The sequence below is a fragment of the Saccopteryx leptura genome, chromosome 8, assembly GCF_036850995.1.
Source record: "Saccopteryx leptura isolate mSacLep1 chromosome 8, mSacLep1_pri_phased_curated, whole genome shotgun sequence".
In the NCBI taxonomy this organism is placed as follows: domain Eukaryota; kingdom Metazoa; phylum Chordata; class Mammalia; order Chiroptera; family Emballonuridae; genus Saccopteryx; species Saccopteryx leptura.
Genome location: NC_089510.1, coordinates 69,637,143 through 69,780,328, shown reverse-complemented (window position 1 = coordinate 69,780,328; position 143,186 = coordinate 69,637,143). Strand labels below are relative to the sequence as shown.

The 143,186-nt window shown below is 45.2% G+C and overlaps 2 protein-coding genes and 1 pseudogene across 9 annotated transcripts; 2 read left to right on the top strand and 1 right to left on the bottom strand.

Moving 5' to 3' along the window:
• Positions 1–22,339: 22,339 nt before the first annotated feature.
• ABCC5 (ATP binding cassette subfamily C member 5) lies at positions 22,340–114,724 on the bottom strand. 8 transcript variants are annotated; one of them, XM_066347867.1, is made up of 30 exons: positions 114,629–114,724; positions 111,032–111,215; positions 86,498–86,655; positions 86,154–86,309; positions 85,336–85,483; positions 80,343–80,576; positions 80,009–80,182; positions 78,471–78,618; positions 75,973–76,121; positions 75,228–75,335; positions 70,608–70,964; positions 66,528–66,599; positions 65,047–65,171; positions 64,856–64,928; positions 63,126–63,329; positions 62,108–62,251; positions 57,057–57,159; positions 54,433–54,617; positions 53,608–53,754; positions 53,188–53,317; positions 51,331–51,484; positions 51,115–51,243; positions 47,426–47,612; positions 46,012–46,101; positions 43,657–43,846; positions 37,302–37,461; positions 29,328–29,406; positions 27,420–27,533; positions 26,087–26,251; positions 22,340–23,792 (listed from the first exon to the last, which is right to left on the bottom strand). In XM_066347867.1, exons 2-30 carry the CDS (start codon positions 111,158–111,160, stop codon positions 23,691–23,693), a joined length of 4,314 nt encoding a protein of 1,437 aa, XP_066203964.1. In that variant the 5' UTR covers positions 111,161–111,215; positions 114,629–114,724; the 3' UTR covers positions 22,340–23,690. The 8 variants fall into 8 exon arrangements, 7 of the variants coding, with proteins under 7 accessions (XP_066203964.1, XP_066203967.1, XP_066203968.1 ...); XM_066347870.1 differs by lacking the exon at positions 114,629–114,724 and adding an exon at positions 112,538–112,733; XM_066347871.1 differs by lacking the exons at positions 22,340–23,792; positions 26,087–26,251; positions 27,420–27,533; ... (15 more) ...; positions 66,528–66,599; positions 70,608–70,964 and adding an exon at positions 70,970–71,079.
• Positions 114,725–126,612: 11,888 nt separating this feature from the next.
• On the top strand, positions 126,613–127,960 carry LOC136379893 (spindlin-2-like; annotated as a pseudogene).
• A 6,952-nt stretch (positions 127,961–134,912) lies between these two features.
• Positions 134,913–140,279, top strand: LOC136379744 (5-hydroxytryptamine receptor 3C-like). The gene is made up of 9 exons (XM_066347275.1): positions 134,913–134,979; positions 136,401–136,576; positions 136,949–136,993; positions 137,417–137,526; positions 137,798–137,967; positions 138,157–138,317; positions 139,321–139,525; positions 139,705–139,920; positions 140,050–140,279. Exons 1-9 carry the CDS (start codon positions 134,913–134,915, stop codon positions 140,277–140,279), a joined length of 1,380 nt encoding a protein of 459 aa, XP_066203372.1.
• Positions 140,280–143,186: the final 2,907 nt, after the last annotated feature.

Sequence of the window (143,186 nt, the reverse complement as noted above, 5' to 3'; positions counted from 1 at the left end):
GGGATGCAGAGGACCCAAGTTCGAGACCCCGAGATCGCCAGCTTGGGTGCAGGCTCATCTGGTTTGAGCAAAAGCCCACCAGCTTGAACCCAAGGTCGCTGGCTCCAGCAAGGGGTTACTCATTCTGCTGAAGGCCTGCAGTCAAGGCACATGTGAGAAAGCAATCAATGAACAACTAAGGTGTTGCAATGCGCAATGAAAAACTAATGATGCTTCTCATCTCTCTCCATTCCTACCCCTCTCTGACTCACTCTCTGTCTCTGTAAAAAAATAAATTAAAAAAATTTTTTTAAAGAAAAAGAAAAGACACAACCCAAGATATTATCTACTGACCCCTCAAAAGGATATTGTGAAAGATGCTTTTCTTAATAACTTCTTGGAAGGTGGTAAGCCAAAGATTTCCTGATATAGTCATGTTTCCTTTTATTATGTAATAAGTCATATGCAATTGAGATTCTCTTTTTTAGCTTTTACTCCAAGGAGGCTCAGACTCAAGTTTTAGGTACCTATACAATAGCTATTCTTGACCTAAATATTTTGATTTAACTATCTACCTCTTTCTCTCCTTATCTGATACTTGGTCTCCTAATTTTGTTATAAAATGAAAGAAACAAGATAGGTATTTCTACTAGAATTACTTTTTTTTTTTTTTTTTTTTTTGCATTTTTCTGAAGCTGGAAACGGGGAGAGACAGTCAGACAGACTCCCGCATGCCCCCGACCGGGATCCACCCGGCACGCCCACCAGGGGCGATGCTCTGCCCACCAGGGGGCGATGCTCTGCCCATCCTGGGCGTCGCCATGTTGCGACCAGAGCCACTCACTCTAGCGCCTGGGGCAGAGGCCAAGGAGCCATCCCCAGCGCCCGGGCCATCTTTGCTCCAATGGAGCCTTGGCTGCGGGAGGGGAAGAGAGAGACAGAGAGGAAGGTGCGGCGGAGGGGTGGAGAAGCAAATGGGCGCTTCTCCTATGTGCCCTGGCCGGGAATTGAACCCGGGTCCTCCGCATGCTAGGCTGACGCTCTACCGCTGAGCCAACCGGCCAGGGCTACTAGAATTACTTTTAAGAAAATAATAAAAAATACAGACCAAACCTAAGGCACATACATTGCATATAGCTTAATGCTCATCAATAATGCTTAAGAATTGCAACATCCATTTGGTGGAACATTTTGCAACCATTAAGAGTCATGCAGAAAGGAAAAGAAAAAAAAGTAAGAGTGATGTAAAGCCTGACCAGGCAGTGGCACAGTGGATAGAGAATCAGCCTGGGACACAGAGGACCCAGGTTTGAAACCCAGAGGTTGCCAGCTTGAGCATGGGCTCAGCAACTTGAGTGTGGGGTCACCAGCTTAAGCGCAGGGTTGCTGGCTTGAGCGTGGGATCCTAGACATGACCCCATGGTTGCTGGCTTGAGTCCAAAGGTTGCTGGCTTGAACCCAAAGTCGCTGACTTGAGCAAGGGGTCACTGGCTCAGCTGGAGCCTCCTAGTCAAGGCACATATAAGAAAGTAATCAATGACCAACTAACGTGACACAGCTATGAGTTGATGCTTCTCATCTCTCTCCCTTCTTGTCTGTCTGTCCCTATCTGGCCCTCTCTCTCTCTGTCTCTCTCACCTTTGTTAAAAAAATAAATAAAAAGTAAAAAAGAGTGATGTAGAGCACATTTGGGTCCCTGGACTCCAAACATCAGCACTACCTGGGAACCTGTTGGGCAAATTCTCAGGCCCCACCCCAGATACTCTGGGCATGGTGTCCAGCAATGTGCATTTCACCAAGCCCTGCAGGTGATTCCGATGTTTGAGAACCACTCATGTAGAAGAATCTGAATACCTGTTAAGTGAAAAGAAGATTTAGAATTATATATTCAGCATACTCACAGTTATGTAAAATTATGTAGACAAAAAAGATTGGAAAGAAGTATGTTAAAATATCTGCAGGGGTTACCTCTGCACAATAAGAACTTTTAAAATTATCCCTTAAGGAATATATTCTTTTATAATAACTTTCTGTCCCAAATGCCATAGAGGAGATAGATGAATGGATGGATGGCGAGGATTGATTGGGAGTCTGCAGACAGGCAGAAGCTGGACAGGTGACTGTGTAGGGCAGGAAGGCCAGGGAAAGGTGTTTTCTGCAGGCGCTGGATCAGGCATGGGATCACACTTGGAGCCACTTACTTTGGGCACAAGGTGGCTGAGCACATGGGTGAAGGTCACACACTGGCACATGGCACCCACCGCCATGGCTCTGCTGAAGCTCTGTACCTTGTGGAGGACTGCATGGGTGCAGGGCAGGCACCCGTGGTCCTCGTGGCGGACAGCCGGGACAGTGCCCAGTACCGAGCCCAGCTCCTGCTGCACCCTCTTTGTGAGATGCTTGGTGTGAGCCCAGGAGGGACAGTGCCCAGTACTGAGCCCAGCTCCTGCTGCACCCTCTTTGTGAGATGCTTGGTGTGAGCCCAGGAGGGACAGTGCCCAGTACTGAGCCCAGCTCCTGCTGCACCCTCTTTGTGAGATGCTTGGTGTGAGCCCAGGAGGGACAGTGCCCAGTACCGAGCCCAGCTCCTGCTGCACCCTCTTTGTGAGATGCTTGGTGTGAGCCCAGGAGGGCGCTGCAGCCCAACCTCCTCACCATGCCCCACTGTCCTGTCTCCACCTGGGGAGGGCTGCCTAGACTCATGCCCACCCCACTCAGCCACCCCTGGTCCCATAGTAGCAGGCCCTCTGAGGCAAAGCTTGTGAACAAGACTTTTCAGGGTTTGCTCCTCCAAGGGGGACTTAAGAGAAGTGTAAAGACTCAGATTTGAGCATCCACTGTCTGCCAGGTGCTCTATCTATAGAGTCTTACGGGGTAGAAACTGTTGTCTCCATTTTACAGATAGGACAACTGAGGCTCTGTAAAGCCAGTAGCCATGGCCACCATCACAGCAGCCTGGCCAGTGCAGGTTCACATTAGATTCGGACAGACGGTAATGAAACAACGGAGCCAAAAAACTGGTGGCTCCATCAGCTTTAATCTTAGCTTGCACCCGGTGGGCAAGAAATACACACAATGGGAAAACTTCCCTGTCTATTCAGGGCTCCCAAAGCCACTGACTTATCCGAGTTTCCTAGAATCAAAGGTTTTTTAGCTCACTAGCCTTTTTCACTTCTGTTTCCCATCTCCTTCTCTCTGCACAAACTCTGCACAAACTGGCTTCTCCTTCAGCCCTCTGCCATCTTAGCTACTTCTCCTCCCCTCCACGTGGCCTTTCTCTGCTCCCCTCTCAGCATGGGCTCCTCCAAGGACATAATCACTCTTCCCCTGGAACAATGTGATCTCTCTTCCCTTTTAAAACCTTTTGGCGTGAAAGCCCTTCCCCAACATATATTGACATAATCACGCCCATCCCAAGCAAGAAGGGCAATTAATATTATCACCTGAGTGACGGGCTTCCACGTGGGCAGTGCCATCTTTAACAAAGTGAGCATAATATATTTTATCTGCCCAACAGGCTCTGCCAAGACAGTTACTTTTGTCCAAAGTTACAAAACTGGTGGAGCTAGGATTTAAATTTAAGTCATGGCCAGTTTGTCCCCGAGAGAACTCTAGCCAACTTCTTCTTCTATGATTGTGATCTTGAGGTGGACATTAACTCAGGGCCTGGCACTTAGTAGGTGTTGAATCATTGATGAATGAATGAAATAATGTCACCCCATTTTATACTAGTTTTGAAAGGTTGAATGAATTTCCCAGGGTCTCACAGTAAGTAGCAGGGTGGGACTAGAAGTCCCTCCTGTCTGATGCAAAGCCACGAACGCTTCCTGTACCATAGCAGTGAGAGCAGGACCCACGTGGGCCCCAGACTAAAGAGAGTACCGGAGGCAGGTTACAGTCCAAAGTCTTGGTGGTCCTTGGGGACCCTGAACTTGTGCCTGCTGATCTCCTAGAAGATGTAGCCCCACACAACCTCCTGGTACCTAAATATCTTCTGCAGGGGCCTTGGGAGGCAGTAAAGGCCCAAGGGAGCAGGTCGATATCTGTGGGGAGAGAAGCCCGCCCAGGGGTTGCTGGCTCCTGAGTCAGGGCAGCTGAGAGCTGTGTTGGGGGCTCCAAAGCGGGCTGGGGCCTCTGACGCAGGCCTCTCAGGGCTGCTTGCAGTCTGGGGGCCCTTCTCACTCCCCAGATAATCTAGACAGAAATGAGAGCTGTGGTAGCAGAGATTGTGCCCAGGGCTCAGCTAGAATGTGGCGGGCTCAGATCGCAGTGCGTGTGGGGCTATGACCTCCCTCTTACTCCCTGTCGACACATCCATGCGGAACCACATAAAGGAGGTTTGATGCTGTGACTTGTCATTGTGCTGAGCAGAAGCCACCTAAGGAACCCATAACCAGGCCTGTGGCCTTCCTCCTGCCTACCTCTTACTCTTCCTGTTAGGCCCTGGGCCCCCCAGCTGTCCAATGGCCCACACACCAGCCTCCCCAAGGACTAACCGACCCAGCACCAAATGGCACTGACAAAGGCCAGGCCTAAGTCGATGGCTCAAGTCAGCTCCTGGAAGAAGGGATCCAGGAGCCGAACACCTGGGCCCTAATGTCTCTGGACGTGGACCTGACAATGGGTACCTGAGGGTCAAAGGCTCTCCCTGAGAGCAGGGGCAGGGCTCAGGTGAAGAGGCAGAAAGAGCACTGCCTGAGCGCACATCCAGTCACTCGTTGACTCATTCATTCTTCTCACTCTTCATTCACTCGCTCAACAAATGCCTACTGAATGCCTTCCATGAGTTTAGAGAGAGATGGGTGGGGGGAACAGACACTATTTAAATGACAATAAAAGGTGAGGCAGGTATGTCAGAGCTCAAAATAAAGGGTGGAGGAACTAGCTGTTCCTGGGACGTGGGCAGGTGGCTGTTAGAAAGGAGCAGTGGTTTCTCACTGGGGGGAAGGGTGTGGATTAGGATGTTCCAGAGGAGGAGTAGCATGGGCAAAGGCTGGTGGTGTAAAAGATCTGACATGTCGGGGGAGGACATTTACCCAACTGTCAAAGGAAGGGCTTCTGGCTTCCCAGTGGACCCGACATTCCTGTACCTCTGTCTACACGCCTTGTAGAAACTTCAGTGATGTAGCTCAGATTCCCTCCTGGACTCACAAAAGGTTCACCCCTTTCTGTTCACACATACACACACACATGCGCACCCACAGAGGCACACTGAAGCTCAACCTTTGCAGGGATGTGTGTGGTGGGGGGGATTGGGATGGGCCTGCACTAGCCCGCCCCCAGCCTGTTTCTTACCTTGCTCCCAATGAAACCCTCACCTCGCTCCGGTTGGACCCTCGCCCAGCTCCCGAGGGACCCTCGCCCAGCTCCCACGGGACCCTCAAACCGCTCCGGTGGAACTCTCGCCCCGCTCCCGTGGGACCCTCGCCCAGCTCCCACTGGGAGTCCTCATCAAGCTCCCGAGGGACCCTCGCCCAACTCCCACGGGACCCTCAAACCGCTCTGGTGGAACTCTCGCCCCGCTCCGGTGGGGCCCTCGCCCTGCTCCCACTGGGAGTCCTCATCCAGCTCCCGTGGGACCCTCGACCCGCCCTGGTGGAACCCTCGCCCCGCTCCCGTGGGACCCTCGTCCCACTCCCGCTGGGAGTCCTCATCGAGCTCTGCTGCCTCTTCTTGCAGCTGCAGCTGCAGCGCCAGCGCCTAGGCCCAGCCCCCATAGGGTTGCCGGGTGGGAGTGTCTCTGCAGCGCCTAGGCCCAGCCCCCATAGGGTTGCCGGGCGGGAGTGTCTCTGCAGCGCCTAGGCCCCGCCCCCATGGGGTTGCCGGGTGGGAGTGTCTCTGCAGCGCCTAGGCCCAGCCCCCATAGGGTTGCCGGGTGGGAGTGTCTCTGCAGCGCCTAGGCCCCGCCCCCATAGGGTTGCCGGGCGGGAGTGTCTCTGCAGCGCCTAGGCCCAGCCCCCATAGGGTTGCCGGGCGGGAGTGTCTCTGCAGCGCCTAGGCCCAGCCCCCATGGGGTTGCCGGGCGGGAGTGTCTCTGCAGCGCCTAGGCCCCGCCCCCATAGGGTTGCCGGGCGGGAGTGTCTCTGCAGCGTCTAGGCCCCGCCCCCATAGGGTTGCCAGGAGGGAGTGTCTCTGCTGCCACTGTGTGTGCCCATTGCTGCAGATGACCCCTGGGCCCAGTGTGGGGGGTTGGGGGTAGTCTCAGCCCCTCTCAGCCTCCCAAGCCCAGACCACCTGGCTCTCACCCCAGCCAGGAGAAAGAGCCCAGGACGGCCTTCCCAATCAGCTCGGGCTGGGGCTCTGATTAGCCCACGAGGGGCAGTGAGGGGGCATGAGCCTGGTGCCCTCGGTAAGCTCAACTATGCCCTCCTCCCAAGATGTCTACCGGACTTGGCCTTAAAGAGTCCCCACAAGAAATGGAGGAGGAGATACAGAAGGGAAGGGAGGATGGATCCTGGCGGGAGGAAGGGGATGATGGGGTGGGTGCTCAGCTAGGTGCCGTCCTGGGCGCTGTCAGGCGTTCGGCTCACTCACGCTCCCCCATGTGCCTGGGAGGTGAGGGCAGTCATCGTTTCCATCTAACAAATGAGCACACGGAGGGGTGGAGAGTGAGGCTTACTTGCCCGTGGTCACAGAGCTGGCGAGGGGCAGAGCTGAGATTTGAACCCATGTCTCTTTGACCTCTAGAGCTGGTTCCTTTCCTTGCCATCCCCTCCCCTACACAAAGGTGTTTAAGGAGACGAGTACTCCTGGGATTTCCTCTTTGTGAACAGTTCAGGGCCAGCCCCAACTGTACTCCCTGCTGCAGTCTCCAGCCAGGCCCCACCCCTCTCTCTCCCCAGCAGGTAAGCAGCTTTACCTCTTTCTCCAAACAGGTCCCAGAAGAGTGGGGTGAAGGGCTCACTAGAGAACTCCTCTGAGATGGAGACCAGGACCTCCTTCACCACCCAGAAACCGCTCAGCACAACCACAGCCATTAGGCCCACCTATACAGTGACCACACCGCCATGGGTCTGGGCCAGCTGCGGAGAGTCAGGGTCCCTAGGCTAGAGAGAGAGATCAGCTGGCCCCATTCCAGGACCTTCCTCTTGGCATGATCCTCCTGCCTTCTCATACCCAATACTCACCTCAGGTGCATCTTCTCAGAGCACCCACCACACCATTTCCCAGATAAGCCAAAGCCCGGGTCCTCATGCCAGCACTGGTGCCAGCTGGGGGCCCAGACTCCTTGTGCCCTTAGAACGGTCAAGGCCCCACGTTACACACACAGCATCTGCTCTGGACCCCAGTGGCCCCGGGGACTTGGTATGTTCCATTCATTTTATAGATGATATCAAATTATAACAACAGTTTTTTCAGGGCCCAGCATCCCTTGTGGTCTCTACATATGTTACTTGAGTTCACCTACAGTGTAAGTGTGCAAGATAGGTGTTGTTATCTTCGTTTTATGAATTAAAAAATGGATGCCATGAAAGACAGTGAAAGTCTTGTCCGGATCATCCTGAAACACAGAGGTTGCAGATTCAATCCCCAGTCAGGGCACAAACAGGAACAGATTGATGTTCCTGTCTCTCTTCCTCTCTCCCTTCTTCTCTCTCTAAAATAAATAAAATAAAAATTAAAAAGAAAAGAAAGAAAGACAGTGAAAGGCTCTCGAGTCAGGCCTGCTGACTCCCTGCGCAGTGCCCAAGGAGCCTAGGGGTCACAATCATCTTCAATCAACTTTTAAAAAGACTTAGCCTGACCAGGCGGTGGTGCAGTGGATAGAGCGTCGGACTAGGATGCGGAGGACCCAGGTTCGAGACCTCGAGGTCGCTAGCTTGAGCACGGGCTCATCTGGCTTGAGCAGAAAGCTCACCAGCTTGGACCCAAGGTCACTGGCTCCAACAAGGGGTTACTCGGTCTGCTGAAAGCCCCTGGTCAAGGCACATATGAGAAAGCAATCAATGAACAACTAAGGTGTCACAACGAAAAACTGATGATTGATGCTTCTCATCTCTCTCCATTCCTGTCTGTCTGTCCCTATCTATCCCTCTCTCTGACTCTCTCTCTGTCCCTGTAAAAAAATAAATAAATAAAAAGACTTAGTCAACTTCAATTGAGAACTGAGCCTTGTATTGGGGAAGAGAGCTGTCTCCTGCCCTCCAGAGCTCTCAGCGGCCGTTCAGCTTGGGGACACAACGGAGCCTCCAACAGCAACCCTGGAAGGCGGTGGCTTTCAGGCAGCAGTGTTTACAGGAGTGTGGCCTTGGGGGTCCCACTCCCCCATTTCATCCCAAGTGTCTTTTTGGAAAATTCCTCCAACCACAAACAGTGCTCTGTTAGAGCAGCGTCCTTTGAAAGAATTTTCTCCACTGGATGTCTCGTGCCTCCGAACTCCCTTAGGTAAGCTCTAGGTAAAATCGTCACATTAAAGTTTTGCAGTCCTTCAACAACCCTGCATTTGACAAGTGAGGAAACTAAAGCTCAAGGCCTCAGAGCTAGTGAGTAACAGGACCAGGATTCAACCCCATGTGTGTCTCCCCCAGTGCCTTCCTTTTAGGTCTCTGGACCCAGAGAGACAGAAGTTTCGTCTGCCCACCCCTTCAGGGCCTCCACCTGGAGGACAGAGTTCCTGCTTGGAGCAGTGTCTCCAAATGCAGCTTGTAGGAAAATGGCCAGAAGTTGAAATGCCGCCCTGAAACAGGTCTTTGGTGCGGACTTGGGAATGCCAAGCCCTGCGGGGGCAGAACGCTGCCCCCGCAAGCACTGATAAGATTGTTTAATGGAAGCTTCTGAACCTTCTAGCCATTTCCTGCATACCTGCAAGGTTTTAGTTAATCATCCTTCTCTGTTCTTGAGCCTGTGCTCTGTTAACTCTCTTGCTGATTAAAGAAACAAATAAATACGACGAGGCTGCAGAGACCTGGGCTCTCAATCGTGGAGGCTGGGAGTCCCCTGTACCCATCCTTTCTCTGATGTGTCTTGTGTGTTTTTCTTAAGCCCTGCAGTGCCTTCCTTTCCTGCACACCCATTGCCGACCTGGTCTCGGCAGCAGCTGAAAGCTGAAATGCCACTGGTTTCCAAAGACAGGGAAAGGGACGGGACCAGGAAGAAGGTGGCTCCTTTTCCAGTAGAAAGTGCCAAGTTCCGGGAACAGGAAGCAGAGAGCCAGTTAAAGCCAGCCTGCTGAGCAGGGCCGCCATCTTGGGCCTGTGCCTCCCCTTACCCCTTTGCTTCAGGGGCACTCCAGTCTTCCTTCCCTCAGCCCTCTCAGGCCACCCTCCTCCCCTGCCTGGGCGCCACTTCTGTGCCAACACTCTCAGCGACGTGGAGGCTGGCAGGTCCCAGGAGTCTTTTCCCAGTGGAGAAAATCCATTCGGTCACAGCAGTCACACCCAGGCCCTCGGCAGGGCTGCAGGGCTCCAGCCTGGGACAGGGTGGGACACCTCCACTCCCAGAGCAGCCTCGCCTCTGGCCCACGCTGCCCAACCCAGTCAGGCTCCTTTCAGCCTCCGACTGGGTCTCAGCTGGTCGCACGGGTCAGCTCAGGGAGAGACAGGGACACCACAGAAGGTGGCATTTTCTCCCCTTGGGATATGCTATTGCATCTCAGCACGACAGAAAACTGGGTCCCCGCTCTCCTCTGCCCAGGCACTAAGTGCCTTCTCCAGAGGCCCACCAGGCTCTCAGTCACCCCGCCACAACCCACCCGTGTCCCAGCTCCAATCTCTGGTCAGTCACCCCGCCACAACCCACCCGTGTCCCAGCTCACCAGGCTCTCAGTCACCCCGCCACAACCCACCCGTGTCCCAGCTCACCAGGCTCTCAGTCACCCCGCCACAACCCACCCGTGTCCCAGCTCACCGGGCTCTCAGTCACCCCGCCACAACCCACCCGTGTCCCAGCTCACTGGGCTCTCAGTCACCCCGCCACAACCCACCCATGTCCCAGCTCACCGGGCTCTCAGTCACCCCGCCACAACCCACCCGTGTCCCAGCTCACCGGGCTCTCAGTCACCCCGCCACAACCCACCCGTGTCCCAGCTCCAATCTCTGGTCAGTCACCCCGCCACAACCCACCCGTGTCCCAGCTCACCGGGCTCTCAGTCACCCCGCCACAACCCACCCGTGTCCCAGCTCACCGGGCTCTCAGTCACCCCGCCACAACCCACCCGTGTCCCAGCTCACCGGGCTCTCAGTCACCCCGCCACAACCCACCCCTGTCCCAGCTCACCGGGCTCTCAGTCACCCCACCACAGCCACCCATGTCCCAGCTCACCGGGCTCTCAGTCACCCCACCACAGCCACCCATGTCCCAGCTCACCGGGCTCTCAGTCACCCCGCCACAACCCACCCGTGTCCCAGCTCACCAGGCTCTCAGTCACCCCGCCACAGCCCACCCATGTCCCAGCTCCGATCTCTGGTTAGTTTGGTCTCTTTACCTGCCCAGGCCCATGTGTTTGTCAGTAGTTAAGTTCTGTAGCTTTGCTTTTGTTTCAACTGTCCTGAAGCCAGACTGCTGGGTCTAAGGCCTAGTTCAACCTCACACCAGGCATGTGAACCTGGGCCAGTTATCCAGCCTCCCCTGGCCTCAGTTTTCTCATTTGTATAATGGAGATAATTTTAGCCAACTGCCTTTACAGTTGTTATAACAGGAAATACATGGTACACCCAGTTGGGTAATTTGAAGATAGTTTAATAAAGAGATTGTTTACAAAGGTTCATGGACAGGAGTTATGAAAATGACAGGCATAGAGCTAGCCATGATGGGGTCCCCTTTATATTCAAACCTTAAAGACTCAAGGGACATGGTTTAATGGGTTTCATGTGGAAAACCGAATGTCCACCTCTCTGTCAACATGGCTACTGCTTTCCCGTGTCTATGCCTTTGCTCACGGAGTGCCCTCTGCCTGGAGAGCCTTCCTGCTGTGTCTCCACCTCTAGAAATGCTATCTGTCTTCAAGGTCTGTCTCAACTGGCTGTGGTGACAGCAATGCTCACCTCACAGAGCTGCTGGGAAGATGACTGAGGCGTATGGAAGTGCTATGGATAAAGTGCCATGCTCCTTGGAATATTGCTACTTCTTAGATTTCCACAAAAGTGCTCCCTTCCCTCTCCAACAAGACATGTGGCATCTTCCTCACAACCCTGCTTAAGAGCTACACCTCTCTGGAAGCTAACCAAGCCCACCAGCCTCTAAGCACCGCCTCCAAACACCCAGCCCTCTCCCGCAGGGGCCCTTGCCTTCCTCTGGGCTGAATCCTTGGCTCTGTAACTATGTTTGGTGACTGTCCCATATCTTCCACAATATGAAGAGCTCCTAAGGGCAAGCACCAGGTCTACCCTTCTGTGGATTTCTTCAACAGTGTTACCCAACTGCTTGGATTCCCAAGATGCCATTGAGTGGTGTGCGCTCACTGATAGAAAGACCTGGTGGCCTTCCCCAAAGCGCAGTCCCTGGTGCTCAATATTTCTGTATACACATAGACCAGGGACCCCTTTATGGGTGCTCCTCATGGCACCCCTTTCACACATACCCAGACTTTCTCTTTCATACCTGTCCCCTCCTCTTCCCACTGCAGTGTGAGCTACTTGAGTCCAGGGCCCATTCTCAGGGGAACTATCTTGCATGTAAGCTAGTACGCTGCTCTGGCTTCTATTAAGTCAGATGGTTTTGACACGTGAGGATGGTAGTTGGGGGGGGGGGTGTATGGAATGGGTGGTGCTGGTGGTCATGAGGATTTTAGTAAAGGCTTAGACAGGTAAAGTTTGTTGGGCAGTGACTGCGGTGGTGTGTCTGGTTTTAGAGATGACAAGGGGATAGAAAGACAGGTCTGCCATCAGCCTTGTGACCCACTGACCGTATTCCATTCGGTTCCAGCTGTCATCTGGGTATCCAGGCAGGAATGCTTCTCAGATATATAGCACCCAAGGCCTTTTCTTTAAGACATGGACATGTATTACTCTAGTGGGAGACTTGTTTTCTCAACATTCCCAAGTGTGTTGAACTTTGACAAATTTCCTCTCCTCTCTTCCTTTCCTAAGAGTCACAGTGTTCTGGCCAGTGAGGGTGGGATGTGGATCCTGAGCAGAGACATGCCCTGTGTGCAGGGTCACACTGCAGTCAGAGCTCAGGGCTGGCAGGGGCAGGACACGGGTCTGGGCTGAGGCCTCAGGGCAGCAGCTCCTTCTTTCTTGCCCCAGACCCTCAGGGTCTGACTGGGAGGTACAGGTTCTCCAGTGTGATGGTGGAGGGGCCGCAAGGTTTCCTCTTAAAGGGGAGTCCCATGCAGGGTATGTCTACCCTGTGGCAGCCCATCCTCAAGCTGCACCTTCAGAGATGGTCTCCCTTTGATCCCAGCCTTCATCATCACCCCGGCTGTGAGCTCCCTGTCTGCTCTGACCTCTCTCTCCTGTTCCTCTAGGAACAACTCAAATCAACTCAAATGTCTTGGCTGAGCATTTTCCCTGAATGAAGTATTTTCACACCAAATTTCTAAGCCAGGCATCTCCACAATGCTGCGAAGGATGCTACTGTTTTCGCTTTACAGATGAGGAAAGGCTCAGAGGCTGAACTCACTTGCTCAAGAAAGTGGTAGGGCTATAGTTTTAACCCAGGCCTACTGCATCCAAGTCAGTCTTCTCCTTCCACAGTTGCATCCCAGCTGAGACAAGCCAGCATACCCAAAAGGAAGTTTGCAGAAGGCTAAGAGAAAACAGATGTGAAAACCCCACAGCCAGACGTGATTGCAGAGGTTCTGATGCAGCTTCAGAGGCTTCCTTCCCAGGGTCCATGCTGGTTCCAGGACTGCCGTCTGTATCCTGTCTGAGTCTGCGCCCAGAAACTTCTTCTTCTTCTTCGTGTGTGTGTGCGTGCGTGTGTGTGTGTGTGTGTGTGAGTGTGTGTGTGCGTGTGTGTGTGTGTGTGAGTGTGTGTGTGTGTGTGTGTGAGCTGAGTCTGCACCCAGAAACTTCTTCTTCTTCTTCTTCTTCTTCTTCTCGTGTGTGTGTGTGACAGAGACAGAGAGATGGATAGATAGGGACAGACAGGAAGGGAGAGAGATGAGAAGCATCAATTCTTGTGGCTCCTTAGTCATTCATTGATTGCTTTCTCATATATGATTTGACCGCGGGCCTTCAGCAGACCGAGTAACCCCTTGCTCAAACCAGTGACCTTGGGTCCAAGCTGGTGAGCCTTGCTCAAACCAGATGAGCCCACGCTCATGCCAGCGACCCTGGGGCTTCGAACCTGGGTCCTCCATGTCCCAGTCTGATGCTCTATCCACTGTGCCACTGCCTGGTCAGGCCAGAAACTTCTTCTTTAGGGCTGAAATGTCCTTTCCTCTCTTCCTCCCTCTCTGCCTGCAGAATTCCTGCAGGGGGAGAGGTAAGGGGCGGGGAGAGTGGGGGCTTCTCTGGCTCTTGGGAAAACAGTGGATGAAAAGTGCCTATCTCAGCTCTGGCTGGTTGGCTCAGTGGTAGAGTGTTGGCCTGGTGTGTAGATATCCTGGGTTCAATTCCCTGTCAGGGCACACAGGAGAAGTGACCTCTGCTTCTCACCACCCCCCTTCCCCTCCTGCAGTCATGGCGTGATTGGTGCAAGTGCATTGGCCCAGCGCTGAGGATAGCTCTGTGGAGCTTCCACCTCAGGCTCTACAGTTGGAGTGTGTCCCCGGATGGGCAGAGCATCGGCCCCAGACGAGGACTGCCAGGTAGATCCCAGTGGGGTAGGGGCCATACAGGAGTCTGTCTCTCTATTTCCCCTCCTCTCACTTGGAAAAAAAAAAAAAGTGCATATCACAGCCTCAACCAAGGGGGCCGTGCCCAGGTAGGAGGCATTTCCCATAGCAGACTGCCCCGCATTGTAGTTTCTCAACGCTCCAGTAATGGATGGAGAGCAGATCAAAGGGCTGCCTTCTCCCGCCCCCAGATCTACCCAGACCCAGTGCCTCATCCGCGCTTGGTGCCTGTGTGGTGTCCCACCCCACACGCCACTCAGCCAGCTCTGGGGGTACCTATGGGCCCGCCTCACATCTCCCTCCAGGATGAAGGGGCGAGGAGACAAAAATAAGAGGAAACATTTGAGATCTTGTTTCCCAGCAACTGCTATCAGTTTGAGCTTAAATAAATTCTTACAAAAATTCAAAAAATAAGAAAAGACTGTTAGTGATGGAAGACATGAGGAGAGGTAAGACAGAAGAGGTCCCCAAATTTATCTTAATACACCTGATTAAAGAGACAGGTTTTTATTTCTTATGTTTGTGTTTAATTTGCATATTGTGCTCCAGTGCCTCATGGGAGTGAATGGAAACAAATACAGGTGATTTGACTGCTTCTGGAAGGTGAAGTCCCTAAAGGACTGGCTGTTTCTGGGGAGGGTTGGGGGTCTCAGACTCAGAGACCACGTCTAGGCCGCAATGGCGAGGCCAGTGTCAGAGGACATGGCGCTGCTTTGCACCTTGTATTGCTCATCATGCCTTCTTTCACTCTCCACAGTACCCCAGTTCGATTGTCCCCCATGAACACTCTGCAACTGCTGACTCTGTACATCTTCGGGCTTTGTAGGTGGGGAAATGATGAGGTTACATCTGACTTTTTGTAATGAACTCACCTCTAGAATTCTGCTGAGTATTCTAGTCAAGTTCCCACAGAGAGCTGCTTTCTTTCAACTTCAGCTTTGAGGAAGGGGAGTGGGGCAGCGGAAGACACTCCTTGCTTTTAATTATTAGGGATGCCATTGCTGGGCCCAAAGAAGCATGCACCTGGGCTCAGTAGCAGGCACGGTGTCTGAAGTGCGGCAGACGGCGCCCGCCCCACTGCACGCACAGGCGCATGGCGTTCCAGTGAGCTGACTTTGAAGAACTTTGGGGCAGCAGGATTATTCATCAAACCAGGACTATGTCTAAGTTATGTTATAGGTTGAGTATATTCAACCTATTCCTCTTATCTGAACAAGATTTATGGCAGCTTTTATTTAAAATGCTAAATATCTTCAAGACAGTCAAAAGGAAAGACCCAACATCTTAGGAAGAATAAGGGAAATAAATTGAGATAAATATTTACAGAGTTCGAGCTTCCTGTCAGTCAAAATAGGAAGGGAGAAACAACGTGCTTCAGAATCCTCATTGATAAGTGGGTAATTTTTATGATAGCACATTCTGAAAGGGATTATTGTGTATCTAGTAGACAATGTTGTCAACGGAGACCTTCTGGAAGATGTACCAGTAGCTTGCCTCATCTGCCTGTTTCTGAGGGTGACTCCAGTACTAGCCAAGGACAAAGTATTGAAACCAAAGGAGCAGTGATCTTTCTGAGGACAGCATGGCAGGACTAGGGGGGTGGTGACAGGCAGAGGACTGTCATTTCTAAAAAAGGGAGGATGGCATGTACCTCCCTAAGGTTTCACTTCTCTTAGCCATTGTTCAGCTTATCTAAACATGAATGCCAGTGGTGATATCACAAGGTATGTGGCCAATCTGGACCAACTCCTGGGCTCCCAAAGGAAATGTACATGGAGGCAAAACCTTTCCATTGATTTCTTCAAGGCTTGGCCATGTCTCTGTGAAACAGTTTGGTGAGTTAGTCTGGGCAGTCTGGTGCCTAAGGACTCCAATGGTTGGTCTGGGAGAGGTCCAAGGCCCAGAGACCTTTTCGGAAGCAGCCCCTGGGCCTACATCCTTATAATTAAACCTTTAGATTTTACCACAATCAAGATGAGAATGGATAACCCATGGTAGAGACCACCACAGACAGGAGGAAAGGGTGTCTGTGTACGACCCAGGGCAGACCCGGACCAGCGCCTCCCAGTGATGAGAGGTCCTGGCTGGTCACATGGAACAGAGACAGAGTCACAGAGGAAGAGAGAGGCAGAGGCAGGCAGACAAGAGACAGACACAGAGAGCAAATTATTTAAGTCTCTCTTCTTGATCAGCTATAAGCTCCATGTGTCTGTTTTTCGGTCTTCAGTGTCCAGCATAGTGCCTGGCACTTAACAGATGCTCAAAAAATGTTTTGGGAGAATAGGATAAAAACCGAAGGGGACTGAATTCCAGGTATCAGGAAGCTGGGAGAGACGCTCTCTCGGATCAATGAGACCTAAAGGAGAAGTGGTGGCCAAGGTTCCTAGAAGGCTTGGAGGGAAGACCTCTCCCAGGCCCATGGGGGTGAGAGAGTGAGGGAGGGAAAGACCCAGGGGGTGGCCTGTTGACACATTTTCTCTCACCAGTGGTCAGACTGCCCCAGGACAACGGGCCCCAGGACAACAGCCCACCAGGTTCGTCATCAAGGACACAAAAGGTAGGTCAGACCAGTGTTCCTCACTCTCCAGAACAACTGTTCTGAACAAGGTGAGAACCTTTGCCCCGATCACTGTGGGTCCACGGTCCTGTCTGGTTGGCATTGAGCCCGTTCTGGGTGGGTGATGGGGCTCCCCTTCCGGAAGACGGCTGTGCCGTGGCTGAGGGAGACCAGGTACTCTGACAGTTCTCACTGGGGCAGCACCTGGCTTAGTCTTCCTGAGTACACCCGAGAAGGCAGGGAGGAGCTCGCCTGAGCCCAGGAAGAATGCTGAGCCCAGGCCTGAGGGAGAAGATTCCAGGAAAAGAAGTATCCCCCCACCACCACCACCACTAACACCCAAATACATATCATCTCCCTAATGGGAACTAGAAGGAATGGGCATAGTTCTGAAACTGCTTTTTTTTTTTTTTAATTATTGTTTTTCTTGGCATTTTTTTTTTTTTCTGAAGCTGGAAACGGGGAGAGACAGTCAGACAGACTCCTGCATGCGCCCGACCGGGATCCACCCGGCACGCCGACCAGGGGCGACGCTCTGCCCACCAGGGGCGACACTCTGCCCACCAGGAGGGGATGCTCTGCCCCTCTGGGGCATCGCTCTGTCGAGACCAGAGCCACTCTAGCGCCTGGGGCAGAGGCCAAGGAGCCATCCCCAGCGCCCGGGCCATCCTTGCTCCAATGGAGCCTCGCTGCGGGAGGGGAAGAGAGAGACAGAGAGGAAGGAGGGGGTGGGGGTGGAGAAGCAAATGGGCGCTTCTCCTAAGTGCCCTGGCCGGGAATCGAACCCGAGTCCCCCGCACGCCAGGCCGACGCTCTACCACTGAGCCAACCGGCCAGGGCCTCTGGAACTGCTTTTAATGAGGTTATCAAGATACAGGGATCTCAGGGCAGATTTATCAATCCACGTTAGTCATAGAATTGCATCTGGAAGACACCTTCTTGACCATTTGGTCTAGCACATGCATTTACTCCTAAAGCGACTGACGCTGAGGTCATGAGATGAGAGAGAACCACTAGAAGTCTGAAGTTAGGCTGTCTAGGTTTGAGTTCTATGTGATTTACCACTTACTTCCTGCCTGTTGTCTCAACACAATGTAAATTCCATGAGATTTGATGGTCACTATGGTACTATCAGTTCCTAGGACAGTGCATATTATATACTAGATGCTTAATAAATATTTGTTCAAAGAAACAAATAAGTGAATCTCTACAAGAAAATGTTACAACTTTGAAACATGTTAAAAATCATGTTTTTGACGAATATTGACATGAGAAAATGTTAATAATATGTTGAGATCATACAAATTGTATATATGGTAAACCAATTTTGTTTTTAAAGAATATTTTAAATGAATAATGCTGTTATGTTTGGAAGTCGGAAAAATATAGATCAAATTGTTCACAGTTGTTACCGCTTTTGTAGGGTGTGATTAAGCTGCACTTCTACTCTCTACATTTTCTCATTTGAGTGCTATTGGGATTTCTAACACAAAAAAAAGCATGTATAAATTTTATAATTAATTTTATAATTTTAGAAAAAGCTAGAGAGGATACAGCAATATAACTTTGGCTATTTGGGGGTGATAGGTGCCTCAGTAGTGTTGTATAACTACCCCAAAATATAGTAGCTTTAAAAAACATTTTCTTTTGCTCAGGAGTTTGAGAAGGGCCCAGCTGGCGGTTCATCTCTGATCTATGGGGCTTTAGCTGGGATGGCCGAGGCTGCAGGTTCCACCGCCAGAATGGTTCTTGGCTCGCGTGTCTGATGACACCGTTGGCCTCATCTTATCTCCATATCTCATCCTCCAGGAACTCTCCGTGTGGCTTGTACATCTCACAGTAAGGTGGTCTCAGTATATTTGCACTGCTTACCTGTGGCTGGCTTCTGAGAGACATATGTGTGACCTGCTAGGCCACAGAAGGGCTTTGTGCAGAACTGGCAGAGAGTCACCATACCGTATTGGTCAAGGCAGCCACAGAGCTCACTCAGATTCAACAGGGTGGAGAAACAGACTCCACATCTTTTTTTTCCTTTAATTTTGATTTTAGAGAGAGAGGAAAGGAAAGAGAGAGAAACATTAATTTGTTGCTCCACTTATCTTTGATTATTTTTACTGGTTGATTCTTGTATGTGCTCTAACCAGGGACTGAACAAACTTTGTATATCAAGATGACACTCTCAGCCTGACCTGTGGTGGCACAGTGGAAAAAGCGTCAACCTGGAATGCTGAGGTTGCGGGTTCAAAACCTTGCACTTGCCTGGTCAAGGCACATATGGAAGTTGATGCTTCCTGCTCCTCCCCCCTCTCCTCTCTAAAATGAATAAATAAATAAAATAAAATAAAAAATAAGAAAGATGACACTGTCATTGATCTTGGATGCTCAGGTCACAGGTTCAAAACCTCGGGTCACTTACTTGAGTGTGGGCTCATCCAGCTTGAGTGTGGGCTCACCAGCTTGAGCACAAGCTCACCGGCTTGAGTGTGGGATCAGCGACATGATCCCATGGTCACTGATTTGAGCCCAAAGGTCACTGGCTTGAAGCTCAAGGTCGCTGGCTTGAGCCCAAGGTCTTTGACTTGAACCAGGGGTCACTGGCTCGGCTGGAGCCCCCTGGTCAAGACACATATGAGAAGCAATCAATGAACAACTAAGGTGCTGCAAGTATGAATTGATGCTTCTCGTCTTTCTCCCTTCCTCTCTCTTTCACTCTCACACACACACAAAAAAAGATGACGTTCTGACCTACTGAGCTACCTGGCCGAGGCCAGCTTGTTCCCTTCTTGATGGGAGGGTGTCGAGGTCACACTGTAGGAAAGCATGTGTGAGGGGACATGCTACTGCAGCCATATTTGGGAAATATTCTGCCACAGCAGGGTGCAGGCAGTGTTTGGTTTCTTCACTGCACCTTTCCACATGCATTATTTTTATAATCAAGGAAAAGTTATTAAAAGAAATATGGTGTACAACAGTGCAGGCAACTGTCAGTGCAAGAGAAGGGTTCAGTGAGTGGAGCCTTTGTATGCCCCCTCGGCTCATTTACTCTCAATGTGAGACCCTATTTCTAGATGATATCAATCAGAAGGAGGGTAGGGAATGAGCTGTTACATCACTAAGCCATTTCCCAAATACTGGGCATTCTGTTTTCTGGTTTCCTGAAGTCATTTCACAAAGGTTTCCTTCGGGTGGATCCCGGTCGGGCGCATGCGGGAGTCTGTCTGACTGTCTCTCCCTGTTTCCAGCTTCAGAAAGAAAAAGAAAAAAAAAGGTTTCCTTTCCTCGATGCCACTTTTTTGTCTCTTTGACGTGATCAAATTCCTTTTTTCCACGGCCAAAATGAAAGTCTGCAACACTGATTTCTATGAACAGATATTCTTTGAGCATTCATGTACAGGCACTATACAAGAGTCAGGCTAGTGTGATATTTACAAAGCTCCTACTCTATGTAAAACATAATACTTAAGCCAGATATTCTAAGGTATACAAAGATAAGATGACTGCCTGGCTGGAGAGCTAGGTTGGGGAGAGCACTGTCCTGATACACAAAGCTCGCAGGTTCCATCCCTGCTCAGGGCACATCCAGGAACAGACTAATGTTTCTGTCTTGCTCTCCCTTCCTTTTTAAAAATATCAATAATTAAGTTAAAAAAAACCCCAATTTATTGCCTTCAAGAAGTTTACACTTGCCCTGGCTGGATAGCTCGGTTGGGTATAGCATCGACCCAAAGTGCAGAGGTTGCTGGTGCATACAGGGTACATACAGGAACAGATCAATTTTCCGGTCTCCCTCTCTTCCCTCCATTCCTCTAAAATCAATTTTTTAAAAAGTTTAAATTTATGGGTGGAAATATAAGAAAATAACCAACAGTATGCAAAGTAAAAGCCAATAAATCTTATACAGATGTGTAAGCCAAGATCTGTAGGAACCCCAGAGAAATTTGAAGAGAAAGCTTTGTGGAGGAGATAGATTTGAACTGAATTTAAAAAGAAAAACATGGCTTTGTTTGACAAGATGACTAAAGGGGAAAATTTAAATTTTCACACATTTAAAAGTGTGAAAATGTTGGCCTGCTTTTAGATATGCCGAGTAGAAAAGGAGGGTTGGAGACAAGTAGTGGGCACCCCGCCTGCCGACTGCCGGGCGAAGGAATGGGCCTCCGGCGAAGGAATGGGCCTCCGTGAGCAGCTGTCTATCCCCTGGGGATGTTTTTTAAGCCATTAGTCTAGTGTACCGTTGCTTGCTTGCGTATGTATGTATGTATGTATGTATCTAATTGAATTTATTGGGGTGATATTGGTTCACAAAACCACACGTGTGTTGTGTACAACTCAACAAAACATCTGCATAGCGCATTGTGCACCCACTGCCCAGAGTATCTTTTCGTCTCCACCTCCACCTACCCTCCAACCCCCTTTTCCTCTGGCTATCACCACACTACTGTCTCTGTGTGCTGTATGTGTATAATTTTTTGCTTAATCCCTTTACCTTCTATCATCCAGTCCTCCAAACCCCCTCTCCTCTGACAGCTGTATGTTTCACATACCAATGTCTGTTTCTATTTTGTCCTTCGGTTTATCTTTATTAGATTCCATATATAAGGAAGATCATACCATACTTGTCTTTCACTTAGCATAATCTCCAGGTCCATCCACGCTGTTGCAAAAGGTAAGATTTCCTTCTTTTTTATAGTCAAGTAATATTCCACTGTGTAAAGGTACCGCAGCTTTTTTATCTACTCATCTACTGATGGGCACTTGGGCTCTAAAGTATTTCACCAACCTGCATTTTGGGTTTGCATACAGTCAGTCGTAAATACAATGGTTCAGAGAGGGATACCAAGGCAGGGGACTAGTTATGAGGCTATAATTACAATATGAACAGAGGGAGAAGGGGGTGGTCATGCTGATGAGTGAGACCTGGAAATGATTGAATTTAGTGGGAAAGGGCAGGAGAGTTAAAATGATTCAAGGCTTCTAGCCTGAAAGACTAAGGACAGTGGTACAACTAACTGAAACAAGGAGCACTGATTTCTGAGAGGCTGTCTGAGGCACGTGGAAGCCCAGAGGAGGCACTCAGCAGGCAACTGGAGACTGGTGCCAAGGAGAGGCCACGCCCACAGTGGCAGTGAAAGAACCCATAAACAGAGACACGGGAGTAGGCAGAGGCAGGAAAACACCGCCTTTGAAGGGGCAAAGCAGATTAAGAGAGGTTAGAGGAGACCCAAGAGATGAGAGAACAGAAATGACAGGAGGGAAAGTTAGTGTCACAATGCAACAGAGAGCTTGAACAGGACAATGGCCTCCAGGCTACTCCTGCTGACTGTTTCCCTTCCGGGAAGGGAGATCCGGACATCAGTCAAAGCGGTTGTCCTATCAGTGCTGTGCGACTATCAGTGCTGTGCGACAGAACTCGCTGCTGTGATGGGAATGTTCCGTATCTGCGCTGTCCAAACAGTAGCCACAGGCCACACGTGGTTCCCGAGCACTTAAAATGTGAAAGGAAATTTTTAACTTTAGAGCCAAGCCCGTGTTTCCAAGACAGTCGTTTACCTAAAGGCCTGGGTTTAGGGTAGGATTTCTGCTGATGGTCGGCTGGATCAGGCGTTTAAAAGCTTTCTTGGCTGGATTCAATACACAATTTTGAGAAACTCTAGAATGGTTACCCTTTTGAATGGGTACTTAATTCTCAATGAGTTAAACTAAATGAATTGGCCAACAGGGCAATTATGTTGTTTGAATTGCTGAGATCCCTCAATAAACCGTTCATTTGAAATACATTTCACCACAACCACCCACCTCACTACAAGCATTCACCCTTTCCACGCCCAAGCCTCTTACTGGCAGCACAGCAGCTTTATTTGGTGATCATGCCCAGGAATACAGGCTTCAAGGACAAGGACCCACCACAGATGTCAGGTATATTGGGTTCCTTGCCCCTGGCAACCAAGCAGCTGTCTGCTCCTGGCCCTTCTCAGATGTGACTCCATCACTGGATACCCAGAGCCAGGCGGTGGTATTCCAAAGTCATTCAAAGACATCTTCTCCCCTTCCCAGAGAACTATTTTATACACCAAAAGTTTTACAAAATCCAAAATAATTTTATTCACTTTTTCAGATTTTTGCTTCCACAAGGTGTTCAGCAAACATGCTAAGGCGACAGAATGTCTAGTTGGCCACGACATGCAACGCTGACCATTCAATTGATGACAGCAGCAACCACGCCCACCTGAGCTACCAGCCCCACAGCACAAAGGGGGTTTGCAGAAACACACCGAACCACACAGCAATCAGCAACCTGAGGTAGGTCTCTTTACAGTACAAAAAACTTCTACACCAGTGTGAGACACTGATTAGCAAGAGCTGCTTAAAGTCGCAGACTTTGGAGAGAAAAGAGACTGTGCGACAAGTGCAGTGAGAAAAGAAAACAGACCCACGAAATCCTGAACCCTGTCACGACTGTGGAGGCGCGGGGCCAGGCAAACGAGAAAGTACCACCGAAAAAGCAGCAGTTGGCTCCAGGGTTCGGAACCAACAGGTCTGGGAGCTGGAGAGCTCTGTGCAGTGGCCAGCATTAGGAACCTGAGCAGTGGGACACTCGTGAATAGACTTGATTCTTGTTCAAAAACAACAGCAAAAAGAGGAAGGCAGGAGAGAAATTCCCTCTCACCGAGAAACGTTTCTGTGATTCTCATTCCTGATGGAGTGAGTGAGAGGGGGTGTGCGGTTTTGCCCGCGACTCTCCTGACAGAAACGGGGAAGTGACACCAGGACAGAAAACAGGAGCCCTGAGAATTCACGGCACTCGGCACAGCCTCCAGCAGTCCCCCTCCACGCCACCCTGTCCTAGAGAAGGTGTGGGGAGGAGGCAGAGGGGCCTCCAGGAGGCCCCACTATTGCCACACGTCTTCCTTTTGTGACACCCAGAAAACCTGGCACCGTGAAACATTACCAGCTAGCAAAGAACAATATGCTACCCTTCCTATTGTCTAATAGCAAAACCAGATCTCCAGTACAGCAAACTGTACAAAAATGATAGAAAGGAATTTGCACTGTTATTAGCACAGTGCTTATTTTAATATAAAATAAACTGCTTACGTTTCCACTGTAAATATAGGCTATATACAGAATCATGTATAGATACAGCTACACGTATAAAGCTTCATTATAGGCCTCTGATACATTTATAGTAACGGTTCCCTGAACCTTTTAGAGTGCAATTAAGAACAAAAACTAAATTTTGTTTACATGAATATGGAATAAATACAATAATCAAAATATGAATCTCCCTAAAACACACAAGCCAATCCTGAACTGCTGCGTGAAAGATAAAATCGGGAAAGGCAAGGTCTCGGCAGGACAGGAAGAGCGGCCGCCCCAGGCAGGGAATGGCAATGCTCCGAAGGAGAGAGACTCCGGCAGCGGCAGCAGGAGGAGTTAGCCCTTGACAGCGATCTTGTTCTCTGTAGCAGCAAACATGGCATAGAACCGGGAGCTGTCATTGGACAGAAGGACCGATGGGGTGTCGAACTCCACCACCTGCAAAGCAAGGAGATGCATCAGAATGTGACTCGGGAGCACTTGAGGTGATCTGGAGGATCCACTGCTCGGCAGGGGTGGGGGTGGGGGGACAAAAGCCCCGAGGTGACAATTCAACTATCCCTGCCATGCCCAAATGTCCCTCTTCATTTAAACCAACCAGAGCAAAAGGAAAAGGTTGGGGAGAAAGACCTCTAGATCTCTTTCATCTAATTCTTTCAGCCTTAGGTATGAAGCAATCAGTCGACAAGACATTACAAGCTGCAGGGGAAACCACTGCAGCTCAAGTTAAGGCACAGGAGGGAGGCAAATGTCATCTTGTTATGCAAGCTGATCTAAACCTACAGATAGAAAAGGAACAGCTCAGGACACCTACTTGGCAGAGGAAGAATAAGAGAGAAGTGAAAAAGGGACAGATTCAGTCAATTATCCATTCTCATGACAGACTTGTATGCAGTCATGCAATCACACTGCAGCAGAAAAGGGAATGACACGCTGGCAGAACGTGCCTCCCATGATGGTGGCTGACAGTGCCACACACTTTCCTAGCCTCTCTTGCTGCAGGGCAAAGGCATGGGACACAACCTTGGCCAAGGAGATGTAAGGGGAGTCGCCTGGGGTGCTTCTGGGAAAGGCTGTCGTGCCTTCTAGAATGGCCCGAGGACCAAGTGTCCTTCCTTAGGACTGGTGCATAAATACAACGTTGGGTGCTAGAGCAGAGAATGTATCACGGCGGGACAGGTACACTGGATGAGGGCTGGGCAGGTTGTAAACTGGTAGATATAAGAAAGGGAACAAGAGAAAAGGGTATTTGGCCCTGGCCGATTTGCTCAGTAATAGAGCATTGACCTGGTGTGTGGAAGTCCCAGGTTCGATTCTGGTCAGGGCATATGGGAGAAGCAACCATCTGCTTCTCCACCCTTCCCCCTTTTTTCCGTCCCTCCCCCTCCTTCTCTCTCTTCCCCTCCCACAGCCATGGCTTGATTGATTCCAGTGTGTTGGCCCTGGGCACTCAGAATTGCTCCATGGAGCCTCTGACTCAGGTGCTAAAAATAGTTTAGTTGCAAGTATGGGCCCCAGATGGACAGAGCATCAGCCCCAGATAGGAGTTGTGGGGTGGATCCCGGTTGAGGTGCATGTGGGAGTAGGCCTATCTCCCCTCCTCTCACTTAAATAAAAATTAAAAATTTTTTTAATTAAAAAAATTCTTTTAAAAAAGAGAAAAGGGCATTTCAGATAGATGGAAGTATATGAGTACACAGAGGTAAAAAAGCTTAGGGGATGCAAGATTGCCTATAGCTAACAGCACCTGTGAGGAAAGATTGGGAAAGCAAGAAAGCAAGGCTGGGCCAGATGTGGGAAAGCTTGGAACAGCAGGACACAAAGTCTGGCACCACTACACAACTGCAAAAAGCAAACAACACATGGTGGCTGGTCTTATAGACACTGGGCAATTCTTTTTTTAAAAACTTATTGATTTCAGGGAGAGAGAGGAAGAGAAAGAAACATTGATTTGTTGTTCCACTTATACACTCACTGTTTTTTTTTAAAGATTGTATTTATTGATTTTTAAAATTTTATTTATTTATTTATTTAGTGACAGAGAAAGTCAGAGAGAGGGACAGACAGGAAGGGAGAGAGATGAGAAGCATTAATTCATTGTTGCGGCACCTTAGTTGTTCGTTGATTGCTTTCTCGTATGTGCCTTGGGGGGGGGGGGCTACAGCAGACCAAATGACTCCTTGCTCGAGCCAGCAACCTTGGGTTCAAGTTGGTGAGCCTTGCTCAAACCAGATAAGCCTGTGCTCAAGCTGGTGACCTCGGGATCTCGAACCTGGGTCCTCCATAACCCAGTCCGACGCTCTATCCAGTGTGCCACCGCCTGGTCAGGCTCATTGGTTGGTTCTTGTATGTGCCCTAACAAGGGACTAAACTTGCAACCTTGATGTACTGGGACAATGTTCCAAACAACTGAGTTTCTCAGCTAGGGCTGGGCAATTCTTGTGTATGTGAATTAATGTACTAACTAAACATGCTCTCTGACATAAGTCAGATTGCTGCTGTTTTTAAGTAACAAGAGGACAGGAAGTAAAGCAAAACGAGAACCCAAGAGTGCCTCTAATCCAGTTCCTTGTTGAGAGGGGGCTGCTCTCCCACCCCCGCCCCGCCAGCAACCGGACGAGAGCTGCTACGGCTGCTTTCCTGAATACTGAGAACCACACTCAGATGCCTATCTGCCCACTCCTCCCAAACAAGGCCACATGCCAAGCCCAGGTCCCTTAGGGATTCGGTACCTGTCCCTGGGCCAGCACCATAATCCTATCGGAGCCCAGGACCGTATGCAGGCGATGGGCAATTGTCAGCATAGTGCAGTCAGCAAACGCTTCTCGAACAGTCTCTTGGATCAGTAAGTCTGTCTCCGTGTCCATGGCAGCTGTGGCTTCATCTAGAATCAGAATCTGCCGGGGAAGAGAGGAGAAAGAGGATCCAACCAATTCCTTAAGCATTCTGGTTAATTTACGTTTTACTAAAATGTATTTTAGCATTTAAATTTTATATTATATATTGTTTTTCCTAAGTAGGTACACACATATGTAAAAACACTGTTTTGCTTAGAATTGATGTAACATTAAAATATATGTTTGCGCCTGACCAGGCCATGGAGCAGTGGATAGAGTGTCAGATTGGGACATGGAGGACTCAGGTTCGAAACCCTGAGGTCACCAGCTTGAGCCCAAGGTCGCTGGCTTGAGCAAGGGGTCACTTGGTCTGCTGTAGCCCCCCGGTCAAGGCATATATGAGAAAGCAATCAATGAACAACTAAGGTACTGCAACAAAAAATTGGTGCTTCAGCCTGACCTATGGTGGCGCAGTGGATAAAGCATCAACCTGGAAATGCTGAGGTTGCCAGTTCGAAACCCTGGGCTTGCCTGGTCAAGGCACATATGGGAGTTGATGCTTCCAGCTCCTCCCCACCTTCTCTCTCTGTCTCTCTCTCTCCCTCTCTGTCTCTCTCTCTGTCTCTCTCTCTCCCTTTCTCTCTCCTCTCTAAAATGAATAAATAAAATAAAATAAAGTAAAAAAAAAATAGATTAAAAAAAAATTGGTGCTTCTCACCTCTCTCCCTTCCTGTCTGTCCCTATCTGTCCCTCTCTGTATCTGTCACAAAAACAAAACCAAACAAAAAACCAAAAACTGTATGTTTGCTTCATTTCCATAAGCAAAAGATACTTGTAAAATACTCACCCTACTTGCTCTGACTGAACACACACAGTAATCTTTCCAGACCTCCCTCTTCCAGTTTCTGAAATGAGGGGACTGGGTCTGATGACCTTCAGATTACTGCAGTTTTGATATCAGATTCTAAGTCTATGGTTTCCAGTGCTAACACTAATCACTGGCTAAAAACAAGAGTCACCCTTGGAAACTGAAGGCTCAAAGAAGTTAAAAATAAAAATAAATTACAAACAAACAAACCAAAAAATCACCTATATCAAGGTTAATTCAGAAACACATCTGGGCTCAGAGCCAGGACGGCTTTGGACCTCGTGCCGCAAGGAGGCTGCTCTGCCACCACCCTGTCCTTCTCTGTCCCTGCCCCTCCCCAGCACCCGCCAGACGGCCTACCCTGCAGTGCCGGAGCAAGGCTCTCGCTATGCACAAGAGCTGCCGCTCCCCCACTGAGAAGTTCTCCCCATTCTCCAGCACTTCAGATTCAAGTTTCAAAGGTAGCTGAGCAATCTAGGGAGAAAGGAAGTAGACATTAGATGGGTAAAAACATAAAGTTTGGAAAAATAAAACAAACCCTAAATTCTATCAAAACTCCAGTGGCCAAGGGACATTACTCTGAAACAGAAGAAATTACTAGCTGAGAAGCTGGCTCACTAAGAAAGATGATCACATGTACCAGGACCCACATTTTCTAGGGGAGTCCCTATTTCTAATATACTATTCTGTTAGTCTCATTCTCTCAACATGTCCAAGAAATTCCAGTATTTTCATGCCCCCAAATCCTGGCAGATGGCCCTGAAAATATGGTCATGCAATAGGAGATGGGGTAATAAAATTGCTGTCTTTTTGAAGTCTAAAGTTGTAGGCCCATGGATGTTAAACTTTTCTTTCCATAAGCTATGAAACCTATTCTTCAGATAAAATTATTTGAGGAAGTTCAATCTAAAAGAGATGAAAAGCAGAGCTGATCTAGTTGAGTTAGGGCAGGGGATCCTGAGTCTGAGTGAGGGCAGGGGATCCTGAGTCTGAGTGAGGGCAGGGGATCCTGAGTCTGAGTGAGGGCAGGGGATCCTGAGTCTGAGTGAGGGCAGGGGATGCTGAGTCTGAGTGAGGGCAGGGGATGCTGAGTCTGAGTGAGGGCAGGGGATCCTGAGTCTGAGTGAGGGCAGGGGATGCTGAGTCTGAGTGAGGGCAGGGGATCCTGAGTCTGAGTGAGGGCAGGGGATGCTGAGTCTGAGTGAGGGCAGGGGATCCTGAGTCTGAGTGAGGGCAGGGGATGCTGAGTCTGAGTGAGGGCAGGGGATGCTGAGTCTGAGTGAGGGCAGGGGATCCTGAGTCTGAGTGAGGGCAGGGGATCCTGAGTCTGAGTGAGGGCAGGGGATGCTGAGTCTGAGTGAGGGCAGGGGATGCTGAGTCTGCCGTAAGCAGAGGCCCGGGAGGCCTTCCTCCAGGTGAGAGTGCCCTTTGGAGGGGGCCTGCTCAGCTACCTTAAGAGATCTGTAAACCCATTTGCATACTGCATGCTTTCTGCAGACTCAATAAATGACATATCCTTCTCACATATATAGATACCACAAAAGCATGTTATACTGTAATGATCAATAAAATAGAAATTAATTTAAAAGTATTACTGAATTCTGAGTGGACAGTCATTTATGTCTCTTCAATCAATGGACAGTAAAAAAGGCAATATGATCATGGGGAGTGGGGGTGGGGAAAGAGGCAGGGGTCAGGAAATATCAATTTTTTTTTTGTATTTTTTTTCTGAAGATGGAAACAGGGAGGCAGTCAGACAGACTCCCGCATACGCCCAACTGGGATCCACCCGGCATGCCCACCAGGGGGCGATGCTCTGCCCATCTGGGATGTCGCTCTGTTGCAATCAGAGCCATTCTAGTGCCTGAGGCAGAGGCCACAGAACCATCCTCAGCGCCCGGGCCAACTTTGCTCCAATGGAGCCTTGGCTGCAGGAGGGGAAGAGAGAGACAGAGAGGAAGGAGAGGGGGAGGGGTGGAGAAGCAGATGGGCACTTTTCCTGTGTGCCCTGGCCAGGAATCGAACCCGGGACTCCTGCACGCCAGGCTGACGCTCTACCACTGAGCCAACTGGCCAGGGCCAGGAAATATCAACTTTTATGCCCGTTCTGAAATGCCTGGGAAGCCCTGCTCTAAAGTGCTCCTCCACAGACACTCTGGAGGGGGAGGGACAGATCGGGTTGGACTCAGCCAACCGGAGCAGGCTGGGGAGTGACTGCGTCTCCACCCTTGAAATCCCAGCCAAGCTCGCCCTCGGTCCTTTACTTACACATTCTTTCATGTGTGTCCTTTCTAGGGCATCCCAAATCTGGTCTTCAGTGTACTGGTTGAAGGGATCCAAGTTTGATCTAGGGAGAACATAAGAGGAATTTCTCAGTGATCCAACCTGTAAGTGACCCTACTGCAAAGGCTGTCTGTGGTAAAAGTTTAAACACCCAGGGAAAGGAGGCCTTAAACTCCCTCCGATCACAGATGGCTCACTGCCTAACCAGCCAGAGGGGAAAGCTGAGACGCCGGCCTCTGGCAGGATGCTTCCTGAGAACAGACTTTCTTCTCTGTAAAATTTGAACTCTTATAACACAGTTACATAGAAAAGTTAAGAAATATAGATATGCAAATCACAAAACACCAGCAATACATTTTAATCATCTATAAACACACACTTTTATTTTGGCACATATTCTGGATTTTTTCTATGCATATATACACATTGTTAATACACATCTCTTTATACGTACAAACTTAGGAGAATGCCCTCTCCCTTCCGGAAGCAGCCGGGCGGGAGCAGGGGCCCGATGACAGCTCACCAGCGGGAAAGGAGCGGCCCCAGAGAGAGGCAGAGGGAAGCAGAGCAAAGGGCAGTTAGGAGGAAGGAGTCTCTTCCCTCAGGTTCAGAAAACCGGCTTGGAAATCAAGGATACCAAAAGAATAGGACGAGGCATTTTTGGAAATGTTAAAGACAGGACAGAAAGCTCTTTGTTATGGAGGATGAGGGTAGGGTCGAGGTGGAAGAGGTATTTGGTGGAGATTAGGATGTTGCACTAATTTGGAGTGTCTTTTTTGTGTGTGTGTGTGACAGAGACAGAGAGAGGAACAGACAGGGATAGACAGACAGGAAGGGAGAGAGATGAGAAGCATCAATTCTTCGTTGTGGCACCTTAGTTGTTCATTTATTGCTTTCTCATATGTGCCTTGACCGTGGGGCTACAGCAGACCGAGTAACCCCTTGCTCGAGCCAGCAACCTTGGGTCCAAGCTGGTGAGCCCACACTCAAGCTGGTGACCTCAGGGTTTCGAACCTGGGTCCTCCGCATCCCAGTCCAAGACTCTATCCACTGTGTCACCACCTGGTCAGGCTAATTTGGAGTGTCTTGTCTCAATCTAAACATGAGATATAAATCTAGTAATCTGAAAGGGATTATGTATAATTTGCTTTGCATAGGAATCACACTTGGGACATGGGAAAATTCTTTGGGAAAATCTTAACTCTGTGCCATGTCTGTCCCCACATCTGGGATCACTAATTATAGACATGCAAACACAAGCAGGTTGTCATCAGAGGGGCCAAGCAGAAGAGGATCAGGCTGACACACTTCTCGCCTGTGTCTCTGGGACACTCCACCCGACCCTGTTCTCTTGTGCCTCTTGCGCTTAGCACACGTGCACCTCTCCCCAGCCTCGTACTTGAGACACTGGTGAGAGCAAGGGCTCTGGAGCCAGACTGCCAGATTCCTATACAACTTCTATCAAGTACAACTGTGCGAGTTTGGCCAAGCTGCCTAACTACTCCTTGTTCCAGTTCCTCACGTGTAAGACAGGGATAAGAGCACCTCCTCAAAAGGCTGTTGTGAGGACTCCACCTCGTATATAAAGCACTCGTGGGCGTAGCTGCTGCAGGGTTAGCGCTGTGTATGTGAGAGCTATTACTACTGTTTTACCTCTTGTGCTTCAATCTCAGCTCAGATGCTGCCTCTGGGAAGTGTCTCCTGGAGGAGGTGTCCCTATGCTCACCCTCAGGATGGCACTCACCCCTCTGTTCTTCTGTCTCCCTGACCCACAGCATCAGGGTCCCCGTCTGGACCTTATTCATCGTGGTATCCCATGTACACCATCTAGCGATTTTTGTGTAAAAATAACTTCTTCTTCCTATTGTTATTTTACTCCTAGTAAGAGGTATTAATAGGTCATAACTACTAAGTATTTTCAATAATAACAGAGACAAAGAGCAGTGCATGGAGGGAGAGTGTGCACACACAGAGGAGCTGACAGATTGGGTTCAAATCCCTGCTCTGCCCCCTACCATCCGTGTGACTTTGGACAGATTACTCCTCAGTGTCTTCTTCTATAAAATGGGGAAAGAGTGATATGACTTGGTAGGGTGCTGTAAACATTAAACAGTACATAGACAATGCCTGGAACATGGTGGAAACTCAGTAATTGGCAGCTGTTAAATGGATAACGTCCATGTAGACACATTAGATTCTTTGGTTCCAATGTTTTTGTTTTTGTTTTTCTAAAAACAATTTTTTTCCTTTTTATTTACATATATATATATATATATATTAATTTTTTACAGAGACAGAGAGAGAGTCAGAGAGAGGGATAGATAGGGACAGACAGACAGGAATGGAGAGAGATGAGAAGCATCAATCATCAGTTTTTCGTTGTGACACTTTAGTTGTTCATTGATTGCTTTCTCATACATGCCTTGACCTTGGGGCCTTCAGCAGACTGAGTAACCCCTTGCTCGAGCCAGCAACCTTGGGTCCAAGCTGGTGAGCTTTGCTCAAACCAGATGAGCCCGCGCTTAAGCTGGCGACCTCAGGGTCTTGAACCTGGGTCCTCCACATCCCAGTCCGACGCTCCATCCACTGCGCCACTGCCCAGTCAGGCTGGTTCCAATGTTTGATGGTTTTCTGACTCATAGTCAATGCATTTACCAAGTGACACAATAATCCCAGGATCTTGAATACCAGCATCTGAAATAATTCTGATAAAGTCCTATCAGTGAAAGGTCTGGATGGAGAAGACTGATCTATGTATACAGGCATGTCATCTAGGAAGAGCCCTCGTAACTAAAGAAGAAGATCTATTTGTTGATAACTTAAAATTATGAAATTGTCTGTTTTAAAAACAAATCCTTACCAGTTCCACAGGGACTAGGATTGACCAAAAAAAAAAAAAAAGAAAGAGAGAGAGAGACAGAGAGAGAAAAGGAAAAGGGAACCACCTAAAGCAACAGAGTAACTCGAGATGACAAGAGATCTTGAGATTCTAAGAGCCTGTTGCAAATCTGGAGTACCCTCCAACCCACCTAGAGTGACAGACGCTTGTCTGAAGGCATTTGGGCCCAGAATGAACCAAAACAGAGTAAGTCACTTGTGGCTTCAGTCACCGTTGTGATTGTGAGCTGAGAGCTAGTCCTCAAGAGTAAAAGAAATGAATGGGCAGATCAACAAGGGAGAGAGCATCTGAATAGGAAGAAATGAGAACACTGCTTTTTGCTAATGAAGGGAAGCCAGGCAGAGATGCAGGTGATGAGAGGAGGCTGAGACTCAGACAGACTAGTGACAGCTGTGGTCAGTGAGTCTCAGGGAGGGGCAGGTTCACCACAGCCCAGCGAGGCTGCAGACAGTCCACCAGGACGGAAAGCACTCCAGCAGGGGCTGGTTAGGGCAGAGGCAAGAGACAGACTAGTGACAGCTGTGGTCAGTGAGTCTCAGGGAGGGGCAGTTCACCACAGCCAAGCGAGGCTGCAGACAGTCCACCAGGACGGAAAGCACTCCAGGCAGAGATGCAGGTGATGAGAGGAGGCTGAGACTTAGAGACAGACTAGTGACAGCTGTGGTCAGTGAGTCTCAGGGAGGGGCAGTTCACCACAGCCAAGCGAGGCTGCAGACAGTCCACCAGGACGGAAAGCACTCCAGCAGGGGCTGCTTAGGGCAGAGGCAAGAGACAGACTTCCTGAGACCAGGAAACACAGGGACCTCTGGAAAAAGAAAAGGAAAGTATTTTCAGGACCATGAAAGAGGGAGGTCAGCACAAGTGTTTAGGACAGGATAAGAAGGGACCTCTCTTCTTGGAGCCAATCTTTAGGGCAAAAGGCAGAGAAAAGGGACTGGCCACAGAAAGGCCCCAGAGCTCCAACAGAGACACCTGGATAAGGGAAGGCTGCATGCAGCTATTGAAATGGCCTGAGATTCTGGCTAATCTAGGCAGGGTATGCCCCCAAATGGACTAGTCTACGACTTCGATGGTATTTTTATGTAGAACAATTCAGACACTTCTATCTTGTGACTTTTTCTGAGTTTTGTCTGTTTGATTTGGTTTTACCTTGTTTTCTAAGAGTATTTTAAAAAAAATATGTCTTAACTGTATGCTGGTATCTCAAGGAGAAGATGTACTCACCCAGGATGCTGGTTAATGGTGTTTGATACAGTCTCCAAATTTGGAGTTTCTAAGAGGAAGCTGAGGAAACAGCTGATCTGTCCTCCCTTTGCTTTGGGAAACTCATATAGGTTTTCTACCATATTTTTCACTCCATAAGACGCACCCCCCCCCCCCCCAAATGGAGGGGGAAATGCCCGTGCGTCTTATGGAGTGAAAAATGTGGTATTTGATTAAATATTTTAACACACCATTTGGTTCAGAAAAATTTTTTTCTTATCTTCCTCCTTAAAACCCTAGGTGTGTCTTATGGTTAGGTGCGCCTTATGGAGCGAAAAATATGGTAATTTCCTAAGAAAAGCAAAAGAACTCCAAAAGCTGACTCACCTTTGGGATCTATAAGAAACCTGAGAGGACGAAGGAGGAGAGAATGTCTGGGATTTTATTTGTCCTCAGTGTCTACTGCTGACTTCAAAGGCCAAAAGTACAGATGGCGGAAATGAAACTTGTGATTTCCTAAGACTGCACAGCTGATGCCCAAAAAGCATTCTGAGCTCAGTAACTAAAAACTCAGGGCGTGAGCACACCAACAACTCAGCTTGCTCATCAAGAGGCAACACGTCTCTGTGGCTGATGACAAGTGGCCCCAACTCCCAGTAAAGCTGTGCTTCGTGATGTCCTGCAGACAGCAGCGCACGTCGGCGGGCCGTGCATTGCCACAACCTCCAGGAGCCCGACTCAGACGCACAGGAAGTACTGTAAAACTGTGCAATGAACACTGAGGCATAGTCAAGGAAGTCTAAAAGGGAGCATGTCTTATTATAACTCTTGACCAAATGATAATTAAAAAATTAAGAAAAATATGGTTTTGTCCTAAGCCAAAAATTTTAAGGCCAGTTTCATTCTCAAAGGTGTTCCTGTGGCATCTAAAAGTAGAGAGAGCTAGAGGAAGGAAGAGCAGCCTTGGCAATACCTCTCAATTTCTTTAAAATCCCTTTAAAAATATATATATATTTTAATTGATTTGAGAAAGAGAGGAAGGAGAGAGAGAAGAATAGAAAGAGAGAGAAATATCTATTTGTTGTTCTACTTACTTATGCATTCATTGATTGGTTCTTGTATGTTCCCTGATGGGGGATCGAACCTGCAACCTTGGTGTATCAGGACAATGCTCTAACCAACTGAGTTACCCAGCCAGGGATCAATTTCTTAATTTTTTTTTTTGTATTATTCTGAAGTGAGAAGCCTGGAGGCAGAGAGACAGACTCCTGCATATGCCAACTAGGATCCACCCGGCATGCCCACTAGGGAGTTGCTCCGTTGCAACTAGAGCCATTCTAGCACCTGAGACAGAGGCCATGTAGCCATCTTCAGTGCCCGGGCCAACTTTGCTCCAATGAAGCCTTGGCTGCGGGAACGGAAGAAAGAGATAGAGAGAAAGGAGAGGGGGAAGGGTGGAGAAGCAGATGGATGCTTCTCCTGTATGCCCTGTCCAGGAATCGAACCCGGGACATCCACACGCCAGCCAACACTCTACCGCTAAGCCAATCAGCCAGGGCCATCAATTTCTTAATTTTAGATCTGAATGTTTAATAAATTCTAGTTCTCTTCTTACACTGCTTATTTGACCTTTATATCTCAATACCCAAAGGGAATGACTTATTTATCATCAACAAATCCAGTCTATGCTGTCCAAATTCATTAGTGCTTTAGTGACAAGCCAAAATAAACACAACCAAGAATGCTGACCCTATATGAAAGTAGGTGAGAATTCAGTTTATCTACCAAATCTCCCTGAATGAGTGAGTTTAAATGCCATTTCCAAAGAAAATGGGTGGGGCAGAAGAACTGTTTTTTGTTTTTGTTTTTGTTTTTAAGTGACAGGAGGGGAGATAGAGGACAGACTCCTGCATATGCCCCAACCAGGGACCACCCAGCAAACCCTGCCTGGGGCCAATGCTCTAATGAGCTATCCTCAGTGCCCAGGGCCAATGCTCAGACCAACTGAGCTATCCTCAGTGCCTGGGGCCTACACTTGAACCAACTGAGCCACTGCTATGAGAAGGGAAGAGAAAGAAGGGGGAGAGAAAGGGGAAGAGAAGTAAATCGTAGCTTCTCCTGTGTACCTTGACCGGGATTGAACCTGGGACTTCCACATGCTGGGCTGATGCTCCATCCACTGAACAAATCAGCCAGGGCCAAAAGTGGTTTGGTTTGGTTTTAGAGTAAGAGAGAGAGAAAAAGAGAGGGACAGACAGACAGGAAGGGAGAGAGATGAGAAGCATCAATTCTTCCTTGCAGCACCTTAGTTACTCACTGATTGCTTTCTCACATGTGCCTTGATGAGGGAGGGGGTGCTCCAGCAGAGCAAATGACCTCTTGCTCAAGTCAGTGACCTTGGACTCAAGCCAGTGACCATGGACTTTAAGGCAGTGATCTTTGGGCCCAAGCCAGTGACCATGGGGTCATGTCTATGATGCCACACTCAAGCCGGAGACCCCAGAATTTCAAACCTGGGTCCTTAGCATCCAGGCCAACTTTCTATCCACTGTGCCACCGCCTGGTCAGGCAAAACTGGTTTTTAAGACAAGTGCAAACACTGTCTGTGGTTATTTGAAACATAATTAGTATGTGTTGTTTTTTTGAAACTGCTATAAATTAAAGAGGAAATGGTAATATTATTTTCAGAGTGGTTTGAAAAGAATTCCTATCTAGGTCAACTATAGAGTTAAAACTTTTTATTTCGAAAGAGAAGCAACTTGAGTAAGAATAAACAAGAATTATGGAAAAACATTGTTTTTAGGAGGCAAAAGCTTCAAACTAAAGGTAGGATAGTATAAGAAAAGAAAATGGGATTCAATATATTTCCTTCTTAGTTACTATTTTAATAGGCTAAGAATTTTATCTTTGGCATGTAGGAAAATTTCAGAGAGAGAGGCATCATTCCAGAGTAGTAAAGGTGGGAAAATGAAGAACATGAGTAGTAATGATCCCTGAAAACCATCATTAAATTGCAACTTTGAGCCTGACCAAGTGGTGGCGCAGTGGATAGAGCGTTGAACTGGGATGCCCAGGACCCAGGTTCGAGACTCCGAGGTTGCCAGCTTGAGCGCAGGCTCATCTGGCTTGAGCAAAATAAAAAATGCTCACCAGCTTAAGACTCAAGGTCGCTGGCTCAAGCAGGGGGTTGCTTGGTCTGCTGAAGGCCCGCAGTCGAGGCACATATGAGAAAGCAATCAATGAACAACTAAGGTATTGAAACGAAAAACTGATGATTGATGCTTCTCATCTCTCTTCGTTCCTGTCTGTCTGTCCCTATCTATCCCTCTCTGACTCTCTCTCTCTGTCCCTGTAAAGAAAAAAAATAAATAAATAAACTTACTTAAAAAAAAAAGAATTGCAACTTTGAGGGTCCCAGGTGAGAGAACAGCATGGAGGATGGAGGATGATGGCGATGAGGCTGAGAATGCTGCCACCATTTACTGAATGCTCATCATGTGCTAGGCTCTGTGCTGGTATAATCTGTGCAAATGTATTCATCTTCATAACAGGTGTTAATAATGTCCCCATTTTATGGATGAGGATAATATTATGAGGAAACAAGTTTCGGAATGGAGATCTGAGCCCACATCTCTCTGATGTCCACATCACATGTTGCAGGGTCTGAGTCTCGTCTCATCCACGAGGAGTGCTGTCCAAGGGTGCTGTCCCATACCTCTGCCATGGGAAGCATGTAGTCAAGTGGGAAAAGCTCTAGGCTGGAGGCCACTAGGGCTCAGTCCTAGATGGAGGCTCCACCATGCCCACCCACCTGGCCTGGAAATGAGGCACAATGCAGACAGACGTCAGGTCCTCACCTGACGGTGCCACTGAACAGCACTGGCTCCTGAGGAATGATGGAGAGTTTGCTCCGGAGGTCTGCAAGGCCGATGTCACTGATCCTCACTCCATCGATCTTGATGCAGCCTCCAGATAACTCCACCAGGCGGAAGAGGGCCATCCCCAGCGTGGACTTCCCTGACGAGCCAGAGACATGCAAAAATGTAGCTCGTCAGCAACTTACAAAACCTGTTGATTATCAGGGCAAGATCACTTAATTTTCTATTTCTATACAATCATTATTTCAAAAGATTAACTCAGATAATGTATAAAATGATAGCCAGAAACAGAAAAATAAAAGCACAAAACAAAACAAAAAAGGAGTTTTCCTGAGCTACCGAGCATAGACATGTCATCACACAGCTTCAGCCTGAGAAGGAATGGGAAAGGCCGTTACATTCTCATGAGAGCAAAATGGGAAAACGCCTTCTTTTCATCTTAGGAACAGGTAAACAGTGTTTAATGTTTCTTAGGCAGAATGACAAGAACAGGTCTTACGGCAAGGAGCCGGGGCTAACCAGAGGACAAGATGTCTTCTCTCTCTTCTGTCCCCTTAACATTGCTGAGAGAGAAACAAGACAAGGCCTTGAATCGCCACAGCAACAGCTGGGGAATGGAAGAAGTTCTGGGGCAAACACACAAAGGAAGGAGGCTTTGGACTCACTACATGAATGGCTACACGTGACTTTGCCAGGACAGGGAACTGTGGCAGAAAAGCAGGTTCGGGGATAAACAATCAGTTCGGTATCACAGTGATAAGCAGAACAGCTTTTCTATTTAATTTTTTTTATGCTTATTTTATTGATTTTTGAGGGGGGGGCATCGATCTGTTCCTGTATGCTCCCTGACCCGAGATCAAACCAGCAACCTCTGTGCTTCTGGACAATGTTCTAATCAACAGAGTTATCCGGCCAGGACACAGAACAGCTTTTCTTAACTGATCCTCATTTTAAGTTATGTAAGTAATTCAATCTCTCATAATCACTACTGTTATTTTGACACATTTCCTTTTAGCCTTTTTCTCAGAGTTGACATTATATGTACTATCAATAACATCATAATCACAGTTTTCTACTTAACATTACGTAACAAGCATTCAATTCTATGATTAACTTTTCAAGATAAGGTTTTGGTGGCGGCAATAGAGTGCATCATGTAGATGTACTCTTACTTATCCAGTCTCTAGTGCTGGACATGTAATTTTCTAACACTCCCTGTATTAAGGTTATGGCATATGTCAGTGCTCAAACTTTGCTCCTACCTAAAATGATTCCCTTGGGACAGATTCTCAGAATGGAAACTACTATGTCAAAATGTATAAACATTTAAAAAGCTCTTAATTAGTGTCCCGCTCCCACTCCCCCCCAAAAAAAGTTTTGACATAGTGCTATCTACATTCCTGCAACTCAGACCCATAGTTTAGATGAAAAACTACAGGATTTTAGCTTTTAGACCACATTTCCTTGGCTGCCTACCCTTCTCCTGTCTCCATATTCTGAAAGACCTCTCACAAAAGCCTCATGACTTCATCTGCTCAGTGGTCACTGAGGGTACAAACATCCTGCCTTGCCAGGGTCTGTAGCCACATCCCCACTGTCAATATTTGTCCCCTGGGCAGGCCACTGTTAAATGACCTAATGGGAACCTGGAGAAACACCCACCTTCCTGAGGCAGGACTCCTTATATCTACCTACCAGAAATGAGTTGGGAACCCCAAGGCCATGCAGCAGGACAGTTCTTAATAAGGCCTTCTCCTAATCGTGACTGGCTTTATTCAGGATTGGGAGGTCAGGTTAGTGGCCCCTGACCTAGATGAAAGGAAGGGCAGGGTGATTCTCCTCAGTGCCGAAGCAGTGGTTTAAGATCTAACCAGGGGTCCCAAACTTTTTACACAGGGGGCCAGTTCACTGTCCCTCAGACCGTTGGAGGGCCGCCACATACAGTGCTCCTCTCACTGACACCAATGAAAGAGGTGCCCTTTCCAGAAGTGCGGCGGGGGCCGGATAAACGGCCTCAGGGGGCCGCATGCGGTCTGCAGGCCATAGTTTGGGGACCCCTGATTCTAAAGCTAAGAAATGGTGCTCAAATAAACAAATAAGTTAAGTTGCTCCACCTTAACAAACAATGCCTAAGTTTGGAACTCCTGGACTAGAAGACTACAGTTCTCTGAATCTCTGATGGAAAGTGTGAGGTTGGTTGGCAATGGGGGAAGGTCACGTGAGGAACCAGACCGGGAACTTTGGCTGGAACCGCCCACACCCATGCACGCCAAAAGAAACTTCCCAGGAGCCCTTTGAAAAAGAGCGACTGTGTCAGCCAATGAAATTTCACCACGTCGTATCAACTCGACCCCTCCCCAACGATCCTATAAATTACCCCCACATGGGAGCATCCGTGAGACTTCTCTGGCCCCTGTCCCCTGGACCAGAGAACATTGTCTGGGAAGCGCTCTGAATAAAGCTTTTATTATTCCACACTTCGTGGGCTATGCCCTTCCTTCTTCCTCGGTGGGGAAAATACCTTACATTTGGTGCTGAAACCCAGGAGGGGTTTGAAGTCCACAAGGACCGCTCCTCTCCTTTCCCTTCCTAGGAAGAACCAGGATCTCCGACCTCCCACCCACTTCAGCACATGGTGCAGTAAGTCCCCTGCCTCCAGCCTCCTCTCAGTTCTTTCCACCGAGACTCCCTGTCCGTAATCGCAACTGCATCAGGGATCTCTTATCCATTCCGAGTTCGTGTGTGCCCGTGGAGACGTCCTGGACACATCCACTCTACCTAACTGTCCAGTGGCCAGAGCGTGAGTTGCGGGACACCAATTCTCATCTCTGATCACTCTGAGAACTGAGGGCGGCCATGGGAGGCACAGGAATCTAAACCTGATCCAAAAACACTACTGGAGTGACTTAGCTGAAATCTCTCCCTCCCTAAAGAAGAAACTGTTCTTCTCCACTGTGGCCAGGCCACAGAACCCACTGGATAATCGAACCAGGTGGTCTCCTGAAGAGACTTTCGATTTTTTTTTTTTAATTTTTTTTTAATCTTAAGGTTTATTTATTTGATTTTTTATTTATTCATTTTTTTAGAGAGGAGAGGGAGAGACAGAGAGAGAGAGAGGAGAGACAGAGAGAGAGAAGGGGGGAGGAGCTGGAAGCATCAACTCCCATATGTGCCTTGACCAGGCAAGCCCAGGGTTTTGAACCAGCGACCTCAGCATTTCCAGGTCGATGCTTTATCCCACTGCGCCACCACAGGTCAGGCCGAGACTTTCGATTTTAACACCCTCACCAATTTAACTATTGCCAAAGAACTGGGAACTGGTTGGAGATCCCTTACATTCATGGCTTCTAGTATTTGTGCTCCTGTCCTAATCTCTGTGCCGCCTGTTCTACAGCACAAGCCCTTTTTGGCCAGAGAAACCTCACCTAAACCCTCCACTTCTGATCTTTCCTCCTTCGCCCGACCCCCAACTCTCTTCCTCTCCTGCATGGCTCCCTCCATCCTATCAGGCTCCTCCTCTCCCTTCGCCAGATCCTGTTTCTCATTCACCTGCAAATACCAGTCCTTCTTTCTCCTCCCCTGCCGGCCAGGGGCCCCTCCCTTCTCCACTGTGTTCTTAAGCCCCTCGTCTGTCAGACCTTCCACCAGCCATTGGCCCTCACACCACGGTCCAACCCCAGGAAGTTCTGGCCCTGTCCTGCCTCTTGCTCCAGCGTTTCCAGCTGGATCTAGGTGCCAGGCTCCCCAGGAGCCCCCCTCCTCTTATTCTCAACCCCCAAACCCCATCTGAGACCTGGTGAACATGGCATTTAAAGTTTTTTTTTAGTAGAAACAGGCCAAGGCTGTTCGCCAGGCCTGCATGCAGCAAAAGGTAACTCTCCAAACCCAGGCTCTTGTGGCAGCCCTGAGGCTGGCAGAGCAACAGCGGAAGGGCACAGGAGGTGCCCGACCCAAGTCCGGGCCGAAATGTAGCAAGGAGGGTCAATGGGCCCAGCAGTGCCCCTGCCCAAGGCTGCCCACCAAGCCCTGCCCTGACTGCAAGCAGCCCAGTCACTGGCGGAGCGATTGCCCCTTTTGGGCAACAGAATCGTCCTCAGCGTCTCTACGTGGAGGACAAGCCACCCAAATGGGAGGCGAAGCCAGCCAGGAGGGCTCACCACTTGAACCCCTAGGTCTCATGGACGACTGACACAGCCCAGACTCGAAGACCCCCATCACCATCACCGAGCCCTGGGTAATGCTACAGAAGTGGCTTGCCCCATACAGGACTGCTGGCAGTCGGAAACACTGGGCCCTACCCATCTCCAGCTCACTAAAAAGACTGCATCCGTGAAGTTTCTCGAGTCATGGTCAAACAGATACTCCTACACCCATATATGCGACTCCCCTCAGAACCACCACCTTCCAACTTCCCTTCCCGATGACGCCCCTAACCAGCAGGAAGGAGCCAGACGAATAGCAGCGCCCCTATCTAACATAAAAGGTCGGAATGTGAGGTCGGTTGGCAATGGGGGAAAGTAACGTGAAGAACCAGACCTGGGAACTTTGGCTGGAACCGCCCACACCCATGTGCGCCAAAAGAAACTTCCCAGGAGCCCTTTGAAAAAGAGTGACCGTCTGTCAGCCAATGAAATTTCACCACATCATATCAACTCGACCCCCCAACGACCCTATAAATTACCCCCACACGGAAGCATCCGTGCAACTTCTCTGGCCCCTGTCCCCTGGACCAGAGAACATCGTCCAGGAAGCGCTCTGAATAAAGCTTTTATTATTCCACACTTCGTGGCTATGCCCTTCCTTCTTCCTCGGTGGGGAAAATACCTTACAGAAAGTGCTGGTAAAAAATGCAACAAAGTCCTCACAACCATAGCAGGGCCAGGCTCTCTGAGCCCTGGAAGAAGCTGATTAGGATTAGGGTTTAGTCCTTATAAGTCAGGCTATTCATAGTTATTTTATTTTTCTTGTTTATTTCTCTTCAGTCACTACTTCTGGTTTAATAAAATCTTGGTGAAAATTTTGGTCTGTTTTATTTATGTGAAAGGAAAACCATGGGATGGGAAGGGACCCCAGTCAGAGCTTCCGGGAGAGTAGGGTACCCCTGGGAGCCAGTGCAGTAGCGGCAGCTCAAGGGACAGAGCAGAACCTGGGAGACAGCCCCCTCCTTGGCTGAGCGTTGTCTTGCCAGTGCAAAATACCTAGAGGCAGCACCTTGTTTTGACATGAAATAATTCCTTCAAACAGGGAGTAGGAAATGACTTTCCTTTTTTCCTGGCAGGTTCTTTCAAGTAAATTGGCCAGAAAAGATGTGAGCCTTTTTTTTTTTTTTTATTTTTTTTTATGGCAAGAAAAAATAAGCTAGAAGAGTTTTGATGAAAAGGAAGCATTAGGTCCAGAAAGCCAATGAGAACTGACCCAGGGAGACCTCTTATACAAGGGTAAACAGGGCAAAAGGAGGTAAGAGTCTGTGAAATGTTATTAAGGAAGGAAAAAGGGAAAGAAAGAAATTGGTGAAGTCTTGAGCCTAGAAACCTAATGGGAATATATAATACACTTCTAAGAATAAGGGTGCAGTAAATGCCTAAAACAAAGGCCAATTCTCTAGTTCTTTGCAACTGATGTCAAATCAAGAAAACCATTTCTGTCTCCAAAGGCACCTAGTTTCCTTATTCAGAGCTGCATTAGCCTCCGATGAACATGAGGCGACCCCGGAATAGGTCACAGAGACCCGAAAGACTTCGAATTTCCTATAGAAAGAAGGATGTTCACTGCAGTGCTCCTCAGAACAGTGAACCACCAACAGCCGCACTAACGCCTACAACTGGAGCTTGTTAAGTATAAATTATGGTGATTCACAAAATAGAACTTCTTATGCTGCATAAAAATCATGTCAGAGAATATTAACTGACATGAAGAATATTTGGAGGTTTTAAAAGCAGGCCATAAAACAGTGTGTGTAAAATGACCTCATTTTTGTAAACTTATTTGTTGACAGAAAATGCCTGGGAGATACCCACTAAAATTTCAACTGTAATTGTCTCCACATAGTGGAGTGATGGCTGCTTTTCCCCTTTGTAATTTGCAACACGTTCCGCGTGTCCTGCAGTGAGAATGTGCACTTTCATGATTAGAAAAAGCACTAAATGTTAGAAAAGCTGGGTTGAAAATACTCCTAGAAAAGTGGTTTAGTGAGACCTGAGACATGAATCACTCATCTACAGGGGACCTGGTTGAAGGGATTAGAGTGACAGTCAACAAGCAGTCAATCATAGGCCCCAAACTTAACTCCGACAGGTTCAAATGGTTCTCCAGAGGAGCCTTGGAGTGTCCTTACCTGATCCCGTCCGCCCCACGATGCCGATCTTCTCCTTAGGTTTGATGGTGAAGGACACTTTCTTCAGGACCAGAGGCAGATTTTCCTGGTATCTCATCTCCGCATTCTCAAAGGTTACCTCTCCTTCCTGGGGCCAGTCAGGGGAGGGAGCCTTGTTTTTAATTCTGGCAGGAGCTTCCAAAGAGAGTGTCTAGGGAGACAGAAGCGGATGGTTCAGACTGACCGCAGATTCTGGGGTTTTCCATAGAAAAGTGAAACCAGAACCACCACAGCCCTGGCCCCTTGCTGTGAAAGTGTTCCTTGGCAGTAAGTGCTCAGCTAGAGACAGAGTACAGTGGCTGCTAAGCCCACGGTGGCTCGCTAATGAGCAGCAGCTGGGGCAGGCAGCGACTTCCACACTGCCTTCCGTCTTAAGAAATTCTCCCACAAGGGCAGGGGTCCCCAAACTTTTTACACTGGTGGCCAGTTCACTGTCCCTCAGACTGTTGGAGGGCTGCCACATACAGTGCTCCTCTCACTGACCACCAATGAAAGAGGTGCCCCTTCCGGAAGTGCGGTGGGGGCCGGATAAATGGCCTCAGGGGGCCGCATGCGGCCCGTGGGCTGTAGTTTGGGGACACCTGCGACAAGGGTCTTGGAGGCCAAGGTGGGGGGGGGGGGTGAGGCCTTCTACTCCTCTTCAACCCAGTAGTTTTTATTGGAATTCTTTGAAAATATTCCACTCAAAACAGGATTCCACTATTTGAAAACCACTGGCCTAAACCCAAAGAGAGGTAACAACATTTACTGAACACTTAACCAGATCCTGGCATTCCGGTGCATCTTGGTGAACCCAGGAGACAGACTCTAATCCCGATTCTGCACTCACAGCTCTGTGAACGGGTGTATCCCGTCTCCACTCTAGGTTTTAGTTCCTCATCCACAAACTGTGGGGACTGGATTTGATCATCTTAGATATCCATTAAAGCTTCAAAATTCTGGGTTTAATAATAAGAGCTTGTAATTTTTGTTCTCAACAGTCAAATCTCACAATGTTTTAAAAGTTTTGGTGTCTATCAAAAAAATAAAAAATAAAAAAACTTTATGGGGCTTAAAGCATTAAAGGGAAGTAAGAGCCAAAGGCTATAGCGCTCTGGGAAGTGTAAAACTCCAAGCTGGAAGGGCTCTGTGCCGGGACAAGCATCCAGGTTGGAACAGGCAGTGGGAGCCAGTCCTCAGAAATATGACTGGTTTGTGCTTGGGTCACTGTGTACCATGGCTGACTACCCATCCCGACCTCTCCACTCAGAGGCGCTGACCAACAGTGAAATTAAAGCAAACTCTACCCACTCATATACACATGCATGTCTCGTCCACAGACCAGCACACTGGGCAAAGAAAGCTGACAAAGAACATAAGGAACAGCTATTAGCAGACATAGTAGATTGCTCTATGCCATCCTTTCTCAGAATAATCTTTTCTAAGTTTGAGAAATACCCTATGACTAATGAGGTTCATGGTCAAAACAAGTCAGGGAAGCATGCCTCTGCTAGAAAACAGTTTACATAATATACAAGTTCCCAAGAAAAAGGGTAGTTTTTCAAAATTAGGCTCATAAGTCAACTACTTAGAACTTGGAATGTACTCCTCCCACGTAAACAATGATATAAACGCTGATGCAGTCCGTGGGCAGTTCACAAGATAGGTAACTCCTGAGAACGAAGTTCAATTTGAGAACATTAACTACTCATCACTCTGCTTCTCTCTAGAGAAAATTGCTTTCAGAGCTCCAACAAGGACATTAGCAAGACGCTGCCCCGTGGCAAGATTGCAGGGTTACTAAGGGGAGGTGGGAAGAGCTAGGTAATCTCAGTAGCAACTAAATTGACTGTTTTTTTCAACTATGAATGCAGTTTAGAATTAGCTATGGAGGTTTTAAAGCATCTGAAGCCAGGCTCCCTGCCTCAGGATCATCTCCAGAAAGAGGCCCTTGCTTGTCTTTGCCTAAAGCACCATAGGGGGTCCTAAAGGCCATGTCTGGTTAAGAACAAGTGAGCCAGGCTGAGATTTAAATCAATACATGGTTTTACACGATGTATGAGAAAATGTTTCATTCGTTAGCTGAACTGAACTCACAAGGTTTGCGGCATTTTGGAAATTAGCTGATGAACGTTAAGTTCTCAATGACACAATTCACAAATATATTTGGAAACTCATGCTAATTCCCTTTTCTGTTCCAGGTACACTGGAGGGATTGCTGGTCCTCTCCTGTGGGAGAAGACACGCCTCCTCCTTGCGCATCTACCTGAGGCAGAAAAAGGGTAAAATGACCCTCTGAAGTGTCAGATCGCAGTACAAGGCCTGCTGCAGTCTGACCTTGATGTAGTGGTTGATCCTTTCCACTGAGGTGAAGCGAGCTTCTGTCTCGGATGCCAGTCTGACAGTAAACTGGAACAGCCCCGTTAACTGATCATGGAAAGCAAAAATCCAAGAGAGAGTTCATTATCAATATATGCTAGGCCAACACCAGAAAATTCCTTCATCTAGGGGACCACAACTCAATCACAAAAACCAACGGGGCACATACAACAGTTGGTTTTAGGAACCAAGTTGTTCTCTAAACATTTAAGACAATCCCTATCACCCCCTAATCATCTGTAATTCACCGTGAATGCAGGTGGCATCGTGGTACTGCTGGCACTAACTTTCCTGTACCCAAAGGCTTTCCATCATCTTTACATGCCTAGGAACACGTATCTGTCGTGTCATACGTGTACCTGCACCTGCTGTGGCAGTCACAGCAGATGGAGATACATGTCGACCTGCAAGCAGCTAGTGGGAGTGCTGCCAGGAAAGTCCACTCAGCAACAGGCCCTGCAGAAGTGCTCGCAGGACACCTGTGCGCTTCTGTTACTGCCCACCCACTAATCGGGTAAGTGCACCACGTGCACACACACTTTTGGGAATCTGTGAAGATGTGTATCTCTTCTCAGGTTTCCGTTGGCTACTTCTTTATCTTTCCACTATGGAAAAATGTCAAACATACAAGAGGAGAGAGGACAGTATAATAATTCCTACGTAACAATCATCCATCTTAGAAAATTGTCAACTCACAGATAGTATTGTTTCATTTATACTATCCTATCTTTCTGTATTATCTGGAAGCAAATCCCATATATTCTATCATTTCATCCATAAATATTCCAGCTTATATCTCTCTAAAATACAAAGACTCTTTAAAAACACAATACCATTATTCAATACCATGATGACATAAAACATTAAGAATTCCTTAACACCTTCAAATACCTAATCAGAGCTCAAGTTCCCAATCGTTCTTTGAGCTAAAGACCTTAAACCATCCCTAGGGGCCAGAAGGTCTACATATGTAACAGTATTTGTAAAAGCAGGAGCCTGAAAATAAAATATACATGAAAGAAACATCCTCAGGGTATAGTATTTCTTAGAAGTCTATGAAGAGGCCAGAGATGACAGGAGAGGTCTACAATCAAACTATTTTCAAAAACACCTTTATGAAGAAAATAGCACCTGTTTCTCAAACACATGCAACAGCCTTAAAACCCTTTATTCCTACATACTGGTCCTACATCTCTCCCATCCTCCGGCCCCAGCCAAGACCACACGGTTACTGTCAAAGCAGTCTGTGAGGAATTCCAGGAGTCAAAGGTGAAATGGTGGCTTAGGGGAGAGGCCCCATCATGCCTCTCCCAGGCCAATATAGGAAGGGTGCAAATGAGCGAAGGTGGTGTCCCCATCCCAGGAGACTGACCTGGACGGCGTAAGAGATGGCAAGACCTGCGTATGGCGGGGGAATGTGCCCGTGCATGAGCACGATCATCAGCCCCGTGGTGGTGATCAGGGCAATGCTGATGAGGTCAAGACGCACGGCCAGCCATCGCATTGCGCACGTGAACAAGAAGAAAGGGCTTTGGTTATTATCCAGTAGCTCCTGGTACCTGTGAAGAAGGCAGAATAACTAATAGGCAAATAAAGTACCACCTGACCTTGGTCATGAATGATGTCAAAGCTCTGGTGAAATATGAATGGGGGACAAATATTTAAGTATTTCCTAGGTTCCACACATTGGAAGACATAGGGTTTTCTAGTTTTACCCTTTAAAGAAACGTATTAAGGATGTTAGAGGGCCTTGGCCAGTTGGCTCATTGGGAGTGTCAGCCTGGTGTGTGGATGTCCTGGGTTTGATTTCCAGTCAGGGCACACAGGAGAAGAGACCATCTGCTTCTCTACCTCTCCCCCTCTTGTTTCTTTCTCTCTTTCTCTTTCTCTCTCTCTCTCCTCCCCTCCTGCAGCCATGCAGCCATGGCTCAATTGGTTTGAGGGAGTTGGCCTTAGGTACTAGGAATAGCTTGGTTGTGGAGCAACCGAGCAATGCCCCAGATGGGTAGGGCATCCCCCCTTAGGGGCTTGCCAGGTGGATCCTGGTAGGGCACATGCAGGAATCTGTCTCTGCCTCACCTACTCTCACTTAAAAAAAATAAAATGTTAGAGGAAACTACTCTAACAGCATAGAGAAAGCATGGTGGAAGGAAACCAAATAAAGACCTGTGGAGGTGCAGTAGATAAAGCATCAATCTAGGACGCTGAGGTTGCCAGTTTGAAACCCCGAGCTTGCCCAGTCAATGCACATACAAGAAGCAACAAGAAGTTGATGCTTACCACTCCTCACCCTGCCTTTCTCTCTCTCTCTCTCTCTCTCCTTCTTCTTTCTCTTTCTCCTGTCTCTAAAATCAATAAAAATCTTTAAAAAAAAAACAAAACAAAAACAAAAATGTCTATGTCAGGGGTCCTTTTCTCAAAGAAAGAAAGGTTACAAAGACATACTGCAGAAACAGCCCGAGGCCAGGAAAAGGGGACACACTTTGCTCATACACCATCACTGAGCAGAATGATACCTGCTTCCCAAGGCCACGGAACAAAACCAGGCGTTAAACCACAGGAAAAAACCCCTTTGCCAATGAAGAAGGGGAGACACTGCTGTTACCAGGGGCCCTAGAGAAAAGATCAGACCCATCTGAAGGCTCAGGCGCCACATAGAATTTAGGACTACAGAGCAGGAAGTCTTTCCAGACGAATGTGTATTAAAAAAAAAGTACATTTCTTCCTCACAGTAAGACATGTGCTCTTGCCTTGGCTAGTTTGCTCAGTGGATAGAGCACTGGCCTGGCATATAGATATCCGAGGTTTGATTCCTGGTCAGTGTACACAAGAGAAGCAACCATCTGTTTCTCTTCTCCTCCCTTTCCCTTCTTGCAGCCAGTGTCTCTACTGATTCGAGTGTTGGCTGGGCACTTGATTTGTCCAAGTGTCAGTCTCAGGCACTAAAAATAGCTTGGTTGATTTAAGCATTGATCCCAGATAGGGGTTGCCAGGTGGATTCCAGTTGGGGTGTATGCAGGAGTCTATTTCCTCTCCTCTCACTTAAAAAGAAAGGTAGGTGCTCTTTAGAGAAAATTAGAAAATACAATAAAAAAGGGGAAAATGCAAAAGTCCTGTAATGTTACCAGTTAAAACCTGAGTTAATATTTGGCTGTATTTCCTTCTAGCATTTTTTTCAATGCACTTACATATACATGTATGGATACACACACGTACCAAGTCAGAATATTTTTATCTTTTCAATGAAAGTTAAGATATTTTTCTGAGTTGTTTAATCTAATCATGTTTAAGTGAAAGAAGAGTAGACAGATAGAATCCTGCATGCACCCTGACCAGGATCCATCTGGCAACCCCCATCTAGGGCCGATGCTCGAATCAACTAAGCTATCTTCAGCACCTGAGGCTGATGCTCAGACCAGCTGAGCCACTGGCTGTAGGAGGGAAGAAGGAGAGAGGGAGAGAAGAAAGGGAGGAAGCAGACTGAACCCGGGACGTCCATGTGCCAGGCCGACACTCTATCCACTGAGCCACCTAATCTTTTTACTCTAGATTTTCTTTTTAAAAATAAATTGCTTAATTTTTAGAATAGACAATATATGCACAGGACAAACTATTTAAAAAGTACAAAAGTTTAACCATGAAAAGTCAGTTTTTCTCCTGCCCATTCTCCAGCTACTCAGCGCAGCTCCCCTCTCCGGGAGCAACGACTAGTTTCTGTGTATTCTTTCAGAGATATTCTAACTGCTGTACTGACAAACACACACTGAAAAGAGAGAACAGCACACACACATCTGCACCTTGCTAACGTATCTAGAAATCATCCTGTATCAGTACCTTATCAGTGCCTCATGTTTTTTAAGGGCCACATAATATTCTACCCTATGAGAACACCATAGCTTTTAAACCAAGAGTTAAAGGACTTTAAGTTAGTTCCCATTTCCTATTAATACAACTTCCACAATGACTCTCTAGGTACATATATGTCTTATATAAACAATATTCAACAACTAAATAAAATGTCAGTCTAATATCCATGACTATCTTTTACTGTTCCAAAAAAAATAAGCAAAACTCCATCAAATATCACCATTGAGGACCAAAAGCCAACAGACACCGAGTCTGTATTTTTGTCATCTCATTTGCTCAGAAGGGAGTTCCACCAACAAGTGAATTTTAATAGAAGACAATAAAATAACTAGTCCTTTTTATTTATTATATTTATTTTTTACAGGGACAGAGAGTCAGAGAGAGGGATAGACAGGGACAGACAGACAGGAACGGAGAGAGATGAGAAGCATCAACCATCAGTTTTTTGTTGCGACACTTTAGTTGTTCATTGATTGCTTTCTCATATGTGCCTTGACCGTGGGCCTTCAGCAGACCGAGTGACTCCTTGCTCAGCGACCTTAGGTCCATGCTGGTGAGCTTTTTTTTTTGCTCAACCCAGATGAGCTCGTGCTCAAGCTGGCGATCTCGGGGTTTCGAATCTGGGTCTTCCGCATCCCAGTCTGACGCTCTATCCACTGTGCCACCGTCTGGTCAGGCACTAGTCCTTTTTAGTAATGAGCTTTAAAATCCCCTATTCTGCCCTGGCCGGTTGGCTCAGCGGTAGAGCGTTGGCCTGGCGCGCAGGGGACCCGGGTTCAATTACCGGCCAGGGCACATAGGAGAAGCGCCCATTTGTTTCTCCAGCCCCCCTCCTTCCTCTCTGTCTCTCTCTTCCCCTCCCGCAGCCAAGGCTCCATTGGAGCAAAGATGGCCCAGGCGCTGGGGATGGCTCCTTGGCCTCTGCCCCAGGCACTACAGTGGCTCTGGTCGCGGCAGAGCGAGGCCCCGGAGGGGCAGAGCATCGCCCCCTGGTGGGCAGAGCTTCGCCCCTGGTGGGCGTGCCGGGTGGATCCCGGTCGGGCGTATGCGGGAGTCTGACTGTCTCTCCCCGTTTCCAGCTTCAGAAAAATACAAAAAAAATACAAAAAAATAAAATAAAAAATAAAATCCCCTATTCTGACTAAATTCAGGGGTGCTGGCTCCCCTGCGAGCCCCTGCCACCTCAGCACCAACCTGTGTAGAAACTCCTGCCCTTTGCTGTAAGCATGGATGGTGGCAAGGCCCTGGATGCTGGATGTGATGTGAGAGAGGAAAGGTGACTGCGTGATATTGTCCAGACGCTTTAGTTCTCGAATCAGGACCCTGGAGAGAGAACAAGCTCCAGTCAGAGGGCAGACGGCACCTCCAGCTCTATCCTCTGCCCTGAAAGACACGACCCGTCCTCTTTACCTGGACACAATGTGCAGAACTGCAAAAAGGATGACGAGGGGCGCCACTGCTACCAGGAACCACGGGAAGACCCCTGCGATCATGCCAACGCAGAAGAACACGAGGATGACGTTTTGGATGAACATCTCGGCCTGGAAAGGCAGGCGCACATCAACTGGGGAGACCGAAAAGAAACAAGTGTCAGGCTGTGAGGATCCGCAAACAGGAAAGACAAAACCAAACATTTACAAAGAAAACAAGAAGAGATTTCCCAAAATCCTACCTGAAATGTTGTTTTTTCAAACGGCCTGATCAAAGAAAAATCTAGAAACCTGGTGGCTCTAATTTTTCTTGTTCCAAGAATATTTAAGTAGTCTTTCTCCCCATGCCTTCTTTTTGGCTCACTATGCTGCCCGATCCCTTAACACATTTCCTCCCTTTACAAAGTAATATATGCTGTGTACAACTTTTTTTGAGATGAAGGGGGAGAGACAGAGACAGACAGACAGGAAGGCAGAGAGATGAGAAGCATCAACTCATAGTTGCATCACTTTAGTTGTTCACTGATTGTTTCTCATATGTGCCCTGACCGGGGCTGGGGTGTGAAGTGACTCAATCCGAGCCAATGACCCCTCGCGCAAGCCAGTAATCCTCGGTCTCAAGCCAGCAACCTCGTGGTCATGTCAATGATCCCAGCGTCAAGTGGCAACCATGAGGTTTCGAACCTGTGACCTCAGCATCCCAGGTCAACACTCTATCCACTGAGCCACAACAGGTCAGGCATAAAATATTTTTAAAATAAATACATAAAAAAAGATTACACATAATCTTAATTCTGACCAAAACCAGTGAATTTCTGCTGACATGTAAGAAAATTTTCATCATGGAAAGTTTTAAACATACACACAATCAAGAGTATACAAACTTGAAAAGTTATCAATATTTTCATCTCTTTTTTGGCTATCTTTTCCCTACAGTTTTTTTGGAGGGGAGGGGTATTGGAGTATTTTCATGCAAATCCCAAAAATATTAATACCACTGATTTTTTTTTTAGTTTTTTCTCTGTGTGCGTGCGCACAGTTTGTGTATTTAGCAGAAATGGGATCCCATCATGAATCATCTGGGTACCAGTGATGGCTAAGACCTTGCTACCTGTGGCCATGGCTTTACACCGCTTATCAACATCTGAAATGAACACCTTCTACAGCGGCAGCACAGTGCAGTAAAAACATCAGCCCTGGAGTCAAAAAGATCTAGGTTCAATTCCCAGCTTTGTTATCTGATAACTCTGCAATTTTGGGCAAGTTATTTAACCTTTCTAGACATCAGCTTTCTCACATATTCAGTGGGTGACACAATCAACATTCACCTCACAGGGCTGCCGTGAGGATTAGGAGAAGGCACGCAGAACATTCAGCACACAGTAGACCCTCAATAAATGCCAGATGGCGTAACTAATAATCTGGGCTCTGGGAAGTATTTAAGTCCTGGTGCTGACACAGCCCATGCAGCAGTCAGAAAACCGGCTAGAGGCTGTAGGTGTTCAGAAAGTAATGGACTACTTCCAAATAAATATGTGCTCTGGAATCTCAGATGCCCCATTCTAACTCAATTCTCCACCTTTATACTAACTCAATCCTCTGAATTTGTTTTGAGGTTAAATAAGGTCAAATTAAAACTTAGACGAAAGGTGAAAAGTCAGATGGATCCTTTGCCTAAAAATAAGTTGCATCCTGGAGAAAACACCAGAACTACGACGTTCTTGGTGCAAACACCAGCAGCCACTGTGCTCTGAGAACCTAAGGCTGGATGGACCTGCATTACCAGGAGTGTCATCCCGAGGGCTGGAGGGCACAGCGAGGAAGTGCTGGAACCTACCTTCATCCATGTCTCTGGAGAACCTGTTGAGAATCCTCCCCGTGGGGGTCGTGTCAAAAAACTTCATAGGGCTTCGAAGGATCTTTCGGAAGAGCTCGTCATGGAGCCGGGAGGAGGCTCGCAGTGTGCCCTAAGGAGTGGAGTTCAAAGTGATCAGGACCTAGGGACTCAGGCAGCTCAGCTCCTACTGCCCAGGTCACACCTTCACAGGACATCCACTCCCCAAACTGGAGAAGGGCAAATGGCCACAGAGGGAGGAGGTAGATGATATAAAAAGGCTAAGGCTCATGGGATACGGGTCATGTCAGTGACGGCTGCCACCGAAGGAGTCACCTTCCTCAGTGTAAACCCAAGAGAGGCCATGCTGAAGCCTGACCACGGTCACTAGGGTGAGGAGAAGCAGCGGCCACCACTGCGTACCTTGACAAACACCACTCCTCGGACGGCCTTCAGGATCAGCATGACAGCCATGGAGAGGGCATAGACGCTGGCGTAGTACCGCATGTGAGGATTGTCCTTCATGCTGCTGCTCACAGAGGTCTCGTTCCCATGAGTCACCGTGCTGTTCTGTTGGAGGCAAGACTCCTAAGGACTACGAGAACCCTACGCAGGGCCATTCTCAGCTCAAGGGCGGGTGCAGAGGAAGGGCTCTGGGACCTCACCTGCAAACACAAGGGGGGCCCTGCCCTCTTCTCTTTTTTCTAATGGATGCAGGCAGATAGCCCACAGGTGTGCTACTGATAAGTGCTACTGTCTCTTGAGTTGGTCAGGGAGCAAATATCTGTGAGGTTACGTTAGGGGCTCATCTTTTTCATCCTGGGTGACGTGACCCTTGTTCACTGTGTCTTTTAATCGAAAATGACTTTCCATAAGAATGGCCAAGGAGCAGGCTCTCTCGGGAGCATGCCCACACCTTTACTCTTTTCTCCTACACTCTAAGGGACCCCATAAGACTTGCAACCAGGGCACTAGTGGGCAGCAGCAGCTTGCCTCAGGCTAACCCCCTACACCTGTGGCCAAGGTCCCCTTGTCTCTGACTTTTCAGTGAGCTAATAGCAGCCCTGCCTTGGCTCACTTCTTCACTAGGACGATTCTAGAGAGCCAAAGCAGAGCACTGCCGAGGCTTCTCCTGTTGCTTCTTCTACCCTAAGACCTTCCTCTGTTTCACTGTCCCAGTTTTAATAAACACATTCTCTCAAAAAAAGCAGAAGAATGGCCAGGCCATATGGAGAGATGTAGCCTTACCCCACTTCCTTCCTTGATCCAGTAGCTCAACCACCAGTTGCTGAAGGCCGTACTGCCCACATTCAACATGAAAAGGGATGTAATGAACAGGAAAGCCAAGGGGCCCCCGGCAGCCTGGATGTAGACACCGTACACTGACCAGGGCACTGAACCCTGCCCCTTCTCCTCCACTTGCACCAGCTGCCCTAGGTGAGAAAAAAAGAAACACAAACTCAGAAAAAGCCACTTTTCTAAATTAAGTCACCTGTAGAAGAGCAAAATAAAAAACAACCTACAGTTTCACACGGGGCTCTAGATCAGAATTATTTCTTTAGCAGATTCATTCATCCATTTACAAAGTCTCTTCTACAAACAGGCCCAGGATGAGGCCCTGGAGCGGTAAAAAGGAGTAAGACCAGGTCCCTGCCCTTGAGATCTGCCTGAGTATCCTTCCACAATCTAGTAGGTGTTAGAATCCATCGGAGTCCGAAAAGGCCAGAGTAACAGGCTTTATTAAAAGGAAGAAAGGAACCCTGCCGGCCTGACTCGCAAGGGAGCAAGGGAGAGTCACGCCAGGCACAGACTAGCCAGGCTCAGACTAGCCAGGCTCAGACTAGCCAGGCACAGACTAGCCAGGCACAGACTAGCCAGGCACAGACTAGCCAGGCTCAGACTAGCCAGGCACAGACTAGCCAGGCTCAGACTAGCCAGGCACAGACTAGGACGTGCTTTTTTAAAAGTTAGGGGAGGGGGAGTGAGAAGGGCGGTGGAGTTTTCGATCATCCAGGACTTCTCGGCCTGTGACGTCAGACAGTCAGACACTCCTTTGCGGTTGGTCATCTGCCGCGAGCCCTGACACAGACTTACTGGCAGGGCTAAGAAATGACACCTAAGAGTAGACAGACTGGTAAACACATAATTCTAATAAAATATGTTAAGTGCAATGTTAGTGCTCTATGCAGGGCAGCATGGGAACACCCAGGAGGTATTGCTAACCTCCTGGGGGAAGCTGTGGGGTGCTTAGCAGGGAGGCTTCAGGAAGACTTTATGTAACTCATAAGCCGGAGCTGGCAGGGGTGAGGGTGGGGAGTGGGGCAGGGGGGGACAATGGGCACAGGGGAAGGAAACAGCATGACCTAAGTACGATAACCAAGTCAGCACAGCTAGAACCGTGTATGTGCCTAAGGAGTGGCAAAGGATCAGGCCCATCAGGCAGGCTGTGGTCAGAAGTTATCCTTCAGACAAGAGTGCCCTGTGGAGATGTGTGGAGATTTAACGCCCAGCCCTACTGGCTAGACGGGCCTGGGATGGCCTGTCCTGTCAACTCTTGTATGTATCCCAGTGTCCCACACAAAGAACGACATTTTTTATGTGTGCCGTATCAGGGAAAAGATTAGAAAACACTGGGAAGAGGCCACTAAAGGACTCTGTGTAGGAAGGTGGGTTGGTCTTGGGTTTTCAACTCTATCTCCCAGGTGTCTGCATGGAGGACAGACAGCTGCAGGTGCGAGATGATGAAGGCCAGAAGCAGAGCCGTGGCAATGGGGATGCAGGCTTAGGAGGTAAATTCAGTAGAACGTGGTGATTGCTGTAGGAGAGAAGATTCAAGGATAGCTCCGAGGGGCTTCCTGGTGTGATCAGGTTACTGATGCTGAGTGCCAATACAGAGAAACAGCACTACCAGAACCCTCTTCCTCTTTATCACACATCTTTAATTATTTTGGGACAAGCCAAGTAGGCCAGAAGTGGTTCTGTAGATAAGAACAAATGTTCCCTGAGGATATTTTGGTTTTCTATACTGCCTCTGGCAGGAACTGAAAGATTGTTTTTTTGTGTGTGTTTTCTCGTGTGTGTGTGTGTGTGTGTGTGTGTGTGTGTGTGTGTAAGCTATTAAATCACACTTGAATTCAAAATTGATACCTGGCTTATTAAAAGAAAGAAAAGAGGCAGGGAGTGGTAAATTAGGATTAGGATGGTCAACACCAAGCATCTGCTGCAGTTTTAAGAACAAGGAAGTGAAAACAGTGCCAAACCTGAATTCAAAGCCTCAGGTGAGGAGGTGACACAACAGAAAGAGAGCTATAAAAGAGGACTGTGTTCTTTTCTAACTCTCAAGATTTGTTTCAGTTGATAAGATAAAGGGTTGAAAGAACAGGACTCTGGATAGGGAGAGTCAGGTAGGACAAACCCTAGATGTAACTCTTCGCCACAGTTCGAGGGCAATCTCTGAGGAGTGTACCCTTCTAACAGGGCATTACTGAGAACACAGGCATTCTCGGAGCTGGACCACCCCTACCAGGGTCAGCACTGGCTTTCAGAGAGCAGAGGAGAACCCCAGAAAGGAAGGGAACACCTCTACCCACCACTCAACTTCTCCACACTCAGGATGACTCAGCTATGGTCAGCTGTACCTGACCGCACAGAAGAGAGAGGACCAGAGGCATTCTTATTGCCTGGGTCTGTTTAAGCAAACAGAAGGTGCCTCATGGTCTCCTGTTATTACATAATAAATATTTTGTTATTCCAGGAATATAAGGCTAGATACTCTACAACAAACAATGTTATCAAATATTATGAATTACTGCATGGCATAATTTCTGATATACTTTAATGACAAATCTAAAATCTCAAAAAAAGGTCATTACCTTCCTCTGGCTTCACTGCTTTCTCCTTCTTTACTGATCCCGTTTTAGGACATTTGTCTTGTGACTTCTTCTGTGAACCACTGGTTTCCTTTTTTAAATTAATCTAATATTAAAAAAAAGAAGCGTCTCCAGTCATGATACGGCCATTCAGGCAAATGTCCACAAGATCTACTAGAGCAGCGGTTCTCAACCTGTGGGTCGCCCGATGGCTTTAAGCGACCCTTGTGTTTTGGTCGTTCGACCCCCGCTGGGGTCGCGACCCACAGGTTGAGAACCGCTGTACTAGAGAGTCATTTATCAAGCTGCTGCTGTAATTGAAAAGAAATACATTTTTTGTAAAACCTACACATTCTGGCCCTAGACCAACTGCAAGTTCCTTTTCCATTCCCGGGGCTCCTCCTCTCATGCCATACTAGATTTCTGACCATTCCTCATACCACTGTGACTCTCCACTTCTGTACCTTTGTCCAAACTGTTTCTTTGCTTGGAATGCCCTACCCCTTGTCCAAATGCAGTCACAGTTGTTTCCATTCAAACAGATTCAAATCTTACACTCTCCCTGAGACAACTCAGATTAAGTCTAGAATAAAGTCCCCCCTACCCAGACACTGTGAGTAGTACTTTATTACAGCACAGTTGCTATAAATGTAACCTGGTGTGAGAGCACAGAGCACTGGTCTTCCCTAAGAGATGATGAGTCCCTCAAGAAGTGAGATGATGTCAGCCCTGACCAGTTGGCTCAGTGGTAGAGCGTCAGCCCGGCGTGTGGAAGTCCTGGGTTCAAATCCCAGTCAGAGCACACAGGAGAAGTGCCCATTCTGCTTCTCCACCCTTCCCCCTCTCCTTTCTCTCTGTTTCTCTCTTCCCTTCCTGTAGCCAAGGCTCCATTGGAGTAAAGTTGGCCCGGGCGCTGAGGATAGCTCTATGGCCTCCACTTCAGGCGCTAGAATGGCTTTGGTTGCAACGGAGCAACGCCCCAGATAGGCAGAGCATCACCCCATAGGGGGCTTGCTGGGTGGATTCTGCTCAGGTGCATGTGGGAGTCTGTCTCTCTGCCTCCCCGCTTCTCATTTCAGGAAAAAAATAAAATAAATAAAAGAAGTGAGATGATGTCTCACTCAAGCTTATAACCAACACAGGGCCTAATACCCAGAACTTTCCGCAACAGGGCACAGAGGAACTTAGTAAACATTCATCAAACTGAACCTGAGAGATTAGGAACTACTAATGTTCTCCAACTAAGTTCCTCTTATATCTTTATATAGGAAATTTTTAAAATATAGCTTTACTACATTAAATTCTATGCCACAGCCTCATGACTCCAGTTTGCTTTCGAACCAAACTTCTAAAATTCATAGTGAAAAAGTCACAAAATAATATAAAATTTAGAGCCACACATAAAGAACCCTAAATTCTATTATGTATTGCAGTACATGAATAAATGCACTGTCTAAAGAGAAAATTACCATTTGCTGACCACCTACTAGGGAAAGAACATAACATATCATTTTATTTAACTGATGCAACTATAAGAGGTAGGTACCATCCCTATTTTTAAGATGAGGAAACTGAAACTCAGGATAGTTAAGTGAAAAACTGAAAGTATGCCCCTCCACTACAACTCATTGACTCTCAAAGTCTATTTTTCCTCAGACATTCCAGATATTAGCTTCTCTCCCTCTTACTTTCCCCTCCACGCCCACAGTGAGGAGAAAACAATCTGAACAGTACCCTGAGACTCACAGGATGAGAGACCACAGACCCAAATCTGCCTCAGGGTGTCTCTATGGAAGTTACTGAGGACACCTGGCATATCTGAGTTAATCGAAAAGGCCAAAAACAAATTAGTCACAAACACTTAAGTTGTAATGTACCTGAAATCAAACAGGATGTCACTCAAAGATTCTCAGAAAAGATTCCAATAACTTCCTGCTTTTATTCCTCTCAGACATGAAAATGACTTGGTAGCTAAGAAGTAATTTTCAGCCTAGCCTGAGTGCACCTCTAGGACCCAAGGTGTTCATACGAAAGCAGGTTGGCATGAAGGAAGAAAAAGCTCTTTGGCAAGTAAATACGCCCTGTGTTTGCCAACTCGAAGCCCAGCTGCCATCTTTGGGCAGGACAGCACGGCAGAAAGAGCTCTTTGGGATCAAAGTGCACTTGTTAGTGTTGAAAAGAAACGGGTCCAAAGTGGAGTTGCTTTTGCTAATCCACAGCAAGACTTAGTACCTAACTGCAGTTCAGGCTCTCCCAGGAATGCAATTTTCAACCATTCGGCCTGGAATTTCCTGATCAATACTGGTGAGGTAATCTGCCTAAGACCCACTGCCTTCACCTAAAGGAAGAGAATTTTGCCTGAGAGACTCCACTCTTTTAAAATCGCCTCATCCTACCCTCTTTCTGCCTATGGAAACCTTCCATTTTGTACAACTCCTCAGAGTGTCCTTCTAGATGCTAGATGGGCTGCTGCCCGATTCATGAATGACTTCATAAACCCAATTAGATCTTCAAATGGCCTGACTTGTAGTGGCGCAGTGGATAAAGCGTCGACCTGGAAATGCTTAGGTCGCCGGTTCGAAACCCTGGGCTTGCCTGGTCAAGGCACATATGGGAGTTGATGCTTCCAGCTCCTCCCCCCCCCTTCTCTCTCTCTGTCTCTCCTCTCTGTCTCTCCCTCTCCTCTCTAAAATGAATAAATAAATTAAAAAAACAAAAACAAAAGATCTTCAAATGTACTGGAGTGAATTTTGCTACTTAACATTAGCAAGCTGCTTAACTTTTCTGAGCTCCCACTTCCTCAGCTGCAAAAGGGAGGGATAATCATATTTTGCTACAGAACTCTGTTTAAATCGCTACATAGGATGGCATTTATGAAGTGCCTAATCTAGTAACTGGGACCTAATAGTTGTTAGTTAATGAGTGTCAAGTCAGCAGCCAGGACACCAGGGATCATTTTTAAATGTATGCAATGTTTAATTTCTCTTCCCTGGCTCCTCATACACTTGTTCATTAAAAAAGGAATTTCATATGCTTCAATCAGGATTGATGGAATTTTTTAAACTAAGCTTTGACTGAACAACGAACACATTGTGGATCCTGTAAAAAAAAAAAGAAATCTAACCTAAAGTGACCTCCCAGGGTGATCTAAACATTAATCCCTAACTGGGCAGGGCACGGTGGAGACTCATGCTTCAGGCCTATAACTTTTTTTCCAGAACATCAAAGCCTTTTATTCTAGTATCCCCAAAATTGAAGTAAAGTTTCTACATTTAAAAAGTTTATACAAATGACATGAATTGCAATTTTTTTTTTTTTCCTGAAGCTGGAAACGGGGAGAGACAGTCAGACAGACTCCCGCACGCGCCCGACCAGGATCCACCCTGCACGCCCACCAGGGGGCGACGCTCTGCCCACCAGGAGGCGATGCTCTGCCCCTCCGGGACATCACTCTGCTGCGACCAGAGCCACTCTAGTGCCTGGGGCAGAGGCCAAGGAGCCATCCCCAGCGCCCGGGCCATCTTTGCTCCAATGGAGCCTCGCTGCGGGAGGGGAAGAGAGAGACAGAGAGGAAGGAGAGGGGGAGGGGTGGAGAAGCAGATGGGCGCTTCTCCTGTGTGCCCTGGCCGGGAATCAAACCCGGGACTTCTGCACGCCAGGCCGACGCTCCACCACTGAGCCAACCAGCCAGGGCCTGAATTGCAATTTTTATAAAAGTCAAAATGAAATGTTCTACATAGGACAAAAGATATGCTTAAGCAACATACCGTATTTGCACAAAGCCACTGAATGTCATGAGTATTAGTAACAAACGGAAAACCTTAAGTCTATGGCCGACTGAGCAAAGACTTCAGTTTGGTATTCTATGAGCTCAAGATTGTGAACTACTCTTTTTTTTTTTTTTTTCCATTTTTCTGAAGCTGGAAACAGGGAGGCAGTCAGACAGACTCCCGCATGTGCCCGACCAGGATCCACCCGGCTTGCCCACCAGGGGGCGATGCTCTGCCCCTCTGGGGTGTCACTCTGTTGCATCCAGAGCCAGTCTAGCGCCTGAGGCAGAGGCCACAGAGCCATCCCCAGCGCCCGGGCCATCTTTGCTCCAATGGAGCCTCGCTGCGGGAGTGGAAGAGAAAGAGAGGAAGGAGAGGGGAAGGGGTGGAGAAGCAGATGGGCGCCTCTCCTGTGTGCCCTGGCCGGGAATCGAACCCGGGACTTCTGCACGCCAGGCCGACGCTCTACTGCTGAGCCAACTGGCCAGGGCCGTGAACTACTCTTAATATGCAAAAGCTCTAATGACTCACAGAATTTTGTGTAGGAACTTTTGTGCTTCTAGTTGGCACATTATCTACTTTTTAAAACATGAAATTAATACAGACACCTGTGAGAGGCTGTGCAAAACTATCATGTTTACAAAAATGGCACAGGTCTAAAGTTTCTTTCTTTTGTAAAAGGAAGCCAGCCCTGTCCGCTGTTCTTGTGCATCTAGGGTAACAAACCTTTGAAATACCAGAAGTAATCCTTTTTCCCAGAACCCCCTAAAACTTAATCACCCTCAGGAGAGCACATCATCTGGTTAAGGTCACGTAATCTAATCTCAGCCTTGCTTTCCCCCACCCTCCATGTAATGCTCCATACGCTCCTCGCCTAATTAACCCAAGTGTAGAAAAGAAACTGCAAACTCATTCTATAGAGCATTTAAGATCTTATTTCCCAGCAATGTCATCAGTTTGGCTAAAATAAACTCATAAAAATTCTCTATGTAAGGGTTGGAAGTTTCTTGCTTTGATAACACACGGAAGCTACAATGTTCTTTGTCACTGTCTTATTAATAAGTTCTCAGTGGCAGAAGTCCTTGGCTCACCAGCCCTACAATCCTGCTCACCTATAGCTGAACTGGTCTGTGAACTAAAACACAGCAGTGCAGTCATCAGAAAATAGGGCTTTGCTGGTAAGACACAGGCAGTAAATTCAGCTGAGATCCGGCCATCATTCAGTGAGGTCACGCCTCCCTTGCTAAAAAGGGGAAATGCATACAAATGCCATTTGACTCTTACCTCAACTGGGGGTGTCTCTCCCAGCAACAGGTTATTAAAAATGGTAGCATAATCACCATTGAGATTCATCAGCTCCTCATGGCTGCCCCTTTCTGTAATACAGCCCTCTTTCATGAAGATCACTTTGTCACAATCAGCCAGGTACTAGAGGCAAAGACAGAGATAACACAGTGTTGCTGATATTTGTGCAAATGCATCCAATCATTCATACCTTAATCTAGTGGTTCTTACCTGGAAGCCACTAAGCCTTGCAGGGGACATCTGACAATATCTGGAGACACCTTCGGTTGTTACAATTAGAGGGGAGAGAGCAGGAGTGCTCCTGCCATCTGGTAGACAGAGGCCAGAAATGACTAGAACAGCCCCCACATGGAAGAGCTATCTGGCCCGTGTCAGTGGTGCCAAGACCGGGAACCTCTGCTTTGGTTTACTGGGCCTTGAGATCTATATGGTTCCAAGCGCAGTTCCTTCCGTTTTTGACCTAAATCTACTGGAGGAGCCACAGGAGCCTTGCATTATACTTCACAGCCTTTTACCACACTCAGAAGTACACAATTACTGACTTTCTGTGGCAGAATGAAGGGTTAACCCCAAACTTGACAACATATGCAAAGCTGATGGCGACATCTTTGAGCTGCTCTACAAAGCGGCTGCTTGTCATGGCATGACAGATGGGGAAGACTTGTTTTCCCGAAACAGTTCCCACTTAACTTAGCATAATGCTTTCCAAACTATCTCGTACCCAGACTCTCTTTTCAGCTTATCCCTTTTACTTACTGATTTACATGCAGAAGCTAACCTGTTCCAGGGATCTCTGATTTAGACAGCCACCTGCTATACTGGTACAACAAGCCTTATTTGGTATAATGGGCCAGGTGACTATTTCCTGAGGAAATAAATACTGATGGTTCCAGGCACTTCTAGGAGACCACAAAGACACCTAGAAGGACCAAGCCCCCCTCCCTTGCCTCTGATTTCTCAAGCCACATAGGCACTGGGGAAGAAGAAAGCACCATACCTGTAACTGGTGGGTAACAAACAGAACCGTCTTGGACTTGAGGTGCTTCTGGATAGCACTGTTGAAGATGTGGTTGCCCACATGGGCATCTAAGGCACTGAGGGGGTCATCCAGGATGTAGATGTCCCGGTCACTATACAAGGCCCGGGCCAGGCTGATCCTTTGGCGCTGCCCACCACTCAGGTTGGCTCCTCGCTCGCCAATCTACAGGAGCCCAGGAAGCACAATGAAGCCGCCAGCGCAAGTCCAGAACTGGGCTTAGCGATCACCCCAGTCACCGCTTCCCTCCTCCACCCAAAGCGGCACCTTCTACTGCATTCCCCTCCGGATAAGCGGCCACTGTGCTCCTCTAGGGCCCACACTGGGACTGGGGCAGCCAGCCCAGATGCCTCCTCTCTCCCACAACCACCTGGTTACTAACCAGCCCCACATCTGGCCTTCCCACGTTCCCTGGACACCCCACTCCAGTCCGTTCTTTATGGGCAGAATGTGCTTCCCAAAACACAAAGCTGACCATGTCCCACCCTTCCTTGAAACTCTTCAAGAGCCCTAAAGGACAGGATCTAAGCCATTTTAAATTGTGCATATGTTAAGAACGCACAGGACTACTGTCATGCCTCTTCCTGTACTAGATCTGCTCAGTTCTGGCATCCTCCTTTCTGTAACACCCCAACCCCTCTTCTTCACTAACACTCAAAAGAAAAGGGACTCCTTTTCATCAGCTTATTTTGTGTCTCCTGTGTGGGTCTCATCCTCCCAGCTGGAAGCTTTCTGAAGGTGCACATTACTGTCCTATTACTTTATGTTCCCAGGGCCCAGAAGTCTCTGCACATGTAGCTGGCACACAACAAGCACCTGACAAATGTTACCAAATGGATGAATAAATCAGTTGTCAAATGGTAACTGGCCCTGTAATTTTAAAACAATCTTGTCCTTAAAAAAACATTCAATTAATTCAAAGGTTTTCAAACTTGAACAGTTTCTTGCAGGGCTTGTAAAACAGTTTGTTGGGCCCCACCTCTAGGGGTTTCTGCCTCAGTAAGTCTGGAGTGGGGCATAGCAATCTGCATTTCTAACAAGTTCCCAGTGTCTGGTGAAGTTGCTGATCTGGGGGCTGACATGTGGGAGTCAGTGAACTAATTAAACCATTCACCGAATCTGGTTTGAGGGATATAACTGAAGTCAGCTGATTAAAAGTGCCAGCCCCAGAGACCTCTAGGACTGGTCATAAGAGAGAGCTCGGGACTCAAAAAAACCACTTCCAAAGACACACCTCTGGAAACTGCTCCAGGGCAGAGAACCAAAGAAAGATGGATTTGTGCTACGGCCTCTTCCTTGCTAACAGAGGAGGGCTCTCTACAGACCACATCTGAGTAAGGACGTTGGAAGAATGAGGCTCAGGGGGAGAAGCTCACATGCTTGACTTAAGAGTTTTAAAAATAAAAAGTGTAGCAAACATTAACTGTGAACCAACCACGGGATCTTGTTTAAAGCCCACCTGACATGAAATATTTATATGCTTAAAACAGGTGGTGTTGAGATCCCTGTCCTAAGGCACAGGTATTTCCTCACATCAAGTCTCAGTGGGAGTGAGTCTCACTGTGTAGGTTTTTCTCCCGCGCCTTTAAGATGCACCCCTAGCAGGTGGCTCTGGCATAGTGGTGCCACCCATCTTCCAGAATCCTCTCTGCTATATACAAGCCCCCACCAGGAGCAGAGAAGGCTTGTACCTCAGTCAGGTCACTGTTGGGCAGGATGGCCAGGTCAGGCCTCAGGCAGCAGCTGTTCAGCACAGAGTTGTATCTGAAGGACACAAAGACACCACATCAGGGAGACGGCTGGAGCGAGCCTGCTGACTTGGGCTGCCTGGCGTCTTACGTGGCCAAGACAGAAAGCATGACGGAAACCAAACATTCCTTGCCTTTCTTCATCAAATTCCTTCCCAAAAAGGATGTTGTCCCTCAGAGTGGCATTGAGGATCCAGGCCTGCTGGGCCACATAAGCGAAGGTCCCACTGGCTGCAATGCTGCCCTCTAGAAGTGTCATCTAGGGAAACAGACACCACCCAATGGCATCACAATGCAAAATCATCGCCCTGAGCCACAGAGTGCCCCCACTCCACAATGAAGTTGAAAGTTATGGCAGTTTCTTTGGATGCTTTTTGGACCCCACGCCAAACCTCACCTTTGTTCCACAGAGAGCTACAGCAGCAAAGGAAATCAAGTCTCCTTGCTTATGTGTGACGGGAGCCCAGCACAAGCCATGACCTGAATAAACCAACACTTCACTCAGCAACCTATACAGTATTCTACATCCTTCCTAACTGCAGACTGTCTTAATTAAGGGAAACCCAAGTGGAAGGCCTTTTCAGAATCCCCTGGGAGGAGGTTGTAAGGATTTACAGCCTCAATTTGAGGGCAGGCCAGCTCATCTACAGAATTAATCCAGGCTATTCTAGATCAGCTGCTTCTATAAAATGAAGACCAAAGCGGAAAAGTTCCAGTTAGATAACAACTAGTATCATAAATATCCATATAACGACAGTGACACCCCCTCTCCAACATGAAGGAACTGCACGAGGAGCATCTGCTTTGATTTCAGTCACAGCAACTGGTATGACTTAATTATCCATTTGATCTTCTTTCAGGGTTCCTTCTGGGACTGACAGTTGACAATCTGTCTGGGGTCAGGGATGCTATGATTTGGAACAAAAGTTTCATTTGCCAGCCTGGGTCATACTTGCACATACAAGCTTGTCCTCTTAGACCAGGTGTCCCCAAACTACGGCCTGCGGGCCGCAATGCGGCCCCCTGAGGCCATTTATCCAGCCCCCACTGCACTTCTGGAAGGCGCACCTCTTTCATTGGTGGTCAGTGAGAGGAGCACTGTATTTGGCAGCCCTCCAATGGTCTGAGGGACAGTGAACTGGCCCCCTGTGTAAAAAGTTTGGAGATCCCTGTCTTAGACAGTGAGACATAGTGTGCACTGGCGGCTGTCCTGAGGCCTGAGTCACACTTGCACAGACAAGCTTGTCCTCTCAGACAGTGAGACATACAGTGTGCACTGGCGGCTATCCTGAGGCCTGGGTCATACTTGCACAGACAAGCTTGTCCTCTCAGACAGTGAGACATACAGTGTGCACTGGCGGCTGTCCTAGGCCTGGGTCATACTTGCACATACAAGCTTGTCCTCTCAGACAGTGAGACACACAGTGTGCACTGGTGGCTGTCCTAGGCCCCTCCCAACACAGTGCTGCTGAGGGGAGGAGCGGCGGTGGGGAGGCTTCCTCTTGTTCCTGTCTCTCCCGACTCTCTCCAGGAACCACACTCATTGTTCCTGAGACCCCTCCTACGAGTCCAGAGAAAGAAGCGGAAAATGCCAAGCACAGTAACAAAATATTACCTGGCCTAAAATGGCTGAAATGAGAGAGGTTTTTCCACTTCCCACACTGCCACAGATTCCAACCAGTTTACCCTGGAAAAAAACACAGAGCGAGATGGAAGGTCATCAAAGGACTACTGACAACTCATCTCCAAGGACTTCCTATTTCTTTGAGGAAAAACACATGAACTGTCCAGCAATATGGAAACTGCCTTCCTGATTACCAAGCAAGTTATTCCCTCTTTTCTCCCTTGTCAGACACGTACTTCCCAGGGTTTCTGTGGAGCTACACTAAGGTAACAGGTGTGTGAGCTTTGGGAAAAATCAAATATGCCATACACAGTAAGGTATCCCACGTCCCTTTTTAAAAGACCCAACCCCTGTCCTACTCTGTTGGCAATCCATGTTTTTTCATTGTTTATTTTGTTGTTTTTGGAAGAGAGAATAGAACTATTTATTTATTTATTTATTTTTTAGAGACAGAGAGAGAAGGGGGGGAGGGAAGTATTCATTTGTTCTACTCAGTGGTGCATTCACTGGTTGCTTCCCATGTGGGCCCTGGCCAGGGATCAAACCTTGTCATTTCAGGATAATACTCTTAACCAACTGAGCTAACTGGCCAGGGCCCAGAACTATTTTATTATTATTTTTTTCTCCAGGACGTATAAATCATTTTCAATAGCCTGACCAGGCAGTGGCGCAGTGAATAGAGTGCTAGACTAGGATGCAGAGGACCCAGGTTTGAAATTTGAGGTTACCAGCTTAAGCCATGACCCCATGGTCACTGGCTTGAGCCCAAAGGTCTCTGGCTTGAAGCCAAAGGTCGCTGGCTTGAACCCAAGGTCACTGGCTTGAGCAAGGGGTCACTCACTCTGCTGTAGCCCCCCGGTCAAGACACATATGAGAAAGCAACCAATGAACAACTAAGGGACCGCAATGAATAACTGACGCTCATCTCTCTCCCTTTCTGTCTGTCTGTCCCTATCTGTCCCTCTCTCTGTCACAAAAAACAAACAAAAACCCAAAAAATCTATGGATACTGTTGCTTCCATTTCCCTACAAAACATTTCTAAGAATCTGAGGAATATCTATCTATACCTTTAATCCCACAAAAAAGAGGAAAACCAAGCCTGTGATTAACTGAATAGACTCAGGCCAAAAAATGGGCAGAGTCACACGTCCTCATGAACAGATGATTTTAACAGGCCATTTATTTAGCAACCTTGTATTGGAGAAAGTCTCCCAGCAGAGGAAGCAATGAAGAGCGGCAGTGTTCAAAGAGCATGGAGGCAGACAAGTCTTGATCTGAATCTCAACTCCACTAGCACTTGCCAGTTGTTTGATCTTGCTTGGCCTTGTTACTTAAACTAATGCTGGCTCTCTCAATGGGCTTTGGGCAACTTGAGTTATCCTTATAGAACCAAGGAGTGTTTGGTACTTAATGAAAGTATGCTGGACAGTGTTTTTGAAATGGTTCCAGAGTCTGAAAGATTACAGCCTAGCAGTAAGGAGGAGTCCAAATCACAGGTTCAATCTTTGCTCAGCCCAGTTAGGTTTGCATAAGGAAAACTCCGCTCTGATGACTCAATGGTGACTAAAAGAGATATCAACAATGAAGTAGGTAAAGACATCACAAAACATTAAGTTCCCTATGCTCCCTTAAGGGGGAGGAGTCAGGAGAATTATGGTAACTTTCTTCAAAGAGCTAAAGTTCAGTGAATGGGAGCTCCAAAGGGCAGAATGAGGACCAATAAGTAGAAAGTAGGAGAGTACATTTCTGCTGACTGAGGACTAATAGAGCTGATTTGCAGTGTGGTAGAGCTCCCTCAATAATCAAGATAACCGTATTCAGTAAGAAGCCTGTTTAAAAAAAAAAAAAGCCTGTTAAGAGTTAACTGGAGTAAAAAAAAGTGACCTGAATGCCCTCCAAACAACCGTTCGCTGTTTCCAGTGGTCTCACCAAGGATCACCTCCCCTAGGGACTGTAGTTCTCGAGAGCAGGGATGTTTTCATCCTGCAGCCTAGCTCCGGATCTGGGTGACCCGCTTCTCGTCACATGCTGACTTGATTACACCACATGAGAACCTCGCACTCCTGCTTCCAGTGAGGTGGGGAAACATGTCTTACCACCATCCTTGGTCCAAGGCACTCATGTTTCTCCTGGGTTAACTGTTCTTGTTTCCCTGCACACTCTTCTGAATCCAGAAGCCAGACTGCTTCTCTCATACGTAAGTCAGGTCCCCTCATTCTCCTGCTCCAATCCTTCAACGGCTTCTCTTCCCACTCAGAGTAAAGCCAATGTCATTAGAGGGAATGCTGACACCTAACTTCCTCTTTCCCGTGCTCACTCTGCTCCAGGAATAGGCCTTGGGGTCTCTGGCCTTCTGTTCCTTCTGCTTGGAATGTTCTCCTCCCCCCAGTTACCCACATGACTCATTCCCTCACCCCCTTTAGGTCTAGGCTCAAATACTATGTTTCAAATGAGGCCTTTCCCTCAGGTGACCTGTTTAAATTGCAACCACATCTGCTCCCTGCCACAGCACTCTCTACCACCCTTTCTTCATGGCCCATACCACCATCTGACATACATTACACAGCAGTCCCCTCAACCTGCCCACACTTTCAGTTGCCCGCAATTAACGGTGGTCTGAAAATACTAACCTAAAAATTCCGGAGATGAACAATTCATAAGTTTTAGATAGTGTGCCGCTCTGACTAGTGTGATGAAATCTCATGTAATCCTGCTCTATCCTGCCCTGGACATGAATTATTCCTTCGCTGAGAGTATCTACTCTTTATATACTCCCTGCCCATTGCTGAGTTAATAGCCATCTGCTATCAGATCAACTATTTACATATTGAAGTGCCTGTGTCAAGTCAAGGAACCCTATTTTACCTAAAGAGGGCAAGAGAGTAGTGATGCTGGCAATTTAGATATGTTAAAGAGCAGCTGAAAAGTGCTTCCTGTAAGTGAAAAAGTGCAAGTTCCTGACTTAAGAAGGGAAAAAAATCATACACTGAGGTTACTAATATCTGTGGTAAGAACAAATCTTCCATCCTTGAAATGGTTATGAGATTCAGGAATAGGTTTGAACTGAAAAATATAAAAATTACTGGAGAAAGAGAGACCCACCTCATTCACATAACTTTTATGACAGTATAGTTTCATAAGTGCTCTATTTAATTAGTTATTATTAATCTCTTCCTGTGTCTAATTTGTGAATTAAACTTGATCATAAGTATGTGTGTACAGGGAAAACCACTAGGGGCCAGCACTCTCCATGGTTTCAGGGATTCACACGGGGGTCCTGGAATATACCCCCATTTGCTTATTTTCTGTCTCTGCCCATGAGAACACAAGCTCCAAAACAGCAGGGATTTTTGTCTGGTTTTTCTCTGCTATATACCAGCCCTACAACAGTGCCTGGCATAGAGTGGGTACTCAAACAAATGGCTATTAAATGAATTAATATACTACTACACATGGAACCCTCTGGACGATGTAGCCCACAACATGGTGCTGATTCCCAGCCGTATTCTATACCTTAAAAGTCTTGAACCAGAGTCTCTGTTCCAGCCGCTCTCTAAAGGAGGGCCTCTAAGAGACTCTAGTCCTATGCCACCTGGACTATAATACCATGTACCATAATGCTCCTTTATTTGCATTAAAAATAAACAATTACAACAGAATTGTCAATAATAGCAACACTGAGAATACCTACCATGCTCCAGGTTCTGTGTCATGCATAGCCTAGTAGTAGTGAGATCCTTACACAGAATTATAATAACCACAATTAATTTTTAGAGCTCACATACAACTATAATAACCAGAAATCTACTTGGGGCAAAATCTTGGAAAATCCACTGGAATGCTTCCTTTCCTCGCTTATAACAATGAGTACCTCATGAGACCAGTTGTTATTCATTCCTATTGTTAAATGCCTGGATATTTCTTTTAGAGGTGGAGCTGGCCAGAATTGCTCAGTACTCAAAATCACCCCCAGGCACAGACGTGCTTTGCTAACGGCAACGGCAGCCGCCTGCTCTCGCTGGGACAGAAACCGGGTAGACAGAGAGGGCATGGGGAGGTGGAGCGCTTACCTCTTCGACTTCCAGGTCGATGTTGTACAGGGTCCTCTGCAGGCGGAGGTTGCCCAGGTGGATGTGCTTGCCCTCCTCTTCCTCAGGGCTGGGCCGCTCGTCGCTGTCCAGGAGGAGGTGGCCCCTCTGCTCTGCCAGCACCTCCTGGTGCTCCGTGTGCTGCAGCTGCCTCCCCTTCTCCTTCTTGCCCCTGGCCGCCCGCTTGTCTTTTTTCGTTTTGGGGGTCAACTTGGGTGAGTTCTGGATACTGGGGTGGGCGGAGTCCCATGCCAAGGTGGCATTTTTCACCTCTATCTTGATGTGAGGACTGGCTGGTTTGTTCTTTATCATGTGAACCTCTTCCATCAGAAACAAGCTCTGATAGGAGTTGTGAGAGAGGTGCAAAGGTGAGACACTGGGTCAAGACCAGGGAGACAAGCCTAGGGCGAACACTCACGGAGCAAAACACATCAGGCTATACAGTGGAAGGAAGCTGAAGGGCAAAAGGTAGCTCATTAGTGCAGCCCAGCCTCAGGCCCAGCGCGAGGTCACAGGGGTGTGGGGACACCCACAGGAAGAACAAGGCCCTTGTAAATGGCCCAACACTTGATACTACCAATTACATGCCTAACTAGTTTTTCATTTTCTACCAGTCTCATATGAACAAAGGACATTTAACAAGCGTATGCAGGCCCTCGACCTCACCCAGGAATCGCTGAGCAGCAGTGGGAAAATACACACAGAAAAACCAAAGGACACCCTGCTCTCTGACACAGACCCTTGTCACTGTTTCCCTTCAAGGCCACTCCTGCAGAACCTCAAAGCTTATGCACTTCCTTCACCCCCAACACGGCGCCTGTCGGGGGAGGGGCGGGGCTGAGGCTGTGACCAGGCCTAGCTTGCCTGGGCTAGAAAGGAGCGCCCGAGTCAGCTGTACTGACGGTAGAGTTCACCTTGTTGCCAAAAAGTTCTCCTGTCCTCAAAATTCTGCCTTACAACTTGTGGAGACTCGAACCACCAAGGGAACTGACTCACGTGGAAGTGAAGGGTGTCTCCCTCAGAAACATCCTTGGGAAGAGAACAAAACTCCTTGCTCCCACTCCTTCTCAGGGTCCCACTTAGTTGTAAAGGGAAGAAAACTGGAATGCTTGAAAAACTAAGTGTTTCTGAAATCAGGTCTGAAACACTGACCAAAATAAATCTCACCCCAGGACTTTGATGACTTTGAAACCGCTTCTGACAATTGCCTTAAACCATGGTCTTATCTGCAGAATGGTATCGCAGTTGGAGTCCCAATATAATTAATTTTTGGGGGGGGGCGGTGAGAGCAGGGGAGATAGACAGATTCCTGTATGCGCCCCAGCTGGGATCCACCTGCAACTCTATCTCGGGCCAGTGATGAGCACTGAGCTAACTGGGATCCACCTGGCAGCTCTATCTTGGGCAGTGATGAGCACTGAGCTATTTTTAGCATCTGAGGCTGATGCACTCCTAAAAAATCTTTTTTAAATAAAAAAATGTAAAACATTAGAAATTCTTTAGAGAAAAGATGACTTTTAGAGTCAGAACTCTGTACTTAGTTACTGAGATCCCCCAACTATTTTAGTGTGTGCAGGTGCTATGAAATGTATTATGATCCCTTTCCCACAAGCAAGTTCTTTCTGCTGGATCCTAAACTTCGTGTGTGTGTGTGCGTGTTGTGTGTGTGTGTGTGTGTGTGTGAGAGAGAGAGAGACAGCAACAGAGAGAGAGAGGGGACAGATAGGGATAGACAGGAAGGGAGAGAGATGAGAAGCATCAGTTCTTCGTTGTGGTGTCTTAGTTGTTCATTGATTGCTTTTTCATAGGTGCCTTGACGGGGGTGAGGGGGGGTACAGCCCTTGGGCTCAAGCTGGTGAGACTTACTCAAACCAGATGAGCCCACGCTCAAGCTGGCGACCTTGGGGTTTTGAACCTGGGTCCTCAGCATCCTAGTCCAACACTCTACCCACTGTGTTACCGCCTGGTCAGGCTAGATCCTGAACTTCTAAGCTTGCTCTCTTCCTCTTTTAAATCACCACACCCTCATATTTATTCTTAATCCCCAATCTTCCCAGAAGTGTCATGGTTCTAAATCTCCTAAACAAAACAAAAGAATAAATCTCCTATCTTGACACTTAGGCAACTTTGTGTTTAGTTTCTGAAAACAGCTGTTGGTTTCCCTTCTTCAGAGCCTTCTTAAAAGACTGAGCTAAGAATAACATGCCCAATATTGTGACCACTTTCACACAGTAAAACCATATGCTACAGAGTTCCCATCATTTCTCTCCCCTAAAGCGTTTCTGAAAAGTCCTTTTAAACCTCAGTGGATTGTTTTAAAATGTGCCCATGCCTCCAGTTTGCACCATTTCCTCCCCACATCTCCTTCCCGCAGGCTCCCTGAAGCCCCGCAATGCTCTCGGGAGGGCTCCAGCTTCAGGCCACTCTGCCATGACATGCTGAGTCTCAACACTTGAATTTACATCTACCCGGGTTTGTACCTGCCAGGACAACAGAATCTTAGAGGTACGGAAACCACACACCTCAACTTTACTACAGGACACTGACTATCACACAACTCTCATTCCCTGGAAGAATCAATCAGGAGGTATCTGTTAAGCAGAAGAGGGGACGACTTGTAAGACTGCCAGGTAACATACAGGATGCCCAGCTAAATTTTGATTCCAGATAAACAGTGAATAATTTTTCAGTGTTTGTCCCATGCAATTATTAAATGAGTATCCTGTGTTTTTATTTGCTAAAGCTGGCAACCCTATACTGATGACAATTATGTCAGGAAAGTTATAAGGTGGCTTCTCACTGCCTTTCTACAGGATATCACCTTCCTATGAAGAGGAGGAGGGGGATGGGGAGGAGGAGACTGCCAAGAGGAATAAGATAAGAAATTGACTGAGGTCTCATGGGCCGTATAATAGAGCTGAGGCTGATTTTGCTTCCGCTATTAACTCTGAAGCTTCCTGGATAGAGGAAGGAGCTATGGTTAAAAAGCTACCTGCTAACACAGTCCTTGCTAGTAAGTAAAGAGAAGAGAGCTCTTGAGAAACAAGAGGAGAACAAATCTATACCACAAATTCCTATTTCTTCAACCAAAATGCACCAAATCCATTCACTAACAAGGAAAGGAGGACAAATGTACAGTCAAATCATTTGTTTTCTTCCATGACTGGATATTGTGGATTCAGCAAAATAAAGCTCTGGTTACAATTAGACCATTTCTTTTTCCATGGCTCTGGCTCTTAGCCTTCTGCAGCCAGGCTGGGTGTGGGAGGGCAGGGGCTGGGGGAGCATTCTCAAACACGCTCACCTAGTTAACCAGAAATGAGTAGCATATAAATAAATCTTGGGAAGCTATTCTTCATTCTTTTTTTTTTTGTATTTTTCTGAAGCTGGAAACGGGGAGAGACAGTCAGACAGACTCCCGCATGCACCCGACCGGGATCCACCCGACACGCCCACCAGGGGCGATGCTCTGCCCCTCCGGGGCGTCGCTCTGCTGTGACCAGAGCCACTCTAGCGCCTGGGGCAGAGGCCAAGGAGCCATCCCCAGCGCCCAGGCCATCTTTGCTCCCATGGAGCCTTGGCTGCGGGAGGGGAAGAGAGAGACAGAGAGGAAGGGGGGGGGGTGGAGAAGCAAATGGGCGCTTCTCCTATGTGCCCTGGCCGGAAATCGAACCCGGGTCCCCCGCACGCCAGGCCGACACTCTATCACTGAGCCAACCAGCCAGGGCTATTCTTCATTCTTAATAGGTAAACCCAATTTGTTTTCTCCTGAACCTCTAAGGTGATGATAGTAACCTTTCAAAAACCTGAGCCTCCAGCCTTTGGGCCCCAATGTCGCTTGTTCTGCTTCAGGAGTGCAGAAGCTACCTTCACAGTGGCTTCGCAAGGAGTCCCACCCACACAGGTGTGTTCCTTTTCTTTTTTCTTTTTAAGTATTAACCATTTCCAAATATCTATCTCTCTGCACCCTCCTACCAAGTGTCTGTATTATTCTGGAGGCACAGAGAACACAGGCAAGGCATGATCAACACACCACCCAAGAAAACAACCTGATACTTAACTGCATTTCTCAACATGACCTATTTTTATGACTACCCCATGTCACTGGAGTCCCTGCATCATGAGTGGCAACCACAGGCCGGGCAAAGGCAAGTATCAAAAAGGGCTTAGCATACTGACCAGTCAAAATGAGGATAGCATTTTGGTAGAGGTAGACGGACGGTCGATGAAGGTGAGAAAAATCTGGCAGTCACCTGACAGTTCTGATTCTCTAAGTTTGAATCCTTTAAAGGCCCAGTAAGTTACAACATAGATCTATGTTAGATCCAGGCAGTAGGGACCAGCTCTGAAGAGAAACACTAAAATCTGGGAGCCAAAAGTAGGTGGGCCACTTACAAATGTAAAAATGTAGTTATTTGAAAAGGTAGCTAGTTTCACCCCTTAAGTCTGTCTCCTCCAATGTCCCCTGTCTTACCAAATTGCCAAAAGGATAAAGGGGAACAAAAGCCAAGTGCAGCCAGCCCGTGTGGCCCAGTGCAATAACGCAGCAGCAGTTTTGCCAGGGATGGCTCCTGACGTGGAGGAAGAGAGGGAGCCACTCACCTTAAACCTGTCGACTGCAACCGATGCCTCTGAGAGGGATTTGACTGAGAACGGAGTTACTTTCAAAGCAAAAGTCATGGAATTAAAGACAGTTACCACCGTGAAAGCCTGAAGAGAGGAAAAGAGAAGAAACGAAGTCTAACTAGGCTATGCTATGAAAATCACAAGACATCATCAATTTCACGTTTATAGAGAAGGCTACCAGTTGACTGTCAAATGTTGGTAGGAGTCAGACACCTTTTTTTAAGGTAGTTTTTATGAGACTTTCAATTAAAATTTTCAGTAAAACTGCACCACAGGATGATCTATATCTTCAGAATTAAACCCAAATGTTAAGTTGACTAAAAACCACCTGTACATTATTTATACATTAGGACTGAATCTTCACTCTTCCACTCCTCGGTTTACTCACACATATTAAAAAGTAATCTGGCCTGACCGGTGGTGGTGCAGTGGATAGACCATCAACCTGGGACACTGAGGTCCCAGGGTCGAAATGTCAAGGTCTCTGGCTTGAGCAAGGGTCACTGGCTCAGCTTGAGCCCCTTGGTCAGGGCACGTATGAGATGCAATCAATGAACAGCTCAAGTGCCGCAACTACGAGTTGATGCTTCTCATCTCTCTCCCTTCTGAATGGCGGAACTTCCAAATCCAGAAACAGAGGACCAGAGCACCTCTGTATGTGGTTATTTCTACATTTTCCCAGGCCCCGAGGGCTCATCCCAGGCCCTGAGGACTCACTGACCTGTGCTGCTGTGAGATCAAAGCCAAGGACCATGTGAACAGAGAATGTCACCACACTGGCGATCACCATCACGATGGGAGCCACACCTACGGTGATGCTCTGAAAGTACCCGGCTTTTTCCAATATCCGCCGTTCCTCTTCTCGGATTTCTAAAAACAAAATGGAAGCCAATTTCTAAAACGCAAGCCAAAAGAAACCTGCAATATTGCTCCTCTGCCACCAAATAAGACTTGATAGGTATTCATCCACACACAGGTTTTAAAACGTCCCTCTAGCCTGACTAGGCAGTGGCACAATGAATAGAGTGTCAACCTGGGATGCTGAGGTCCCAGGTTTGAAACCCTGAGGTCTCTAACTTGAGCATGGGCTCATCCGGCTTGAGTGTGGGGTCACTGGCTCAGCTTGAGCTCCTCTCACCCCCGTCAAGGTATGTATGAGATGCAATCAATGAACAGCTAAAAGTGACACAACTACAAGGTGATTTTCTCATCTTTCTCCCTTTCTTCCTTCCTGTCTGTCTGTCTCTCTCACTAAAAAAAAAAAAAAAGTCCCTCTGACACCTGTGATGCGAAGTCTAGGTCACGAGGACTATCAATTTCTATCGTGAAAGCTGGCACACAAGCCTAAGGTTTGAAATGGATCAAATCACAGGAATGAATCTAACAGCTAACAGCACTACATATCTCTGTACAATGATTATCTTCTGCCTTAGTCTGAAGCTCCCTGCATTTTTCTTCTGTTTAGAAGAATCGAACATATTAATTGTATCAGCAATTGGCAGTTTTGTTTGTTGACCTGGCAGTTGTTTATTTCTTGCCTAGGTATTACAGGAAAGACTGTGTAACAGTAACAGAGAATTTAAACAACTAAGATGAACTAGAATGCCTGCTTTAAGTCGGCACTGGGATAGAGACTTCCACACAAAAAGGAAGGAGGGTGAGCAGAAGATACGTGAACTACAACTTTTGTAGGCAGAAAGGTTTTCCTAAGTATTTGTAAAACTGACCCCCTTATTCATAAAGCAATGCTAGAATAATGAGACCATGACATAGGAAGTATGATAATAGAGTGGTGAGGTATTTTCATGCACTTTTAAATTTAAAAGAAATTCTTGAGAGGCTATGCACTGATCTGAAAGGTATTACTGCTGCCCGAGACAGCAAAAACTGCCATCAGCTAGCTCATTAGTCATATTTAAAAAAAGATCCAACTCATTGCTTTAACATTTATCATATACCTGTCCAAATCTATAATGAGCAAGAATGCTCTTTCAAACTAACACCCACAGGTAAAGACACCAACATCTGGGGCAGAAGGATCAGTGGAATCTCAGAAAGATTATAAAACTAAAGAAGCTGAGTGCCAGAAGGGCCCATCGGCGGTCACCCTGCTAACAACACGTTTGGCAGACGTCCATTTGTTCCATTTCATCAGCAACAAACTCACCACTTAATGAAGAAGCCTAATCCACTGATGGACACTTCTGAGTGATCCTTCTCTGGATGACTGCTCACATATAAAGTTTATGAACAGGACACAATGTTTTTGAAGATTTAATCGACAAACCAAGTAATGAAAATGAAACAGCCTCCTTGATCTGAACACTGCTGTTCTATCCAATCTAAAGTTGTACTTAACTTTTTAGCTGTACTATATTTAGGTTAGCTCACTTATGAGGTACTGGCCAATTAGCATATCTGTTATATTTCAATTAAGTTCATATGTCACTGTATCTTTTTTAAACTCTGAAGTATCCTTACATATATCCCTCTTAAATGTCACCTTTTTTAAAGGTCCATCATTCCAACTTTTGTTGAGTTTTTTTTTTAATACCCAGTGTATACTAATTATTTCTCCAAGCTTTTGTGGCATTAACGTATGACATGTTTATGTTCACAATGAATTTTGGGATCATGACAGGGCCAGGCACTGAGAACCTTGTGACTCAACATAAATTAACTGCTTGAAAAAAATAAAAAACAAATGGCCAGAAAACCCTATGAGTGAGTAACAGAGCTAGGTCCAGAGTCCAGCTGACTCGACCCTTGTCCAGTGCTTCTCCCAGCACCTCTCGCCCGAGGACTTCACACCTAACTACTTCTGGGGCACACACACCCACAGAACTCAGGGGCAGAGGTGGAACTCTCAGCAGCTCCCTGATATTGCTTTTTGTGATGTCATCATGGCCAGACCAGAAAACCATGGGCGGGATGAGAATATAGAGAGGAACCTTTGAAACTAAGTGAATTACTCATAACTAGTTGAATTATCTTAGGGGGGAAAAATCACAAGTTTTCTCAGGTCTCAATGTCCTCACCTGTGAGATGAGGTCATGGGTACAAATCACTAAGACCCCTGTCAATGTAAAGTTCATAAGATATTATAAGAACATGTTATTATTATCCTATGACTATAGGATTCCTAGTAGCTAATGTGCTCAGGAAGCAGAGAAGCCTAAGTCCTTCGACCACATGCATATATGAAGCCTAGGAACTCACTTTGCACACTTTGAGAAAATGCTTTGACCCAGGCATACATTTTAATAAATTTAATGTAGGTGAGGACTTCATTCATTTTCTGGACACGGTCGTCTGTGGTGGCTACACATTTTCTCCTGAAGTATGCAGTGATCCGTGACACAAACATCTGAAAGAAAGATGTTATACCACATCAGAGCTTATCAAACTTAAGAACTGTCTAGTCTTCCTGGGAAATAAAATGAATGTCATACAGCTGTACTTTTATTTTTTAATTTTGAGGTCAAGTTTATTAAAGTTGGGGACAGTGAAACAAGGAAGGGTTTGGGATAAAAGGAACAACAGGAGAGACTCTAGGTGGGATGCCTAGACTCATGGAGAAGCCAGAGAAAAGGGGGCCTTGGACACAGGTTCAAGGGGTTAGCCCAGCATGGGCTGCTGCTGCCCAGTGCTCTCCTAGCGGCAAGTCTTGTAGGGACCCTTAGAGTTTAGGAGATGCGGGCCTGAGAGGGAAGAAGAGGAGGAGGGGGAAGTAAAAGGCACAGTCATGCTCCTAGGAGAGAGAAAGGGAGGAGGAGCGGGAAGCATCAACTCTCATATGTGCCTTGACCAGACAAGTGCAGGGTTTTGAACCGGCAACCTCAGTGTTCCAGGTTGACACTTTATCCACTGCGCCACCACAGGTCAGGCAGCTGTACTATTTTTAATAAAAGTAGTCTATTAAACTATAACCAAATATTATTTAATTCTTAAATACTAAGACAAGTACCGTATTTCCCCATGTATGATGCACACTTTTCTGAAAAATCTGGGGTCTAAAAACTGGGTGCATCTTATACAGTGGTTGTGGCGTTTCAAATGCTATAGATGGAACTGAGGACGAGGCAATATATGAAGACAGTGATTCAGCATCAGACACAGATGAGGACAAGCTAATGGATGCGAGTTTTGACAGTGATGAGGAACTGTATCAATTTTATGATGAATAAAACTTGAGTTCAATAACTTTATGTAATACATTTTTTTTTTTCAAATTTCAGGCCCCAAAATTAAGGTGTGTCTTATACATGGGATCATCTTATACATGGGGAAATACAGTATTTGTTCTCATAGTAATCACAGATACTGAGTGCTACCAAAGGGGAGCAGGAGGCCCTAGTAGTTAGTACCACGTTGAGAAGGAGTGATTCAAACACAACTGTGTCCTCTGGGGGCAGGGTTCACCCACCTGTCTTCTTCACTCAAATTCTCTCTGTTTAAAATCTCATTAGAAGCCACTGCCTCTATTCAAGTGACACTTTATTTCCTCTCAAGTCCAAATTCTGCCTATAATGACTGAATATGTCTAGTTCCTTCTAGACTTTTCTAACCTAGGACTTGCTTTGAGGAAATTTCCATTAAGAGATCAATAAGAGATGTGATATCACATAAGAGATGTGATATCACATAGAGATATCAATAAGAGATGTGATACTTCGGCGGTGCCTACTATATATAACCCAAAGGAAGTAACTTATCTAAAGAGAAGCTACCAAAGTCCAGCAAAGAGGCTTACTCACCATTGCTGGAAAAAAGAGGATAAAAACAGCTGATCCCAGGAAGCCTGTTGGTCCCAGAATAATTACATTATAAATCATGCCCAAGATGGCAACAATGGGTCCTCCAGCCAACAAGCTGCCAACGGCGGCAGCCTCAAACATCCTCTGCCCGTCGTTGGAGCACAGGTTGACGAGCTAGGAGACACAGAGAGCAGTGACAGGACCCTGCAAGGACGCGGGCCACTTGTCTCAGGAGGAGGATAGAGGACAAAGCAGGGACTTAAAGAGGAGAAAGAGCTCAAGCGGAGAGATTTCTCTCTGCTCTGAAGCAAAAACTCAAAAACCCCTTACTCACCTCACCCACAGACTTCTCCTTAATGTTCTTTAACTTAAGTATCTTCTTGAACGCCATAGTGAGGATGGCCCCCCGCAAGCGGACGCCAGTTCGGTAATTCAATGCCCAAGTCAGCGCAAGTGACCAAGAGCGCACGATTTCTGTCAGGAGGAGGCCCAGGACTAACAGCAAGCTGTACTTGAGGTTAGAATCTGTGCCCTGGGAGTACTCCAAGAGCTGTTTCACCATGAAGGCCTACAGGGAGAAACACAGGCCGCTGTCAGCACCTCCACAGCACCCACACACCGCCACAGTTTATGTTAAGTTAGAAAGAGGAGGCGGCTCCACTGTCAGTGAGGAATGTACAGGCAGGGATTAACCTCCCTGGAGGGCCAAATGGTACCGACAACCTGCCTGCAGCAATTGACTCAGCTCATCTCGCAGGAGGTAGTTCTAATATGAAACGTCCGTCCTCCAGGACACCATCACAACTGTTACTCTTTCTAATGTAACATAAACCTGTCCATGAGCTGAAATTCATTCTAAACACAGGAGCATTAAAAAGTATGTATTTGACCTTATTCCAGCATCTCCACACATGGATACATTTCTTTAAATGAAATTAAGACCTTTTGGGGATCGTTTCAAACGTGCTTATTTGATAAAAAGGAACAGTGTGTACCTACAGTTGGACTGGGGAGAGTGAGAAGTGCATTTGCAAAATATTCCTGAAAATAAACATCAGCAGTTTAATAGCACAGAAGGAAGCAAACAAAGCAGACTTTCACAGATCCAGAGACCCTCCCCCGGGCCCACCCCACTCCCCACTCCCTCCCAAAAACAAAAACATGTTACCTCAGGTAGCATATGTCTAAGACCACCTGCAGTGAGGAAGGCAGCCAGCCCAAGAACCACCGAGGGCCGCCTCCAGCTGAGGTCCTGCAACGCCGGAGCACACACTCACACAAGGCACATTCAGCAACAGGATTCAATACCAGGAAGTGGGAGGCAATGTACTTTTATTGAAAATGAAAAAAAAGTACCATCTTCAAAGAGCATCTCACAGACACTGTACAACAGGAGGAGCATTGCAGTAACATACATGGCACATACAGAGTCGAGTTATACAAGGCTAGCGTCTAACAGGTCATCTGGCCTCCGACCGTTGCTTTAGCTACACACAGTGGAGATACAGAACAGAACCAGCATCTGTTTCCAGAGTCCGGAGTTGTGCATCAAGCTGACAGCACTTAATCGGCTAGGGCTCCTGATGCTGCAGTGAGTCTGCAGTGAAGTAGATTCTCCAGGAATAAAGACCTTGCTGCTAAGGAAAGAGAATTAAAAAAAACAAAACAAAACCAAAAACTCCCCAAAGTGGTAACTCAACTTAAAATCACTGACACTGGCTCACAGGGCTGGGAGAAATGGCTTCCGCTCAGGACAGAACACAAAAATCCAGGCCTCAAGAAAAAACGGGTAGCATCCTTCAGAGTCTGTTCAAGTCCTTGCAGCTAAAATTGGTCTCGCCAAAAATGAAACAAAACAAACCACAACAAAGGAAAGCCAAACCAATCCCCACCCAGAAGGAAGAAAAAAAACTTAACAAGACACCCATCCACCCATCTACCCTGGAACCTTCTAGCAAAAGGTACTGCAGCTGGAAGCGGGCTCTGAATGACAGACAAAAAAATGGAGGCCAGACATTATTGTCCTGAGGCAGCTAATGCTGAATTCCAGAACCCAGTCTCTTTCTGGGTTAATTGGTATTTCCCATCTCTCCTGAAAGGAAATTAATTCCAGATGTCCACTAGATCCTAAGAGATCCCCACCAATCAGATTTATGTCAAGGCTCAGTAAAAATAACCTGATCAAATAAATAGATTTCAGATTCCAAGAACTATTATTGTATTCCACCTTTCCCCTCCCTCAGATTTTTAGGTTTATATCCATTGTTTGGGTCACCACTGTATACAGCTGGGTTGTTGGTTTACTAGCAAGAAGATTGGCTTCTTTTCCAGTACGCAATCCAAAATGTGGAACTGAGTCACCGAGTGGCAGGGTCAAAACCCCATTTTCCTCACGTGAAGCAACTCAGTAAGATGGCGGTGCAGTAAGGCATTTTCTCACACACCTCGGCACTGATGGAACCGTCTCCAAAGGAAGGCGTGAAAGGACAGCAGGTTGTAGTTTGGGGTTCTTTCTTTCCCACACCTTTAGAGTGCCATTTTTCAGCACCGGTAATAGCATTAGGACCTCCCACAGGGGAGGAGCCAGGGGAAGGTAAAAGACATAATGAATGCTTACACTATGCAAAACTTTCAAAGGAGGGGGAAAAAGAGGAAACAGCAGATTAAAAAATTTCCAATACATAGGGTTTTAAAAAAAACAATCACATTTCAAACCATTTTGTATGGAATAAAGGAAAGAAGGTTTTCATGGCAAACCCAACCAAAATTTAGTTTTAAAGTTACAAATTTATCATGTAAATTTAACAAACTGGGAGAAAACTTGAGACTGTCAGCATAGCTGCCTGGCTGTGGAAAACATTCCCAGTGAATAAACATTACCTTACCTGAACTCTTGGCGAGAGATTCTGCCCAGCTTGACTCTCTCATTCTGACCGCAGAATACAGCCACTCCTGAAAATTCTAAAGAACAGCTTCTGTCACTGGTTCCACTACAGAGAGACTCCCCCCAAATCCAGATTCTGACAGCACCAAGCAAGCTGCAGCTGGAGAGAGGTTGGAAGGGTGGAAAACTTACCTCTCTAGAGGCTTTTCACTGTCCTTTCCCCAAAAGGCCCTTGAGCTGAGTTAGCATTCACCAAGAGATAGCGCTGCAGGAGGTAGCCTTCTCTTGCAGATCTACCGGGCAATGCTAATGCTTTACACACACATCATAGGTCAGGCCTGGTCTTTTAAAACTTTTAATCCAAGAAGGCCACAAATCATCTCTGTAAATGTAGCAATCTGGTCCCTCATCTTATGTCAGGACCACACCCTCACAAGTCCTGGTATTCCATTAACATTATAGTGACCCTTGGACACCCTGCACGGAGTGCTGGTCCACTGGCACCACTGAATCCTTGGATCAATCTTGATCATAACTGTCCAGCCCTGGCTGGCCAGCGGTTTAAAAACAAAACACAATAAGTTGATTGTGTTTCATCTGTTCTGCACATGGCCACCAAGGTTCAGCGAAGCCTGACGGGAGATAAGAAATATGCCGTATTTGGGAAGTACGTTCTTACATAGATTTCTGTAAGAACAGACTAAGCCAGTTTGAAAGTTGTGCCACATTAGCAAATGTGCAAAAATCAAAAAGAGATGCTCCTCTACAGGATTTAAGTGCATAGATGGGCGGGATGAGCAAATCTTGCACTACTCTCAAAATCAGCCTGATGCCTCAATTTCCAACGAAAAGAAATGTATTAGAATTGGAGCTCCAAAAAAAGAAGTCTGCATTATTTACAACTTTAAATCTTTTTATCGGTTAGAGAGACTGTGGACAGGACCATTGCTCTCTCAACTGTTCTAGGACGAACCATGGACTAATGCGGGCCTGGGGTGCTCTTCCCCACGGGCAGAGCAGGAAAAGCATTCTGCTGATTTCCTGTCAAAGGAAGACTCTCTCAACTTTCCTTGGCATCTAGCAGATGAGTATCGAATTAACCAAAGATGAGTATCTCAGGGAGCTGCGCCTTGAACGAGAAATTAAGGAATATGCAGATGCTCAAGGGAGTGGCTGATCGGCCCCCCCAGTGAATGTGCATAGGTCATTTTTTTCCCCAGGTAAAAAAATCCCAACAATCAAAAGAATAATATTTTGGGGGTGAGGGGAGCCAATGAAGTTTTTGCACTGACCAAACAGAATCGAGAAAGCCTGTAGAGCATGCTACCCCGTGGAAAGAATTCTGTGAAAAAATCAGAGCAGCCACCAGCCCTGTAGTGAAACAATGACAGAAGCTCTTCTTGGGGGAAGACGGCCCTATAAAAACGTTTGCCATTTCAGTCAAGAACATAATATTCAGTTACATGGTCCCTCTTACTTAAAACTTACACGAGCAAATGTGTTAGTCAATCAATTAATGTAGAAACCAAATACCAGAAAAGTAGTGTACTCTGCTTCAGAAAAGAGATAAAAACTTAAAAAAAAAAGGTATCAAACAATTTAAAAAAACAAAATGAAACAGCAGAACAATTGTAATTAGTTTTACCTAATCACCATGCATCTTAGGCACATACTTACCAAAACCATGAACCTCCAGCTTACCCACACACAGAAAACGCACAGTATAGTAGCACTACTGCTCCGATGCCTCAAGGCAAATATGTAGAGAATAGATTTAATCAAAGTCTCAAGTGTAAGGCAGCACAGTAGGTGTAAGAAACAGCTTTTCAGAAAACAGGTGAGCGTCCCTCTTACCTACTCTGCTTCAGTACACACTAGAAAGAAACCATGGCTGCCACCCCGACACTTGCCACAGTTTACACTGTAGACCAAACTGAAAACGCACTCCAGGTTAGACTCTCAACCTCAACAGTCCTCCAGGGTCTTCGGGACTCATCTGCCATAGAACCTTCACCCGTGACAAGGCAGCCTCCAGGCATTCGGTGCAGCACCAGCACTAGCTCACGGCATCCGCCACACAATGCTGCTCTCGCCCACTCACGACACAGAGACACACCTTCCCCAACCAAGACTGTCGTTTCATGTCAACACACAGCAGAGGAGCACAGTCCTGTGCAGAGCTGGAACCATTCCGTCTCACCCCCACCCCACCAAAGCAAGCCAGTTCCATTTCTTATCTGGCAACGCGGCCCCACATCCTTCCAGCTGCTGCCAAGCTACCTCTCACTCCAAAATCAGTCTTTCCCTTTCCATAGACCTGGAGGCATCTGTAAAGCCGCTAACTAGCCCCCAGGTGAGCACAACCCCTGCAACAGAACAAGAGCGTTAGAGCTGGCCGCGGCCCGGCCCCTGGAGACTGTCAGAAAGGATGGTTAGAACTTACTGGTCCACTGAAGCTAGCCAGCTGCGTGATCATCAGGCACACGATGGAGAGGATGAGCCTGGTGCGGCAGAAGATCCACACAACCCTTCGGAGGGAAGCAGCTTCTGGCCCAACTTCATTCAGCTCTTCTTGCCACAGTCTCTCTAGTCTTAACAAGGGCACATGTCCTCCGTTACACATCTCCCCGGGGGATACACATGCCCTAACTTCCCTCCTGCCATCACATTTTGTCTCCAGGCTTGGACACCATTCACACAAGTCTTCCCTTTAATATCAATATTACATACATAGCCTTCACCTTCCAGGGGGAAAATTACCCTTCCTGGGTGATTACATATTTACCCTGCAGAGGGAGCCTCTCGATATACAGTAAATGAGGAGAACAAGTCTTTCCTCCCACCCAGAAAGGTTATCCCTGTATAGAATTTGTTTGTGGATAAGAACTTCTTTTCTCAAAGGTCCCCAACCCTTTCTGAAGGATCCTGTGGCAAAATGTAAACTAAATTTTAATCATGACAATTGGCTACCACAAAAAATGTATTCTGTCACAAGGCCGCAACATAATCTCCCTGTAGACTCAGGAAGAGGAGCGGGGCTGAGAGAGAGAGAGAAAGCCCGTGGTTAAAACAGGATTAATGGTGAAATAGGAGATAAAGCAGAAGAGCAAAGAGAAAGTCATCCCAGGATACCCTCCCTCCAGCAGCTAGCTCAGATCCTAAAACACACAGCTGAGGACTTCACACTGCTGGACCCATACTCCTAGCTCAGGCCCTCCACACCCAGTATGTGGGACACCAGGGCGGACCAGAGACGCCTACCTTCTGCAGTTCACATCAGAAGACTCGTACTTGGACAAAGACCACACATCCTCCATTGAGAGCTCCCCCTTCTTGTGAGCCAGGCGGGCCAGGGGAGAAAGCCAAGAGAAAGTCATACAGGAGAAGAGCCCAGCATTGTCCACTGGGTGCTGGTGTCTAAGGAGAGAAAACCCAAAGCACAAAACTGTCACCACGCACCGGCGGCCAGCTGCATTTATAATACACTGCTTCGTCAACAGCTTCTGACTAAATACAGGGGCCCCGAATGGCCTAATCTTAGCCCAAACTTTCAAAACTGCTTTTGGTACTTCAAAGAGAAGTCATTAACCAGGAGAGCCTCATACTTGGAAGTGGTCCGAATGGGCTTCAGAGCACTTAAGCCGCGATGGTACTTCCCCTTCGAATGCTCCTCATCCAGGATTCTGAGCTGAGAATGCGTACACACATCCAGGGAAAGGCCCTCCACTCGGGCTGCAGTTTCCAAGGCATCTTGGCATTCCAACTGTATGAGCAGGTGGGGAGAGAAGGCATCAGAACATCAGAAAACAGACAGGAGCAAATTTACCTGACATAACAGTTCAAACTGCAAGCCAGATTCATCTTAACTGAGAAATTCCAGCCTGACCAGGCAGTGGTGCAATGGATAGAGCATTGGCCTAGGATGCTGAGGACCCAGGTTCAAAACCCCAAGGTCACCAGCTTGAGCACAAGATCATTCGGCTTTGAGCATGGGTTCATCAGCTTGAGAGAGAGAGCATAGACATGACCCCCATGGTTACTGCCTTCAGCCCAAAGGTCTCTGGCTCAGCTGGAGCCCCCCCACCATCAAGGCATATATGAGAAAGCAATGAATGAACAACATCTAAAGTGCCCCAACGAGTTGATGCTTCTCATCTCTCTCCCTTTCTGTCTCTCTCTCGCTAAAAAAAAAGAAAAAGAAGAAATTTCTAACTTGTATGGTATGAACTCACTAAAGAACATTAAACCAAATACCTAAACTTCTAAACTAATAGACTTCTTTTTTTTCTTAGCCTGCAACCTTGGGCTTCAAGCCAGTGACCCTGCGCTCAAGCTGGATGAGCCTGTGCTCAAGCAGGAGACTTGAAGGTTTCGAACCTGGGACCTCAGCATCCCAGGTCGATGCTCTATGCACTGTGCCACCACTGGTCAGGCTAGACTTCATTTTTACTCTGGGCACTTTTAGGTTCAGAAACATTGAGCAGAAAGTACACAGAGCTCCCATGTATGTTCTCATCTGCCCCCCATCCTCCCCATTCATTTCCCATTATGAATATCTCGCACTAGTGTGGTATGTGTGCTACTGAGAAGCCAATACTGATATGACTATGAACTGAAGTCCATAGCTTATAATAGAATTCACTTTTTGTGATGTACATTCTAAACTTTATTATTTTGTCACCAAACTGTTTTATCTTTCATTTCCCAATATGGACTGAGTGTCAATTACTTCACTACTAACTTCAAAATCTTTTTTTTTTTTAAGTGAGAGGAGGGGAAATAGTGAGACAGATTCCTGCATGCACTCTGAACCCGCAACCCTCATCTGGGGCCAATGCTCGAATCAAACAAAATATTTTTAGCACCTGAGGCTGACACGTTCAGACCAACCTAGCCACCCTCAACACCCAGGGCCAACGCTTGAATCAACTGAGCCACTGGCTGCGGGAGGTGAAGAGGGAGAGAAGGGGGAGAGGGAAAGGGAGAGAAGCAGATGGTTGCTTCTCTTGTGTGCCCTGACTGGGAATCGAACCCAGAACATCCATATGCTGGGCTGATGCTCGACCCACTGACCCTACCAACCGGGGCCCTAATTTCAAATTCTTTTGCCTGTTTTCGATGACAAAAAATTCAAGATCACCCCCAATTACACAGCCCTGTCATGTAGAAAGGGCCAGGGTGTACACATGCCTCCTGTCTTTCCTTCTTATCAGCAACAGGCAGAACAGAACAGGGTTCTCACCCTGGCTGCACAGCTAAAGAGTGCTAATACCCAGATTTCTGCAGCATGAAACAGAGGGTCTCATGAGTTGAAATACAGAGGTACACATATTTGCTATAAAGCTTAGAAATATCAATTCATCAGATGAACAAAATGCATGTAATTCAATATCTGACTGTGGCAGAAGAGGGTGGCCCAAGAATCAGGGCACACCTATTTTCATTTACTCTAAAAGTAACTCAAAGTGTAAGCCTTACTGTCCCAGAAGCAGAAGCATTTTTCCTCAAGTAAAGATTATAAGTACATCATCCTTTTCTCACATTATCACAAATGTTTCCAGCAATTACTGTGAAGTAGAAAGAAAGAATACATTCCCAAATTGAGAACGAGTTAAGAGTTGCAGCACCTAACGCACTCTGCCTTACACAAAGCAGAGTCTCCATTATTACACCCCTCCCCCACTATCCACACAGAACAGATGCCAAATATTAGCTGAACTGAAAGAGCAGCATTCATGCATGGGGATCACAGGCATGGGTGCCTAGGTGGATCACTCCTCGAACACAATAGCTTTAGTTCAGTAGGCACTGCTGCTTAGTACCCAGAAACTACACAGACCAGGCAAAAAAGTTCTGTGCACATTTTTTTTCCTTTTGTCAAAGGCAAGGCAGACCAGCTTCAAGAGAATAAAAGCACAATGACAAATGAGTAAGTCAACATCAAGAAGAGAATTCATACAAAATCCTTAGGCATAGGTGAGCACTTAGCGGGTAAGAGACTATGGTCCCTAATAATGAACTATGCTGAGATTAAAGCACACACAAAACTTTGTTGATGTTTATTTTGAAAAAACTTTTAGGTTGCCTATAACCACAAGGGGAAGAAAAGAAAACCACTGGGTTGATAAAAAAGAAAGTTATACTAAAAATACAAATATACCTACTATACAGAAGTAGAAATTGAAAATACATTCAGAGTGGGCACAGAATCATACAAGGACCAGCCTTATTTGGAGATCCAAAGCTTCAGAAGAAGACAAAAAGTGAAAGTAATACCACTTCAAGTGCACATTGGATACCTGCCAAAACGTACTATTTGTATGGCCGCAAAGCAAACCGCAACCAATTTCAAAAGACTGACATTATACAATACATGGTCTCTGACCACTTGGGAACTTAATTATAATTCAGTAACAAAGATAACAAGGAAAACTATCTCTAAATATTCAGAATTTATGCAACACACTTACAAAGAATGCCAGTTAAAGAACACATCAAATGGAAATTAACAAATAGTCTAAGCTAAATGGTAAGAAATTATAACACATCAAAATTTGTGGGATGAAGCCTGACCAGGTGGTGGCACAGTGGATAGAGCGTCGGACTGGGATGCAGAAGGACCCAGGTTCGAGACCCCGAGGTCGCCAGCTTGAGCGCGGGCTCATCTGGCTTGAGCAAAGAGCTCACCAGCTTAGACCCAAGGTCGCTGGCTCCAGCAGGGGGTTGCTTGGTCTGCTGAAGGCCCGCAGTCAAGGCACATGTGAGAAAGCAATCAATGAACAACTAAGAAGTAGCAACGCGCAACGAGAAAGTGATGATTGATGCTTCTCATCTCTCTCTGTTCCTGTCTATCTCTGCCTCTGTAAAAAAAAAAAAAAAAAAAAAAAATTTGTGGGATGCTGCTAAAATGCAGCATAGAGTGAAATTATGAATGCCTTCAGAGCATATGTTGGAGAAAAAAAGTGAAAAATCAGTGCTCTAAGCTAGCGTGTGGCAAACTTTTCTACAATGGGCCAGATTGTAAATACTTTAGGTTTTGTGGGCTAAGAGGTAAAATTGAAGATATTATGTAGGTACTTACATTACGAAAGAAAACAAACTTCCACAAAATGTTTAGTGACAAAATTCAAAATATATTAATAATAATTGAATGCAATTTTTTTTGCAATACCTGTTTACCAATAGAAGAATACCATTCTTTTAGCGGGAATAACATTTCACCTAATTAGAGTTTAAAATGGTTGTCCCTTTCGAGATTGGTGAAATTATATATACATAACACAGCGTTATAGAGAGCAGAAAAACAAATCCTAGAGGGAAGGGGGAAGGTATTGGGAGGAGGGGTCAAAGGGGATGTTAAGGGGAACACGGGGGTACGGGAGGAGATATATTCGGTGGGACACTTGAATCTATGTAAACACAATAAATTTAAATCATTAAAAAAAATTTCCCACATGTAATCAGAAGTAATTTCTCTACATGTTTGGTCTGTTTCAACATTTCCAAAATGACTATAATAAATCTGTGAATCATGTCTAGAACATTTTTTTTCAGACCACGGTTTCTTTTATGACTTTCAAAGTCTTGGATAAATTACTGCTCATCTCCTTCAAATTACCTGCGTCTCTCTCATGCTAGCAAGTGATATGAACCACATAAGCAACAGAGTACACATTTCTCCCGTGGGGAATGGGCTCCCTTTGTGTAAAGTTTCTCATGCACTAACCTTTTAAAGGATGGAGATGATATTAGTCCGTTTCTAAATGGAATAAAACTAAAATTTATTTAAAAAGTCACAGAAAAAGAAAATGATTGTCCCTTTCATCAAAATCGATTGCAAATCTTTATCTGTTAATGCTGATTTGTGACAAGATTTTATAATTTTACTTTTCAAAATGTCTTTCCACACAGATAGGGACTGCCAAATACTGAAAAGCAATCCATGAGCATATGACTTTAGTTGAGCATATTCACCTCTTGGAAAGTATTATACAATTCTATCAGATCTTTCTCTTGACATTTGACTTTATCATAATATCACAATGCTGACTAATCAATTCCAACTAAAAGTTGGGTAGAAGCTACTGAATGGCTAAATTAAATGGATTTTTAAAAATTGTAGCAAAATATACGCAACGTAAAATTTGCCATTTTTAAGTGTAAAAACCATGGGCATTAATTATATTCACAATGCTGTACAATCACCATTACTATCTATTTCCAAAATAAATGAATCCTGAAATATGGAAATTTCCTTTGTATTTCATGGAGGTTCTGAAAAACACTGCTAGAACTGTAATTTAAGCCCAGATATATCAGATAGATAGATAGATAGATAGATAGATAGATAGATAGATAGATAGATAGATAGATAGATATATCTCCACTACAAATTTGTATGGGAATGGAGATCTCACTTCTTGTTTTAATTTTCAACAGCATGAGAAATATGCAGGGCAGCTGGAACAGTACTTAAGTTTCAAACATTAGCTGTCATGGAAATTACAATGATCACAGTACCATTTTACATTACCACTAGCCACGTATGGGAGACTCAGTTTCTTCACATCATCCTCATCACATGTGATCGTCCTTTTTTATTTTAGCTATTTGAACAGGTGTGGCTTATTTATCAGAATGGCGTGGTGGACCTGCCAACTCCAGTGCCACCTGCCCTGGTCACAGCTGCTATGAACATTCATGTCACAAGGTAAGGGGACATCCCTCAGGTATTTCCCTCCCTAGAGACATCCCAGGTACAGAATACCTACATATAAATCCACTGCAGGTGTCACATTACTTGTCTTGCTGGTCTGAGTGTGGGTGTTTAACATAGAGCGGCCAGCATTAGAAAATCAGCTAGAGATGGAAACAGATGGGAACCATGACCACTGGGGCAGAAGCACCAATTGGAAGGACTCAGGGTCCATAGCAACAAATGCCCTGTGGTGGCTCTGTCAGCCTGGACACTACAAACAGGACCCCCCCTCCCTGGGGCTTAACAACTGGCCCCTGCTTTCCTGAGGAACCTGAGCCCTCACCACCAGTGTCTCTGCAGCTACCTCCCTGCTGGCTCCCAGGTGGCCTCTGTTCCCTTCCTGCACTCGGCCCCGCTGGTAGATCTAGTGCAGTGTCCACCCTTCCTTCACTCTGGGGCCGAAGGGCAGGCCTGCTCCCTCACCTGCTCCTCCTCTGCTCCCTCACCTGCTCCTCCTCTGCTCCCTCACCTGTTCCTCCTCTGCTCCCTCACCTGCTCCTCCTCTGCTCCCTCACCTGCTCCTCCTCTGCTCCCTCACCTGTTCCTCCTCTGCTCCCTCACCTGCTCCTCCTCTGCTCCCTCACCTGCTCCTCCTCTGCTCCCTCACCTGCTCCTCCTCTGCTCCCTCACCTGTTCCTCCTCTGCTCCCTCACCTGCTCCTCCTCTGCTCCCTCACCTGCTCCTCCTCTGCTCCCTCACCTGTTCCTCCTCTGCTCCCTCACCGGCTCCTCCTCTGCTCCCTCACCTGCTCCTCCTCTGCTCCCTCACCTGCTCCTCCTCTGCTCCCTCACCTGTTCCTCCTCTGCTCCCTCACCTGCTCCTCCTCTGCTCCCTCACCTGTTCCTCCTCTGCTCCTCCTCTGCTCCCTCACCTGCTCCTCCTCTGCTCCCTCACCTGTTCCTCCTCTGCTCCCTCACCTGCTCCTCCTCTGCTCCCTCACCTGTTCCTCCTCTGCTCCCTCACCTGCTCCTCCTCTGCTCCCTCACCTGCTCCTCCTCTGCTCCCTCACCTGCTCCTCCCAAGGACTGCTTGGTGCCCACTGCTGCCTGCATCTCCTGTTTGGAAAACTCGGCCTATCTATCAGCAATGAGTTGATGGCCCAGCTCATCCTTCCAAAATCACTCCCACCACCCAAGCCTGACTTGCAAAAGCGGGCAAGATCTTGGGGACCCAACTGCTAAGGAAACCAAACCCACCAGACCATGACACCGAGTGTGAGATACTCTGAGCACCCCCGACTTGGATAACTACCAGATGGCTTGAGCCCAGCCCAACACACACAACAAAGGCACACGAACTCTGGAGCAGAGCTCTCCAGGCTCAAAGGCATCCAGTTCCTTGCAAGAAACCTCAGTGGCTGCCTAGGAAGCTGTGTCCCTCCGAGGGCACAGACTCTAGTGCCCAGAGCAGAAACCCACTTTTCCGCCTGTCTTAGGTTCTAGTTGGAGCATGAAAAGGCAGCCGGGGAAGCAAAGACGACCGAAGGACCAGCTCCCACACATGGGGGTCCCCACCGGCAATGTGAGGTTTGCAGTAAGCAAGTGCGTATAACAACACAAACATATTAAGAGGAGACGAAAGCATTCTTGGTACCTTCTTCCTAAAAACAAAGTACAAAAGTAAAATAAAGACTACTAAGAGCCATTAAAAAAAAAATCTATAAACAAAAAAGTGAACAGACTCAACAACAGAATCCTCTTATTGCTTGAGTTTTGTTTCTTTGACTCTATATAACAATGTCATGTTCCACCATCTTCTGGGTAGAAAGTTACTTCCTGTATTGGAGAATGCCAAATTCAAAAGCTCATCAAATGAGAACTGGCAGGCAAGGTTTCATTCCCCTAGGCCTAGGAGCATTAAGAGTGCTCTACCAGCATTATTAAATGTCTGTAATAATAGAGACTGAGGGCTCATCATCATATGTGATTGTCATTATTTTTTATTTTAGCTATTTGAAGAGGTGTGGCTTATATATCAGAATGGTGTTGTGGACCTGTCAACTCAGTATAATTTTATCCTGACAAAAGTAAATCCCCATAAAAGTGGTTGAAATAGCATCAATCCTCAACTTTTCATATAATAATAAAGCACCGAGTAGCAATTCCCACAGTAAGGGTATAGAGAAGTCTCTATTGTTTTTGTTTGTATTTGGGGGCGGTTTTTTGTGACAGAGACAGAGAGAAGGACAGATAGGGACAGACAGACAGGAAAGAGAGAGATGAGAAGCATCAATTCTTTGTTGCAGCACCTTAATTGTTCATTGATTACTTTCTCATATACGCCTTGGGGGAGGGGGGCTACAGCAGACCGAGTGACCCCTTGCTCAACAAGCCAGCGACCTTGGGCTCAAGCTGATGAGCCTTGGTCAAACCAGATGAGCCCGCACTCAAGCTGGCGACCTCAGCATTTTGAACCCTGGGTCCTCCGCGTCCCAGTCCAACACTCGATCCACTGCGCCACCGCCTGGTCAGGCAAGAAGTCTCTATTGTTGATCTAAGAAAATCAAAAGTTACCACTCTAAGCAAGCCACTTGCCAAGTCATATCCCATTTTTGCTATTCGTTCCTAACCTACTTCCCAAAATGTCAATCTTGTTGTCACATCTTGCTGACTTCTTAGGTGAGAACAATGAAATCTCTAATGGAGATAAGAGGGGATCCTGTTTTGAAAGAAAACAGTTCTACTCTGTAACTGCACATAGCTATTTCAGAAATAGATCTTTCACAATAAGCAACAGGTGTTTAGCTGTTGGCAAGAAATTTGTTAAAATAACATTATCAAGAAAATTAAGAGAAGATCCTCTTTCTCCAAAAGAACTATTTTCTCTATACTGTAGTCTTAAAGTATTAATACCTTCATAGTTGGGGGCCATTGTGCAGCATAGTGATTTTGAACACGGCTTTCAGAAGACAGACGTGGGTTGGCATGCTAATTCTACCACCATTCTTCAGCATGTTACCTAGCCACTTTATGCTTTGGTTTACTTATTTTTATAATGGTACATATACCTACCACACAGTGTTGAAAGGAATTAACAGGATAATGAAAAGTGCTTAGCCCAGAGATCTAAGATGACGTCAAATTAGTGAAAGTTACACTCATCTGCTCCCAGGTCCAAACTAAATTATAGAACAATCAACCTTGATAACCAATTGAAGACTAAACAGAAGTCTTATAAGCAGATTTACAGAAGAAGCCACATGGAGACTGGTAGGAAGACTGGAGAGGCAAAAGGGGTTGGCCCCACTCCCACATGCAGAACCCAGAGGGCTAGCTCAGCTGCAAAGGTCCCCAGTGAGGAGGGATCTCAATCCCATGCAGGGCTCCCCAGCCCAGAGCACCAGAGACAGAAAGAGGAGACCACGTGACATCTGGCTGTGACAGGGACTGTCCACCAGGGAGAGAGGAATCTGCTAGAAACCCAGGCGCCCTTGCAAAGGGCCAATGCACAATTCATGGTCACTAACTCTGGGCTCCAACAGAGAGAGGGCAGATTGGAGTGGACTGGAGTTGTGCGAGGACAAACTAGTTTGTGTGGCTCCAGAAAGAGAGCTGAAGGGACAGCCGACAAGGTCCCTGTGCTGAATTTCTCTCCCACACAGCCCACAGATGCCATCGTTCCTGAACTGAGCACTCCCCTCCAAACAGCACCAGCCTGGGGGACTGCATTAGCCCCACCCTCCCAACTGCCTGTGGCCCCGCCCTACTGAGCTCATACCCTGCAAAGGAGTCAGCTGCCTGGTCAATGGTGTGGACTTCTTGGAGGGCTCTCGAGGGCAAATTCAGGGATGTCCGAGACTGAGTTCTGTGGGTCTAGGTGGGGGCTATCCCTCCCTCTGCAAGTGCCTGACCCAGTGAAGCCACCACATGGGAGATGCACTAGCCCCACCTTATGAACTCCCCACTGAATAGGAGAACATATTCACTAACAATACATCTGATATAGGGTTAATATACAAAATTTATAAAGAACTCATAAAATAATATAAATAACCCAAAAACAATCCAATTAAAAATGGGCAGAGAACCTGAATAGACACTTCTACAAAGAGGACATACAGATGGTCAACAGATATATGAAGAGATGCTCAACATTACTAATTATCAGAGAAAAGCAAATTAAAACCACAATGAGCTATCAACTCACACCTATAAGAATGGTTATCTTCAGTAAATCCACAAACAAGTGTTGGCAAGGATGTGGAGAAAAGAGAAGTTTCATGCACTATTGGTGGGAATGCAGATTGGTGCAGCCACTGTGGAAAATATACTGCTCACAAAAGTTAGGGGATATTTCAAAATGAATATGAAGCTATAAAATATCCCCTGATTTTTGTGAGCAGTATAGTATAGGTTCTTCAAAAAATTAAAAATGAAATGGCCTCCTGACCAGGTGGTGGCGCAGTGGATAGAGCATCGGACTGGGATGCGGAGGACCCAGGTTCAAGACCCCAAGGTTGCCAGCTTGAGCGTGGGCTCATCTGGTTTGAGCAAAAGCCCACCAGCTTGGACCCAAGGTCGCTGGCTCCAGCAAGGGGTTACTCGGTCTGCTGAAGGCCAGCGGTCAAGGCACATATGAGAAAGCAATCAATGAACAACTAAGGTGTTGCAACGCACAACGAAAAACTAATGATTGATGCTTCTCATCTCTCTCCATTCCTGTCTATCTGTCCCTGTCTATCCCTCTCTCTGACTGTCTCTGTAAAAAATAAATAAATAAATAAAATTTTTAAAAAAATGAAATGGCCTATGACCCAGCAATTCCACTTCTAGGTATATATCTGAAGAAACATAAAACACTAATTTGAAAGAACATATACACCCCATGCTCATTGTAGCATTATTTATAATACCAAGATATGGAAGCAACCCAAGTGCTCAATAGATGAGTGGCTTAAGAAAGCTGTGGTAACACATTTATAATGGAATATTACTCGACCATAAAAAAGAATGAAATCTTACCATCTGAGACAGCATGGACAGACCTAGAGGGTATCATGCTCAGAGAAGTAAGTCAGACAGAGAAAGACAAATGCCATATGATTTCACTTATATGTGGAATCTAAAGAACAAAATAAACAGACACACAAACTTGAAAAAGACTTATAGACACAAACAATAAACTGACGGTTGCCAGAGGGGGAAGGGTTGCGGGACTTGGTAAAAGAATTAAAAAGTACAAATTGGTAGCTACAAAATGGTCGCAGAGATGTCAGTATAGCACAAGGAATATTGCCGGTAATATTGTAATAACTATGTATGGTGCCAGATGGGTGCTGGAAATATCAAGGGTGGGGGAGTGCTTTGTAAAGTATATGATTATCTAACACTAAGATGTACACCTGAAACTAATACAAAATAACATTGAATGCAAATGTAATTGAAAAATAAACTTAAGAAAAAGATGCTTAGCAAAAAATGGGGTATGCAATAAACATTTAATATGAATTAACTATATTACCCCAATCTATCCATCTGATAAACCTTACAGCATACCTCAAATATTTCCTGTTTGCTTTAGCTTTCCCAGACTCTTTCAATGGGGAATTAATTTCCCCGCGCCTGTACCCCGCAGTGGGATGCTTCTGGTAGGAGCTCTTGGCGGCAGGCTGTCTCACTCTTGTTTCATCCCTGGCCCCTAGCACAGAGCTTGGCACCTCATTTAAACACAACTAAAACGTCTTCATGTTGCCTCACTATCTGCATGATTATCACTTAATGCTGCACGATACACACTGAGGAGACCTTAACCATTCCACTTCTGTTTAGATTATCTACTGTTTTGCTTATTATTAATAGTTTAGTTTTGTCTTTCTGGATTACTTAGGATAAATTTCATCAGTGGGATTGCAGAACTAAAGAATGTAATGCCTAGCAATTCGACATCTGTCTAGTTCGTTCAATTAAATTTATTATAGATGGTATTCCAGTATAATTGCTAAAGAGAACTGCTATTAGCTTTAGTACTTTCATTTCTATTTTGTATACCTGAGGTTGCTCTTACCTCACCTACTCTGGGACACTACCAAGAAACAGAGGAAGCTAGCACAGTCTTCCTTGTGTATAGTCAGATCACATGATTATCATCTACTTGCAAAGGCAAACTGCTTACTCAGAGGTGACAGGAAATTTTGTACAAATTAATTTATAGCAAACTAACAAGGCATTTACTATGTGCCAGGCATTGTTTTGACTGTTTTACAGATACTAACTCACTTAATCCTCATAACAACCTTATGAGGCAAGTACTATTATTTCCCCCATCTTACAGCTGAGAAAACTGAGGCAGGAATTTGAATCCAGGCTCCACAGATGAGGCTCCTAATCACTATGGTATATGCCTTTAAGAGAAAAAATATATAAGCAAATAAATCATGACTATATACAATGACCTCACATGTACCCTGTTAGATAGCTCTCCGCTCTTCCCCAGGGTGAGTACCAGATTAAAATAAATTATGACTCTCTAACTCTGACTCTCCTAACTAACCTCATTATAAGCCAATGGTAGTTTCCAAAGTCAAAGTTACAAGTAAAGGATTAGAACACTGGGATGCAAACAAACTATTTTTATTTAATTGCACAAAAATACACTTCCTGACTATTTTTAAACCAAAGATGAGCAGATGCTAAAAAATAGGTACATTATAGACTGGTATTTAGACATGAAATACAAGCGAGTTTATACCACCCTATCAGCACCTGCACAGATGTTGCGTACTCGTAACTCTGGGGTTGGATGCCTAAGTCCTCATCCTCTCTAGCCGTCCTAAAAAAGCTTACCTGGCCAAACACGCCAGGAAAACAAAGTACGCCTGTGTAAAGGTAAAAATCAATTTGTCCTACCACAGTAACATTTTGTAAAGTGAGTTATCAGCATTCTAAGGTTGAATGGATTAAAAATGGAAATGAACCAAAAGAAAAAACTTAATATATTCAAGCTATAGGAAAGTATAAATAACACTAGAGGGTAGGGATTCTTGTATGTGCCCTGACCCGGATTGAGTCAGGAAATATATTTTGGGGACCAATATATTCCAGATTGGAGATGAACTAATCTCCAATTATTTTATGCTACTGAACACCACAGAAAACACAGGACAGCCGCTCGAAACGAAGAAGGAGCTATGGCCCCCAGTGTTAGCTGTGCTAAGTACGGTAGCCCTAGCGAGCGACAGAGCTAGGACAGTACTTGATGTACACTATCTAGGTGGATGTGAAGCCTGTTTTTTTATGAATGATGTTTTAAATCTTTTTTTTAGAAGTTATTTTAAAGCCTCTCCTGAGAAAGGATGAGAACCCCCATTTCTCTTTATTTCTCTTAAGGAGCACTACTACAGATTAAACCTCTTCACAGCCATATGACAGGGCCACGGGGAGAGGTGTCTGCAATGGTTGGTTCTCTCCAAAGGGGCAAACACTGCTTGATTCAGGAGTTGAGAAAATATTAAATAAGGAAATACTACTGCTTTCTGTCTTCCTGGAGACTATCTGGCTACAAGACACTGAGCATCTTTTTCCCTACCAAGGTGATGCAGATGGGACAGGATGGGGACACTGGGGAGGTAAAAAGGACAATGAAATTCAGGTTCTGCTATGGTTCAAACAAAGGTCAGGAAAACACAGCCACATACATGCCCATCTGGTGAAATGCGGAACATTCGATCCAGAAGCAAACAGAGATGCTTGCACAGGAGACTTTCCTTACTCTGTGTACACAAACTCGATACCCGGGCTGTGATAACCAGTGCACCCACCACACTGCAGGGACACCGCTTATCTGGCTTGGCCCATCTCATTTTCACACTGCCAGAGCAGAATGTCTGCTGACAGGGCAACCACGGGCTGTCCCCCTGCATGGAGGCCCCTGGGACAAGATAGCAGAGTCCAGAAATCATTCTCCAGGCTGAACAATCCCTTCCTGACAGCAGGACAACAGCAGGGTAGCCTGCCTAAGCCCAGGACTGAGGATTCATCCAAGTTCCTGTGAATGCAGAGATGGCAGGCGTTGCCTGGCAGCAGAGGCGCCTAGCATCTTCCAAGGGCATAAAGGCTACAATACTCCTCCTATCTGGCACGCCCCACAAAGCAGTCTCTGGGGCACTATCAGAATGGACAGGCCTCAGTTCCTACAGTATATTCTCCCTCCCCTCTCCTTAATTCACAAGATCTTAACACAAACACAGAATGGACAGCCTATTCTTTTCAACCTTTCTGGCCCAAGTAAAAGGTTTTCTGTACATGTCCCTGTCCCATAGCTGCCTTTATGACAAACATCTAGAGAGGCACATTTTTAAGGGAACTGCTGTACAATTTTAGATATAGGTTTCAAGAGACTCAAAATATTAAAAACTAAATTAAAAGAAAATTAAAATTTTCCTTTATAATTTTTTTTCCTTTTTTTTAGCAAGAGAGAGACAGAGAAAGAACCAGACAGGAAGGGAAAGAGATGAGAAGCATCAACTCGTAGTTGCAACACCTTAGTTGTTCATTGATTGCTTTCTCATATGTGCCTTGATCTGGAGACTCCAGCCAAACCAGTGAGCCCTTGCTCAAGCCACTGACCTTGGGCTCAAGCCAGCGACCTTGGGCTTCAAGCCAGAGGCCTCTGGACTCAAGCCAGCAACCACGGGGTCATGTTTATGATCCCATGCTCAAGCCAGCAACCCCGCACTCAAGCTGGATGACCTCCGCTCAGGCTGGTGACCTTAGGGTTTTGACCCTGGGTCCTCAGCATCCCAGGTTGGTGCTCTATCCACTGTACCACCATCTGGTCAGGCTAAAATTTTCTTTTAAGTGAAAAGAGATGATATCCTCCCAAGACCAGCTTTCTCATCTTCCCTGTCCCCAAGTTAAAGAAACCTACCAAGGACATTTCCTCTCTCAAAGTCTCAACACACCCTTACTCCAATAGGTTATTTACATGATCCTGATCATCTCAAGCTCCTCCCTTAAGAAATTCCAAATAGTGGCCACTTCAGTCAAGAGGGACAGCAAAATTCTACAATAAAACTTTGATGGGGAGGAAGCAGAATAGAACAGAGAGAACCTACTATTAGTAAGAGAACTAGTCACCTCAGCCCTACAGCTCAGCAGCCGTGAATTAACGCAGCATCTGTAACTACCTGTTCACATACCTGTCATATGCTGTGTCACCTCATGCAGAGGACCAGCTATTAATAAACCAGTGGATTAACTGCACATCAGCACATTGGAAAAACAGGTGTTTTCCTACAGTTCATAATCTAGCAATACTCTATAATCAGTAGGAATTTGTTGTTTGATAAATAAACTAACTTCCAAGGAACTTATTCAAAGTTCCTATTCCGTTAGGGTGTGAGATTAAACTGGTTATTAGAGTGATAAGGGTTCAAAGGATTACACTGAACATGAATCAAAGTGGGTAAAAGAACCTTAGAGGAAACACTTGGAGCTCCATTGGTTGAGGGGACCGGAGAAACTTTATCCCATGAGATCCAGGGCAGAGGTTCTCAGTGCTGGCTACACCACAGAATCACCACAGAGCTTTAAAACAACACTGATGCCTGAGCCCTACCCCAGAGACTGGTTTAATTGGTCTGGGATAGAGCTGCATCAGTATTTTTTTTTTTTTTTTTTTTTTTTTTTTTTTTAACAGAGGCAGAGATAGACAGGGACAGACAGACAGGAACGGGGAGAGATGAGAAGCATCAATCATCAGTTTCTCGTTGCGCGTTGCGACTTCTTAGTTGTTCATTGATTGCTTTCTCACATGTGCCTTGACCGCCGGCCTTCAGCAGACTGAGTAACCCCCTGCTGGAGCCAGCGACCTTGGGTCTAAGCTGGTGAGCTCTTTGCTCAAGCCAGATGAGCCCGCGCTCAAGCTGGCGACCTCGGGGTCTCGAACCTGGGTCCTTCCGCATCCCAGTCCAACGCTCTATCCACTGCGCCACCACCTGGTCAGGCTGCATCAGTATTTTTTTAAAGGTTCTTCAAATGACTTTAATATGCAGCCTGGGCTGAGATCCACTGATTTAGATATTAGAATGTTATGTCTTTTGCATCTGTCAAAACCCCTTAATATTATACAAAAAAATTTAAAAAGCCAAAATGAAATTTATAAATAAAACATCCTTCAGTTCCTAGTACCACGTGTTTGCCCACATTAAATGCTTAGTATAAGATGCAGTAGGTCCATTGTATGACCTCTGGACTGCAGAGCAAGCTGAAACTGCTGACAATGGGGAGAAGCAAACATAAAGGTGAAGATTTGGGCAGTTTGACTATTTTTTGACTGTGAGAATATATAACACTTAAGAAAACTAAGCAACTGCTCAACACCATAGCTGCTTTGGTAAATAGAAGTTTTCATCTGATATAACAGTTGATTCTTTAAACAGCTTAATCAAAAAATAACTTTAAGGAATTTAAACATTTAAAACATCTAATTATCTAAATAAGCTAACTCCCTAAAAAGAACGTGGAGAGGAAAGGGAGAGACAAGCTTAATTACACTAATCAGTGAACTTCAGTGTGGCAAATTAAATTCACATTACTCTGTAATTTTGATATTAACAGATTCAACCCACTGCAAAACCTTCTGCAGGCCTGGTTTCCTATTCCGGTATTGACCTTTTTATTTTTGATTAAGAGAGAGGGAATGAATGATGAGGCATTAAAGAAGGAATTCACAGGCTACCTAAAAGCAAAACCAAGATTTCATTGAAAAAGTTTTCATTAACTATTTGTAACTTCCAAATTATCTATCTTAACAAAATAAAGACTGAGGTATTTAAAACTGCTTAAAAAACAGAAAGTTAGTTCCAAGACTTCTCTTTTTAACAGAAAGCTCCCTTTACTCATGACTCCAGGCTATATTTATTTCCATTAAGCAGCATTTCCTGGGAAAACAGCAGCAGCCTTGCTGCAGACGGCTAAAAGAGCTCCTGATCAAGGCCAACCTCGGGAGACCCACGGCTCTGGCTCAGTCACCATGCAGCAAAGCCACCTGGGCTCTGCACCAATAGCAGCACTGTTGTCATCTCCACTAGAGAGCTCTGGACTGCTATTGGAGACCTATCTCTGGCACCAGGCCAGACACCCATATCAGACATGTCCTGAGCTCTATAAAGCTTTAGGGATATTTACAGGGGGGAAAAAAGGCAAACAAAAAAGCAGGTGTTCTTACTCATCCTGTCAGTGATTGTCCAGAAAATACGCTGAGTCATTCAGTACGGATCAAGAGAAAAATAATGCAGAGACTGCAAATATTAATCTCCTTCGCCCTGCCCTCCCCCTTCCTAACAGCAAGCAGACTCACAGGTACTCTGAAAACACAAGGGCACAGGCAAATTCGCATACCCTTAGTCCCTAAAGAAAAGCTTTCAGAGTCAAACTGTCTAAAAGCATAAGACACTAAACAAAACTACTTCACAATGACAATAGTTGTCTCTGGGTAGAGAGGATAAGGGTGATCTGGTTCTTCTATAATATTCTACAATTTTCCTTCATGATATCATAATTCTTACATAATAATATATATGAGAATCATATTTCCTGGTAATTAAAAGATTTAATTAAAGAAAGACCCATACCCTGATCTTTAAGGTATAACTTCAAAATATTTCACCTAATTATGAAAACTCCAACCAAGGTTAAAGGGTCAGCCCAATACAAAACAAAAGGAAACACTAAGTGAAGGTCACTGGACTTTGTGAATATTTGCTTTGTTAACTTTCCTAGAGGCAGAATATTCTAACTTGGTATAGAGAAAATCTTACCTATGGCACACTTTTGAGCAAAGCAAAAAAAAAAAAAAAAGAAAGAAAGAAAGAGCAGTCATAAGAGCACATGAACTTTAGTTGACTTCCACTTATTTTCCATTCTTCCTCCTTTTCTAGATTAGACATGCTAATGAAAAATAAGTCACCCTAAGCTCTGGTGTAGGAGCAGTAAGAAAGGTTTATAAAGCATTAAATAGCTTTGTTTTGCTTTAGTTTAAGTTTTACTTTAAGGCAACTAAGATCCAAACTCCTTGACCTATTATTCAAGAACACACACATCATCTGATACTCACCAATCTATCTCTTCTATGACTTCACACTTTATGCTTAAAAACAACAGTGTCCTCACTGGCCCTACTCACAACTCCTTCTTCTTCTGCCAGGCATACTCTTCCTTTCTCCAAATTCTATCTACTCCTTAAGTCTCCAATCGAACGTTACCTTTTCCAGAAGTCTTCCCTGATCTCAAAGACTGAAGCACTCTCTACTTCTTAATTTCTATAGCACCTAAATAACAGTAATCTATGTACATGCCTAAGAGTTCAAGCTTCTATTGGAGGGCAGGTAGTCCCTCCCATCAATTTATCTGTCTCAGACCACTTCATTCAACGCTGTGCATGCATCTTGGGGAGTGCTCAAATGTTCGCTGAATTTTTAAAAAAATGAATAAAGAAATAATAATAAATAAAGAAACCCAGGCTTCATGGATTTATGTGACCTACATATGCATCTATACGAGTGCAAGTATAAGACAAGGAGCTGTGCCTGCAGATCTGTCTCAGACACAGGAGCAATGTTACGCAGTGGTCTAGACATAAATCTTAATGCTTGTTGAAATAACGCCAGCCTAACGCCAACCAACGTTAGACTTAGGCGCAAAGAATGAACAGCAACAGAAGGCACCCCTATGAACACTTTAGGATTAAAGGTTGTCTGCTAAGCATGGAATTGTGTGTGGCCACAGCATTAACTTAATAGTCTTAAAGGTAGGAGGAAAATGCATTATTTTTATCTTCCTTATTTCTAAGCAGATGTGATACAAATATTTGAAGATGAGAAGGATTACAGCAATTTTCCCAAAGAGTATTTCAAAGGAAAGATTTGACCACAAGACTAAGAAATGACAAATTGTGCACTCTGCACGTGGCCTACAGATTGGAGAAAAAGAAAAATCACTGGTCTATTTAAAATCAAAATTTGTTCCTTGGCGCTCTGCTTCTGACTTCTGTTTGACAGAGTTTCAGGTCAACTGGACCTATCAAAGGCCAATTGTGGTGAGTAAAATTTGTTTTCCAATTAAGAGCCACAGATGTATTTTTATCTTTTGTTACTTGGAGTAGTTTTTTATTTCCGAGGGATAGTACGTGTACCTGGCAATTGGAACATCCAGTCCCAGATTTCCTAATATAGAAATGATGGTTATGATTATATGACATGAAATTGTAATCTCTACTTAATTACCAGTTTACATTTTAAAAAATATATGTTTGCCTGACCAGGCAGTGGCGCAGTGGATACAGCGTCGGACTGGGATGCGGAAGGACCCAGGTTCGAGACCCCGAGGTCGCCAGCTTGAGTGCAGGCTCATCTGCTTGAGTAAAAAACTCACCAGCTTGGACCCAAGGTCACTGGCTCGAGCAAGGGGTTACTCGATCTGCTGAAGGCCCGCAGTCAAGGCACATATGAGAAAGCAATCAGTGAACAAACAACTAAGGTGTCGCAATGAAAAACTGATGATTGATGCTTCTCATCTCTCTCCGTTCCTGTCTGTCTGTCCCTATCTATCCCTCTCTCTGACTCTCTCTGTCCCTGTAAAAAAAAAAAATACACACACACACACACACACACACACACACACACACACACATATGCTTATAAAGCCATTCTGCTTCCCAGCTACTTATATCACCCATTTTTAATACCATCTCTGAACCAGATATATTTTGTCATCTTGCTGGTTCTATCAGCAAACTGTTAACATATGAGGCAAATTCAAACTGTTAAATATGAGGCAAATTAAGAAATTTTGGGTTTTGACAGGTTAAATGCACTCATGTAGATGCATATGTAGGTCACATTCTAAGTGGTCTGTAAATTTTTGAAAACATTTGCTAGTAGTCCTAGCCAGGTAGCTCAGTTGATTAAGAGCATCCTGATATGACAAGGTTGTGGGTTCGATCCCTGGTCAACCAGGGCACATAGAAGAATCAAACAATGAATGCATGAATAAGTAGAACAACAAATCGGTGTTTCTCTCTCTCTCCTTCTCTCTCTCCCCTCCCTTCCTCTCTGTCAAAATTAAAAAAATTAAAAAAAAATAAAAAACATTTGATAGTTATGCATTCATTTGAATGTGTATAAAAATTGGCTGCATAAACTTATGATTTTATTGCTTAGGTCAAGGCTAAGCAAAAAGAATAAAATAACTGGATGTGAGGGCGATCTGGCTGCGACATCTGTCACCCCATTGATCGCCAGGGTTGATTCGGCTGATCTGCTGGCTAGGCGGGTGTCCCCTTCCTCCCTCACCGCTCCATGTGCGTCCCTCCCGAAGCTGCATGCTTGGTCAAAGAGGACGACCTTCCCCGCTAGAGGAGAGGACCGTTCTTTGGTCAAGGGTATACGAGTAGCTGCACTCCCCTGCTAGAACCTCCAAACAAGTCTCAAGAATAAAAGAACTAATGCAAAATAAAATAATTATTTTTTGTGACAAAGACAGAGAGCAAGACAGAGAGAGGAACAGAAAGGAAGGAAGAAAGAGATGAAAAGCATCAATACAGTACTTTGTTGCAGCTCCTTAGTTGTTCATTGATTGCTTTCTCATATGTGCCTTGACTAGGGGGCTACAGCAGACAGTGACCCCTTGCTCAAGCCAGCGACCCTGGGCTCAAAGCGACCTTTGGGCTCAAACCATCAACCCCACGCTCAAGCCAGTGAGCCACTGCTCAAACCAGATGAGCCCGCACTCATGAAGGTAACCTTGGGGTTTCGAACCAGGGTCCTCTGCATCCCAGTCCGATGCTCTATCCACTGCACCACTGCCTGGTCAGGCCAAAATAAAATTTTTAATTAGAAAGTTCAGAGGGTACAAGGATAAAAATAAACAACAGGACTCAAATTTAAAAGTTTAAGAAACATGAACATATAATAAAAGATAAAATTCATACAGACTCCTGAAATTTTATAAAAAAGATATTAGCCTTCCCCTTTCTTCAAGATAGGGCTCCATCACATGAAGGAGACTTGCTGTCTGATGCCTGACTTTATAACTTGGGGGACAAGAGGCAGCTCTCCGCTTACAAAGGAAAGGCTTAGTGCTGCCACTGTATATCCTAATGTCAGTTCTACTCTAACCAGCTAGAGTGGCACTGTCCTCCAAAATCCCACAAGATCACATACTAGTTTCTCAGGCTCCACCTCTTCCTGCTTGACAAGCCATCCTGGGCAAGCCTGCTCCCTCCCAGGGCTTCACCTGCATGGATGTACTGGTGACTCTAAATTTTTTTCCTGTTCTCCTCTTGCCTGTGCTCTGTCTACCTACTGATCATTTTACCTGGATGCACTTCAAATTCAATGTGCTTAAAAGCAAACTCATTGTTATCACCAATCCTAGGCACCCCAACATGTCCCTCCCCTTCCAGTGACACTCCACCTCATTATTATGCTTGGATACAGGCCTGTGGCCTCTCTCCCACGGGCAAGCTCAGGAGCCTCTAGAATGTTCTCTGTATTTTTTTTCTCTCTCTCTTATACAGGATTTCCTCCCCATAATTGCCTCAAAACTAATCTTACTAAGATAAAATCAAGTCTTAAAAGTCTTGTTTCAGTCTGACCAGGCAGTGGCACAGTGGATGGAGCATCGGACTGAGATGCGGAGGACCCAGGTTCGAAACCCAGAGGTTGCTAGCTTGAGCGTGGGCTCATCCGGCTTGAGCACAGGCTCACCAGCCTGAGCAAGGGGTCGCTGGCTTGAGTAAGAAGTCACTGTCTGCTGTAACCCCCAGGTCAAGGCATATATGAGAAAGCAATCAATGAACAACTAAGGTGCTGCAACCAAGAATTGATGCGTCTCATCTCTCTCTCTTCCTGTCTGTCTGTTCCTATCTGTCCCTCTCTCTGATTCTCTTTGTCTCTGTCAAAAAAAAAAATTCCATATCAGCTCAACCTCATTAGCCATTGGGTCACATGTATTAAGACTGTGATAAGCTATCAGACATACCTACCAGAATGGTTAAAATAAAGATTATGGGGAGGCGGGGGCAGGTAGAAGAGGGTAAACAGGAAATAAATGGTAAGGGGAGACTAGACTTTGGATGGTGAGTGTAAAAAGCAATGTGTATAGGATGTCTTGTAGAAGTGTACACTTGAAACTATATAATTTCGTTGAACAATGTAACCCAAAAAAACTCAATAGAAAAATATAAAGATAATGATAACACCAAATATTGGTGGAAACGCAAAGAAAACTGGATGCATCACACATTATTGGTGGGAATGTAAAATTATAAAGTTACCGTGGAAAACAGTACTGATATTTCTTATGAAACTAAACATGTACTTATCATATGACCCAGCAATTGCATTCTTGGACATTCCAGAGAAATGAAGCTTAGTCACACAAAATCATACACACAAATACTCAAAGCAGCTTTATTTGTAATAGCCACAAACTAGAAATAATTCTCATGTCCTTCAACATGTAAATGGTTAAACAAACTGTGATTTATCTATAACATGGAATACTATTCACAATTAAAAGGAAAGAAATGTTGAAACCCACAACAAACTAGATGGATAAGGGAATAATGCTGAATGAAAAAAAGCCAATCTCAAAAGATCGCATACTACATGATTCCATTTATATATAATACAATGACAGAGATGGAAAATAGAATGATGGTTGCAAGAGCCTAGGGGAAACCACAGGAGGTGGCTGTGGTTATAAAAGGGTAACATGAGAAGTCCTTGGGATAGAGGAATTTTGTATCTTGACTGTGGTGATGGTTCATCCAAATCTACACATGTGAGAAAACTGCATAGAATACACACACACATACACACACACACACACACACACACACACACACACACAAAGAGTGCACATAAAACTAGTGAAGTTTTTTTTTTTTTTTTAAGCAAGAGAGAGAGGGACAGACAGACAGGAAGGGAGAGAGATGAGAAGCATCAGTTCTTTGTTGCAGCACTTTAGTTGTTCATTGACTGCTTTCTCATATGTGCCTTGATGGAGGGGGGGGATCCAGCATAGAAAGTGACCCCTTGCTCAAGCCAGCAACCTTGGGCTCAAGCCAGAAACCTTGGGCTTCAAGCCAGTGACCTTTCAGCTTAAGCCAGCAACCAGGGGTCATGTCTATGATCTCACGCTCAAGACAGCGACCCCTCACTCAAGCTGGTGAGCCTGCGCCCAAGCTGGCGACCTCGGGGTTTTGAACCTGGGTCCTCAGCATCCCAGGCTGACATTCTATCCACTGAGTCACCGCCTGGTCAGGGCATAAACTGGTGAGTCTTAATCAGGTGGATGGACTACATTAATGCCAATCAATATCCTGTTCCGATATTGTACTATAGTTATACAAAAAATTACCATTGGAGGAAGCTGGATAAAGTGCATATGAAATATGGATTCTTTATATTGTTTTCTTTCTTTCTTTCTTTCTTTCTTTTTTTTTAAGAGAGAGGCAGGGAGAGAAAGACTGAGAGACATCAAGCTGTTCCTGTATGTGCCCTGACCAGGGATCAAACCTGCAACCTCTGTTCTTCAGGATGACACTCCAACCAACCAAGCTCTCCAGCCAGGACTCAATTTTTTTATTTAGTGACTGATTTTTAGAGAGAGGAAGCGAGAGAGGGGGAGGGGGAAGGGAAACATTCATTTGTTGCTCCACTCAGTCATACACTCGGTTGCTTCCCATGTGTGCCCTGACCAGGAATCAAACCCACAACCTTATCATTTCAGGATGACACTCTTGACCAACTGAGCTAACCGGCCAGGGCTCTATATTGTTGTTTTACAACTGCATGTGGATCTACAGTTATCTCAAAATAAAAAGTTAAAAGAAAAAGAAACCCTCCTGACTAATATCTAATAGTCCTCCAATGCCTATAGTAAAAGATTCCTTAGCAATTCACATGGAATTTCCCTTATACATCCTGCAATCTAGACAACTAGTCCTAAGAGCTAACATCTATTGAGTACAGGCTACCTGGCAGGTACCATTCTAACGCATTTTATATGTATTATCTCATTTAATCTCCAATGATCCCATGAGTTAGGTTCCACTGTCAATGCTGTTTCATTCATAAACCATTAAGGCACAGAGATGGAACCGTTTGATAGCATACCCACCTAACAATCCTTCAAAGCCTGGCTCCAATGTTACCTTTGTGACTTTCCCCATATTCAAATGCTATACTAACATTGTCAAACACTCAGAAGCTATTCAAAAAATGTTTAATTAACAAGATCCAGACAAAAGGACACACAGAAGTTACAAAACTGGACCCTTAAAAATTTGACACTTTACACTCAATCTGTTCTTCCAAAGTTAAGCTTGCATAGGAAAGTACTGTATTGTATATAGTGGGAACAGAAAACACCCATCAGTGAGAAAATGTTAATGTTAATAAGACAGCCAAAGACGGACAGCTAATATTAGGCTAGTGAAACTCTAAGGCAGGGTTCCGATGTATTTCCAATGGCTTCAGGCAACCCCTGTGTTTTGGTCGTTCGACCCCCGCCGGGGTCGGGACCCACAGGTTGAAAACCGCTGCTCTAAGGTCAGCTGCAAAGCCCACAGCTTTCTCAAGTTTTCAGATAAGAAATACATAAACACAAACCTGACTTCCAAAACCCAGTCACTCCCACTTCCCCTCATTAGCTACTTTTGCAAGTCAAGAAAGTATAATTTCTTTTCTTTCTTTTTTTAAATTTTTTTGTTGATTTTAGAGAAAGGAAGGAAGAGAGACAGAGAGACAAAAACATTGAGCTGTTTCTATATGTGCCCTGACCAGGGATCAAACCTACAACCTTTGTGTTTCAGGATGACACTCTAACCAACCTAGCTATCCAACCAGGGCTATAATTTCTTTTCTTAGAAAAAAGGTATTTCCTCCTGTTTAAAATGTATATTCATTAACTAGATTATTATATGAATTTACTTGAAAAGCTTACTGATTATCTTACAACAATATAGAATTGTTCCAAGTACTGTCTGAAATCTGAATGAGTCTCTCCAAAAGAAAAAACAGATAACAGAAGCAGAGGGGATAAAACAGAAAACAATGTTAAGCACATGAATGAAGTCAATGGTTCAGATTCCCCCTGCTCCATTCCTTCCCTGCTTCCCCTCTAGTAAGCTGTCTTCTCTTAAGCAAAGCCTTTTCAGAAGGCACGAAAGGTGAGCATAAGTGGCAGAGAGAAGGCAAAGGGAGAACTAGGGGGAAGGCTGAGAGCCAACCTCTCCTCTTGAAGTAACCATGAATTCCTAATAGTGACAAAGTCAATAAGGAAAAAAACTTTTCAGCTATGCATTACATTAACAAAGGTGTGGCTTAGTACAACAAGCAGACAAGAAAAGGGGACTCGGGAAAGGAAGTACTGACCGGCCGAGTTCTCTTGTATTTGGAGTCTTCGTGGTCTTTGTCCTGCCCGGAAGTGCTGGTTCTACCTCTCACATTTCTATAACCAGGACTGGGGATGATATATTCTTTTCCTATGTCGATATCCTTCATCTTCTCTGAATGGAGGTGCCAGGGCTCATCAGCTCCCGGTTTCACTTGAGAATTTCTGAAAGTAAAAATTCATCAAGAACAGGTATTTCCTCAGTCGTGCTTAATAATATGCAAAAGTGCTTTAAAATTGAAAAAAGGGCTAAAGCACTAAGATTTTCTACCCATCAATCTATAAAAAAATACTTAAAAATTTTTTCAAGTACTATTTCATATTTTTAAAGAAAAAAATTCAGTATAATAGAATCAAGAATTATCTTCCCCCACTGCTAAGAAAATAAAAAAGATTAGAAAAAAAAAATAAACACACTAATAAAGAAACACCCACCCTCTTCAATTAGGTTCAAACCCAATGTATAGAATGTTTAGGTAGGTCTTTAAAAAAAACAAAAAACTTTCTGGAAAGAATTTAAGTTTGTTCTAAGAATTACAAACACAATTTTTTTTTTTTTTAAATTTTTTTTTTATTTTTTATTTATTCATTTTAGAAAGGAGAGAGGGGGGAGAGAGAGAGAGAGAGAGAGAGAGAGAGAGAAGAGAGAGATAGGGGGGAGGAGCTGGAAGCATCAACTCCCATATGTGCCTTGACCAGGCAAGCCCAGGGTTTCGAACCGGCGACCTCAGCATTTCCAGGTCGACGCTTTATCCACTGCGCCACCACAGGTCAGGCACAAACACAATTTTAAAATGGATATCTCTCCTCCTACTAAAGTTTACTAAATGAAAACTTACAAAGCACTTATTCTACCACTGATCTATCCCATCTCAGCATTTTTATACTTAGGTAATGAGTTAGCTGATATTATTTTAAAGCACCATGGAGTTACATAGCTAACGTACAAAACAATATTATACCTTAACTTTAAAAACAAATTCCTCTTGGGATATAAAAGTGTTCTAACATTAGATAGTGGTGGTGGCTGCACAATTCTGTGACTATACTAAAAAAAAAACAACACTTTCAATAGCTGAATTTCCATGGTTTATAAATTACATCTTAACAAAGCTGTTATTAAAAAACAACAACCAAAACAAACTCCCCACCGTGTCCTACAACCCCTGCTTGCCTGGTTAACTCCAATCAATATCCTGTATCAACTTTGGTTACTTTTGAAAAAATACAACACACACACACACACACACACACACACCTCTGAAACATTCCCCCATTCTAAGATGATTCAAACCTTCCCAATTCAAGCTGAGAAAACCCCTCATAACCGCCTCACTAGAAATTAAAGAAGTGTAGCCATGTTGCCTTTTGAATTCCATAAATTCCTAGCTAGTAATCACTATAATTTAAAAGTACTACTCTGTAGAAAAAATTTTGACAGCTACAATTCATTTTAAGGTTATCAGAAAAATAAAAAGACGACTTACTAATCCTCTAAATAGAAAGGACTAAATCTCCAACATAGAGATGTGTTTCCAGCACAGAAAAAGCTTGATTTCTTGCCTTTCAGAGGTCCGATTGGAGGACCCTTGGTTGACACTGCTAAGTTACTTATCATTAAAAAAAAAAGTTACCTTGTCCAATGACAAACTGCACCACAAAGAACACCAGCTTATAACTAAGAGCACAGCAATCCCGTCACTGAGAGAGACCTCATTAAGCTTAAACTATAAACAGACCTGGCACCTGCCTGTGTCCCCAGTGTCTGGATGCAGCTGCTGATAAGAGTAACCTTTCTTGTTACAGGGGTCACTGAAGTCCAGCCTTCCCTTCCAAACCTTCCTGAGCCTACTAACTTCTGGAAACTGAAAAGATTAGTCCTACTTCGTAAAAAGCAGGAGAGGAGGGAGTCTGAAAGGGAGGGGGCCAAAGGAACTCATTTACAATATCAAATGCTAAGTCCAAGAGGAACATGACCACCTCAGTTGTCTAAGAATTCACGATAACCAATCTCTTTCAATCACTTTATTTCAAGTTATTTGGTGGATGAAGGATGTGGGGAGCAGTTTCCCATCGCCTCTGACACTTGCTTCTTTAATTTCCCAGAGAAATTAGAGGCACAGCCATGACAGTAGGCAGGGCTTGAATGGGCACAAAGTTACTAGCTCCTGACCTTAAACACAGGGAGGATCCCATCTTCTGTGTATCAGGGATCTAAGACAGGGTACTCAACGTGGAAGCCCACCCAGAGCTAGGAAGCCTGACAGGTTTTGGAAAGAAACAAGGCCCACATCTGAAGAAAGCAATTAAGGAGGACTCACGAGGCTAAACTATTTTTTAAATACTATTTGTATTTACCTCACTTCTCCTATTCTCCTTAAAGATATTTTAAAGTCTTTTTAAAATGCTAGCTTTAACTCGTTTTGGCTATTAAGAGACGGGGTAAAGGAAAGGGGTTTTTGTTCGTGGTTGAGCCAGAGCTGTGGGATGGCAATAGCAGAATAATCCCAGTGGGAGAATCCCAAAGGCACGCCAGACTAAAAATTAACAAGAGTTGAGGCCACTCGGTCAGCTGCTTTTTTTTTTTTTCCCATCAAGACTCTTCTTCCAGGGATACAAATGTACAATGAAGTATGAACCTGCATGACGGGTGGAGGTTGTAGAGGATTAAGAACTTTAAGCCAGATTGGTGTTTCCAAATTGTCTTGATAATTTAGGTTTCCAACACCTCAGGAATCTGGTTTCAGGCCCTGAAGCTACACAAGAGGACAGACTTGAGGCTAAAGGGAAGGTTCTTATTTACCACCCTCCTCCAATCCACTTGTTGTGTCTCCAACCTCCTGCACTTTGCACTTACGCTGGAGACCCTAGTATTACCTACCCATCTCCTCCTTCAAACCTGAAACTTTACCGACCATTCCTGTCTGTGCCTCCTGCCTCCGCACCTCTCTGAAGAAATCAAATGACCCTTGTGTAATAAATTCAAAGCATCGTGCACCTCTGTGTGGTGGAAGCAGAAAGGGCACTGATGAAAGTCAAGAGATCTGGATTCCATTCTGGGCTCTGCCCAGGGTTTGCTGTCCGTGCTTAAGTCACGAACATCCATTTACTCATTTGCAAAAAACCAGAGGAGGGTGCCTTGGGACACCCAGGCGCCCTCCCCACAACCTTGAGAATGGGGGCTTCTCCCAGGCCAGCCTCGCCCAGGATGCCCTGGACCCTAGGGCGTTCCCATGGCCAGTTAGGGCCTGGCGAGCAGATAGCGACCCACACCCACGGGCCGCGGGAGCAGCACCCCCTGGTGGCCGAAGCCGGAAATGTAGCCAGGACCCTTGACCGCTCATCCCACCCGACTTGCCTTCCCACGCCAGTACCTCACCACACACCCTCAGAGGTTGCGTTGCAAGGAGGGGGAGGCGGGAAACCAGAGGAAAGCCAGGTCCAGTTTATCAGATCTCTGGCTTCCCCAAAACTCCTTGTATTCTGACCACAGCCCGCCGCCCCCAGAGGAGACACACGGGGGTAGTCCAAGTGACAACCGAGGGAGAAGGCAAGGGTGCGGCGTAGCCGCTACCTACCTGTGCCCCAAGTCCAGCACCGCCGCACCGGCCACTCAACCACGCTCCCGAGCATCAGCTCTGGAGCAAAACAAGCCTTTATAGCGGCATCGGCCGCCAGACTGCGCAGGCGTGCTGCACAAAGACTCGCCAATACTGAAGGGAATTGTAGTCCCCCTTCCAGGAGCCTGAGGCTGGACGCGCGGCGAAGGACTCTCTTTCCCAGAAGCACCCGAGAAGCCCTGGGGGAGGTGCAGGCAGCTCCTTTCCACCGGGCTGTTAGCTCTGCACCGTCCTTCCCAGGTCTTCTGCGACCCTGTCTGCAATCATCTCTGAAGCCCTGTGCCCCCGGTGGATGGCCGCGAGGATTGACAGGAGCCTTGTGTTGTCCAGCAGCCCAGTGTTTGTAAGCAGGGAGATCCCGACGCTGTGCGGCCGCTTATGCACCAGAAATGCCGTGAAGGTCACGGTAGTTTCTACGTCCTTGTCACCAGCCGCTCCCAAACCTTATCTGTTGTGCACTTAACATTTTGCGACTGCTTCTTCAGGAATCCACCCTGCACTCAGATATCACCTTTCCTACTTTTATCCCCCTGCCCAACACGTAGTGTGTGCTGCCTGGTTTCTAGATAACAAAATGCCGTGATGACAGTTTTTAGAGCCTTAGAAACGGTATGACAATTTATTCCTTTCTTTTTATAAATGAAACTGAGGTTCCCAAAGAGACTTATCACTTTATCTCTTTTTAAGTTTCATCTGTACCTTCAACATGATCATAACATAACTACTCGAGTGCCTCCCTACCACTCTGTGAGTGGTGCTTTACATACAGTTTTAGTTTCCTTTCATCATTACAGTGCTATGTGTTCGTATTATGATTATCTCTTTAAGACAAAAAAAATAAAGAAAGGTAAAGTGACTTGTTCACCTTTATACAACTAGATCATATGTCATAAAGCTAAAGTAATTAATAGTGTTCTTGCACAACATATAGTTTGATAGACCGGCAGAATAGAATCAAGAGCCTAGAAACAGACTCATGCATATATATATATAAACTTGATCTATAACAGAAAAAAAAATCAGTAGAGAAAGGAAAAAGATTTCAAAAATATTTGAATATTGGTTATTCATATATATATATCTTTTTTAACTCGGGGATTACTTCATATACATCACACAGAAAAATCTATTTCAGGGAGGTCAAGAGCCTAATGGTGAAAGAAAACAAAATCATTTAGAAGAAAAGGTGAATTATTTTTGGGAACTTGAGATTAGAGAACTTTTTTTTTTTTTATTTAAGTTCACTTCTTTATTTTAAATATTCTATTTGTTCCCGTTTTGTTTTTTTACTTTATTTTTTTTGTTTGTTTTCTTTTTTTAATTTTTTTATTTTTTAATGGGGCGACATCAATAAGTCAGGATATATATATTCAAAGATAACATGTCCAGGTTATCTTGTTGTTCAATTATGTTGCATACCCATCACCCAAAGTCAGATTGTACACTGTCACCTTCTATCTAGTTTTCTTGTGCCCCTCCTCCTCCTCCTTTCCCTCTCCCTCTCCCCACTCCCCCCGTAACCACCACACTTTTATCAATGTCTCTTAGTCTCACTTTTATGTCCCACCTACGTATGGAATAATGCAGTTCTTGTTTTTTTCTGATTTACTTATTTCACTTCGTATAATGTTATCAAGATCCCACCATTTTGCTGTAAAGGATCCGACGTCATCATTTCTTATGGCTGAGTAGTATTCCATAGTGTATATGTGCCACATCTTCTTTATCCAGTCATCTATTGATGGGCTTTTTGGTTGTTTCCATGTCCTGGCCACTGTGAACAATGCTGCAATGAATATGGAGCTGCATGTGTCTTTACGTATCAATGTTTCTGAGTTTGGGGGGTATATACCCAGTAGAGGAATTGCTGGGTCATAAGGTAGTTCTATTTTCAGTTTTTTGAAGAACCACCATACTTTCTTCCATAATGATTGTACTACTTTACATTCCCACCAACAGTGTATGAGGGTTCCTTTTTCTCCACAGCCTCTCCAACATTTGCTATTACCTGTCTTGTTAATAATAGCTAATCTAACAGGTGTGAGGTGGTATCTCATTGTAATTTTTTTTTTTTTTTGTATTTTTCTGAAGCTAGAATCCAGGAGGCAGTCAGACAGACACCCGCATGCACCCGACCGGGATCCACCCGGCACGCCCACCAGGGGGCGATGCTCTGCCCATCCAGGGCGTCGCTCTGTCGCGACCAGAGCCACTCTAGTGCCTGGGGCAGAGGCCAAGGAACCATCCCCAGTGCCCGGGCCATCTTTTGCTCCAATGGAGCCTTGGCTGCAGGAGGGGAAGAGAGAGACAGAGAGGAAGGAGAGGGGGAGGGGTGGAGAAGCAGGTGGGCGCTTCTCCTGTGTGCCCTGGCCGGGAATCGAACCCGGGACTCCTGCATGCCAGGCCGACGCTCTACCACTGAGCCAACCGGCCAGGGCTCATTGTGGTTTTGATTTGCATTTCTCTAATAACTAAAGAAGATGAGCATCTTTTCATATATCTGTTGGCCATTTGTATTTCTTCCTGGGAGAAGTGTCTGTTCATGTCCTCTTCCCATTTTTTTATTGGATTGTTTGTTTGTTTGTTGTTGAGTTTTATGAGTTCTTTGTATATTTTGGATATTAGGCCCTTATCTGAGCTGTTGTTTGAAAATATCATTTCCCATTTAGTTGGCTGTCTGTTTGAAAATATCGTTTCCCATTTAGTTGGCTGTCTGTTTATTTTGTTATCAGTTTCTCTTGCTAAGCAAAAACTTCTTAGTCTGATGTAGTCCCATTCATTAATTTTTGCCTTCACTTCTCTTGCCTTTGGAGTCAAATTCATAAAATGCTCTTTAAAACCCAGGTCCATGAGTTTAGTACCTATGTCTTCTTCTATGTACTTTATTGTTTCAGGTCTTATGTTTAGATCTTTGATCCATTTTGAGTTAATTTTAGTACAGGGGGACAAACTGTAGTCCAGTTTCATTCTTTTGCATGTGGCTTTCCAGTTTTCCCAGCACCATTTATTGAAGAGGCTTTCTTTTCTCCATTGTGTGTTGTTGGCCCCTTTACCAAAAATTATTTGACTATATATATGTGGTTTTATTTCTGGGTTTTCTATTCTGTTCCATTGGTCTGAGTGTCTATTTTTCTGCCAATACCATGCTGTTTTGATTGTCGTGGCCCTATAATATAGTTTGAAGTCAGGTATTGTAATGCCCCCAGCTTCATTCTTTTTCTTTAGGATTGCTTTGGCTATTCAGGGTTTTTTATAGTTCCATATAAATCTGATGATTTTTTGCTCCATTTCTTTAAAAAATGTCATTTGAATTTTGATGGAATTGCATTAAATTTGTATATTGCTTTGGGTAATATGGCCATCTTGATTATATTTATTCTTCCTAACCAAGAACAAGGAATATTCTTCCATCTCATTATATCTTTTTTGATTTCCCTTAACAATGGTTTATAGTTTTCATTATATAAATCCTTTACATTCTTTGTTATGCTTATTCCTAGGTATTTTATTTATTTTGTTGCAATCGTGAAGGGGATTATTCTTTTGAGTTCGTTCTCAAATGTTTCATTGTTGGCATATAGAAAGGCTATTGACTTTTGTATGTTAATTTTGTATCCTGCGAACTTACTGTATTGGCTTATTGTTTCTAGTAGTCTTTTTGTGGATTCATTGGGGTTTTCGATGTATAGGATCATATCATCTGCAAAAAGTGATACCTTTACTTCTTCTTTTCTGATATGGATGCCTTTTATTTCTTTGTCTTGTCTGATTGCTCTGGCTAGAACCTCTCTAGTACCACATTAAATAAGAGTGGAGAGAGTGGACAACCCTGTCTTGTTCCTGATTTAAAGGGGAAAGCCTTCAGTTTTGTGCCACTTAATATGATGTTAGCTGATGGTTAATCATATATGGCCTTTATCATGTTGAGATATTTTCCTTCTATACCCATTTTGTTGAGAGTCTTAAACATAAAATTGTGTTGTATTTTATCGAAAGCCTTTTCTGCATCTATTGATAAGATCATGTGGTTTTTGTTCTTTGTTTTGTTGATATGGTGTATTACGTTAACCGTTTTACGTATGTTGAACCATCCTTGAGATTCTGGGATGAATCCCACTTGATCATGATGTATTATTTTTTTAATATGTTGTTGTATTCGATTTGCTAGTATTTTGTTGAGTATTTTAGCATCTGTATTCATTAGAGATATTGGTCTGTAGTTTTCTTTTTTTGTGCCATCCTTGCCTGGTTTTGGTATGAGGGTTATGTTGGCCTCATAAAATGTGTTTGGAAGTATTGCTTCTTCTTCAATTTTTTGGAAGACTTTCAGTAGAATAGGAACCAAGTCTTCTTTGAATGTTTGATAAAAATTCGCTGATATAGCCGTCTGGATGTGAACTTTTATTTTTGGGGAGGTTTTTAATGTTTTTTTTTCTATTTCTTCTCTACTAATAGGTCTGTTTAGGCTTTCTGCTTCTTCTTGACTCAGTCTAGGAAGGTTGTATTGTTCTAGGAATTTCTCCATTTCTTCTAGGTTGTTGAATTTAGTGGCATAAAGTTTTTCATAGTATTCTACAATAATTCTTTGTATATCTATGGTGTCTGTGGTGATTTCTCCTCTTTCATTTTGGATTTTGTTTATATGAGTGCTTTCTTTTTTTCCTTCGTAAGTCTTGCCAAGGGTTTGTCATTTTGTCAATTTTGTTGATCTTTTCAAAGAACCAGCTCCTTGTTCTATTAATTTTTCTATAGTTTTTCTGTTCTCTATTTCATTTATTTCTGCTCTGATTTTTATCATCTCCTTTCTTCGGCTGGTTTTGGGTTGTCTTTGTTCTTCTTTTTCTAGTTCCTTAAGGTGTGAAGTTAAGTGGTTCACTTGGGCTCTCTCTTGTTTGTTCATATATGCCTGAAGTGATATGAACTTCCCTCTTATCACTGCTTTTGCTGCACCCCATAGATTCTGATATGTCGTATTGTCATTTTCATTTGTCTGTATATATCTTTTGATCTCTGCACTTATTTCTTCTTTGACCCATTCATTTTTTAAAAGTATGTTGTTTAGTTTCCACATTTTTGTGGGATTTTTTTCCTCTTTTTTGCAGTTGAATTCTAGTTTCAAGGCTTTATGATCAGAAAATATGCTTGGTACAACTTCGATTTTTCTGAATTTGCTAATGTTGTTTTTGTGGCCCAACATATGGTCAATTCTTGAGAATGATCCATGTACACTGGAGAAAAATGTATACTCAGTCACTTTGGGATGAAATGTCCTGTAGATGTCTATCATATCCAGGTGCTCTAGTGTTTTGTTTAAGGCCACTATATCTTTGTTGATTCTCTGTTTGGATGACCGATCTAGAGCCGTCAGTGGTGTATTGAGGTCTCCAAGTATGATTGTATTTTTGTCAGTTTTTGTTTTAAGGTCAATAAGTAGCTGTCTTATATATTTTGGTGCTCCTTGGTTTGGTGCATATATATTAAGAATTGTTATGTCTTCTTGATTCAGTGTCCCCTTAGCCATTATGAAATGGCCATTTTTGTCTCTGAGTACTTTTGCTGTCTTGTAGTCAGCATTATCAGATATGAGTATTGCTACACCTGCTTTTTTTTGGATGTTATTTGCTTGGAATATTGTTTTCCAGCCTTTCACTTTGAATTTGTTTTTATCCTTGTTACTTAGATGAGTTTCTTGTAGGCAGCATACAGTTGGATTTTCTTTTTTAATCCATTCTGCTACTCTGTGCCTTTTTATTGGTGAGTTTAATCCGTTTACATTTAGTGTAATTATTGACACTTGTGAGTTCCCTATTGCCATTTTATAGATTGCTTTCTGTTAGTTTTGTGTCTTGTTTGATCCTTCTCTTTCATTTTTCTATCTTTTGTTTTTATTTGGTTGTATTCCATACATCTTTCCTCTGTTGCTATCTTTTTTAAATCATGTGCTTCTGTGGTGGTTTTTTCAATGGTGGTTACCTTTAAGTAATGAAAAGCATTCCTACCCTGTTCATTGTAGTGCACTATTTTGTGAGTACTTTTGCACTCCATCGTCCTTTGCTACTGTTAATCTCCATCCTCTTCCCCCCCCTTTCTTTTTGTTGTTGTCACAGTTTAAATTTGGTTTTATTGTGTTCTTGGAGCTTTTACTTGTGGCTTTTTTTTTGTTGTTGTTGTTCTTTGTATCTGATTGGAGAACCCCCTTTAGTAATTCCTGGAGTGGGGGTTTTCTGATGATAAATTCCCTCATCTTTTCTGTATCTGTGAATGTTTTTATATCTCCTTCATATTTGAAGGATAGCTTTGATGGGTATAGTATTTGTGGCTGAAAGTTCCTCTCTTTAGGACTTTAAATATTGTGGTCCACTCTCTTCTAGCTTGTAGAGTTTCTGTTGAGAAATCTGATGATAATCTAATGGGCCTTCTTTTATATGTTGTATTCTTTTTTTCCCTGGCTGCCTTGAGAATTTTTTCTTTGTCGTTGGTTTGTGCCAATTTCATTATGATGTGCCTTGGAGTAGGTTTGTTGGGGTTAAGAAAACTCGGAGTTCTGTTTTCTTCTTGAATTTGAGGCTTTAGTTCTTTCCACAGGCTTCGGAAGTTCTCATCTATTATTTGTTTGAGTATGTTCTCCATTCCATTTTCTCTCTCTTCTCCCTCTGATTTCCTATTATTCTTATGTTATTCTTTTTGATGGAGTCAGATAATTCCTGTAGAGCTATCTCATTTTTTTAAATTTTTGAGTCTCTTTCTTCTTCTCTCTGTTGTTCCTCAAGTTGCTTGTCTTCTATTTCACTAATCCTCTCTTCTATCTGACCTGTTCTATTAGCTAAGCTTGTTACCTCGTTTTTCAGCTCGTGAATTGAGTTTTTTATCTCTGTTTGATTTGTTTTTATAGTTTCAATTTCCTTGGAAATATATTCTTTGTGTTCATTGAGTTGTTTTCTGAGCTCCCTAAATTGCCTTTCTGTGTTTTCTTGTATATCTCTGAGTATTTTTAGGATTTCTATTTTAAATTCTCTGTCGTTTAACTCCAAGATTTCCAATATATTAAATTTTTTCTCCATAGATTTTTCCTCATCTATCTGTGTTACCTCTCTTTCTTTTGTATCCATGATATTCGATTTTTTCTTCCTTAATGGCATCTGAGGGTGGTTTTGTTGATAGTATTAATGAGATTTAATAAAGAATAAAAAGTTTTAAAAAATAAAAATAAAAAATCAAAAAGAGTTATTGTTTTTTAAAAAAATAATAATGAAATAAAGAAAAATAAAATAAAATAAAAATTTTTAAAAAGGAAATTATCCCCCCCCCTCTTTTCCTCTCCTCTCCTTTCCCCTCTTTCTTGAGAAAATCTTGTGGTGAACTGTGAATTATATTGTACTAAATAGAACAAACAATGCCTGTAATGGAGGGCCTGAATTGGGGAGAAGTAATAAAGGGGCAAAAAACAAAAAACAAACAAACAAACAAAAACAAAAAAGGGGGGTATGGACCCACAAAAAGAAAATAAGGAAGCCCTGGCTGGTTGGCTGAGCGGTAGAGCGTTGGCCTAGCGTGCGGAGGACCCGGGTTCGATTCCCGGCCAGGGCACACAGGAGAAGTGCCCATTTGCTTCTCCACCCCTCCACCGTGCTTTCCTCTCTGTCTCTCTCTTCCCCTCCCGCAGCCAAGGCTCCATTGGAGCAAAGATGGCCCGGGCACTGGGCATGGCTCTGTGGCCTCTGCCTCAGACGCTAGAGTGGCTCTGGTCGCAACATGGCGACGCCCAGTATGGGCAGAGCATCGCCCCCTGGTGGGCAGAGCGTCGCCCCTGGTGGGCGTGCTGGGTGGATCCCGGTCGGGCGCATGCGGGAGTCTGTCTGACTGTCTCTCCCTGTTTCCAGCTTCAGAAAAATGAAAAAATAAAAAATAAAAATAAATAAAAAAAGAAAAGAAAAAAAAGAAAATAAGGAAAAAATTTGGGTCAAGAATAAAATGATTTGCTTTTAGGTGTTGGTTGACTAAGAGTTATGATGAGCGGAATAAGAGGGAAACAGGAAAATGGGGGGACAAATTAAAAAGTTACTATTGTATTTAGTGGAACAAGAACTAGATAAAATGGAGAACCAGGGATGGGAGCACTGCTAGTGAGTTAAAAAGGTGAAGTAAAAACCCCCCAAAATGCCACAATCATAAGTTTGAGTCCCAGATAAGATAATTTGTTCGTTATTGAGGTTTGAATGAGAGGAGACGTAAAGGAGAAAGGAAGAAACTAATATAGAGGGAGAAAAGAAAGAGAGAGAGAGAGAAAAAAAAAGAAGGAACCACTAAAAGAAGAAAAAAGAAAAAAGAGGAAAGAGAGAGAGTTAAGGGTTTTGGAGTGCAACCCTCATAGAGAGATAGGAAGAGGAAAGAAAAGATAATGGGAGATGTAACACTTATGGGTAGTGTAGTTCAAGGAGAGGAGAGAGTAAGACCGGAGGGGAAGAAAAAAAAATCAAGAATGAAGATAAGAGAAACAAACGAACAAATATAATAAAATGGGATAGGTTATAAAGTCTGCGGATTATTCTTGATTTTGAGAGGTTATCTTCTTGCTTTTCCTTTTCTCTCCCTCTTCCTGGTCAGTGACTCTGTACCCCGGGTTCTGCCCCTTTGGCACGCTCAGGTAGAGGTTTGCAGTTGATAAGTTCCTATGGCGATGTCATGTATTGTGCTTCAGTCTCGTTGGCAGTCGAGGCTCATTAGCATTTATAGGCTCCGACAGTGAGAGAGTCTGTGTTCCTGGAGCTTCTCTCCTAGTCTTTCCTTCCTCAATTAGTAGCCTGATAATCCAGCTATGGGGTTGCTGCTGCCTCTGCCTGGATAGTAAGAGGCTCAAAGAGCTGGCAACTCCCCACTCTATTCCCACTCAGCACAGGGCTCTGGGTAAGGCTCAGTCAGTCAGACCTGCTAGCATAATCAGACAGGGCTTCCGCCCACTCAAAGACCTCTGGCTCTGCCACTCTGTTCAGTAACACGGGCGGGCGCCCACTCCCGGGGTGCTTGGAGGAAACTCTTGCTCACTATCTGCGCGCACAGACCAGGATATCAGGCCAGCAGTCTCACACTCTGAGTGAAACCCCCACCCGCACGGAAAAGTTCCAGCATTGGAATTGGCTCTCGCTCCCTCCCCATGCGCGGCGTTTTTAGGGCGGTGGGGCAGCCTGAAATTCCGCTTTGGGCCCACACAAAGGCCCCCAACTCTGCCCCTCTGTGGGATAACACGGGCGCGCACTGCCAAGGCACTCGGAGGAATCTCTCGCTCACTATCTGTGCGTGCCGACCAGGATATCAGGCCGGCCGCCTCACCCTCTGAGTGAAACCCCCGCCCGCACGGAAAAGTTCCAGCGCTGGAATTGGCTCTTGCTCCCTCCCTGTGCGCGGCTTTTTCAGGGCGCTGGGGTGGTCCGGAGATTCCGCTTTTGGCCCACACAAAGGCCCCTGACTCTGCCTCTCTGTGGGGTAACATGAGCGCCCACTGCTGAGGCACTCGGAGGAATCTCTCGCCCACTATTTGCACGCACCGACCCGGAGATGGGGGAAAATGGCTGCCCCGCTTGTCTTTCTTTGTCAGGGTTTGGTGCGAGTGTTAGCTTGTATTGACTGGTTTGCCAGGGCACAGTTTTTCCTCGGCTTGGATCTTCGTGCCACAGCCTGGTTCGGCCATTTGTGCTGCGGCCTGGATCTATTCACCCCCTTTGCCCGCCTTAGTTTCTATATTCTCAGTTCCCAGTGAAAGCCGCCCTGTTTAGGTTAGTGAGGAAGGCAGAGCATTTCTTACTCCCTATTTCCTTCGGGGTTTGATTATATATTTAGCCAATTTTTTGCCCGACCCTACCTTCGGGTGTATTGCGAAACATCTGGAGGCTCCAAGGATAGGTTTTTCTGTTTCTGGTTGAAGATCTTGTTGAGTTTTGGGGGAGATTTATCAGTATCGCTTCCTACCGTGCCATTACTCTGACGTCATCTCCCGAGAACTTTTTAAACAAGATAGAAAAACAAAATAGAAAGACTGATAAACTTTTATTATATTAAAATTTAACCTTTTGTACAAGATCCCATACATGAAGATAAAGCACAAGTTATAAATGATGTTTTTCAATATAAAATATACTAATAATTTCTACAACCCAATAAGAAGTGGCAAATAACCAAACAGGAAAATAGGCCAATGTGTAAACAAATGATTCACAGAAAAGGAAGCAAGAGCAGCCACTCAAATAGGTTTAAAAAGATACCCAATCTCACTAATAATCAGGGAAATGGACATTAAAATAACCACAAGATACCATTTTATGTGCATCTGAGAGCAAAATGTAAATATCTGACAATACCAAGTGTTGTCAAAGATCTGAAGAGAGAGGATATTTCACACATTGCTGATAGAGTACCAACTGATAGAGCCACATTAAGGAACAATTGGCAAATTTAGTAAATTGTATTCCCAAAACTAGTGGCTTGAAGTCAGGAAATTTGTTTCTGGGTGAGTGTACCCGATCAGCAGTGCAGACCCAGGGTGCCAGTGGCTTTGCCAGGGTCAACATGTGGCTTCCAAAGTTGCTCTACTTATTGCTACCAACAGTCACCCAGGTGGGAGGAAGGAAAAAGGAGTGTAAAGGAGGTGTGACCTGCTCTTCAGGCACCAGCCAGGAAGCTGCATGCATCATTTCTAATCATATTCTACTGGTGACAATTTAGTCATATAGTCACATCTAACAGAGAAGAAAACTTCTCTGAGAATGCAGTGCTCAGTGGGGCAACCAGAAGCCACTTACAATTCCATTACAGTGGAAGAAAAGAAGAGATTTTGGTAAAAGCTAATGGTTTGGTTTTGTTTTGCTTTTTGAGAGAGAGAGGAAAGGGTGGAGGAAGGGAGAGAGAAAGAAAGAAAAACATCAACTCATCATTCCACTTAGTTGTGCACTTATTGATTGCTTCTCATACTTGCCCTGACTGAAGCTCAAACCAGCAACCAGGATCGAGCTGGTGACCCTAGAATTGAGCCAGAGATCCCAGGATCAAACCAGCAATCTTGGCACTCTGGGACGATGCTATGTCCACTGTGTCACCAGCCAGGGCAAAGCTAATGGTTTTTTTATGCCTATCCCTATATCCAGCAATTCCACTTCTGCATATATGCTCTCTAGACTAGTCTTTCTCAGCAGGAGCTTCTGCAAGTGAATTAAGCCCTACATAAAATTATTTGAGTGACTATTTTCTTAATTCTCCCAAGGATAACACACAAATAGTATCACCTAGATGCCCAGGGGAAATGAATTTATTTAATTCATTACAAACAATGAGTATCTTAGGACATTAGAATTTAATGCCATTAGCTGAGAAGAGGCGACCAGAAGGGTCTCCTACACATCTGCACAAGGACATACACACTGCTCACAAAAATTAAGGGATCAAGGAACATACAGATACTCCAGTACTTTCAGCCTTTTGTAGTGCATTTTCATCAATGAAATAAAAGTTGGTTTTGCATCTCATTTGCATGATTGAACAACTTTCTTTGACTTGTCGTTTGCTTTTCTGATCTTGTTTAATAAAAAAAATCAAGTGTATTTTTTATGCTTCATATTCATTTTGAAATATCCCTTAATTTTTGTGAGCAGCATATTTTCTGTGCATTGTCTGTAGTAGAAGAAAAATATCTAAATCCCACTACTAAAAGAACAGATAACTGCTTGACTTGTGGTGGCACAGTGGATAAAGTGTCAGCCTGGAATGCTGAGGTCACTGGTTCAAAACCCTGGGCTTTAATGATTTATAAATATTAAAATTTAACAAAGCTTGGAAGTAAGTACACAGGTGCTTCTAATATTATTTGCTCTATTTTTAGCAGCCTTTAAATATTTCATAATTTTAAAGTTTTAATATCAAAAAAGAAGAAAGCACCACCAACAGGTCACACAGGCATGAAGACTCCCAACACACAGGAAGCCAAAGGGCAACAAACCAGGGCACCAGCAGACTGAGCCACAGGGTCTACAAATACGATGAAGAATAAAACCTTCCAAAAGAAACAGAGGTGCAGGCCCTGGCTGGATGACTCTGATGGTTACAGCATCCTCCTGAAGCTCAGAATTTTCTGGCTTTGACCCCTGGTCAGGGCACATATAGGAACAGATGTTCCTTTCTTTCTCCTGTTCTCTCCCTTCCTCACTCTAAAATCAGTAAAATAAACACTTTTTAAAAAAGAAAGAAAGGGAAGGGCAGATCTTCATCCCAGCCCTGCAGAAATATCATGGGCTCCAGAATTTCACTCAGATGGTAGGAAGGCAAACAACTCATCCATCTATCACCCACTGGAAAGGAACATTTCTGGATCAGGTGCCTATAAATCCCTCTCTTTACCTTGTAAAACAGGGGTCTCAAACTCGCGGCCCGCAGGCCGCATGCGGCCCGCCGAACAATTTTGTGCGGCCCGCAGACTAATCCACGAAGTTCAAAATATTTTGGATAAAATTAAGTAAGCCTAGGGGCCTACTTGTATTTTTCATTTCTCTAGCATCCTAGCTAGATATTAGCTTAGTTAACAGCAGTTGTGATGCGAACTACACTTTCTGGTCGTTTTGTGACACTGAGTAAACTGCATGTACGATTGTGCTTGTTGTACTGATTTTTTTTTGTTTTCAACTGCAGTGAGAAAAGTGTTGTGTAACAGTTGCCTTTTGTAGACCTAGTGCGGCCCGCGAATGGTTGTGATCTTGCTCTGCGGCCCACATGCTGAGTTGAGTTTGAGACCCCTGTTGTAAAATATAACAAAATTGACTGTGTCTATGGCCTGGAACTTCACAGAGATGAAAAAGTTTTATCACTTAAAATTTTTTCCTGACAGGATGGCATCATCTCAAATCAGTGATGCAAACCTTGCAAATACCATAACTGGTAAAGCTGTGAAACATGTTTGAGTGCAAGCATGGTTCTAAGGATGGATGGAGAGGGATGGTCTTAGCCCAAGCACCAACCATGAAAGCCTGGTTTTACATTAGTATTGAGAAAGATCTTTTCCTGTACATGTACCAGCTTCTGGATGATTATACAGAAGACCTCCTCCATGTCATGCCAGAGCCCAGTGTGTCTCCTCCAGCAGATAGGGAGCCAGAGGAGCTACAGAGAGGTAAACATGTGGAATATACCAAAGAAGAGGGCTCCACATGGATGGGCGTGGCCATTCAAGTGGAAGCCAAACCCTCTGTGTACTTCACCAAGTTTGAAGGTGATTTCCATATCTATGTCTATGACTTGGTGGAAAAGTCCTAACTGTAAGGGTACATTTTGCCACATTTGTGAAAACAAATGTATACTTTGTAGACATGGAAAATAATGTTGCTTTTCAGTGTATTGGGAGCTTAAGTGTCCCCATTAATTCAACATCTTTGCCAGCATAACTTGTTTTGTTCTGAAAAATACAAATGTATGTGGACATAACGTGCTGTGTGTAAGGACTTTATCATGTGGAACAGATTGGGTGTGTTTGGTGAATGGAGCATGAAAGGAAGGAACAGCTGTAAATTCAGGCTGTGAGTAAAGTTCAGCTAGCATCATTTAAAAAGTTTTAATGTCATAGGCACAAACATTTCTCCTCTCAATGGAGATACGTGCTATGTAACAGACTCTTACAGGTGTGCATGCACACAGTTTCTACTGGCAGGACTTCCTGCCGCTCTCTGGCCCCCGGCAGGATCGGAGCACTTTCCTCAGCACTCCTCCTGGCAGGACTTCCTGCCACTCTCTGGCCCCCGGCAGGATCGGAGCACTTTCCTCAGCACTCCTCGAGCTGCCGCACTTCCACCCGTGCCTCAAACCCTGCAGGACCCAAAAGCTGCATAGCAGATATCTTCATATAAAACAAAATAAAAACTTACAAAATCTCCCTGAAATATTTCAAATATATTAATTATAGGTTTAAAAAAGAGTGGTCATTCAGGCTTCAATGCACTGTGGCACTATTGTGGTCTATCTTAGGATGACCAAGGCAAAGACTTATATTTAACTTATCAACAAGATATTGATCGCAACGCATCCTCTCTTTGAAATGTGTTTGTGTCATGAAGTGTTGGGTGTGGTGGATATGTCTAACACTCAGGCAAGGGGCTAGAGAATCCACTGCAATGCAGACTTGTATATATTTTAAAATAATATTTATATTGTGTGATACTGAATGTACTCATTCATTTAACATATGATAGAGATATAGTGGAGATAAAACAGATGCGTTTCCTGCTGTCATAGAACTTAGAGTCCCAGCTAAACATTAATCCAAATTTAATGTATACCTGTGGTAAGTACTAGAAAAGAAAGGTGTATATTACATCTCAAGGATAGTGGGAGTCAGCAAGGTAAAGGTGGTGAGGTGGCAGAGGAGAGGATACTCCAAGTAGAGAGAACAAAGACCAGGTGGAGGGAGGAGGAAAGGAACATTTTTCCAAGGCTGCAAGACTACAGCAAGGTCTTTAGAGTAAGAGTGAAAGGCAACCATTGCACGGTTTTAAAAGATGAATGGGATAAGGTTGAGAAATCAAATTTGCATTCTGAAAGCTGTACTGCAACTGGCAGACTGGAGAAAGTAATTCTCCAGCTAGTCTGGAAGAACAGAGCGATTGCTCTGTTCTAGGAGTGATTGCTGTCCAGGAAAAAGGGTGGTGGCTTGGTCTAGGATTGTGGTGGAAAAGAAGGAGAGAAGTGGATGGACTTGACGGCAATTTAAGAGGTAATGTCATGGACCTTGTTGATGGATTAGATGCAGTGGAATGAGAAACAGAAATGTCCAGGGATACACAGAGGTTTCTAGTCACACAACTGGATGGACAGTGGTACATGCATAGACATGATAAATGCTTCACTACAGTAGCCTCCTGACACCCGCCTCTACCCAGCTTGTCAGGAACTAATTAATGTCAAATGGTAACAATCATGCCACTTCTGCTGTGGTACTCACACTGACTTCTTCTGCTGGTTATGAAGACAAAGCTTCTCTTTTGCAGATCAGTTTTGCCATGAAAATCATTTTCATGAAACCAGGCTTTAAAAAAAATAATTAATAAGTCAAATCTTTTATTTGACATCATGGAAACTTTATAGTGTGACAGGATACGGCACCTCTTTAATAAAATAATTTTAATAAAATAAAATATGACTGAGTATATTTGAGAAGTAACAATACCAAAGAACATTTTTAAACTCTTATCCCAAAATTAGAACTAGGTGGATGATATGCTGCCTGCAGCACGTGGACCATTGATGTAAAGAAAAAGAAAACTATTCCACTGTGAATGAGTCAGTCTACATTTACATTGCTCAGCAAAATAGAAAAGAAGAGGATCTAAGATGTAAACAATGCCAAATGGTATCAGAGCATGTTATGCACACAAATGTTTCGCAGTATTTTTAATAGAGAACTGCAGTGAGCTGAGTGTTCATGTGATACACAATAGTAGAGTCACAATGTAAGTCACATCACACATTTATCTTATGAAGAAAAGTAGCACACACTCCCTATCTTTGTAGTTATCCTTTCCAAGCTCATTAGCAGTAAGGGTAGTAGTTCGAATGGAATAAAGGATTGTTTTAAAAATTTTTTGGAAGTACTTATATTGCTATGCACTATCAAATGGGTCCAAAACATAACAGATAGGTGTTCAAAAGTTAGTTCTCTGTTAAAAAGAAGAAAATAATTAATAGCAATTACCTAATTTTAGGAAAATAATATTATCCACCATATTAAATGAATATTGTGCTGATACTATAGTCTTATGTGTACATAATCTGTACATTAATTTTAATTTTATAGTGGTATAAGAGCTGTAAGGATAAGGACTTTATGCTTGGTTTCATGAAAGTACATACTTAAATAACATTATAATATAAATAATTTAAGTAAGCATCAGGGATTGAGGAGACTTATTTCCCTTCAAATAGAGCTGAACCTTATGCAAGTTTGTGAGACACTGGGCGTTATACCAAACTTTAGTTTGGTCTTGAAGGTCTTCCAGGATCTGGCCCCACAATAATACCACAGTTCCTGCCACTCTCCTACTCAGATTGGAGGTCCTGACAACAGTGTCACTTCCATGTTTTTACTTTAGCTATTCCCTCCAGAACAAACCCAACCCATCTAAATCTACTCAGCTAAAACAACAAGCACCACACCCCATAGACATCCTTTCGGATTTTCATCCTCCCAGAATGATAATGAAAAGTGATATAGTATGTCTAACATCTCAAATGGCAAGGTATGTGTGGCTCACTCTCCCACATTATTAAGAAGTATGGATTGGACACCTAGAAGGCCACAGCATGAGAGGCAGTAGGGTCCCACTAAAAGAAGCTATGACCAATAGTCCAGCCAGGATGGAGCCTTCTCACCAAAACAGGTGTAGGGACTTCTCAAGTGTTTTGCTTTATAAATATGGGTGCTTTTTTTTTTTTTTTTATTTTTTTTTTTACAGAGACAGAGAGAGAGTCAGAGAGAGGGATAAATAGGGACAGACAGACAGGAACGGAGAGAGATGAGAAGCATCAATCATTAGTTTTTCATTGTGCATTGCAACACCTTAGTTGTTCATTGATTGCTTTCTCATATGTGCCTTGACCGTGGGCCTTCAGCAGACTGAGTAACCCCTTGCTCGAGCCAGCAACCTTGGGCTCAAGCTGGTGAGCTTTTGCTCAAACCAGATGAGCCCGCACTCAAGCTGGAGACCTCGGGGTCTCGAACCTGGGTCCTCTGCATCCCAGTCCGATGCTCTATCAACTGCGCCACTACCTGGTCAGGCTATAAATATGGGCTTTTTATCAGAAGAAGAGACAAGCAACTTTGGTCTATATCGGTAATAACCTTTTTGGCATAAATTCCAGTTCAGAAAAATTAAAAATCTATGGAGGTAACATTAATTTTTCATTAGAAATAGTTCATATATTGAGTCCCAAGATCAAATTATATGTATTCTTAAAATGCAAATGATATACTTTATTGATTAGAAGACCACCAATGAGAAAGATTCCTATTACTTTTCAGCTACTAAAATGTTACTGCCTGCCTGACCTGTGGTGGTGCAGTGGGCAAAGCGTCTGCCTGGAATGCTGAGGTTGCCAGTGTGAAACCCTGAGCTTGCTGGGTCAAGGCACATATGGAAAGCAACTACTACAAGTTGATGTCTCCTGTTTCTCCCCTCTCTTTCTCTCTCTCTCTCTTTCTTCTATCTAAAAACCAATAAAAATATAAAATAAAATGTCACTGTCTGAGTATATTTGAGAAGTAACAATACCAAAGCATCTTTTTTACACTCTTATTTTAAAATTAGAGCTAGGTGGATGGTATGTGGCCACATCAGGCAGGCCATTGATCTAAAGGAAAAGAAAAGAAAAATATTCTTCTTTGAGTCAGTCTAAGTTTATAGTGCTCAGCGATTCAGAAACAGCCTGTAATTCATATTTTACATTCTGTTTGCTTGTAAGTTCTTATAGTTCAAATAATATTTCAGGTTTTAAAATACTTACCTTTTTAAATTTTTTTATTTATTTAGACATGCCACTTGCAGTCTATATTCTATCTGTAGTAAATTTAAGATAATTTCTTCAAATTTTCTTCTTCTGGATTTATTCTATTTACTGAAAGCAGTATTTCCCTCAAATAATCCATGGAGTACTAGTCCTACAAGATATTCTGAGAAGCAGAAATTTGCAAAGCCAACCAAGTTTGGAAAATGATATTTATAATATTCAAGTCAGCCTGACCTGTGATGGCGCAGTGAATAAAGCGTCGACCTGGAATGCTGACTGAGGTCGTGGGTTCATAACCTGCACTTGTCTGGTCAAGGCACATATGGGAGTTGATGCTTCCTGCTCCTCCCCCCTTTCTCTCTCTCTCTCTCTCTCCTCTCTAAAATGAATAAATAAAAATTAAAAAAAAATATTCAAGTCACATGAACAAATATTAGCTAACTATGCTGAGAAATTCTACAATCATTTGAAAATACTAAAATAATTTTTCAGAAACAGCATTTAACATCCTGTAGAACTAGTGCTCTTCAGAAAATGCTTTAAGACATGCTGATCTAAAATCATTTAAAAAAAAAAAAAAAGAAGAAGAAGAAAAAAAACTTCCCAAAGGGGAAGGGATTTTCAAATGGTGAAGTCATGCTGATGGCTGAGGGAGCAACCTTGTCAGTATCTGCTGAGGGGGCTGAGTGAAAGGGCTCATGGGAACGGGGGTGGCTTTAGTCCACCCGGACAGTTGGTTCCGAAAGATTCCATTCAGGCTGAAGCAACCTGAGCAGTCTCAGGTGAGCCAGGATAACAAGAACTATCAATACTAATTCCTGCCATTATTTCTGCTTTAATTTGTTAATTGCTCAGGATGGGAAAAACACTATGCATACATTATCTCTAACCACATAAACCCCTTCAAGATAGGTGTTATCCTCCCAATTTTAGAGATGAAGAAACTGAGGCTGAGAGAAAGTGACATGATTCCGGTAGAAACAGAATTTGGTCTTAGACCTTTTCTACTGCCATCATACAGACCGAGTCTGTAAAGCTTCTTCATTGCAGCAACTGCTCTCCTTTTGTTCTCTAAGCCAGTGGTTTTCACCGTTTTGCACTTGGGGATCGGTGAAAATAGGCTATCTAATTCAGGGATCATGAAGACAGAATCATCCTGAGCATAAATAAATTTGACTAAGATCATTGGGTCTATAATCTTCATACAACATCAGGTGGTTAACTCCTTTGCAGACTGGCATGAAACTTCTGGTGGACCTGTGGTTGAAAAACATTGCACTGATGATCCTCCCTGGAATCTTCTCTAATAGAAATAATTCCAGAGTAAAACAGGTTAAATCATTGGTTATTTTAGCCCATTTAACCATACCATGTCTGGTTTCCTTTATGAACCAAATATTTGCACACTCTAAATCTGACAAGACTTCTGATCACTCAGGCATGAAACAGTAATTTTGAAATTATTTCTCAAGGCTCTTTAAAAATCACATAATATCACTGTGCCTGACCAGGTGGTGGCGCAGTGGCTAGAGCATCAAACTGTGATGCGGAGGACCCAGGTTTGAAACCCCAATGTCGCCAGTTTGAGTGCAGGCTCATTCGGTTTGAGCAAGGTGCACCAGCTTGAGTCTGTGGTCGCTGGCTTGAGCAAGGGATCACTTGCTCTGCTGTAGCCACCCAGTCAAGGCACGTATGAGAAGGTAGTCAATGAACAACTAAGGTGCCACAATGAATTGATGCTTCTCATCTCTCTCCCTTCCTGTCTGTCTGTCCTTATCTGTCCCTCTCTCTGTCTCTGTCACCCCCCAAAAAAATCACACAAGAAAATTAATCTTAATAGTCAAAGCCAACTCAAAAGCTTATAGAGACCAAGCAGGTAACATCAATGAGGGAAGTTGGTCAGGAATAAAATAACATAACAGTTGGTGACAAGAGACTGTGATTGCTCTACCAAAGGGCTTAACTGTTTCTTAGCTTTGGTACAGTGCCATCAAGTACAAACTTGAGCCCAGTATTGCTTGACCTTATTTTTCAAATGAATCCAGAAACAGTTTTTATGTGAAATCTCCCAGTTTTAAAATGTTGACAACTAATTTCTTTAAAACATCAGCATGGCCAAAAACAACATAAACTTGCAGGCTGATTGCTCATGACCCCATAAGTCAGCTTCTACTAAAAACAGTATTACCTCTGCCATCTCCCCACTAAACACTCACTGTATCCTGGGTCCACAATTGCTTCTGACACACTAAAAAATCAAAATTAAGATCGGTCAGTACTGGAGTCATGTTAAAACTCTAGAGTCTAAAGTTGATTATAACAAAAGAGACCCCCAGTTTTTAATGGCAAGAGGGTTAACAATAAGTGCATGTGTCACCTGAAAGCAGTGGTAGTCATTATGTGCCTTTTCCATGCCAGAGTGTCTCCGCAGTATGTGGACGCCATTAGCACTGCTCCAGTGACCAAGTATTTTTGCTTCCTCCTCTCCAAACTGATTTTCCAGATTACTTTTGGAAACTAGATTTCGATCCAGTGAGGTCACAGGGTGGGTAGTCCTCCATAACAGTCTCTTAGCACTAGGGGTGCTTGTTAGAGGGGTGGCTAATGCCACCCGACACCTGTATTATTCAAAGTTGGGGCTCAAGGTGTGGCCTCTGGTCTTTTAAGGTCAACCTCATCGCTAAGTCCCCAGAGAAGAGTCGAGGAGAGGAGGATGGAAAGAGGTTGGCTCCATGGGGAGGGGCGACTCCTCTGCTTCATTCTCCACCTGCTGCTTCAAGGTAACATGGGACAGAGAGCAAGGGCGAAGCAGACATATAACTTTTGGGAAACAGAGAAACCAGGCTAATTCTTTTTTTTAATGTTTATTTTATTGATTTTTAGAGAGAGAGGAAGGGGGGGAGAGAGAGATGGAAGGAGGGACACGAACATTGATCTGTTCCTACATATGCCTTGACCGGGGATCAAACTGGCAAACTCTGTGCTTCAGGATGATGCTCTTGATTCCTAGGCAGTCAATGATTGGATGCTCATTTTGGTAAAAATGGAAACTTATAACACTGATAGCTTTGACCTCTTCCTAGGATCCTAACAGTTAGCTCACTCTTCTCTCCTGCTTTTATTGGCTCTTTTTCCCCATGTCTTTCTCCTTCCTGAGCCAGGGAACATGGGCTGGGCTGGTAAGCAAATGGTGGAAGTTGATGAGATTATATACTCTCTTTCCAAGTATATAATCTTTCCCATGGCTTCTGAATACCAGGTGAATATCAGATGATGTTAAGAAGAAGAAAATTCTTCTTGAAATAGGTGAACTGGAACAGGGAAGAAGCTAAGGGGCAATACATGAATGAAACTTGTCATTAAAGAGGAAAACTTTTTCAGTATAATTTTCCCTGTCTAGAGTATTTTTCCTGTTCATTATAAAAAATGAGCATTGAGGGGTAGTATAACATCAAAGATAGATAAAAAGAGATATTACCACATTATTCTTTGCCTCTACTCCACAAAATATGATTAAAAAGGGGCTGAGTATGAGATTGGTATCAAGGAACTCTCTTTAAGACAGTCTCAGGGGTAATGAATACTGAGTTTAGAAGGACAATAGTAGATAGTGGAGACACATAGAACGTAGTAGAGACACAATAAATACTCATTAAATTGAAAAACTGGGTCCCTTCCTTAAGGTCACACATATCTCATACTACTTACCTGATGCCACCAGTGTGTAAGGCCATACCACCCTGAATGCACCTAATCTCACACTACCTACCTGACTATTCCCTTTATCACTGATATAAGATCATTAGTCCCTTATTAATATAGTGAGGAGGAGGACCGTAATTGCAAAATTTGTCACTGACCTCACTAAGAAGGCTCAAGGACAGAGAGGAACAATGGAAGGACATTGAGTGAAGGTGGAAAGGTTTGTGGCAAAATTGTTAAGAACATATCAGGACACAGAAAATCAGCGGTCAGGGTTAGGTTTGCATACACCTTTGGACATGTTTTGCATGGAGAAAGAAACAAAGGAGTTAAGGATGGAGCCCTGACTCAGCTCACCTCATCAACTTCCACCATTTGCTTACCAGCCCAACCCATGTTCCCTGGCTCAGGAAGGAGAAGCTCCCATCTCCTCCCAGGCCCCCACCGTCTCACTGTGCAGAAACACCCCTAGGCTCCAGCCCTGGCACTCCTCTCACAGGGTCTCCGGGAAGAGGAGACACTGTCACCATCAACTGCTCAGGCTTCGACCAGCATGGGGTGGACCCTGCTGCCTTCCAAGCAGTGTTTGACAAAAAGGCCTTCCTTCCGGTCACCAACAACAGTGGCCCCACTCATGTCAACATCTCCTTCACCCTGTCTGCCATCCTGGAAGTGGTAAGTCCTGACCCAACACTGCAATGGTCTAGTGGTAAGCAGTGGGTCTCTGGACTGGATTTTGTAATATTAAGAGCTCGTTCCTGGAGTAGGAAAATATGACAGGGAATGCTACAATGATATTACTGCAGGTAAAATCTGTCCCTTTTTGCAAATACTCCACAACAAACATAATCCCAATGGCCTCATACTATTTTATTTTGTTTTTTGTTTTATGTGTCCCATGTGCCTTGGATTATTTGACCTACATTTTTCGGTGGCTTATGATTAAAAAGTATAATTGCCACACAGAACAGTCTTGGAAATGAGTAAAGGTGGCATTGAACCTGACTTCATAGAGTTAATGATCCTGGATGAAAATTGTTTTTCCAGGATGCACAGCTTCAACTGATGACATCATTCCTGTGGCTAAACATGGTATGACAGGCTCAGCTTCCCCTTAGTACAGTGCCTTCCTTTTTCTGCTCCTGGGTCCAACTTTGCAGACTGCAATCGGTAAAGCCGAGAATATCCATGAATTAGACAAGTTCAGACAGAGTCAAAACAACAATGAAAACACAAAGCTTCCTGACTATTCTGTCAGTATAAGAGGGCAGAGATGGGGCACAGGAAGAAGGTTGAATAAACCAAGGTCACGGAAGCCAATATTTAAATGGCTCCTTCCCAAGGAATCCAAAGCCAAGCTCAAGGTCTCCCTTAAGAGCACTGAGGGAGAAGTGGAAGTAAGACTGTTAGTGACATTGTCACCAGAGAGTGAAAGAAGGAATGTAGAGTGCAGGAGGCAGAGCAAGGCTGAGACTAGTTCCAATCACAATTGTCCCATGTTGTGGTTTTCTCTAGATCTGGTACAATCCATTTATCAGATGGAACCCAGAGGAGTGTGGAGACATCAGGAAGCTCAGCATAGCAGCAGAGAAACTGTGGCTTCCAGATATCTTCATCCAGGAGTTGTGAGTACCAGGGATGAAAAGAGCAAGACAGAAACCATATTTCCAGAGAAGAGCATAATGTAGCCAGCAGGGGCCACACAAAGACTCAATTCAGAAAGGAGCAGTATCTGAACTAAGGAACCTAATAAATCCCCAGAACATGGAGATAGGTGGGAGGGGCAAATCAGATGAAGGAGGCTGGAGCACAGGAATGGGAGGACCTAAAAGAGAAAGAAGGCCAAGTCTGATGGGGAATCCGCAGCACCCACCTCCCCGTCCTTCTCACATACAGCATGGATGTGGATCACACAGCTACAGGGCTCATGGTCTATGTCGACAGTGAAGGGTATATGAGATACGATAAGCCAATGAAGGTGATCAGCATCTGTAACCTGGACATCTTCTATTTCCCCTTTGATGTACAAAACTGCACGCTCACCTTCAGCTCTTACACTTACACAGGTGAGTGAGGCTCATAAATAGTAGTCTGTTGAGAGGCAGAGAAAGGATTTTGAGAGAGAAGAGGACAGGAGGGTGGCAACAGTGAGAAAATCTGGAAGGGGTGTGGAAGCTAAGTGGCAAAAAATCCAACAGTCTGGGCAAGGGGGTTGGGACACTTGGGGAGGCTGAGGTGTCTCGCTCTCTTTGCAGTGGAGGACATGGTCCTGGGCCTGCTGAAGGAAGTGCAGGAGATTTCAAACACATCACAGAGCCTCATTCAGAGCAAGGGGGAGTGGGTACTCCTGAGTATCCACCAGAGTACGGTGAAGATGACTGTGGACACCAGTCAGTACGACCAAATCATTTTCTATGTGAGCTCAGGGCCCCTGATTGTGATCTTAGACAGCCGCATGCATAGCTTGTGTTCCCACTAGAACATAATCTCTCTCACTAGAAAGTACGCTCCACAAGGGCAGAGATTTTTATCATTTTTTTCACTGATAAAATCTCTAGTATTTAGCACTCAGTAACTATTGATGGACTAAGTCATCCCCGAGGAAGAAACAAAGTCCCTGTGGCAGTGACTCACGTGAGAGTGAGCCCCCAGCCCCCAGGCATCAGGACTTTTTAGAGGACTTTTTATGTTTACTTTGAAAAGGAGATGGTGGAAGACACAGACAAGTATGGAGATTACCAGAGGGAAAGTGGGGTGAGGGGAAGTAGAATAGGATAAATGGGGATAGAAGGAGATGTGACTTGGGGTGGTGAACACACAATACAATACACAGATAATGTATTGTGGAAGTGTACACCTGAAACCCATGTAATTTTATTAACCCATGTCACCCCAATAAATTCGATATAAAATTTTAAAAAAGAGAGAAATGGTGGAAAAGTTATGAAACTCTGTCTTGGGTATTTTATGACTGCAAATTCTAGTAAACCCAAAATACCTGCCACTGCCTTGCTTCCCCTCCCACTGGGCTTCACTTCCCCCAGCAAAGCCACTACTATAGATCTTAGACTTTGATGAGAAGGGCAAGCAGAAATACAAAGATAAAATGCACATGATAACCTCAAAATCCAGTCCCTCAATCCTGCTAAGAGCACACAGGTAGGGATAAAAATGTAAGTAGAGAAAGTTGACACTTTAGGCCAGGAAGGAATGAGATGTTTCAGTGGGGAGCAGCATGGTAGAATCAAATGCTGGGAAGGCAGACTGTGTGATTAAGATGACTTTATTGGAGAGAGAGGACAGTGAAAGTGACTTTTCCTTCCTAGACAATCTGTTGTACAAATCTCAACGCTTGCTCTAAACTTGCTTGGCAACCTCCCAGCCTACTCCTCACTTGCCCCCTCTCTCCTCCCCACCAGGTGGCCATCAGGCGCAGGCCCAGCCTCTATGTCATTAACCTGATGGTGCCCAGTGGCTTTCTGGTTGCCATCGATGCTCTCAGCTTCTACCTGCCCACAGAGAGCGAGAACCGTGCTCCTTTCAAGATGACACTTCTGCTGGGCTACAACGTCTTCCTGCTCATGATGAATGACATACTTCCAGACACTGGCACCCCCCTCATCAGTATGGCCCCTCTTTTTCAGGAGAATAGAAGCAAGGGGGTGGGGGATGGGATGGTGAGAGGGACCAGTGGAACCAGTTCAAACTGAGAAAGTATCTTTAAAAAGAGTCCTTTGGGAAAACAGGAAACAAAATGCCTGAGAGGTGCCACTGGCCCTCACACAGGCCTGCCTTCCCCTCAGGCGTCTACTTTGCCCTGTGCCTGTCCCTGATGGTGCTCAGCCTGCTGGAGACCATCTTCATCACCTACCTGCTGCACCTGGTCACCACCCGGCCCCCACCCATGCCCCAGTGGCTTCATTCCCTGTTCCTGCACTGCACCAGCCCAATGAGATGCTGTCCCACTGCACCCCAGAAGGGAAACACGGGCCTGGGCCTCACCCCAGCCCACCTACCTGGTAAGGAAGTCACCACTGCCCACATGTCCTCCTCCAACACCTCCACGTCTCGCTCCTGCCTCCTTCTCTGTTCCTCTCCCTCTCCAGGTGAGATTTGCAGCCCACGGCTCAGTCTCTGCCTCTCCTCAGGTCTGAACGAGCCCATGGCATTGGTGGGAAAGGTGCCGGGTCCCCCAGAATCAGAGTTAAATGGGTTTCCTGAGTCAACAAGGGTCCAGCAGGAAGACGAGGCTCAGAAGCAGCACTTGGTCAGCCTGTGGGTACAGTTCAGCCACATGATGGACACCCTGCTGTTTCGCCTCTACTTGCTCTTCCTGGCCACTACCATCATCACGGTCACTGTCCTTTGGAACACCTAGGCAGATGTCCACCTGCAAGCTGCAGCCTGGAGCTTCCCTTGCATCTGGAAACCAGCCAGGCTCCCATGCCCATCCAGATCCCAGACTCACCGCCCTGGCAGCCGCCTTGTTTTTATCCAGTCCTCCTGCGCAGGCAGACCAGACCTGGGTGCTTTCCTACACCCGCCCAGAGTCAGGTCCTTGCTCCTGCATGCCACCAACTCTCTTCAGTCCTCCCACAGTCTTGCCTGCTTGTCTCCTCAGGAATATTTCCTTGACTGAACCATCCCTAATTAAACCCCTCTGTAGAAAATACTTGTTCTTTCCTGCATTATATTATAGTATTAAAAAGTTGGGATTAACTTCTTGCAGAAACTTCTCATTACCCCCAAAACTTCTAATTTTCTTTTTTTTTTTTTGGTCTATCTGAGCACATGTGGAAGAGGAAAAGGGGAGAGAAGGGACCAAACCTATTTCAAGGAATTATAATAGAAGAGGGATTAACCTCCTAAATCCAATTATCTTGGATTTAAGCTTCAAAAATTTATAATGTGCCAGAACCAAGTGTTTCTTGCTTATAGAGTGAAGCCTTTTGTCACAGCCTGACATATGACTCATTCATCATTAAGCACTTAGAGTGCTAACATAATCCCAAATTAACATTAACTGTCTGTGTTATAATGAGTTGATTTGCCCTTAATCATGCTAAAAAAGAACATCGGGCCAAGGAAGGCACATTTGAAAATGGCATCGGCTTTTCTTGGAAGTTACACAAATGAACTGGAAAATTTCCCTTCCTAGCACCTGCCTCATGATTTTGAAAGTCTCTGTCTATTGGCCACCTCTCCCACTGGCTGCCGGAGGGGGTGGGGGTGGGGGAGGAGCAGAGGCTCCACTGTGTCACTATACGGGAGATCTGTGGCATGATTTGCTAGACACCCCAGGTTCAGAAAAGTGCAGATTTGAGAGCAACTTAATTACAACTCAAACAACACTTTTTTTTTTTTTTAGCAGTCATTTATTTTCCTTTCTTTCATTTAGTTTACTCTCTATTTGAAGCCTAAATTTCTCAGGTCACAACAGGCTTGGAGTAAAAAGAATATTGTTCAGTAATCAGTATCTTCCGGGTTCCTCCTCTCCACTGTTCTTGCTCAAATGCCTTGGGTTCTGGTTCCTCCCAGTCATGTAGATGCCCAAATGTGGCAAGGCTGCCAACGGTCCTAGCCTGGTGCTCTCGCAGGAGCCTCTGTCCTTCCAGAGCCCAAGCCACAGGCTGTTTCCTGTAGCGCAGATGTTCCCACCAGGACCAGTGGGACTTGCTCTTGCCTTGCAGTCCCCTCCTGCAGGCGGAATTCCGTGAGAGTTGGAGTATGAAGACAGAAATACACTGCTATGTTCCGAATGGCTTTCACTCAGGTCCCCAGTCTTCCACCTAAACTTGTGTCCCTTAATTCTTCTTTTTTTCCTTCCTCTGGATTGTCCATCCAGGAAGCTCTTTGGTTCCTCAGTTTCTAGAACCCTGGCAAGTTTCCCCCACCACCATCACGAGTCCTCCAGGCATGTCCAAGATCCAGTGCATACACAGTCTAGGCTCAAATCAGGAGCCCTGATATTCACTTACATAAATAAGTACACCTCTTACTATTTTAGCAGTTGCTCAACTCACAGCTTTCTGTGACACAGTATAGCAGTAATACTAGCAACCAACATTTATTAAGTTATCAATAGGTCCTGGCTGGTTGGCTCAGCAGTAGAGCATTGGCTTGGTGTGTGGAAGTCCTGGTTCGATTCCCGGTAAGGGCACACAAGAGATACAATCATCTGCTTCGCCACTCCTCCTCTTTCCCTTTCTCTCTCTCTTCCCCTCTTGCAGCTATGGCTCAAATGGTTCGAGCAAAATTGGCCCCGAGCACTGAGGATGACTCCATGGTCTCACCTCAGGTGCTAAAATGGCTTGGTTGCCGAGCAATGGAGCAGTGGCCCCAGATGGGCAGAGCATCCCCCGGTTGGGGGCTTGCCGGGTGGATCCCTGTCAGGGTGTATGTGGGAGTCTATCTTTTTGCCTCCCTGTCTCCCCACCTCTCACTTAATAAAAATAAGTTATGAATATGTGGCAGGCACTTTCCCAAGTACTTTCTATCAGTAATCCTCAGTTGCCCTATGAAATAAAAACTACACATCCAGCCTGACCAGGCGGTGGCGCAGTGGATAGAGCGTCGGACTGGGATGCGGAAGACCCAGGTTCGAGACCCCGAGGTCGCCAGCTTGAGTGTGGGCTCATCTGGTTTGAGCAAAAATTCACCAGCTTGGACCCAAGGTCGCTGGCTCAAGCAAGGGATTACTCGGTCCGCTGAAGGCCCATGGTCAAGGCACATATGAGAAAGCAATCAATGAACAACTAAGATGTCGCAATGCGCAACGAAAAGCTAATGATTGATGCTTCTCATCTCTCCGTTCCTGTCTGTCTGTCCCTGTCTATCCCTCACTCTGTCTCTGTAAAAAACAAAACAAAACAAAACAAAAAACAAAAGAAACTACATATCCATAAACCCTTAGAGCTAAATGTGCTTTGGAATTTGAAAAGTTTTAGATTTTAAAAAGGTAACAATTGTGCATATGCTATATATTCCAAACACCCCAAGTGGGGTATGATGCAGTGCCTTACAATCTAACATTAGTACATCTGCAGTGAAATCTATGGTCGCAAAAGAGAAACTACAAATAGTTTTGTCAGTTTGACTCAGGTTTTGTCACCAAATAATTTGTGAAAAATCATTTGGTTTTCCACGCTCTTTAGGTTTTAGAACTGTAGTTTTGTATTATCCTTAATTAATATGTTCAGATTAATGAGATAAAATAAACGAGAGAATGCAGCACAGGGAAGCGACATAATGGCCACTGAGTTGTCTCCCAAGGCTCCAGAGCTGT

Excerpts from the sequence above, each read along its gene's own strand:
- LOC136379744 (XM_066347275.1), top strand. The coding sequence starts at position 134,913 with ATGGAAAGAGGTTGGCTCCATGGGGAGGGGCGACTCCTCTGCTTCATT. Across the intron at positions 134,980-136,400 it reads TCTCCACCTGCTGCTTCAAG|GGTCTCCGGGAAGAGGAGAC; the intron begins GTAACATGGGAC and ends CTCCTCTCACAG. Across the intron at positions 136,577-136,948 it reads TGTCTGCCATCCTGGAAGTG|GATGCACAGCTTCAACTGAT; the intron begins GTAAGTCCTGAC and ends TTGTTTTTCCAG.
- ABCC5 (XM_066347867.1), bottom strand. The coding sequence starts at position 111,160 with ATGAAGGATATCGACATAGGAAAAGAATATATCATCCCCAGTCCTGGT. Across the intron at positions 62,252-63,125 it reads TTGTTACCCACCAGTTACAG|TACCTGGCTGATTGTGACAA; the intron begins GTATGGTGCTTT and ends CTTTGCCTCTAG. Across the intron at positions 53,755-54,432 it reads GGATCAAGGAAGGAAGTGGG|AACAGCACGGTGACTCATGG; the intron begins GTAAGGCTACAT and ends TGCCTCCAACAG.